General features: G+C 43.0%; 3 protein-coding genes across 4 annotated transcripts; 1 reads left to right on the top strand and 2 right to left on the bottom strand.

Annotated features, from left to right (window-relative positions):
- Positions 1-41,234: 41,234 nt before the first annotated feature.
- On the top strand, positions 41,235-62,014 carry TMPRSS2 (transmembrane serine protease 2). The gene is made up of 15 exons (XM_033053619.1): positions 41,235-41,271; positions 47,192-47,348; positions 48,471-48,541; positions 49,588-49,786; positions 50,045-50,128; positions 51,338-51,457; positions 52,690-52,819; positions 53,810-53,920; positions 54,713-54,756; positions 55,710-55,884; positions 57,385-57,560; positions 58,544-58,639; positions 59,240-59,382; positions 59,992-60,144; positions 60,359-62,014. Exons 3-15 carry the CDS (start codon positions 48,527-48,529, stop codon positions 60,368-60,370), a joined length of 1,458 nt encoding a protein of 485 aa, XP_032909510.1. The 5' UTR covers positions 41,235-41,271; positions 47,192-47,348; positions 48,471-48,526; the 3' UTR covers positions 60,371-62,014.
- A 2,370-nt stretch (positions 62,015-64,384) lies between these two features.
- LOC116992367 (interferon-induced GTP-binding protein Mx-like) lies at positions 64,385-83,697 on the bottom strand. Its single transcript, XM_033051919.1, has 14 exons — positions 83,675-83,697; positions 80,065-80,373; positions 78,380-78,572; positions 77,324-77,461; positions 75,814-75,968; positions 74,567-74,705; positions 73,887-74,085; positions 73,067-73,145; positions 72,012-72,134; positions 71,147-71,288; positions 69,600-69,758; positions 69,047-69,123; positions 67,507-67,716; positions 64,385-64,910 (listed from the first exon to the last, which is right to left on the bottom strand). The coding sequence occupies exons 2-14, from the start codon at positions 80,329-80,331 to the stop codon at positions 64,677-64,679; spliced, it is 2,115 nt and encodes a 704-aa protein (XP_032907810.1). The 5' UTR covers positions 80,332-80,373; positions 83,675-83,697; the 3' UTR covers positions 64,385-64,676.
- Positions 83,698-97,384: 13,687 nt separating this feature from the next.
- FAM3B (FAM3 metabolism regulating signaling molecule B) lies at positions 97,385-109,177 on the bottom strand. 2 transcript variants are annotated; one of them, XM_033052730.1, is made up of 8 exons: positions 109,070-109,177; positions 103,679-103,816; positions 102,804-102,927; positions 102,042-102,100; positions 100,526-100,576; positions 99,787-99,874; positions 99,001-99,133; positions 97,385-97,516 (listed from the first exon to the last, which is right to left on the bottom strand). In XM_033052730.1, the coding sequence occupies exons 1-8, from the start codon at positions 109,086-109,088 to the stop codon at positions 97,427-97,429; spliced, it is 702 nt and encodes a 233-aa protein (XP_032908621.1). In that variant the 5' UTR covers positions 109,089-109,177; the 3' UTR covers positions 97,385-97,426. The 2 variants fall into 2 exon arrangements, with proteins under 2 accessions (XP_032908621.1, XP_032908620.1); XM_033052729.1 differs by having other exon boundaries at positions 109,039-109,177.
- Positions 109,178-110,608: the final 1,431 nt, after the last annotated feature.

Consider the following 110,608-nt stretch of genomic DNA (forward strand, 5'->3'; position numbering starts at 1 on the left):
GTTATTTCACCCTGCAGTGCCATTGCATCAGGACTCTGTCAGACACCTGGAACCTCAGCTGGTTGCTTTTCCTTTCGGGCATGGCAAGAGTAGAGGGGGGAGAAAAGAACAAGATGAGTTCTGAATTTTCTCCTCCAGGAGAAATTACAAATTAAATCCTGGGTTAATAAATTTGCTTCACCCAATCTGGCTCCCTAGAATGAGGCTAAAGGCAACAAGTTCTGCCTCACTACATCCACGTGGCTTGGCCAGCTGCTGACACAACTGTAATTTTGCAACACCTTGCCTGTACACACACCAGTGTGCCTCCCTCCTCTCCTCTCCTGCCATTACCCTCCCCAAAATCATGAGCTTCTCCCTCTACTGCAACCACAAGTGCAGTTTTCCACCAAGGAATATCCAGCACACAGCTCTCACTGCACAGGGCTGAGCTGTTTCCTTGCTTGGTTGAATTTGAGAGCTGACTCTTGAGCACAGAGGTGTGAAACCTCCACCCTGGTGGCAAATTCCTCAGAGTGGTGCCCTGGAAAGTCCCACCCTTATTCCTCATCCTCTTTACTGATCTTTGTCCAGTCTCTATTTCCACTCTTTTGTCCCAAAGGATGCTCCTGGACTCCTGTTTCCCCACTCACAGAATGCCTTGAGTTGGAAGGGACCTAAAAGCTCATCCTCTTCCATTCATCCCACCATCCCAGGCTGCTCCCATCCAACCTGGCCTTGGACACCTCCAGGGATGGGGAGTCCACAACCTCTATGGGCAACCTATTCCAGTGCCTCACCATCCTCACAGGGAAGAATTTCTTCTTAATATCCCATCTCAATCCATCTTACTTCACCTTAAGGCCAGTCCCCTTTGTCCTACCACTGCATGCCCTTGTGAAAAGTTCTTTTATAACCCCTTTAGGTACTGGGAGGTGCTCTAAAGTGTCTCTGGAGCCTTCTCTTCTGCAGGCTAAACAACCCCAACTCTCTCAGCATGCCTTCACAGGAAGGGTGCTCCAGCCCTGTGATATCTTTGCTCCCTCAGTTCAGTATCTGGTGCTGGGGGTGCAGAACTCCACAGAGGTGCCAGGTGGGGGCTGTGCCATCCCATCTCCTGCCTGGGGGCTCCAGGCTCAGCAGGCTGAAGGGTCCTGGTGCTGTGGGGCAGGAAGGGGTACAAACCCCACTGGCTGCAGCTGTGTTCTCATCCCAGCTCTGGGTGATAAGGAAATGCAGACTGGTGTGTGCCACTGGAGCCTGGGAACCCCGTGTGGCCCCAGGTGAGGAAAAGCTTTCTCACCCCACTTGAGTTGAACAAAAAGCTTTTCCCCTCCACTTTACTTTCTGCACTTTCCATACTCAGACCAGCTTAATCTTCACTGCTCCCACAGAGAACATTTAGCTTTGTTATTAAACCTTTGTAGGCTGCAGCAGACACACACACCACGTTATGTGAAAAACACAGGAATTAATGTAATTGTTTTTGAACAGGGCACAGTCTCCAGCATCAATTAAATACTTAAAGGAAAAGGCATGCATGGGAGATAATGGTAGGAGTACAAAAATGGCACCAGGCAAAAGAACATGTATTTCTGGTTAAGGGGAAAAAAGGCATCAAGAGAAGAAGCCTGAAAGAGTCCTCGTCATATTAATATAAAATTAACATAATATAGAGAGATTTGAGGACTTCAGAAACCTTAGCATTCCTTATTTTTATCCATTTAGCATGTTTTGGTGCACATGGCAAATAATATATTTGAGAAACTTTAGGCAGACAAATTGGCTGATCAGATGTTGGAAATGAATAGAGTGAAAGGAAAAGAATCAAAAAGTGGGAAGAAGCATGAAGAGAACTTGTTTCTTCTTGCTAGCACACAGCAGGATGTATTAAAAGTGCCAATTAAAAATGGAACATGAAGAAGAACTTAGTTTTTATTAAATAAATTTAAATTCTGAGCAAATTACAGGTTTTGCCCTTAAAATAACCATCCCAAACCCAGTGTAGAAATGCAACCCCAGCTCCTCACATCATCCCAAATATTTCTGCTCTTTCTCCCTAGAGATGATTTGAAGGTGAATGGGGAATTCTCTAGCCACAAGAGATGTGGGAAGTGTTTTAAAGGGATGAGGAAGCTCCACAGGAATTGCAATAATGAGGGGAAGAGAAAAGAGAGAGGTGAGAAGACGGGAAAATACATCCCTCAAGAGAGAAACCTGACAAAGTAACAACAAAAGGGTGCTGGGAATGGGAAGCCAGCTTCAGCTGTGAGCAATGATGACATTTCCATTTACAGCCATGAATCCAGGCTCAGCTTTCACTCCAGTGTCTGTCTCCAGCTGAAAACTGAGTGAGTAACAACCAGCACATTTCCTGTACAATTCACTCAGGAGCAGCATTGGTTCCTTATCAGCACAGCTTTTATTTAGACACCGAGTAACAAGCTCGTCATGTGAGTGGGTCAAAGGCACTACTTAAAACACAAGTATTGATCCCAGGATATCCCTTCCCTAAAATTGCACAGTTAAATACTGACATGTAGAAAAAAAAATGAAGGAATGAAAAATGTCCCATATTCTTAAGTTGCGCACAATTCTTTTGAAATATATAAATTCATTGAAATATACTTTTTTTTTTCAGTTCATCTTTTGCCTTAAAGGCCAGTTGGACTTTGCTGCCCGTTCACATGATGATAAAAACCTTCTTCTCACTGACAGGGCAGACCAACCAGGCTCCTCTGCACATCCACAGCCTGAGTTTAGAGGAGGAAAAAGGAAAGAATGTAAGAAATATTATGAGGACACTCAGCATAATGGCACTTGGAGAAAGGTTATTTATTTCCAAGTTGTGCAGAATGAAGCCAGTTTGGGCTCTCTGAAGAAGGGTCAGTTTGAGCAAATTATGGAGGAGACAGAAGGGTAAAAGGGGAAAGAGCATCCTGAGCTATGACTGAAACACATCAGAGTCCCCACTACCAACAGCAGGACAAGAAAAGCTTCAATTCTGACAAATCAGGAGTTTCCCCTCCCTTTGGAGCTGGAATATTGCAGTGGGGAGCCCTGGTGTCTCTGTGTGCACTCACAGCCACACAAACGTGCAGCCCTCACCAAGGGCAGCTTATCAGCAAGGCAGCCATGAGAAAATGATAAAGACAAATATAATTACACCTGCCTGTCTCATGCCTGGGTAAATATTGTGGGACTCATGCTCAGCTGTGCTGAGTCCCATGAAATCCATCTGAAGCCACCCTGCAGCTCCCAGGTGAAACACTGCCCATTCCTGTGCTGAATAAAGGCGATCAAAACAACAGAGGGAAGAGTTTTTCTACTAAAGCAACAAAAAAAGGCAATTTTAAACATAATTAAATGGTTTTTCAGAATTGGTTTGATCAAAGTGTTGTCAAGAAAGCAAGAAACCAATCAGTTTTTCATATTAACAAAATTAATGACAAAATTATTTTGATAGGCTGTTTTTAAACTATTATCTCTATTAAAATCTGTATGAAAGTAGAGTATAAGACACCGGTACTATAAAAATTAAAAGTTTCTGGAAAATTTCCATTGGGAATAATTGGGTTTTGTTTTGCAAGAAATGCAGGCTTTTTTTATTCCCACACAGCATTTAAATGTCAACACTGGGCTTCAGAACAGAAGTGCTAATTTCTTAGCAGCCCTACCACTAAAAACATGCTTCCCCTAATTAGAGTTTTGTGGTAACTCTGTAATAAAGGCAGGAACAAGATAAAGATACTTTTCCTCAAAGAGAGGGGGAAAATTCTGTAATCCATACATGCTTGGAAAAGAATTAAAGTGACTACATCTTTCCTCAGACTGGAAAAAAATTCAAAAAAATTCACAGAAGAGTCATGCAGCACATACCAAACCCAAGCAACTTCTCACTTTCCCACAGAGAAAATTGGCCATTGGGCATTTTCATCTCTGCATCACCAAGTTATTACATCCCAACCACTCACAGGATAAACTTCAGCTAATTAGATCACAGTCTCCCAGGTTTTAATCCTTGGATATAATTTAACTTTACACCAAAAGATCCTTGACACTGACAGCTTAATTTGGTGTCACTGATCACTCCACTGCCACTTTAATCAGATAGGCTGCAGTGCCAGAGACCCACTGAATTACACCTGTGGGGTAATCAGGGGTGTGTAATAGTGAGTTTTGTATTAATAAAGGCTGATATCACCATGATGCACTCCTGGGGCAGATAGGAGATGCTGAAATGAGTGCAGCAATAAGGAACCCCACCCTTTCCATATATACCTGTTAATAGCTGGTTTCCCTTCATAAGACTCTCCCAAAGGACAGCCCTTTTCCTTCCCAGCAGCCACACTTAATACCCACACAGCAGAAAGGGAGACATTTCCTCCCAGAGCATTGCTCTTACACAATCTCAAAGGCTGCATCTCCCTCTTCTCCAGTGGGAGGTTCCCTGCCCATGCCAAGGGGCTGGAAGGAGTTGATCTTTAAAATTCCTTCCCAAACAAACCATTCTGTGATTTCATATAAAGAGAAATACAAAGAGGAAACCACTACTGAGCACAAGAAAATGAATCAAAGTGGGAACTGTCCTGTCTGTGGATAAATCCTGCTAACTGGTCCAGAAATCCACCTTGCAGCCTCCTTTTTTCTGTAAATCAAATCCTTTTTCTTCTTCCTTTGCTGTTGCCACAGAGCAGGACATTTTCTCTCCAGCCCTCCCTGTAACTTCCTTTCCTTCTTGCTGTGCTAGCTTGCATTTGGGCTAATTGGGGACAGATCATCAGCCAGGTGAACACAGCTCTGTGTCATATCTCTGTCTGTCTCCCAGATAAGGCTGGGTGGGGCCCAGGGAGGAAAGGGAAGCAGAGGGGAGCTGGCCTGGGGCAGGTGTGAGAGATCCAGGAGGGAAACCCACAGCTCAGGAGAGGGGCAGGTGCAGCTCCATGCCCAGGACAGTGGGAGTGTGATGAGAGCCCCTGGTATCTGAGTTAGGAATGCAATCCATTCCTGCAGAGATGGCAGAAGAGGGGGGGAAGGATGCAGGGAACTGAAAATTCCTGAAATGGAAGGATGGGCACACGGTGTGACACAGTTTAATGTCTAGCAGTGCTTGTTACACTGATGTTAAGGACTACCCAGCTACTAAAAGGACCAGAGTACCACCCCTCAAAAAAAGCACACCCACCATCTCCTGCCCTGTGGAGATCAAAAAATTTGGTCCAGATGCTGAAAGCTGATGCAGAATAAGGCAACCAGACCACCAGGGGTGCCTGGAGGTGGGCTGTGAGGAGTGATTCATTCAGGGAGAGGTGGGAATGGTCTGACACATCCAGGATTTTGACCAAAAAACACCACAGTTCTACTGTTACAGAACTCTGGAGAGCACAGGAAGAATCCCCAGTGCATACAAACCCCAAAAATGCACAAATGGAACAAACACACACCTGCCTCAGGGGGCACAGGGATACAGAGGCACCAGCAATCCTCCCTCACACCCTGCAGTGGGGAAAAGACCAGCACAGCTTTTGGGGGAGAGTGGGTGAAGGGCATGGCACAGAGAGTAGGGGAAGGTGATCAATTGACTACAGGCAGCACTGCCTGATCCCTGTGGCAGTTCTGGAGGGGCTGGCAGGGGGACACAATGCTGTGTTTCCTCTCCCAGAGCATGGGTGATGTCCAGGTGTGGTGCCAAGCCTTGCCTTGAGTCAGCAGAGCCCTGAGCAGAAAGCGCCTGCAGCTCCTCACACGGGAAGCATGGTGGCAACTGGGGGCAAGCACAGGAGGGACAGATCCTGAGGTGATTACTCTGACCTTACTCAGTGGGAATTTTTGCCTGAACAACAACTGAGTAATCACTTTGCCTGTTGGCACACACCTGACACACCATTGCGTTTTATATGGGAGTTGTCTCGATTTCTAATTAGTTTGCACTTGTCCTGGCTGTATTTTGACAAAACAGCACTAGACAAGTCTATTTTCTTCTTCCTCCTCCTGTGTTTAATAGCACCTATGATGCACCTGGGAAACATCTGGGGGTCCAGCTCCCTGCTGCAGCCAGAGCACAGCTTTGGGGTGCTCAAGTGCAAATCCCTGCAGGCTTTGGGTGTGCTCCAGGGATGGAGGCAGGGAAAATCCAGCTCTGCTGCTGGACTAGAGCATGGACAGGGACTTTTCCACCAGGCACAGGCTGGGTTTCATCCACCATCTCCTGTCCCTCAGGGTGCTGTGACTGACAGCAGAGTTCAAAGATGTGACCTTGTGCTGTCTTTGCTGAAGGCTGTGGGGCAGCTGGGGTTCGTGGGGCAGGGAAAGCCCTTGAACACCCTCTGAGCCCTGATTTCAGCTCTGCCCACAGGCAGACATTCACCACCTAGGGCACAGGTCACAAAGAACCTCTCTGTCCAGCTCTCCAGCACTGCCCATGGACTGACAGACACCCTGTCCCTTTTGTGGTTTAATGCTTCTCCACAATCAGAGTCTTTGGGAAGAAATCCCAAAGCTGCAGTGTCTCTAATCTGGCTCTGTTCCTGACCTCCTCCCCACCACACACCCTGGCACAGGCCTGACCCACGATGACTCTTCTCCCCAGCCCAATTTCCTGGCCAAAGCGCTCCAGCACACACTTAACTGCTTATATAACACCTCTAAGTGCTGTAGAGTGTTTCAGCATCATCACAACATCATTTCTGAAGATGGGAAAATAAAACCCTGGCACCTTCACAGACCCTCTGCCACCAAAGGTCACTGCAGAATTCATTCCTGCTGAGGCTGAAAGGAGAAGCAAGGCAAGCTTTACAAGAGGGTTCTTATTTGTTTGAATTGATAGAGATGCCCCTTGCAGATGCCTGCAATTTTATTTCTAAACCCAAAGCAAGACATGTGTGTGTAATTACACAGCAACGTGCTCTTAGTTGGGATTTAATAGCAAGGCACAGGAAAGAAAAACACCGTGCGTGTCAAAGCAAATGTTGTCCTTATGAAACACGGTGATAACAACCCAAACCAGAGCCCAGACTGCCTTGCACACTGCAAAGAGCCCCAAAAGTCACATCTCTGTGCATGGAGGGGTTCACATCCCTCCCACAGCCTCCCTGAAGCTGAAGGGAGCACAAAGAGCAGCCAAGCCCAACGTTCTGTTCAGTCTTAAACCTTCACCTGTTGCAACAAATGTGCTGTTACAGGAGATATCCTGCCAGCTTTGGCACCTTTAAAATCTATTTTGATCTGCAGATAAGATCAGTTTACTAAAACAAGCACAGAGATTGCAAAGGTCTCGGTGTTGCTGGCTTGAAGGGGAGCAGTTCCAGCAAAGCTTTGCAGGGCATGGGTCGAGCAGGCAATGCCAAGTTTAATAGCTGCAATTTAGGATGCTGCCACCTGCTAAGGTGTTTGCACTGCCATTGCACTGCAGGGCTGTAAAAATTCAGGGCTGAGCTCAGGTTCAGACCCTGTTATGGGCAATCTCTTGGCACCAAAGCACAGGTGAACAATCTCTGCCACCCAAGGCAAACTGCTGCTGCCAAAAGTCACGCTCACCTTAAACCACCGTGGATATTTCTGGTCCAAATGAGTTTTTAAACCTCGTTTTACTGTTTAAATGGCACAATTAGAAGTGTGCTCAAATAAGGAAATTGGGTAAGAACCCCAAAGCAGACAGGCATACAGCACCTGACAGGTTCCTTTCCAAAACATGAAGAAATTCAGATTTCAAAACTGACCAAATGAGTTGACATAAGGCTCCTGCTCATTTTGAGCAGTGGCCACATTTGCTATCCAGTGCATGATGACTACAGACTCACCAGATATTTTTATTTTCTTTTTTGTCCATTACCATTGGTCTTCTAAAACTCACTCTGTGATCTGGCATTTTACTGAATAACTATGCTGACATCTATAACTTTCCTTAACTGGCAAGGAAGTTCACGCTAAATCTATTTCTGAAGTTACCACACAGGATAACTCATTGCAACAGGATATATAAATCCCTGCACACACAAACCCTTAAGAAAAAACCCCATTACTCACTTGAACTTTGTCATTGTGTGACTGCTTTGCAGCCTGCATGCAAGGAGGCAACAAGTGTACGTGCAGAGTTACACAAAAAACGTCTCTGCCATTCCATTTTCATACATTTTCATATACAAGCTGGAGTTTCCTGACAAAAAATATTTTTGAATGAAAAATTATTCCCACCTCAGAATTTAAATATTTTGTTTTGGTGCAGTTTCAGGTTTTTGTGGGCAGCTTCACACCACCTTTCTAAAATCACTCACACAGAAGTTTCCTTATTGTTCCCTAATGAGCTGGATTTCTTAGGACTTTTAGATTTTTATGGTATCTTTTCTATTTATCCAAGCCATATAACATTTATTTCCTCAGTGGAGATGGTTTTCAACAGAGAAACTTGATCCTAAAGAAGAGAGGACATGACATGCCCTAATTCCAGTCCTAGCTGGACACCTGAAAATCCAGTGGCAGCAACTGACAGGCTCTAATCTGTACAATTTATGGACCAATTTTTTCTTCTTAAAGACAGTTTCATAGCTGGCATAAAAACATATGAACTTTTCAACTGGCAGGGATTCCAGGTTTCATTTGCCTGTAAATATCTCCTTATCTACTCATATCTGTACAGATACAGAATATCACCTGTCCTAAGCACTGACCTCTGCACATTTTTCAAGATATTTCTGTGCTGATAGTAAATTTGTGCTTATATGAAAGGGTCCCTTTGTTCCACACCTTTATACAACCCAGTACTGTTGATAATCAAACACTATGATTAAAAAAAACCCCAAACAAACACAAAAAATCCCCAAGAGTCTCTCCTCCCCTCAAAAAATCCCAAATATTTTAAGTGTGTATGATACCTCGGGAAGGAAGACAATGTGTCAACAGTCAAATTACCATCCCAAAACATTCACATTTAGGGCAGAAAAGGTAATAATAGTTCTTTTAAGGGCAATTAATTATTGAAATTCAGATTATACACCTCTCAGTCAATGGATCTGCTTAGTGCAAGTCATCTCCCTCTCCTGAAAAAAATGCAGCACGAAGAAGAAATAGAATGTAATGAAAAAAATTGCCCATGAAACCACTCCCCAAAAAGCATTTCCTTCTCTTACTAGTTGAAAAGCGTTCTCCTAGAGATTTTTGGGCTTTCTTTGTATATATATCTATTTTCTCATTGTGGCTCAGCACTGAAATAAATAATTTCTATGGCGAGAGGTTTAGGAAACAATGGGGAGGAGGAGTGGCTTGTTTGGAAACATAATGACACAGCCGGACACGCTCAGTGTCAACAGAGATTTCAGTGCACTTGCACAAGACGATATTGTGGGAGAGGTCTGCGGGGTAACTGGGTGAAATACTTCTTGTATCAATAATGTCTCATCATTGCAAGGTCAATCTGTCTGTGCCAGGCTCTGCCTGGTGGCATTGGGACAGACACTCATGGCCAAGTCACCCCTGGTCACAAGAAACAAGAGATCATTCCTTTCAGCATCCCATGAGTGACCTGTCTGCAAATACCTGAATTCTCATAGCTGGCACAACAGCCTTAGAGAGGATTGCTTCATTTATGATGAAAATTTTGTTCCTATTAATTAGATTCCTGTGATGAAAGACGCATGGATTTTAGAATCATATTTTGTAAAAGTTACCAATGGTTCTCCCTGACAGATTTTGAGTGTGTGTACCTTCCCCCCCAAAAAATTTTTGAAATAATTGTGCTGCTCTCCCAAGAAATCTGGTATTTGGAAAATAATTTCTTTAGTGAAGGTATTTCAAATAATGCCATGAAAATAAAGACACCCAAGGAAGAAACCACAGATCCCTTTTTGGAGCATCCCCTCCCAGGTGTCCCTGTGCAGCTCAGGGTCACAGCCAGCTCCATCCTCACAGCCCTGGCAGGGTGACTGCTGCCCCTGCTCTGCCCCTGTGCCCCATGCCCTGCTCCCAGGCAGGAGCTCCTGGCAAGGCTCAGCCCCACAGCTGGAAGCTCCTGCTCTCCTTCCTTCCTTCCTCCTCCTCCCACGCCAGGGCAGGGAGCCAGGCTGAGGATCTTGGGGTGTGCAGGGAGAGGGCAACCAGGGTTTGGCCTCTGAGCAGCCATCTCTTCTCTGCTTGCTGAATGCACAGCTGCCCTTCCTTTGCATGGGAAGCCTGATGGTCACATCTAACTTCTCCTATTTAAGCATCATTTTCATTTCTGTGGACCTGACTCAGGTGGGAGTCAACTCAAGTGTGCCACTCACTTAAGCTAGTTTAATTCTATATTAAAATATCCTCAAATATCCTTCTTCAGCTTCTTGTTCATGCTGTCCACTTGGTATAACTGTAACTGGACTTTTTTTTTTTTTCCTGGAATCCACCTGGCATGCAAGCAATCCCAAATTTATGAAAACATGGCTGGATATTTTTCTATATCAATTTCCATGGATATTAAGGCTTAGGGAGACAACTAAATATCAGTCTCAGAGGTACTCCTAGAGCAAAAGTTAAGCTCTCAGCACATGTTTCTCCCAGGACATGCCTGTGCAGACAGATAGAGCACGTGGTGTGTAAGCCTGGCTTGCTCCGGGTGGAAACCCGGACATTAAACGCGAGTTGAGGGTTGTTTTGTTTTTCAAGGTTTTTAGTGGACAAGACTCCAGCCCTTATTTGTCATGGGGGAGCCCTGCCAAAAGAAAAGGACCAAGCAGAGACAGTCCCACACGCCCAAGCTTGCAGAGGTCTCCAAACAATGACTGGGCAGGCAGAGCTTGGGGCACCTGGCAGAGCAGGGTGACAGCAGTGACAGCTCAGTGCCAACACTGATCCTTTCTGGATCAAACTCTGCAGGGAGGGAAATGCAACAAAAGGGGAAGGAAAGACCCCAAAGTGGAATTGAGAGGGAGAGAAAGGAGGAGGTAGCACAGTCAGACAAGTCAGAAATAGCAGCAACCTTAAGGGCTAGCCTGTGAAGGAACCATTAAAAAAATCCCACTAATTAAAGACCAGAGGAAAATTATATCCTTGCTCCCTTATGCTTCTTGATAACAAGGTTTCTTCTACCTGACCTTAGAGATAGCTATTCCTATAAAGGAGCTACAAATAAAAATTAAAACAACAAAATCTGCTGCCCATGTGGCCAGAGAGGAATCCCTGGGCTGAGATCCCTCCCACCCTGAAGTGCCAGCACTGTAAGTGATGGGGAACACCACAGCACACCTAAAAGCTGCCTTGGATCTGCTGGAGACAGGTGATGTGCCAACCTCCCGTGCCAGGGGAATCATCCCCGAGCCAATTCTCCCCAGCAGGAATGGTGGCTGAGCTTCCTGCTCCAACCTGATGGTTGCTGGGGCTTTCAAAACACCCAGATATGCGATAGATGATTTATCTTTCCCCAGCACAGGTCGGCTCCCCTCCCACCTCACAATACCCCAAGGGCACAATTAAAGCCCTTCTGGATAACAGGAACACTCCCTGGAGTGCTAATCATGTCACAGAGATTGCTGGAGCATTTGGAAACCTAAAGCTTATCTTCTGCCCCATACAAAAGAGGATCTGCTTCTGCAGACACCCTAATCTGCAGGATTCTATTTAAATTTCAGGTGATTCCCAGTCCCACAGCGGAGAATAAGAAAAGGCTGATTAGAAGTTGGGTGAATCAATATGTGCTGAGTAGCCTGGAGAAGTAGGAGCATTCATCTTGGCAGTAATAAAACTGGGAAAGCTGTGGGTGGATGACTAAAAGGAACAAAGGGCTGCTTAGCAGCGTTGAGCTAGGGTAAAAAGGCCAGGAAGAAAAGCACTCATAAAACTTTATGACTAAGATCAGAATGAGATGAGAAATATGCTGGGAGAAGTGTTGGATCAGGAAACATGTCACTCAAACCCAGGGTGAGTCACGCCAGCTCCGGCCCTGACTCTGCCTTTTAGGACACAAAAGCAAAGCCTGCCTTGCTGAAAAGTTCAAGTTCCCCTCTTGGATGTGCCCATGGAGGGGTTTCCTGCAGGGAATTCATCTCACTGCTCAAGGCAGGTCCAACCTCCCACTGCACAGCAAGATAAGCACCAAGGCGCCAGAGCTATTCCAGAGTTCTATCAGCAACATCAGCATGAGGACAAGGGGGAAAAAATTACCCAGAGGAGCTCACAGGGCCAAGAAGTGCCCTGAAGGACTCGAAATGAGGAGAAAGAGCAGCAGCCCTCGGGAAGGGAGGCTGAGCATTCAGTCAAGCTGGAAATGGGGAGACCTGGGGCCAGTGTTGCAGCACTTTGTCAGGGCTGTGTTTGTTCTGCCCTTGCTTTATTTGCCCCGGGGCTACATGGGGAGCTTTCTTCTCTCCAGTTATCAATTTGCAAGTCTCATGAGGGCTTAATAATCTGGTTTTCACTAATGTGTATTTTGAGCTTGCAGTCTCTGTTCATTAACAACAATTTTCTTGTGGAAATAGAGGATAGTTTCAATATTTTGAAACAGCAATGTTTGAGGTCCCATGGAGAGCTGCTGTTCAGACTTATTAAAAAGATTACTGAAACACTCAAATTGAAAAGATTACTGAAACATTCAAATAAGATTGTTTTCTATTATGTTTCAGGAGCAGAATTCAATATTAAAAACAAATACAGCATTGGGATAGATACCTCAGGGTACCTGGGTTTGTACCTTCCAATGGTTTTGCCTTCCCTCTCAGCCCCCTTTTAAAATCCAAAATCCAACCACCTTTGGCACTGATGTGTAGTAGACCATAAACACCACTGAGCATGGATTTGTAATTACAAGTTTAGTCATGAGGTCACTGTGCCCCTCACAGAGCTTCAGTCCAGATTTTGATTACTTTTAAAGATTATTTGCAAAGCTCATTAGAAATACCAGCACAAAAACGCCAGAACTACACAGGAAATAACCAGTGGGATTTTTAGTTTGGTTTTTATTTAGTAAGGCTAAATTTGGGTTGCAGACACTCTGAACCACAGTCCTTGTCTGCATGCTAATTTTCTGACTGAAAGGCTTCAAACACCTCCGCTTCCTACAGAGATTTTGAGCTTCTGCTGCTCAAAAAGGCAACCCAAAAGGCAGTCAGTGAAATTAAAAGGGTTCACTGAGCTTGCTCCCCAGTGACTCCAGTAATTCCAACTCTCCTCGAGTAACTCTAACAGACGGGGGACACCTAGTGGGGTTTTGCTTAAGTGCCAACATCACAAAACCTCTTCATTAAAAAAAAAATATCACACATATTTTTTAAAATTCAATTGCTGAAGCTACAGAAAAATATAAAAAATCCCAGTCTATTTTTATTTTCTTGTTGGAACCCAAAAGCTTGGAAGTTTTGAAATTTTTGAATTTTTGTGCTTTTTAACACTAACTTTTTAGGGAACACTGCTTTTGATTTGAGGCTTTAAAAAAGGCTTTGACATTTGAGTGATGGAGTTAAAATCATAGTGTGTAGTTAAATAGAAGGGTTTTGAATTTGGGGTTTTAAAGTATAGTAATAGATGTGGAACAAAATGGAAGTTTTTGGACATGGTTTATTTTTGGGATTTTTTCCCCTTTTTTTTCATGATTTAAATAGCAATTTTTGGTTAAATAGAAAATCCTGCAGTGTGGGTCACAAAAGTTTAGTTATTGGGTCAAAAGTATAAATAATATAAGTGTTAATTAGGTTGTTTAGCTTTAAAAGATGTTGTAACTAGCTAAATTCATCTTCATTTTTATGCTTTTAGCTTGATAGCCAGAAGTGCTGAAGAACTCTTTGTACTTTAAATAAAATTCAATAAGCTAAGTCCAAACAAAAAATTTTTCTTTCTCGAGTTTTAATCCTAACTCTAAGTAAAAGCAGAAGGAAATGAAAACAAGTTACTAATTAGGTAGTGTAGGTAACTTTTCCACAAAAGTTTTCTAAGCTTGGTCACACCACCACACTGCTTCAGTTTCTTTCCCTTTCCACATTCTTGGCCTGGTGTTTCTCAGGGTTTGAAGTCAGGAGATCACTGCCACATTTTGAAAGTGTTTAATGCCCCAAACCCATGGGCATCAACAAGCTCATCAGCATTGCTGGCTAGAACAGCACACCCCCAAACTACAGGACTGCAAACAATAATTTAAACTGGAGACAGGCAGAACTTTTCATTTTTATCCCTTGGAATGACTAGAATATTATCTGTCTACATAAAAAACAAATACTTGCCTAAAATCTTATTGTTATCAATGCAGTTAGCAGAGTTTTTACAGTGGGCACTGTAAAATTCAGTACCCAATTTCTATTTTAATAAACAGGAGTAACAACATGAAGACACTGTAGGAGGTAGTTGTATCCTTGAAAGATTTTTTTTTTTTTTTAGTGGGTTAAAACAGTTCTATTCTCTGGATTTCCCTAAGCTGAGCACTTATGTTTTGGATTACTGCATCTGCATAAGAAGGTTTTTTTTAAGAAGAGGCAAAGCTAAGTGCTTTGTGTCACTTTGGGATTCTCAATCCATCTTCTGCTTTAGTCTTAAACTTTTGTTAGACCAGAACACTGGAAAAGTTATTTCCTGATTTTATCTCTTCCAGAGTATTGATTTGGAGCACTCTCTGAAACCACAAGACATTGAGCAGGCAAAGTAACAACTTTATCCATGTCACTGCAGATCCAGCTAAAAGAGAAATACAAAGAAATCCTCAAAGAGCCCCTCTTCTGTACCTGCAGTACTGAATGTGCTGAGAACCTACCCAGTTCTTTCATGTCTCCAGGCAGATCTTGCAATGATTGATAACTCAGCCTGTGCTCCAGCCTGCTCCTTAATTGCCTTAAATACCTGTTCCATCATATTCCCTCTGCTGGCTCCCAAATTTGAGAGGCAGACAAAGCCAGGGAATGATGTTTGATGGTTTCAAAGTAAAACAGAGTCAAACAGAGATAGGGGAACCTCTTCCCACCCCTCCCAATCAAAGCTAAACACACTTTAAGAGGGGGTTGACTTGGAAGAGTCGTTTCTCCTGCTCCCTCTGATGGCAACACAAAGCCAAGCTTCCCAAAAAAAGCAGCACAAGCCTGAAGCAGGTCAAAGAATGTGGGGAGGGGAAGATCAATGGAGAAGCAGCACCAACACAGCCTAAATTCAGAGAAAATTTCAGTTTTTCATACTAGGAAGATACCAATGTGAAACCAAACCACTGTTTAGTCTCTCTGTGGGTGGATTCACCAAAATGGGCAGGACAATTCAGTGCTACAGCAGCACTGTTGATTTTTTTAGGGTGTGAAATCAATCTGCCTCCATTTAAAATTTAATCCCTGAGTGAAGAGAGGGTACAAGAGCACACAGACCCCAGCAGCAGCAGGGACAGCCCAAGGTGCCAGGCTGAGCCAAGCCTGGGTCGTGTCCCTGGCTAGCAGGCCAGCTGGAGATAAGGATGCTGCTCCTTCTGGGAGCTCAGGATGACGCACTTCCCATCCCCTGGCTGCCAGCTCAGCCTTTCTGCAGGAGATTTCCCTCCTGCCCACTCTGCTCGGTGCTGAATGAGCTCCCATTATCAGACAGGAGCTGCACAGAGGCCCCATTGTTCCCCCAATTTTTCAGTTCTTACCAAGGGGTTTGTGTTACACCGAGTGTGCAGTTCATGCCAGGACACTCTGGCCATCCCTCCAGAATGCCAGGCTAGGAAATTCAGTGCTTTGAGAGAAAAGCAGAGCTAGGATGATCTGTCAGAGCATGACTTAATACCTCTCCACACTGCTGAATGCAGGGAAACCTGGTGTTAAGTTTTATTTTTTTAATATGTATTACTATATTCTAAAACTTCAAACTTTTTTTCCACTATGTGATATTACACACTTTCATTTGAATTACACATTCATAATCTTAGTCTTATCATTCAGTTTTGGAAGCCTTTTTTACAGCCTCAGATCAAATGCAGTGTTTTCCTGGGGGTTAGTGCCTGTCACACAGAAAGTCTGAAATTCCCAGTGACCAGGGCTCCAACACCCTGGTGCTGTTTCTGTGACCAGACATGCCTGCTCATGCACCAGAGTTTTTCCCATCACCCAGGGACATCCTCAGCTGTGTGACAGGAAAGCTCTCCTGTAATTACACCACAATAGAAACCAGAGATCTGATGGGTTATCTCCTCCTCAGTGCTCTCTGAGCCTTGTCCAGTGCTAAAACACCACTGACAAACTGTGCCATCCTCCTCTTTGAAGGCCAGGTTTTCCTGACTCTTGGTGTTGGGGATAAGGGTTATTTGGGGAAAGTGAGCAAGCCTTGCCCAGTTCCTTGTTCTGAATCATCATTTCAACCCTACTGACAGATAAACAGACAGTCACAATCTCTGCTTTTGCTCTGAGCCTTGGGGATCCTCCCCAAGCATCCCCCTGGCACAGGGCACAGACTGTGCCCAAAAATTCCTGCATTTCAAACATTTATCAGGATAAAGAAAGATTAGCAGCAGATAAGGAGCTGGGGAGGGGAGGATTACCCTAGCAAAGGCCATGAACACAAGGCAGACTCAATGGTGGGAGTTTTCCTGTGCTTGCAGTGGGTAAAGTGACCTAAAATCTCCCTTCTGCATCCTCTAGCCACTCATTATTCCATATAATTCCATATGGGGTTTCATTATCAGGAAAATCCTGCCAGGCTGTTTTCTTCTCTTTTACAATGCTTCCCTACCTGGCTTCAAAACTTAAAATCAGTTCTTATGATTTCATCACAGTAGTCCCATGTTGTTGTTTTAAGTTAAATATAAACTCTCAGAGGTAAGCTGTTATGCAGGAATCTCAGGTTTCATTTAACAGCAATAATAATATTTCCAGATGTCAGAAATGCTAAAAAATATTCAGAAGACTAACAATGTATCATAAGACTTTTAAAAAAGATAATAAGATCGTTCATATCTCAAACTTCTTTCCCCCCCCAAATAAAGTTATTTTCCCCCACCTGGAGGGAATAAAAGGGGATGAAGCTTGATTCAGTGTTGTCTGTCTGGGATTACCAATACTGAATTTTACAGTTAATTTTACAAATAAAATCTGATTAGTTTAACAAGGTCAAACCTCCTCATATAGAAGGAGGAAGGATGATTCTAAAACTTGTTTATTTTTCCAATCCCTGTTACAAATGCCTCAGATTAATTGCAAATTAATTCTGCCTTGTTCTGTTGTTTGCACAACACTAGGAGAACATCAGCCACTTTACAAATGCTTGGAGGCTGACTTAAACAACTGAAATATGAACACATGACCTTTATATGAGGGGTGGAAGCTGAGAATTCTTTAATTATGGTCTCTGACTGGTCCCAGGCTGAGCTGAATAGCATTAGAGGTACAAAAACTTGCTTTGTGCAGCACTGGCACCAGAGGAAGGCAGGCAGGTCCAGGCCCACAATGGCTTTCCTGTTCCTGCAGGACAGCTGGTGTCTTCAGCAAAATGTGAAATGCCATCAATTCCTCGCGTGTGTCTCTCTCACAAATGCATCACTCAGAGCACCTCACCCCAGGGACTCTTTCAAAGAGTTTATTTACTGCACAAAGGCACTGAGAGCCTTCAGGTGAGGGCACACCATTGTACCAGGCACCACCCAAAGCAGCAGCACAAAAACATGATGGTCCAGAGAGCAACCAACACTCACAGCCTCAAATTCAGGCTGTGAGATCCCACCTAGTTCTGTTTGTCACTCCTCACTTTGGGGAGAGCAAGTTCCCACTCTGGTGGTCACTAAGGAGTTTGGAATTTTATTTATTTATGGATTTAGCTAATGAGGTCCACTGAAGAAGTGCAATTGCAAAATACCTCAAGTCCTGAACACCATTCACTATTTCAGTGCATTACATCCAGAGGAGAAAGCACCAAAATCAGCCTCTCAAAGTGAGACTCAGTCAAAGGAATTCTCATCCAAGAGATGCCTGAATAAAGCACAATTACAACCTCAGTGTGGTATTTGCTGAGGATGAAGCGTTCACAATATTCCATTGGCGTATTAAGCATTTTAATACATGAATGACAGATTTTAATGACAAAGAAACATTGGAAGCATGTGAAACCCACCAGGATATCTGTTGCAATTTTGTCTTTAATCTCCTCCAATCTATGTAGAGTGAAAAAATGAAAGACAAATACTCGAATTCATGTCTGGGGTGAGCTGAGGGCACCTGTGGCTCTCAAATCCTGTTAACCAATGCTCCACATCAGGGTCTGGAGGCAGAATCCCCCATACCCACCTGCTTTTTTTCTGGCTGTATCCTCCCTTCCTGCAGCTCCCAGCAGCCAGGCAAAACCCCCAGCCACGCTTTGATCCCTCAAATCCAGCAATTTCCTTTTACCAAAGCAAAAGTCAACCTTTTCATCCCCCCACCTTGTTTTGAAAGGTGCCCACAGGCAGGTTCATGGTGAAAAGACAGAGAGCAAAACCAAGCAAACAAAAAGGAGAAGAACACTGAGCTGCTTTCATTCTCACCTGCTGTCTCATGGAATAATCTTCCCAGGTGAGGCCTCTCCTGGCACAGGGAAATTTCAATAATTGCATCTCTTAACCCAAAATATGCATCACCTTTTAAGAAAACAGCAAAAGAGAAACTCCCACCAACCTCCTCACTTTATATAGATTCTGAGAGAACAGAAAGGCAAACACAAAGCACCTGGGAAGTCTTTAAAACTCACAGCTGCAGGAAACCTCCCCGCATGATTGAGCTATAAAGGTCTGACTCTGCAGAAAAACAAAATTATTTCAGCTGTATCTTAGGGCAAATCACAGGCTTGAACAGGGGTGTTGCTGCACGGAAATTTTGTTTTTGTTTTTTTTCTGTGGTGAACAGAATGGGTTTTTGCAGTAGAGGAACAAGTCCAAACATCTTTCAGGATTTGTCCAAGTTAGCACCTGGCAATACAATGTGTGTCCCCTCCACACCCACTGCTCCAGAGCTCTATCTCTTGATACAATTAATGAGACAATTAATTAGGTTGCAATTAATAAAGACAAAGGAGCAGCTGGGAATTTTCTGTGGCGAATGACTGATATGAGGTGGCACTGCAGCCTCCCTGCTGCTTCCAGGAAAATTGAGGAGGGGATGCCCCATCCCTGGAAGTGTCCAAGGGCAGGCTGGACAGGGCTCTGAGCAATTAGGGGACAGTGGGAGGTGTCCCTGCTCATGGCAGGGGTGGCACTGGATGATCTTTAAGGTCCCTTCCATCCCAAACCATTCCACATTTCCCTGTTTCTAACACAATGGTCCCTCAAACGTCCCTTACAGAAGTTTGGGGTATTTTGCCTTGCTGAAGACCAGAGCTGGTTGTGCTTGATCAAGCCTTTGGTTCTGTAACCTTTCAGTACTGGTAGGGCAAATCTGCAGTTCCTGTTCCAGGTCTGCTCCAGAGGGAGCTGTTTCACTCTTTGTTCTGTTCTTCCTTCTCTGCTTTGCTTCACAGCCACTCTTTATGCTCCCTTTCCCAAATTCTGTCTCCTTCAGAGCATCTTCCTTTCAATTCCCCTGCTGCTCCTCCACACCTTACACACAACGTTGCTCCCTTGCAAAAGCAAAATTTTGTTACTTGCTCCTCCATTTGCCTCTGTCATCCCTGTTGCTTCAAGCCCCTCAGTGTCCAACTCTCATCCTCTCCCACTCGCTCTGCAGTGCCTCTGGAACTCAAATATTTGATTCTGAGGGGAAGGGAACTCCACAGCATCAAATGAAGGCAGTGTTACAAAACAGCTCAGCTCCCAGAGTGGCACTTCCCTGGGCAACTACTGGCTGGTGTTCTGAAATTATCCAGGCTGGAAGTAAATAAGCTAAAAAAAAAAAAAAAAATAAAAAGGAAGAGGAGGTTTATGCCAACTCCTCACAGAGTTTACATCAAGGCCACCCTGACGCATCAGCAGATACTGTGGCCAGGGAGTGACCAGCCAAGGACAAGGAGGATTTCTGAGGCAGAACTTCTCTGCCAAAAGCAACATGTTCCTGCAGCCCAAGATTTGTTTTTAGGCCTGAAGTTTGAAATTGGGTTGATCTGGCACTTCCCAGAATTTTTTTTGTGTGTACTTTTATTTGAGTCTCTAGCCAATTCTCTAAGTCCTTCCAAATTGGTTGGCACAAGTCCTTGGGGCAGTGATTTCTTTCTTTGAATGGTCAAGTGGCAAAGATGACAATTCCTGCCTCAGTGTAGTGGTGGAAACCAATCTCTAGATGTGATAAATGTAACATATTTAGGGAACTTCCTTGGAGAAGAGAGGGAGTTGGTCAAACCTAACAGAGCAATCTTTGCCAACAGAGAAGTGAAGCCGTCATAGTCAGGATATTTAACTTTTGGAAAACTCATTTATGGCTAAGAGTTCATTTTCAGTGCAGTACTCTGAGAAGCAGCCATGGAATTGCCATTGGTGATAATACAAAAATTGCAGCAAATTTCACAGTGAACATTCTTATTCACCAGGTTAATTCAGGCTGAGGATATATAATTCTGCCAATCTAGTTCTCAAGTGGCTTATTCTACAGGGAAGGAACTGAAAAATACTTATTAAGTGCCCTCAGAAGCACTGGGTAACTGGAATACAAACTAAGGAGGGTGGTAAAACTCATCTAGCAATTCTGCAATGGACTACAAATTGGATTAGCAGGGTCCATCCATGAGGATGAGATGGGTGATCTGGTGTTTAGGCTGAGGTTATAAGCTGGGCTTTACCAGAAACCCCTGACCACAGTGTCCACAGACATGAATTTAATTCAGTAATTAAGCAAAATCACTTTATTCCTCTTCCTCCCTCTTTATACCCAGACCCATGCTTCCAAATTTGATTTTAAACCAGGGAAGCAAACAGTGCTTGAGTTTTTAGCAGCTGCTTGATCAGTTTATTTTGATTCAAACTTCATCTCAGCATGACTTTTTTCCCACAACAGCAGCTACCAAATGCTGGAATTCAAATACTCAACTGATAAAACGAATAGGATTTATACTAACACAAATAAGAAATGAAATAACAACGTGGTTGTTAATCAGAGGAATTTTTACCTAACAGTTTACTCACAGGTAGAAAGTTGTATGTGTAAATTACACACAGGCAATCTAATAGCAATATCTCCTCTGTGAAATACTGATTTGAGATTATTTCTCCATCATTTGCCAGGTGGTGGCCTGTCTCCAAAGGGGAGACTCCACAGCTCAGGGAGGGCAGCCCTGACCACTGTTCACATGCACAGGGACATGATTTGGGGTTTTTAAACATGTGTGCAGTTTGTGTGCTTCCAAAAGCAGAATTATTGATTGAGTTCTGTTTGGTCTGCAGATTGTGTCCAGGGTAGGCACATGAAAGGAGTAAAAATGAACTTGGTTTGGACACAAAATCATAAAATGGTGCAGAAAATACTACACCTTCCAGTTTCTGAGCATGTGAAGAATTACCAGAATTTACACTCCTCTGGTTCAACTGCTTTAAGCTAAACAAGGCTGCAGTATTTCCCTGGAAGTCCTGGGAGGGAGGTTTTGCTCCTGATCTTCCCCTCCACTCTCCCTGGGACTTTCTTGAGTTGTGCTCAGCAGTTCCTGAACACAAAACTCCAGTGATGGAGCAGAGAGGAAAGATTCCTTCCCCAATTCAGGCACTGCTTTCATTCACACTTCCAGCCTCCGTTTATTTGATTTTCATAAATCCATAGCATTGCTGACTGATGCTCCACTTTTGACCTCCTGTAGACTGGAAGTATTTTCTACAGAATTGCAAACATTGCAAACTGCTCTTGGGGCACAGTTGTCCAAGCAAGTTTTTACTCCCACTCTGCAGCAGTAGATTTAGCAAGATTAAAATATTTTACTGGACTCCCTATGGAAATCAAATAATCAAATAAATGGTTAGCAATAATGCAAATATGAAATTGTCACAACAAAGCAGTGCTGTATCTCTGTACCCTAATGTAGGATATTAATCTTAAAAAGGAAAGAAAATAAAAAAAGTGTGGCATCCAGAAATTATTTCAGGTTAGGATAGAATACTAAAAGGGGGAATTAGTCCCAAATGCTGGTGTCCTGAACTAATTTAATTGGCTAAGACTCCACTATAAAATGTGCAGTATTGGGAGGGCAATTCACCTTACCCTGGTGTAGAAGCTTAGCTCACATGAGGTCACCTACATGTCAGGAAACTAAATTTAGGCATCTGCATCTGGAATCATGTCCAACCCCTGTCTGTCTGTCGATGTTCTCTCCAAAAAAACTGTTCTCCAGTTGCCATGCAGACCTCACTGTTGTTGGGTTGGAAGGTGGAATTCTCTTCCCTGAAACCCAATCCCATTCCCTGAAAATGCCAAGCTAAACCAGTGCTGAGCCAGAATGAAAACACAAAACCAGCAACAGAAACCCCAGGAGCTGATGTGTTTTTATTTAGACACATGCCACCCCATTCTTCTGGCTGAAGACCCTTCCCTTTGTTCAGATCTGGAGCAATCCCCAATGGGGATGCAAAGGGCAACAGTGTGGAGGGGAGGAGGTGGAGAAATGTAAATCCCCCTTTAACCCTCTTTTGGGAGGGGGAGGGAAGGGGCTGTGTAGGTTGAAGCAGGAAGCAGGATTTATCACCTCAGCTAAAGTTCCATTAACCATTAACTCAGGGGAGAATCCAGGCTTTAGGGGCTCTTCAGAGTCACAAAAAGAGGGAAAACATGGGCCCCAACACAGTTATCCTCCAAAGGGCATGGATATGGCTCCACACAGAGCTGGGCAGAACTGAGAAAATTAATGGCATTTTGAAAAGTTTTTAGTTTTTTTTCCTTCCCCTAATATTTCTACGTTACTCTATATTTATAGTTAGTATTTGCAGCAATTTTTATAGCTAGCCTGCAGTTTAACATAACATGTTTTACTCATGCTTGGGAGATTATAAACTATGCTATTTGTTCTCCCAGTTGTGACCAGAAGATTGAGCAACACAGGATGAAAGGAAGAAAAATGGAGCAGCTCCAAAAAGCCAACAGTCCAAACACACGTGACAAAACACAGCGAGATATCTCCAAGCTTTTTTCTTACCCATTCTCCCACGCATCAATTTAGATTAAAATATGGGGAAAGGCAACACTTGATGGATTTCCCATCTTCTGCAGAGAGACTGCAGCATTTCTGGATGAGAGGTGCTGACATGACTGATCAATACCTGCTGGGTGGTGCACTGGCCACATTGGAGAGGTGCAAACAGCTCAGCACAACACATGTGGTGTCAGGCCAATTGTAGACAATTTTCTTCACCCCTTATCTTTCCCTTTTTTAATTTTTTTTTTTTTTTGCTAGAAGGCCTAGCAGTTCCTTGTTTGTATAAAAGATAATCTACCTTTCACACCGTCTGGATCCTGTTTATTCCACTTATCCTTACAAAGCCAGGCAGGTAACTACTGTCTGCTCCCCATTTAACAGCTGAGAGAAGGAAACCAAAGAAGGATGAGGTCAAGCCTTGTGGAACTAAACTCAAACCTAAATTTTTAGCATCACTGAAGGCCCCATCAGCTGCCATCTGTGCCTCTGTGACCTGGAGCCCTCGCTCATGAGGAAGTGCAGAGGTCCCCTGCCAGTTCCATGCATCCCAGCACCCTCTTACTGAGTTTTTTTTTTCCAGATAATCTGATCCAGAAGGTCAGTGAGGTGGGAAATGCTAGCTGGGACTGGACAGGGATAAAGATTTCCTGCTGTGTAATTTGTGGCTGTAACTTGGATTTTCCAGGATGATGGTTACTCTGCAGCTATAAAGAGTGCTCATCCTCTTATTAGTGACCTTCCTTAGGACATCTTTATCCTCATATCCCATGCTTCTTTCCTGCAGAATCGAGAAGATTCCAGCTGTAGCCACCTTCCATCCTGCTTTCCTGTGAAAATGAACACAAGCAGTGAGGAGAAGAAGGAGCTTAGTACATGGGAGCACCTTGGCACTCACACCCACTCCTAGAGGTGTCTCCAAACACCCAATCCCGTGTTTTCCACTGATTTTTGAGCACACATGACCTGCTAGTAACGACTTCACTTTGTTTGATTAAATTTAAATTTAATAATAAACTTAGATATGCTGCCTGTAACTTGAGGTGCTGAGAGCCCCCAAACCCAGCACGGTTGACTGGCAGCATGCCTGAGAGGAACAGAGTTGTTGTGCAAGTTCTAATTATGAGATTATAAAAATGAAAGCCCTTTAGCAGCCAAACAGCCCAACGGAAATGTCACTGTTCAAACTTTTCATTTATTCATATGACGAGGCACAAAAGGGCACCTTCAGCTCAGTTTTATGTTTAACTGTTAATATTCTTTATCATGTTATGGTAATTCCTCAGGCAACCAAACAGATATGAAAAACATGTTTCCTTCCTTGTGGCTGATGGTGAAATTTTCTTCTCTAACAACAGCCCACAAACAAAACTACTGTACTGAGTGTGTAAGATAATATGCAAATTTATTTTATTATAATGAGGTTTTTGCTTAACTTTGTGCCTAAACTGGGCTGCTAGGTGCTTTGCCTTCTTAATTAAATTATTTTGGACAGAAAATTGACCAAAAAGAAAAGCTCTGGAGAGACTATATGCTAAAACAAGAAAGATCTGCTTAGGTCCTAAAAATATAATAGATAAAGAAAACATGGGGAAAGGGATTTGCTATTCTCCCTGAATCTCAGATTATGTTTCCCTCCTATTGCCTTCCACAGATACATCCTTGTACCAAGCTCTGCAAAGAGCTCCTGTCCATGCCTTTGGTACTCTCTTTTGTCTTCAAATTCATGCTCACTTGAATCCATCAGTTCTTGGGCTGTTCTGTGCAGGGCCAGGAGTTGGATGAACCCTGCAGGTCCCTTCCCACTCAGAATCTTCAGTGATTCTGTGGAAGGCAGGTCACTGAGAATTGCCCATGGGAGGGTCAGCCAGCCCTGGCTGCTCAGGGCTTGTGCCACTGAGCCTTCAGAATCTCCACCCCAAAATCTCCCTGGGTCCCAGTCTGAACAGAGTCATGCTGGTATTTCCTTTTTCTCAGAGATTCCCACATTTCAACCTCTTGCCCTGTCACCCTGCCCTTCTGAGAAGAGCCTGGCTCTGTCCTCTGCAAGTTCCCATGACTCAGGCAGCAATAAATTCCCTTGTGCTGGGAATTTAAATCCTCTTCTGCAGTCCCAGCTCATCCTGACTCTTCTTGTACATCCTGTGCTCCAGCCCACTGACCTTTTGGTGGCCCTGTGCTGGACTTTCTCCTGCAAGTCCATATCTTGTTCTGGGAGCCCCAGACTGGACACATGGCCTCACTAGTGCTGAGCCATTTCCATGGTCCTTCTGAACAGCAGCCCAGTGCATTGGCTGCTTCCACAGTGGGGATTTTACTGCTCTCTGTCCTGCTGTCTTGGTCATTAATGAAGGTTTAAACCACTCCTGGTCTGGGTATTGATCCCCCAGGCACGCTGCTGTAACTGGTCATTGCTGGACTTTGGATCACTGACGGATTACAAACAATGCTCTGAGCCCAGCAGTGCAGCCAGTTTTCCACCCACCTTATCATCTCTTTATCCAGTCCATATCTCACTAGTTTGGCAATAAAGATATCAAAGGAAACACCATGAAAGGCCTGGCTGGAGTTGAGGAATAGGATGTCCACTTCTCTTCCTTTGTACACAGAGCTTGTCACGCTCACTGGGAGTGTTTGGGCTGGAAGGGCACAATTATCCCTGCTTAACAAACATCCATCTTAGCTCTTCCAAATCAACCTCTTGTCCTTCCTGTGTCTGGAAATGGCTTCTGCAGAGGATTTGTTGTGTGACATCCCCAGGGACTGGGGCTGGCCATCCTCTAGCTCCCCAGGTGCCCCTTGTCCTTCCTGAGGCTGGGTGTTTTATTTGGCTTTTTGCAGCCATTGGGAACCTCACTGTGATGAGTGCAGAGACAGAGACAACTTCCCACCTCCACAGATCCTCCCATGGGTTGTCTGTGGCTAATTAACCCAAGCAGTCACTGGCTCCATTCTCTGGGTGTGATTTTGCTCCCACAGGCTCTGCTAAGAGGCTCAGACCCCTGAAGGGCCAGAGAACCAACCTGAGCAGTGATAAATGGCAAAAATAGAACCTCAGCCTATTTCTGTCTAGGCACAGGTTCCCCAGCCCCAGGCCAACATCCTCCTTAGCCTTCACTGCACTGCAAAATGAACTGGAAGGAAGAGATCTTGTCCCTCACATCCTTTGCTAGATTCAGTTTCAGCTGAGCTTTGGTTTTGCCAACCCTGTATGCTCTGCAGTGCCTTGGGGCACCAACCAGGCAGAGCCTGTCCCTGCTTTCTCCTGCTGTGTACTCCCTTGTTTTTCTGGTATCTCTTTGAATTAACAACACCATTCTAAGAATTAGAGCTTTAAACTATTTTACACAAGCACCCTACTGCAAAATCACCCAGTCAATGGACCCTTTTCATCCCAAGTTCCAGTAGGAGTAAGTTTCTTGATTTTTTTCCCCTATTCCATGTCTGATTACCTCCCATCTTAATTTAATTCTATTATTTTTAGTTCATGTCTTCATTTTCTCTAAGCCTCCTAATATCACCTGTCCCCTCAATATTTTGCTCCAAATAAATCCTTGTAGAATTGCATTGCCTTTAATTGGTTACCCCTGGGGTTCATTTCATCTGGCTTCCAACAATATGAGTTTTCTACATTTAACTGCATACATCAGTATTAATAAACATGACTTTTTAAAAGCTTGTAGTGCTATCCAGTCTGCTATCCAGCTATTTTACTTACTATATAATTATTATTCTTGCATTTTGGCCTTATAATTTTAGAGTTTCTGAACATGTCACTGAATGCAGGTTTTGGGGGAAGCAGGAAGATAAAATCTGATCTCATCTTCCCAAAATCTCACTTCAGTGTTCTCTCACACACACACCCATAACTGTCCTACAGTTATTATTCTGATGCTTGTGATTCATGCCATTTACTCATGCAACAGCATGCACATGCATTTGAGATGTAAATGTATTAATCTTATAAAAAGTAATGCTTGATAATTTAAGGATTTATGGCCAAACAAAGGATTTAAAATAATAGAAGTGGTAATAGGCACTGTATGTTATGCATACAGCTTCATTTTCAAAGAACCATGAACAGTGTATGTAACAACAAAAGAAAACTGAATAATGAATGAGAAAGTTCACACCTCTTGCTGTCATTTTGATCATTAATTTTTATCTGCTATCAGGAGTTAGGTGGAGGCAAACCTACATACTTTCATTCTTTATATTTTCTTCCTGGTATTAAATATATTACATATATTTATGCAGAAAGGCTCTTTTTACTAAATAGTATTGAGCAATTAGAATAGCAAAACCTTTTATACTAAAACCATACACTTTTTTCCCTTCTGAAATCTGTATCTCTGTGTCTACTTCAGTATCTGTCTAGGATTCAAATATACAATTATTTTGTCCTCTCCACAGCCCTTTTTGATGTTCAGTAAAATAACTGACTTAACTTTTTTCTAAATAGCTTCCCAGTTTCAGTTTTTAAAACCTTTTGCACCTTAGGTAAATCTTAGTGCTGGTAAGTCAAACAAACAAGAAATAAATTTTGGTAAGAAAAAATGGAGAAAATCCCATGGAATTTATTTCAATATTTAGGAATGAACTAAATTATATTCAAAAGTGTACATTTCCCAATTATCTTACTGGGTTTTGAATTAAATTTGGCTTTCTGATGTCCCTTTTCTGAGAGCTGAATCAATCTTAGGGATTTTGACCAGGAAACAAAGGGGAGAAGGGAGAAGGTACATGAAGCTGAGGTTATTAACTTTGTAAGTGATGTTCCACCTTCTACCACTTCAGACACTTTTTTGAGAATATTTAATCTTATATGTAGCCTGAATTTTTTCATTAGGGCTTTAATTAAGCTGTGTCTGCCCCAGCTCATTAGTCACAGAGTCACAGAATCATCAAGGCTGGGAGATACCAGTGAGATTTCCCAGTCCCACTGCCAGCCCAGAGAGGTCTGGAAAAGTTTGGGAAGTGGGACCACAAGAACCTCATGAGTAATGAGCAGATGTGACTCAGTTTCTCCATGCAGAAAATGCCAATCTTTAATGTTAAACCCCATTTTTATACAGTTTTCAACACCTTGTGTATAACACCAGTTGGTTCATAACTTTCTTGCTGTTCAATTCATTGGTTAGTAAATGGCATTTTACTTGTTCATCAAATCTTTCTGTTCCTGGATAATTTACATATTTTATTCACTGATTCCCATGGGACAGATTTCTTGTTTTTGGCAGGTGCAAAGGATTCTCGATCAGAACAGTTTGTTGTGCAAACACCTTTCATTCTTACAATGAGAAGTTACAAGCTAATTGTTAGCTTAGCTAGAGTAGCAGGGCCTAAACCATATTTTATAAGGTTTTTTTATAAGGTTTGTTTTATGTATCTTTACCTGTATGGAACAAGGTTGAACAAGGCCAAATGCTGCAGCTGGGATGGAGCATTTGGGAATCCTGGAATCACAGGATCATCGAGGTTGGAAGGCACTTTCAGGACCACCCACCCCCTAATCACCCCTAAAACACATCCCAAAGTGCCACATCCTCATGCACATTCCAGCAGTGATTCGCTGTGTCTTTAACAGGGATTTTGTTCTGAGCACCTTGGATTTCTGCAAATGTTCAGCATCTGAAAGGCAAAGCCCACCAGTCCCCAGCACAGCTCCTACCCCAAGCTCCACATCAGCTGTGCCAGTAAATCCCACCTCCCACTTCCAGTCAGAGGAATGTTTGGGACCTTATCTATGCAGTGAAAAACATTCCCCAGGTGGAAAGGAAAGGTCCCTGCAGGTCCCCAGGCAGCACAGAAGGGTTGTCCCAGTGGAGCCATCCCCAGTGTTTGCCCTCAGAAATTTCAGTTCTCAAAGCCAACAGCCCGGGCCACATTGCAGGTATTAACTGTACTCCACCTGTGTTGCAATCCAGGGCAAAAATGCACCTTTGCAATCCTAAACTTGTGCTTTTAGGCAAGATGTTCCACCAGATTAACTGCAGGAGGAAAGGGTCAGTTATAAACTATGCATGCTTGTCCTCACTGAGCTATGCAAGGTCAGCCTTTGCTGATAAGGATGAAGATACTCTGTATTCCTTTAAAAATGGGGTGCCTTGTGAAGAAATAAACTGGATTTCCAAGGAACTGGCTGCTGCCATTTATTTTTCAATGCATTCATTGCTGTCATTTCAGCACAGACTGTGAGAAGCTGAGTGCTCACTGTGGTTTTACAGCTGAATAATCCCTAAGATTTAATATTAATTTAATATTAATTTAATATTAATTTAATATTAAATATTTAGATTTAATATTTAAATATTGTTATATAATGAGAAAAATGGACTTGGCAGAAGTTCACAACAAAATGCAAGTGCACAGGGTTCTGAAATCCCCTCTCCTAAGGACATCACACTCAGAGAGGTTTTCCCCTTTCTCTTGTGTTGATGTGAATGGAGCAATAGCCAGAATGGAGCAATGGTCTCATAAATTTAAAATCAGAAAAACATGTCAAGAAGAGAAGGTGGTGGGTCAAAAGAGGAGGAAACTGGGCAGTTCTGTGCTGGTTTTGTTGGAAAAGCAAAAGGTGGATGTGGGTCACACAGACAGAGCACAGAAATGAGGGAAGAGTTCAGGGCAGCAAGTAGCTCACATCCACATCCAGGCACCTCTCAACCTCTGTTAACACAACCAAAAAGCTCCTTTCTAAAGGATGAATGACACTAAAAACCCCAAAAAACCAAAGTGATGCAGGCACCAGTGGTACCATGCTGTCCTGGCATCCCACACCCTGGACAAAATTGTTTGAGGAAAACCTGTACAAGAGGGTGTCCTGCAACCTTGTGTTTAACAGAATGCACAAAAGATCTCACACTAGCTTTACACTCACTAACCCAAATAAAAATAAAAAAAAAACAAGCAAAAAGCCCCAGCCAAAACCCAGAAAAAAAATCTATCACGGGACACAAAATAACTGCTTTTCTGTCTGCTTCTCACGTAGCTTTACTGAAACAAGTTTTTCAAGTAGTCTTGAGGCAGCCTGTTTTATGCAATACCCCATTAAATGTTTTTCATCTTGTTTTTTTCTTAGTTGCTGCACTGCCAGTGTGAGAAGCCTGTTGCAACTGCCTGTCCCTTTGATGCTGATAGAGCCAGGCTGCCTCCCCAGGAGCATGCCTGTCCATCAGTCAGTCTCTGGAAAATGTGGAAGACTTTTTTGTACTCAGCTCTTTACATCTTCCATCTCTCAAACCATCCCTGTTCCCTAATTTCACTCCTGTGTATTGTTTTGAGGGCCTAATTTCACTGTTGTATGTTGCTCTGAGGTCAGATGCTCTGGGACAAAACTAAACTAAAAAGGGCACATTTGATGCAGGAAGTGTCAGAGTCAGCAGGGCTCTTCCCTGGAAAACAATATTTAATTTTTCTCTCCAAGATCCTGAAAGCTGTATTTTTTTAAATTTTTTTTTTTTGCAGTGCTATCCTCCATGGGGTGTGTTACTGCAGCTGTGAAAGGCAGCACGACATGAGATGGACCATCCATGAATGTCCATGGGGAAAAAGAGGAATTTACCTGCCTCTTTATCCTGAGGAACTGGGCTTTAAACCAGATAACTCCTTAAAAAAAGAAAAAAACCAGGTTGTGTTTGAGTGTTCCCTTCAGGAGATCTCAGATTTAAATGTGGGTCTCTACACACTGAACAGCACCTGTGAGGAGAAGAACATCACACAACCTCTTGATTAAAACAAGGACCATGATATACCTGACCTTTCTCAGGAATTCCAGTAACTTCCTAAGTTAAATATCAAGGTATTGACATTTCTGAACATGGAAAAGCAAGCCCAAGGATGGAGGAGGATTCCAGCTCCACACTTGTCCCCAGACTGAGCACAGCTCTTAATTTCTGGACATAGCTCTTAAAAAGCTTCAGGAGCTTTACAGTCTGTGTCTCAGAGCTCTCCTGGAGCCATAAAAACATTGGGGAAGGTTTCACACGAGTACAGTGAGTGCTCTGTGTGCACCAGGAAGGACAACCAGCTCCTTCTTGATTTGCCATGGATTTACAGTCCTGAATAGCTCATCTGTTTGTTTTTCTCCAGGCAAGCTTTCAATAGGACACATCACATACTCGGCAGAGTCCTTTAGTGCTCAGTCTTGGGAGGAATGGGTTAAAAAGCAGAAGACTGGAGGAGGGTTGTAAATCAGGCCAAGTGACCTTGCAGCTGGAATAACCCTTGATAAGGCTGTGCAAACAGCAGGGCCAGAGATCCCCCTGGCATGGGCAGGAGTCTGGCAATGTCTGTGCTCTGTCTGCTCCTGTGCCTCTGCTTCAGGGATCCCCTGGTTAGAGGGAATGGAAATCAATCTGTTACTTGTGTTTTAGTCATGAATTCGTGGTTATTTGTGGTGGTTCTGGCTGCCTGCCTGTGCTGAGTCTCACACACACCCTTGAGCTGACATCAGCCTGCCTGGACCATGCCAGGGTAGGGGACAGCTCTTCATTTCAGTTCAACATCCACCTGACTCTGAGCTCTCCCACAGCACTTCCAGTGGCTAAACCTGGCTTTTTACAGATCTGCCAGGCCTACCCACCAGCCTTTAGACATACCTGAACCCCCTTTGGTGCAAACTTCTATTACAGGTCTGTTTTTTTAAATGACACACACTCCTGGGGGGGCGGAATCCCACGGAAGCCTGTGCCATTTCCTAGCATGATTTGCAGCTGCAGTGCCCCTCAAACTCCTTTCAGCACACATTTTATACTTCTATCCAAACACTCTGCTGAACAGAACTTGTGGGTGGCAGCCAATCACCCTGGGTGGCTCAGCCAGGAGGCTTTTGTGTGTTCTAAGCGGAACCCAGGAGGGAAAATCAACTTTCTGATCCATAACCCCACTAGACAATAGCCTCAATGGAAGGTAATTTGCAATTGCTCAGCTCCCAGGGGACAGAAATAGTGGCCTGGGAACAGTATGTGCTGTGAGGACTGGAGTGTTATGCATAACTAAAAGTGCATTTCGAGCCCTGGCTGGAACATTGCTCCTTCCAGGGACTTCAAGGGATGCTCACATTTAGGAGGCAGCTCCAGCCAGCCTGCAGAGTGTAACCTAAAAACACTTGACCAGAGAGAAAAACAAGAAGAGAGAGCCTCAAAAGCATCAGAGTGAAATCAGGGGGCCTCAATGTATTTTTTTCATCCCTAAAACCCCACACCTTGCACAGCTGCTCCTCTGCTCTGCAGTTTCATGCTAACCACTCACTGAAATCCTTTTTCTGAAAGCCACACCAAAAATTTGCCTTTTTGCAGGTTCTAAACCAATCTGTGCCCAAGCAATGTCTAAGCTCCTGCTGCTATGGAAGACTCAATATTTCAGGCACCTCTGAGAGGAATGCAGGTTTTTATTATGTTCACTTTCCTTTTATTCAGGCGATGGGAGAGCAATCTCTCTGAAGACAGCAGTGTTATGGGTGTAACCCCACTGCTTTCACTTTTCAGTTTTAGCTTTGGGTGTATTTTGTGCCCAGCAGCATCCACATATCATTTCAGGGCTGTTTCACAGCACTCACCTTCTGCACTGGGTCACTGCATGTCCCCAGGGCGAAGGATTGTTCCTGTCTCACAAGATAAGCAGGCTAAACTCAGCGGGCTGAAATAATTTCTGCTTTCCTCCTGCAGAAGGGAGCACCTGAAGAAGCTGTTAAGGGATTATTGCAGCTCCTCCTGGGAGCCCTTTGAGGCTGAGGTGATGAACCCATGCAGAAACACCAGCATTAGGCTTCCCTGTTCACATGCAAATAGCTGAAATCCCACCACAGACAAAACCAGCTGCTCCTGTCCCATCAGAGCCCGATCTCCCCACCTAGGTTAAGAGTCAAGGCTGCAGCTTTTGCAGCCCTGTCACATGGTGCCACAATTTTTGGATTAGTGCAGACTGGTTGCATTCGAATTACATAAAATTTACCTGCTCTGGGTGCACAGGGTGCAGGAGATCCAGTGGCCTCCTTTAGGTCCTTTCAATAAATGACTTGCTCTGAGTGTTTGAAGGTCAAGCAGTTTGTGCTGATGAAATGACTCATGGCCATCTGGGCTAATTTGTCACCTTTAGCATGTCTAAAACAGAAATTCCAATCTTCTCAGGCAGGGATCAAGGAAACACAGCACAAACACTGAAGTACAGACACTCTCCTGAATTGTTGGCTCCAAGTCTGCCTCTCTAGGATGCAAAAATCTGGCTATATTTCGAATTCTTTGCCTTAAAGGGTAACTTCCTCTCTGAGTTGCAGCAAGGATACCCTGAAAATCATATTTTTCACGTGGAATCCCACAGCCCTTATTTTAAGTGTTAAAATTATTCATTAACTAGGCTTTTCCAACTAATGTGACTGGTATCAAGACACAAGAACTTTATAGGATGACTTTAAATAAGAGGATTATTTTGTATTTAAAAGCTGTAGGAAAAAAAATACATTTAAACCCACCCAAGTGCTGCCAGCATCTATGGCATGCACTGAGGTGAGGTGCCCACCTTGGCTGTCCTGCTGCTCTTTGAGGGATTATCCAACCCACACCCTGGGAATTATTATTTTCCAGGGTCTGGACTTGATGTGTTTACTGGCACTCCTGATAATCCAGTCTCCCTTGGGAACGAGCCTGGAGAGCTCAGGGAGGGGCAGGGGGACACAACACCGAGCTCCTGCATCACTCCTGAGCAGGAATCTGGAGTTATAAAGTTATAAACTCTGAATAATAATAATCTGAGGCAGAAGTTATAAACTCTCTCTGCCACTCCAGCCAGCTCAAGAAGAGGTGAACGCCTTGCTTTTGTTCAATAGGCACCCTGCAGCTGTGTTTAAAGGTGTGGAAATCCTTTTTATCCAGCTGGAGTTGTTCAGTGGAACTAAATCCACAGGCAACAGGGGCAGAGGATTGTTTTGTCTTGAAGATACAACAGGGACAGAGAAAAAAAAACACGGTAAAAATTTAATTACTGTATAGTTGATATTAACAATTGCCACGTGTACATAGGCATGAGCAGGAATTACAAAACCAGAGCCCTAAATAAAGGGAGAAAAAGAAAGAAAAATTTAAAAAAGAAATCATAATGTGCCTTCCTCAAAACCAGATGGGGGAGGATGATCTTGAAGAAGACTTTAAAAAATAATGCAGGGAATGGAAATACAACTGCCCCACAACAAATAGAACTCGTTATGTATTGGGCAGCATGTAGCAGAAAAAAAATAGAGTGAAAATAAAATCTCAGAGTACAGAACATGTTCATAAAGTTAACTATCAGTTAGTCAGCTTCCATTTATGTCATCCATTCCTCATTTTTTCCTTCAAAAACCTGCCCACACAGACAGCAAGATAATCAATATTTTGCAGTGACCAACCTGACCAATTAGTGATAGTGGCAAAACGTTCAGATCCAAAGCACAGGCTTTGCCAGCTTTGTCTATTTATGGAAAAACTCATTTCCTAGGGCCATTTACAGTGCCCATGCCATGTTGTCAAGTGGTTTTTATTGCACCTGCACTTTGAGCAGTTTCATGCACAGCAGCAGTGCAGATGCCAAGCCTAGCTGGTATTTATGAGATGGTTGCTGCTGTTCACACAGAAATATTTAAGAAAACAGGTCCATCACCAGCAGAAACTCGTATCAGCCAGCTTGTACTCCTTTCCCAGGATGGGTTCAAATTACCTTCTGAAAATTACTCACCTGGTGCTCGTACAGGAGCCTGATGACCAATGTCCAACCAATCCCAGAGAAAACAAACACTTCCAGCTAACTGCCTTTAGCTTCATAGGGAGCCTTGCTATTTTTCAATGTGGTTGGCTTTTGATAACAAAAGAGATCTATGAACTAAAAATCTGGCAATCAATTTGGTTAACCTAGAACAGGAATTTCCTCTTGGAAAATTTACTTGCCTAATTACAAAGCATTGGCAATTAGGTAAAGGTTGATTTAAAGCATCAATCTTTCACCTCTTAGAGGAAAACTGCAATGCCACAGCTCTTGTTGTTGACCAAGATCTGTTTCCTTGTGCCACCTTCTCTAAAGATAAGAAATATTTTGGCTTTATTTGTGCCTTCAAACACAAGGCTTCTTCCCATAGGCAGCAGGCAAGCAAACAAATTCTTTCTTAATGAATTCAAGCAGCCACTGAACCAGAATAAAGAGTCAGAGCTAAATTAAGACTGATGAAGTAAGACATATTTTAGTCATTAATGTGAAAAATGCTGGAAGAGTGACGAGTGTGTGACATCCTACTACAAGTTAATTATTTTTATACCAAGACATGGAAGAGTGGTAACTGTGATTCAGAAATAATTCCAGAAATCATCATTCTTGCTCCATCTGAAATTATATTCATAGTGCAAATAGGGTTTCATTGAGCCACTTCAGTTAAAATTAAAAAGAAATGTAAAGTAAATTAATTGAACATGTTGGAATCAAAGTGTAAAATCCTTCCTTAGTCACAAAGTTGTCAAAAGTTATGAGCAACACATTTGGCTGCTTCCATGGAAAGCTGCATGTGCAAACAGTACTTTCTCATCATCACAATTAAATATATTTGGTCCTAAGTGAATTGCTGGCTGGCTGAAGAATACAAACAGATGAAACTGAGCTGCATTTTTGCTCCCTTATAACCTGCCTGATCCAATTAACTGCATCAGTGCTTTGTTGGTGACCAATCAGTGATTTACAGTTTTCTGACTTCATCTGCTCCGTTTATCACGGAATTAAAACAATGTCCAATAGTTGATAAAAATCAAGTACTTTTATACCTGATGCAGGAACAGATCATTAAAGCTTGTCTAGCTGCAGGTAAACATAAGGAGGACACTTCATTGTTCCCTTTTTATAGCAGGTTAATCAACAAGTCTCGAAGCACTTCCACAAATATTTGTTTAAATGTGAATATCGCTGTTCTCCTCCTGACATTGAATACCATTAATTCCCTTTTGCAGAGCAGGAAATGCAGGCAGATGGAAACAAATTTGCTGAAGTTATACAGCAAATCTAAAGCTGAACTAGTATGGAAAGTGAAAAAAAAAACCCCTTCTCTTTATTATTCAGACAAACAAAAGGCAATTCTTTTCAGATGGGATTTATCTCTGGTTATCTCATGCAGGTATTCAGAAAATTCAGCTGTTTAAAAGGTCTTGTTCATTTTTTTTTAACCTCTCTAGGATAGAATTATTACCAGTTAAATGAAAAACACTGATCTTCATGGAGCTATAGAAAATAAGTTGGGATTTTTTAATATGAGTTGGCATGGTTAACAGTCAGCATTTTAAAAACTTGTTATGATTAAATGATCATTGAGAAAATCTGGCTCCATTAAATCAATGTTAATTTTGTCCAAGATTACATCCAAAACATAATTTTTGATTTCTAATTCAGAAAAAAAAAATCTTAAGATTTATTGTGCTTTGCTTCTTTTTATTTTACTAATCCATATTTTCCTGTATGCATCAGGAAGAGTAAATGTATTTGATTCTAATTTGTACTTTCACTGATTGTTTGAAGCCAAACACATAAGAATTGAGTAGTTTTTCTTTTGCAGATAAAAAAAAATTAAAATGGTAAGTTAAAATGCATTTTTGTCATTTCTTTTTATGAGAACAGTGAGATCACTCTGCATTGAAACTCAGATTTACTGATGCAGTGCAGTTGCTTCAGGCTGGCATATGAGTAACTAAACCCTTAATTGGCTGAGCAGTTTGAATTTATTGCTGCTTTGTGCTACAAGTGCAAGACAAAGCTAAACTATCAGATCACTGAAAAAAAAGTCCCAAGTGTCAGGAAAAAAATTAATACAATAAATGAAAGTTGTCATTCAACTTCTGTGCCACGAGAGTAGGATTATTTTAGTGTGGGTAGGAGGTTCTAATTTGTAGGTTAAATTCTCTTATGATGTGGGAGAATGCTGCTGTATTTACATGATACACCCAGAAAAATCCAAGAAAGAGCAAGTATTTGAATTTTTATTTTCTCTTGTTCTACAATAATAGAGGAGAAACCCTTTGAAACAACATGCACCTGAGCTAAAGTGAAGGTCACTTATTATTCCTGTCTTCCCTCTGAGAGACAGCAAAGAATTAAATTTTGTAACTCTGTAACTTTGCCTCTATACCAGAAAACTGAATTGGGAGGAAAAAGGAAAAAAAAATTGGGAACTAAGAAAAGACTTTGCAATTTTATGGGTTTCCATCTATGTGGGGCTTCAAACTCTTAAAATATTTTCTGAAAGGCTGGAAGAGAAGTGAGAATGTTCACAAGGACACACCTTTCTAATCTGCAGACCCATGAGACCCTCTCCTGCTTCCCAGATAACAGGGTAATTGGTTTAAGGAGTTGTGTTTTTTCAACATATTTAGTTAATACCCTAACAAAGGACCACCTGTGCTTCATACAACAGCTGGAATAATAAAAATTAAAATAATAATGATGATGATGATGATGATGATGATGATGATAATAATAATAATAATAATAATAATAATAATAATAATAATAATAATAATAATAATGATAGTATTTGAAGATGTCTGCCCATTTATCTTGACTTTCCAGTATACCTGCAGCAGGTAAATTTATGTGTGTGTATTCATGGTAACACCAGCCAGATGCAAATGTACTTCCAAAGTCAACATACATTCAGTCTAAGCTTAGTTATTAAATGACTAATTATGCTCCCAGGTTTGGTGTAGTTTTATGGGTGAGTGGGTACCTGCAGTTTCTGTCAACCACAGAGATCTTTCATGGTACCAAGGGAAGAAAAAATTCAGACAGGACAACACCACTTAAATATGGGTGTTTTGGTTTTTTTTTTTTTTCCTGTTGTGAGCTTTAGCACTGAAATTCCCTGGAGATGGCTCTAACTGTAGTTCTGTGGGATGGTGAGAGGAAGTTTTGTGCTGTAATCCCAAAGTCAAGGGCAAGCTCACCCTGAGTGGTTGGAGTAAGTGCTCAGATGTTTGGATTTAAGGAGACTTTATCTCCCATTGCCCTGGGGTTTTGATTAGACACCTGAAACACGGGCAGAAATCAGAATACAAGGCAGCATATGGCAAGTTGGGCATTAACTGAGTGGGAAATGAACCGTGTTGACAAAGTGCCCGCAGAAACAAAGCCAGTTGTGACAAATGACCTCATTGTGGTCTTGGGAAACAGAGGGACAGGTACCAATCTCTCCACTCTGGTGACCAGTGAAACATCATGGAGCTGAGTCTGGAGGTTTAGGGTGGGTTTCAGGGAAATAATCTTCCCTCCGAGGGTGCTGGGCACTGCCCAGGCTCCCCAGGGAATGGGCACAGCCCCGAGGCTGCCAGAGCTCCAGGAGAGTTTGGACAGGGCTGCCAGGGACAGGAGTGGATTTTTGGGTGTCTGGGCAGGGCCAGGAGCTGGACTTGATGATTCTGATGAGTGTCTTCCAACTCAGAATATTCTATGATTCTATAAACGGATGGGCAGAATATAGAACATATATATATATATATATTCCTTACAGAACAGGGCTGAGGAGGTGCCATAGGAAGCCAAAGGTATCCCAGGGTAGGATGCACAATATAAGTGGTGCCAGACACCTGAAAAGAGCAGTTTATTCATCACTTTATTTGTTTTTTAATATGCTTGGCCCAGTCTGTGGAAAGCTTGCTTTCCTGTGAAGAACCACAATAACACATCCAAACATCATTTTGCTGCAGAAATAGGGAGGAGGAAGCGGCTCGATAACATTTAACTTACTAATAACTTCTATTATCAATACCTTTGAAACTATTTAAGTGTGATAAAGGTGTTAGGAGCAATTGCTGGGTCATGCTGAAGGTCTCCACACCCTGAATTCTGGGCAATAACCTCTGGGCTGCCCAGCAAACCCACATCCCTCTCCAGCAGACACTGCCTGCTCCTCCCAAAACGTGCAGCCACTCAGAAAAACCAAACCCTGCCCTGATCTCTCCTTCAGAGGTTGTTTATAATCCATTAATAAAACGAGCGCTCCCAAAGCCAGCTCTGCACGACTTAAAACACAATTACACGCTCACGGAGCTATTTTGGATGAGATAGCAGAGCCACAGCTCAGAGAGGACAAGCTGAACAGACCGGGCAGCTTCTGCTGCCAAGAGAGGCAGTGACCCCCTCCCCAGCACTGCCAGCTCTCCTGTTCCTCTGACCTTTGTCAGCAAGCTGAGTTAACCTCGGGGAATATTAACCCAGGCTGAAAAAAAAAAAAAAAAGAAAAAAAGAAAAAAAGCTTTTACTACAGAGCCCTACAAGGCCCTTTAGTGAGCCAGGTACCAGCCAGGAGGGAGGGAATAACCGGGGGAAAGGGGGTGGGAATGCTCTGTTCTGTTCGCTGCCCAGCTCAGCCCTCTCCGAGAAGAAAAGGTGTTAACAGGGGTAATCAAGGAGCTGCTGGCGAGCGCCCAGATCTTCGAGGCTGTAACTAAGCAGAGCTCCATTCATTTGAACCGAGCTGCCCTGGATCTCCCCCCAGCAGCTCCGGTGTTCTTTCCTAGCGCACAAAGCAGCGCCGGGTTCTCCTAAAGGCTTTAAACTCCCCTGGCACAGCAGCACTGAATATTTTTTACCTCTTGCCCAGTTCTTGTGACACCTGAATTGATGTCATAGCTTAAGAGTGGCTTCGTACAGACTGTCAGGAACCAGCCAGTATATTTTTTAAATCTCTCTCCTTATCCGTAGCCATCGTGCAAGGCATTTGGACAAATCCAAAGTGAGCTCCAGGATGTTTTAAACTCCAAAGAAATACAGTTTTGAATTATAAGTTATTTGGTTATGTCTTGAGAGAGGAACGACACACCATCAGTACTGGAGTATATAACCTCCAAACGACTTTCAAAGAAAAAAATACTGACTTTCCAAAGAAAATAAGTGTGCAGCTTCTCTTGTAGAACTGAACACGTCCTGAGGGATTTTTTTTTTGTGGCCATGATGCCAAGTAACAGTTTGCAGGGCTATTTCTCTCCACTTTGGTAACTTTACAGGGAAATCTGATGACCAGGCACCCTGGTTCAAACCTAAAACATCTCTAAGGTCTGAAGACCATCGATAAATCGCTGTAAATTAAAGACAAGGACATGCCACACAGGTGGGCATGTTAGAGAACCACAGAAGGTGACACTGCAGTGATCTGGTCGTGTCCTGGATGATTTTACCTTTTGCTTCAGATGAAATTTGAGATCAAATTCCCTCAACTGAATCCATACTGGAAAATGACTGAATCTCACTGATTCCTTTTGGGAGCTCAGGAGCAGAAGCACACCCCAAAATAAAATTTTATAACATAAGTTTAAAGATGTTTTAGACAATACCCCTTATATTTTTGTACCACGGGGTCTGCAGATTCATAGCCCTCTCTGAACAAACACATGGACCTGGAAAAATACTGAAGGTATGATCTTGGTGTGCTTGATGTAATTCCTTGATATTCATTAGGAAATATAAACAAACCCAGACACTTGCATGCCAAACTTGTGTACTTTGCCTTATCTGCAGTCCCCACACAGAGATGTTAAACGCAGCATGCAGCAATACTGCAACTAAATCAGAGCTGTTATTAACAGTGAGTGGAATTTCTTCATTTGAGAACTTACTTTTCCAGTAAGTGCTACTCTGAAGTTTTGGGATGTAGTGGGATTTTTTTTTTTTCTTTCTTTTCTTTGGCAAAGAAAAGCCCTCCCTTGCTGTAGGTCTGCCTTACAGGTGGCACAGGTCACCAGAGCGTTGTAAGTAACGTAACCATTGAAGTGGCAGTAATTTTCCGGAGTGCCCCGTTATTAAATGACCCTAAAAAAGCCCAAAGAAAACAGAAATCATTTTCCCCAGCCGGTATTTTTCAAGCAACCTTTATCAGCTGCTGACCTACCCTATTCAGGGAAGTGTTGTGACTCCTCATTTGCCTGCAACACCCTGACACAGAGGCCAACAGGCACCCACGGGCGACTTCAAAAAGCGGGGCACAGCCTCAACACGCCGGGCTGGAGCAGCGAAAACCAAACCCGGGGATCTGACCCGGGGAGGGGGCACAGCCACTGCCTCCCCTTTTTGGGGCTCCGTCCGAATCCTTGGCGAAGGGAAGGGAAGGGAAGGGAAGGGAAGGGAAGGGAAGGGAAGGGAAGGGAAGGGAAGGGGAGCCCAGCCCGTGTCCCCCCGGCCCGCTGCGGTGCTCGGGGCGGGTCCATCACCTGCGGGCACCTGCCCCAGCCCCTGCCCCGCACCTGGCTCCTCCCCGGCCGCTCCGCCCGCTCTCCCGGCTCCCTCGGCCGCCCTCCATCCCCTTCCCGAGCCCTGCCGCTCCCGCAGCCCCAGGTAAGCGCTGCTTTCCGTCCCTTCTCCTCGGGATCCGCCTGGGGCCGGGCGGGGAGGGAATCGCCGTCCGAGCTGCGCCCGCTGTTTGGCTTTAAACTGAGAAATTTCGGCTCTGGGAACCCCCGTCCTGCGGGGGAGGAGGCGCTGGGTGATGGGAAACGGAGAGAGAACGCGGCTTGTTCTGCCCTGCTTCCCCTCCGCTCCCGGAGATGGAACGCGATAAAGCTGAGCTTTCCCCAGGGCCGGGTGTGGGGGAAACCGGGAGCCAAAGGGAGGAGGTGGATGGGGAAGCCGGGATAGCCGGGAAAATCGGGAGCCAAAGGCGCGCGGAGGAGGTGGATGGGGAAGCCGGGATAACCGGGAGTTAAAGGCGCATGGAGGAGGTGGATGGGGAAGACAGGATAGCCGGGATAACCGGGAGCCAAATGCACACGGAGGAAGGAAGGAGGTGGATCGGGAGGCCAGGATAGCCGGGATAATCGGGAGCCAAAGGCACATGGAAGAGGTGGATGGGGAAGCCAGGATAGCCGGGAGCCAGACACACACGGAGGAGGTGGATGGGGAAGCCGAAATAACCGGGATACCGGGATAACCGGGAGCCAAACACACACGGAGGAGGGAAGCAGGTGGATGGAGAAGTCGGGATACCGGGATAACCGGGAGCCAAACACACACGGAGGAGGGAAGGAAGGAAGGATGGGCGATGTGTGTTTGGTGATAACGCGGTCCGACAAGGTGCGCAGGGCTCAGCCGCCCCGCACCGCTCCAGGTGGAGCTTGTCCATCTCTAGCCCTGGTGATGAAGGGTGAAAGATTGGGCAACTTCCTCAAGGTCACCGAGCGAGCAGAGAGCAAACCAGCACAGTGTTTAGTTCTGAGGTCTCTTCAGCGTGTGTTAATGCACTGGGTTCAGCAAAAGCGCTAATTTCGGGTGAAAGTTGGCACAGCTCGTCAAGTGATTTTGGAAAAGTAGCTTCCAGAAGAGCTGTACCGTTGAAACTTCTGTGCCAAAGTTTTGCATGAGAAAGTCAATCCAGTCCACACCTCCTCGCAGGTGGTTTTGTGTTCTTTGCTTACCTGGACCTCGAATCTTAACCTCAACTTCCTGGCTGAGTGGATGGGTGTCTGTGAATTTAAGGGAGCAATGTCACGCTGAGTCTTTGTCCTAAGTGGCCTTGTTTGTCCTGAGTTAAGTGACACTAATGGCTCCAGTGTTTAGAGAAAGTCAAAGGAAGCAGCTTGGATTGTTTGCATCATCCAGGGCAATATTCGGTGGGGAAAGAGGTGGATGTTGTGTTCGGCATAGATCACTGCACTGGGAAAATGGCAAGTTGTGGCTTTTACCTACAGGTGTAGATGTAAACCAAAAGACAGGTGAGCTAAGATAATGCTGATGTCAAAGCAGGACTTCGTGTGCCTTTTTGTCTTTCTTCCTTTCATTCTTAAACTGTTAAAATTTATTCTGGTTCACAGGGCAGTCAACCTAGAGCAAAATTGTCAGAGTAGCCTAGCCTGAAATTGGAAATAAGCTGGAACTACGTTCCTGGATGTTGATGGAAAAACAAAGCAACGCATTATTCTAGGATGCTGGTCTAAATATTTTTCTTGGAGTTGCCAGTCCTGAAGATATGGGCTTTTCCTCCTGTGCCAGTCCAGGGCTGGTCCATGCTGAGCAGCTGCAGTGCCACAGTTTCTGGCAACACAAACCTCCCCGTGGAGTGAATTCAAACCTCCTGCCAGCAAGATTTGCTTTTCACTCTTATCTGCCATAGACCTCTTAGAAGTGGTTTGCAGCTCCTCAGGATCTCTAGGTCACAGGTTAAAAAAATTGCTGACCTGACAGGTGTCTAAATAAGTCTGGCCTGTTAACATAGCTGGGTTTTATTTTCCTGTAGTGTGGGCAGTACTGCCACCTTATTCATGTCATATTAATTTGCAGCTCAAATATGGTGAGCAAGTGTTCTTGAGAAGTTGTCAGTGACTTTCAGTGACGTAGACAGACACTTGATTTTAGCCAGAAGGCAACAATCAAATATGAAGAAGATTAGCAAACATGCTTCTGCCAGAAAGTTATTTGCTTGTGGCTTGGAAGAAGGGCAAGGGCAGGACTTGGGATGCTGTGTAGGGGAGGTAAGAATCCAAAGCCAAGCTGGCTGGTGCTGCATCCTCCAGCTCCTCCTGTGATCTGCTCATGGGTGCTGTGATTTCCAGTTGTTGCCTGAACAATGGGTCCATCTCCTACCACACAGCCTCTGGCTCTTCTGGGCTCTTGCTCCTTTCTGTTTCAGAAATGGTTGGTTTTGTAGGGTCTTGTGCCACTCACCATCCACTCAGTGAAATGAGAAGAAAGAAAAGAGCATTTCAGCCTCATTCCTCACCCCCCTGTTCCCAACAAAGCACATGATTTACTTGTGACAAGACTGAGTTTGAAGACAATGTCTGTTTTCAGACAGATGATAATGATAATCATCATCAACATCATAGACGATTCTATGAGTATTATATGGTATTATGAGTATGGCATCCTATAACTTTAAAAAATGTGATTGCTACACTCAGATTTTTAATGCCTCCTTTTTTTTTTTTGCATGTGGACATAGAATTAATCTTGGTTTCCTGGCCTGGGGAATACAGCTGTGGATTTCATTGAGCCACTGCTGATAGTGCTTATCAAGAGGGACTGCTTTTTAACACCTCTTGATAAGTAGTTGTACAGAATAATGGCATTTTAGGAGCTAATCTAGAATAGCTTCAAAACTATTTCTTAGGAGCTGTGAGACGGACAAGGCTTTATTTTTGGCAACCTTTCATGTAAATATTTGCATAGTCTCACCAAGTTCTCTGAAATACTTGAGATGTTATTGCACAAGCACGCTGAGTAGAGCTCACCTCTGCTGAGAAGATTTGTTGAAAGGCCAGGACACTGTAGGACCCTGATTTTCATGACTTTGAGACATTCAGTCAATTTGTCTTTGATCTCTACCAGGTGATACATGGAGTAAATTAAAATCACTTTTTAAAAATCATCGCAATAAAAATACTCAGTGCCACTTCCTGAAGAAGGGTCAAGGAAATCTTGTTAATGAAATGGGATGAAAAATCTTGTTTAGCTCCTTTCCTTTTTCGTTCATAACTGGATTTTTTCTAACCTTTCTATACTCCATTTGCACGTCATGATAATTTTTAATACTGATTGTTAAAGAGGAATCTTGACCATGTTTATTTACTCTTTAGTGGCAAGGCTGGAACAGTCCTGTGAAATTGCTCTGTGAAAAGATCATGAAAATGAATCTGGAATCACCTCTTTGCTTGTGTTCCCTCTTTTTTTTTTTATTTTATTGCCTCACTAACCTTTCCTCCACACAGTCATCATGGTTATATTGTGTTCATGGTTGTGTGGCTGAAACGTCTAGGAGGCCATAAAATGGTTGGAAATGAAAAGAAAATGAAATTATATTCCCTTTCTAGCGTCATCAGTGCCATAATGTGTTGTCTTGCCCTTTAAAGTTGAGCTTTGTACTGAAATTACTCCTCTGAGTAATTGTCAATGAGTTCTGTTGGTTTGCTTGATACAGGGAATTTTTGGATGTGATGCAGTGTGCTAGGTTAATGTAGAATATTTGGATGCTTTTAGAAGATGGACTTGGCTTCATTCATTTGGTTTTTGACTGCTCCGTCCTCTTACATCTTTCTTGTTTACATGTGGTTGCTTTTAGGTCTACCTGTGAAGAACTAGTTTGTGGTTTTATTTATTTATTTATATATATATATTTTTGTTCTGGCTTTCAGTTGTTGATAACTATCACAGAGCTTAGCAAACAGCTGATGTTTCTGGTTCAGGAAGCACAAAACAGTGATTGGAGCAATATGTAAATGCATATTGCCCATATAACTCTGGCTGCCCTGCCAGCTGAATTCCCAGTGTTGAATTAGGATATCTGGAGGTAATTATTCCATCCTATTGACTTGGGCATGGAAACAGCCTATAGGGATCTCTGTGTAAAAGCTTGTGGAAACCAATTAACCATTATGACATGGTGTGTGCTGAGGAAGTCCTGTTATTTCTTGCATGGAGGGCTGGGGTAAAAGGCAGCAGGTCTGATTACAAAATCCTGCTTAGACCTTTAGGGTTTCTCTGCCTTTCATTCTGTCCCTTGCCTTTTTGGGATGTTGGTTCCTGGCCAGCAAAGGACACAGGAGGTGTGAGGGCCATGAGCTGATGCTGCTGTAATGAGGCAAAACCAAGGTCTCATTTTTGCCCAGAATTCACCAAAATTCAGTGAGGGGTTTAGGAGCACATGGTGGTGAGGACCATGTACAGCTGAGCAGCACAACTCTGTGCTTGATGTTTCCTGTGGTAGGGAGGAGAACAAGCCTTTGGAGGGCTGAGAGTCTGGAAAGTCCATTTTTGATTAAATAGGATGTTGTCAAATGAAGTACAGACCAACTGTGCTGTAACTTTTACTTAAAGACCTGATTTGCAGAAATCTGTAGAAAAACTAATGAAACCCCCCCCCAAAAGCTATTGGATTTAATTGGTTTTGAATTAATCTAATTTTTTTGGTTTTTGTATTGTTGTTTGGCTATGTTCCTTTTTTTTTTTTTTCATTTTTGACAAATTTACTGGAAATAGTGATGCCTTTCTTTAATCTTAATGACCCATGACATAACATTAACACTCCTAAGGCATATGTAAGAAGCTCAGATACTTCAAGAAGCAGCTGCCAGCTGTGAGGCAACTCATTTTGCTTTACTCATCAGTGAACTCTGTCAGTAGTGGCTTTTTACTTTGTCCCCTCTGTCACTAGAAGCAGTGGCTTTATTCTTGTACTTTGAGTTATGAAATAAAAACACACTCAGTTTTTAACCTTCTGTGCTGCTGGAGGTCTAAATGCTGGTTCTGCTCCATCCATACTGGCACTTTTGAAATTTAGGGGCTGGACTGCATAGGACTGATGGGTCTGGAAGGTGTTAGCAAGCCAACCCTCAAACCTCTGGTACCCTGTGACACCTTGAAGCCTGCTCTGGTGGGAAGATCCACCCCAGTTCCCTTGCCTGGGATCTCCAGCTTCCTTTAAGGGACTGCTGAAGTTTGTTTGCACCCAGTAAAGTGCTGTAATATCTCAGCAGATATCAAGAGGAATGAGGGCAGTAAGAGGGAAGGACAGTTGTGTATTCCTTCTGAACTCTTCTGCATCATCAGAGTGCGTTTATGACACTTAAAAATGGGCTATTTAAATTTGTCTGATGTGTGAGGTGAGTTAGAGGCCAAAGAGGACTGAGATAAGGCAGACCAGTCCCTTCCAGCTCTCTAGTTTTTGGGATGGGGAGTGTTTGACAGGTCAGTTTGGTTCTCCATGACCCAGCTTCCTTATCTGAGAAGTTGTTGCAGTTCCCTTGATGTGTTTGTAAAACAACTTGAAGTGTGGGAGTGATGTGTGCTTAGGAAAACCAGATTATATCATTATTGGATGCTACAGATTGATTTTTGCCTTAAACATTTGCATAGTGGTTGTGGTTTCATGCAGTTTTAAAACACTGGAAAATGTGTGTAAGTAATACCATGGAAGTCTGTATTTACCTATGAGTTCCTGTATTTTATAGCAGGGAAACTGTTATTAATCAGAAGCTGGATAGGAAATAGATTAGCAAGAACTAAATTGGGAGTGATGGTGGAAAACCAGCTAAACAAGAGAGAGAGTTTTTCCTCAGTTCATTAGAAAAAGAAACCAAAACCCAACAAATCAAAAACACTCCCAGAAACTCTTAGAAAAGAGGGACTAACACTCTTCCCTGTTAATTTGCAAAGCCTTTCAAATGGTAATGTAAAATAAGTATTTGGGATGTTTTTTGGTCATAGTCCTTCAATTCTCTCTGGTATCACTAAACCTCCTAACCCTTTTATTCCTTCCCTTTTCCAGAGAACAAGGAGCAGAAATATCCTCCTGTGATTTATTTGTTTCTGAGTCTGGGCAGAGCTGCACTTCCCACCTGCTGTGAGGAGCTGGGCAAGGATGGATGGGACATAAAGCAAAGCAGAAGTCCTGGAGCCTTAGTCACCAGTCTGATGGACTTTCAGTAAGTAGGAGTAAGACTTGTTTCTCACCTGGCTGCCACACTGATAAGTTCAGTGGGGCATTATTTACCCTGATAAGCAAATACCAGCCTTGCTGAAGTGTCACAAAGAATTGGTGTGCTTGAGGGGCTGAGCAGCTGTTGAAATCTGCTTCAGTGGCATTTGCAGTTCTGTTTTGGGCAAGATGATGCCTTGATAGAGGCTCTAAAAAATAACCTATTACTTTGGGCTGAATGATGTTGTGTCTTTGCACAGCTGCAATGTGCAGGGTTTTGCTGTACAAGATAAAGGTATTGCTCAGTATTTCTGAGCATTTTTTTCTTGTAGACCAACATGAGAGGACTCAGAAGATAGCAGCATTTATTAGAATGGTTGCTTGTGGAGGTGTATAACTGCTCATTTTAGACCTGCACCAGCAAACATTTCTGTATTTCTTGTGTGTGTGGCAATCAGTGGTTTTGCTCAATGTTAACGTTTAACTTTAAAATAAACTGCTGGATGCTCAGAACATTCGATGCAGAACCTCTCTTTTACCCTGTTTGCCAAACTTCCATACTGTTGTGGCACAGTCCCCCTGCTGTGCTTCTCTCCCTGGTTTTGGTGCAGTGACTACAACACAGAACTAAGAAAACAACCGCATAGAACACGTAAGAGTGAAAAAAACGTGGCTGCAAGTTGTGCTCATCATGAATTGGTTGAATTTGTATTTCCTGATGCTTTGCTGGTTTCTGTGCCATAAACCTCAGGGTGACACATGAGCAAGTGCTGAGAGAGGCAGGAGGACGTGGTACTGACACCGTGTGGGTCGCTGCCAGGAGATTCTGACTCTTGCTCTGCCAGCGAGAGCGAGCACTGACTTGACCTTCTCAGTTTGTGCTGCCCTCGTGCTAATGAATAGGTGCCACTGTATAATCCTCAGCCTTGTGTTGAGAGGCTGCTGAGATCTCATTTCATGCTGCACCTTAATTTGTACCCTCTTTTCAAACACTTCCGCTTGTTGGTTTGGCTTTTTTTAAAATTTATTTCCCCCTCTGCAAATCTGGCCTTTTTCCAAAGGGAAAACTGACAAAAAGCTGGACAAAGCCTCCAGTTGTGATTGTTTTCCTTTTTGTTTGTTTGTATAGGTTCACACTTTGCTCCCCAACACTTGAATTGTTTCTGTACTGTTGACAAAGGAAAAATGACCTCCGCTCTAGTAAGTAAACAAAATATTCACAATATTCCTCTCTGTTTTTTTTTATTTTAATATGGTTTAATTTCTTTACACGTAGCAGCCCATCCTGATTAACAAGTCTTTTAAAACATGGACTATTTGTTGTGTTTCCTTTTTGGCAAAAAGATGCTGTGAGGCAGGTGTAAGGGGCTCAAATTAACCAATATTTCAATGCTCAGGTACTTTTAGGGGAGATTTATTCTTTTGAGCACATCCTTTTGATTTATTTAAGCTTGTTTTGGTGGGATAGGTTAGAATGGCTTCTAACTAGTTCTCAAAGCTCTCCCAGGATAAATATTCCATGACCTGTTGCAGGCCAGTGTGTGTCAGAAATAGCTTGGATGTACCTGGTGTTGTCACAGCACGAAATGGGGCAGTAAGCATTTATCCTGGACCTGGACAAAAGCTGTTCCTTGTCAGCATTTCTTTCTGTGATGGTGCTGCCCACAGCTGCCCTTGCTGTTTATTTCTACCCTGTCAGACCTCCCAGGGCAAGCGTTTGTGCAAAACAGCTTGGGAGGGCCGGGCTCAAGGATCCTCCTTAGGCTGGGCTCAAGGATCCTTCCTGGGGCCGGGCTCCAGGATCCTTCTTAGGCGGGGCTCAAGGATCCTCCTTAGGCCGGGCTCAAGGATCCCTCTGGGGCCGGGCTCAAGGATCCTCTTGGGGCTGGGCTCAAGGATCCTTCTTAGGCGGGGCTCAAGGATCCTTCTTAGGCGGGGCTCAAGGATCCTTCTTAGGCGGGGCTCAAGGATCCTTCTTAGACCAGGCTCAAGGATCCTCCTGGGGCAGGGCTCAAGGATCCTTCTTAGGCTGGGCTATGGATCAGGAAACTGATCTTGCCAGAGCTTTTATGACTCAAACCGTGAGGTTTTAGGCATGTTCTGTGACTCTCTCTGTCTGTGTGACCTGGAGTCACTAGTAAGTGTTCTCTGTGTGTATTTTACGGAGCAGGGCTCTGGAATTCTGTCCTGGTGGCAACTTTGCTTCTCACCTTGTCCTGTTTCCCTCCTCCCCACCCACCCCTCAGGGTCCACCACCGCCATACTACGAGAACAGGGGCTTCCAGCCCGAGCCCCACTACGCTGCCAGGCAGGCAGCAGGTGCTACTCCCTACCCACAGCTCTATTCCACAAACCCTCCCTCCGTGCCAAGCTACGTGCCCAGGGTTGCCACCCACCAGTCCACCAGGCCAGCAGCGCGCCCGCCCAGGAGAACGTGTGCAGCCAGTAAGTTCTGGGGGATTCCTCCCAATTTCAAACCTGAGATCTGGCAAAATAACAAAGGAAAGGGACTTCCCCTTGTGCATTGAAGGAGCCTCTTCTTTGTGGATGAAGAATTGGGGTGCTGGTCCAGCTGGGTGCTTTGGGATGGAGAAAAGGCTGGCTAAAAATGACTGATTTTAATGTCAAATAAATAGTGCTGGTGAGTGGAAATTACTCTGCTTCTGAACCTGACTTCTCTTTTCCTCCTTACTTTTGTTTCAGGTCTAAGGAAAACCATAATAATAATAATATCTATATTAATAGTCATTTGTTGTGCAATTGCTGCTTTCTTCATATGGCATTTTGGTAAGTATTTTTAATTTTTTTTAAAGAAAAGATGTATTAAGCTTTTCAAGCTAGAAATATGCATTCTCACTTTATGCTGAATTAGAAAGCAGAAAATTTTTTGTTTGTGGGTTGAGGTGTTCTGGTTTTTTTGGGGGGGGTTTGTTTTGTTTTCTTTTTTGGGTTTTTTTGGGTTTTTTGTTGTTGTTTTTTGTGGGTTTTGTTTTGTTTTTCGTCTTTTTTTTTTGTTTGTTTTGATTTAGTTTTTTCTTCATTTTGGTTTTATTTTTGTTCTTTCTTTTTAATGCTGCTGTTACTTTCCAAATCTGACCTTCACTTAATTTCAGGTGAAGGGAGGGGAGTGCAGTTAAGTGTGTAAACCTCAACTGCAAGAGTGTAAACAGTCAAGACGTGTTTTGTTCTGCTAAAATGGAATCTCTCTTGGAGCAGAAGTCATTTACATCCATTTCCTTGTTTCTGTGGGGTTTTTGTGTAAACGTTGCATGAGCCCAGCCTGTCTCAGCACTCTGAGTTGTACCACGGATGTTTGCCTTGGAAATCATCTCCAGCTGGGGTGGCTGAGCTCTGAAGCAGGGTTGGAACAATTCTGCTCAGCTCAGGTGAAGTTTGCCCTGTGCTGTCTTAGTTTCCCTTTCCTGCTAAAAAAGCAGGAAAATAAAAATTTGCTGTGTTTAGGAGCCTCTCCTTTCTGTTCTGCTCAGGAAAAGAGGAAGAGAGATCTAGTGGAAGATGTCCCTGCTCATTGCTTTGGAGTTGGACTAAAATGATGTTCAAAGACCCCTTCCAAACTATTCTATGATTTTAAGGGAATGCATTTTTTAGGATGACATTTTGTGTTCTTAGGAGCATTTTTTTGACTCATTTTGATTTAAGCAGGGTGAGTGTAATCTTGTTTTAAATGAGAACAAGAATACATAATTGAGGCACTCACTCTGTTCCTCCTTCTCTACGTGCTAATGCTTTGCCAGTGCAAAGCTGACTCCTTCCTCCTTTGATGGTTCCTGATTATTCAGGAGAGGCCAGTGGCCAAAATGCCATCAGCTGCATCACAGACTTGATCTGAACAATCCATCCCCTGCAGTGCAGGCTGGGCTCCCTCCCAGCTCCAGGTTCAAGAACCTCATCCAGTTTTTGCTGCATTAAAGTGGGAAACTCCTTGAGAGCTGGGCTGACGTGCAGCCTCGTGGCTGTGTTTCTGTCTCCCTGCAGTAGAGAATCACTGTCTCAGCTCCCTGATACAGTGTGGATCCTCAGGGGTGTGCATGTCCCCCTCCCAGTGGTGTGACGGAGTGAGCGACTGCCCCAACGGGGAGGACGAGACTCGCTGTGGTGAGTGGGCTGGGGGAGAAAGCTGCACCAGCTGCAGGAGCCTGGCAGCTCACTGCCTTGTCCACAGCTTGCCTAAGCTGCAATAAGGCTGTTTTAACCTAAGCTCTGTCTTTAAGATGGTTTAGGATATGTGTTATATATAGATATATTGAAAAACTGAAATAAAAAGCTTGGCTCAGGGGTTTGAGCTGCCTTGACTTTGAGGCAGTTTTTTAAAGATCACCTTTTAATCTGACTGGGGTCTGTGCAGAACTGAATCTAGAATTGCCTCTGGATGGAACAGTCAGTGGTGACTTCTCAGTAAGCTTCAGGTAATAACATAAACCTGGTGGTCTTCAGTCAGGATTGTCTTCTTCCATGTATTTTGCATTCCTCATTCTCCCCTTAGTTCTTCAACTACTTCATAACTCATTTGTGTAACAAAGCCTGGCCTAATCATTGCTTTGAACTGAAAAAATGCCAAGGGAAGCTGTAGTGAAGAGCTGAAGGTGGAGACATTGATTTATCCATTCCAGAGGTTTGGCATCTTGTGTCCACACTGGAAAACGCCAAACTTCAAATTCCCTCTGTAAACTTTTATTCAGCACATTCTCATGCAGGGTTAGCATTTGCTGGCACCTGTTCCACTCCATTTGGTTGAATAATGTGTTCTTGGAGAAGCCAGTTTCAATCTGTTCTTTTGCTTGAACTATTTTTTATTAAATTCTTGTGCAAGCAAATGCATAATGGGATGTGGAATGTCAGAGCTAATTGCTCCTGGTTACATTCTTGCTCTACAAAATGCTTCTCCGAAGAAATCTGGTGTATTAAGAGATAGTATAAAGTATTTTTCAATATATTTTGTTAATACAAAGTATGTGATATATTAAGAAATATATGGTTGCATAGAGAAAAAATCAGAAAATTTTTATTATTGCAATCTTTTTTGGCAGAATATAAAAGAATTTAGATCATAAAAGCTGAAATGAAAGGATGAATCCTATCTTGTACATTTGCATTTTAAATCTGGTAGTTCTTCTCAATTACTTTACATGAAAAGAAGTAAGGCATTGCCACATTTCTGTTTACTGGATGTTTACTCAGAATTTGAGTAGAAGGGAGGAGCATTAAATTAACATCAGTTATACATGAAGTGGATACATGAAGAGAAAGCAGTAATAATAGCATGTGGTGTTCTTAGTTTCTTTTTTTTTTTTTCTTTTTTCTTTTCCCCTATCTTCCTTTTCTGGCAGTTAGACTTTTTGGACCAAATTTTATCCTGGAAGTTTATTCACCTGTCAGCAAATCCTGGTATCCTGTTTGCCAAGACGACTGGAATGATGATTATGGGAAGATCGCATGCAAAGACATGGGCTACAGTGTGTAAGTCCAACCTCTGTCAGCCTCTGCTCAGACACAGAAAGGTCCAAATCTTCCCCCTTGCTATTTTTAATGAGTCTGAGACTTTGCTGTGAAAATGTACAGTAATTTCACGAGTATAAGCCGCACGTTACAATACAGAGTGTGATAAAAGGTGTCTATTCTATCACCATCTGTTGAGGGTGGGGGCAGTGATCCTGATCTCCCTGGGAGATATTCTGCTAATGGGCCATCCATTGAAACCAGGCAGGGCATTGTTCTTTATCTTTTCACAACCCATCCTTCCTCCAGCCAGTCATTTTCTGCTCATGGCCATTGAGTCCCACTGTGGCACTGATAAAATTACTGCATCCCATTGGGAGTTGCTCCAGCCAAGGGGAAGAGCCCAACATTTCTTACCAAGATAAAACAGTACTGTATTTCTATTTTAATTTCCCTAGTAAAGAACTGTTATTCCTAATTCCCATATCTTTGTCTGAAAGCCCCTTGATTTCAAAATTATAATAATTTGGAGGGAGGGGGTTTACATTCTCCATTTCAAAGAGAGGTTCCTGCCTTTCTCAGCAGACACCTGCCCTCCAAACTAAAACAGCAACTTTTTGTTCTTTGTCCATATATAAGCCGCACTTGATTATAAGCCGCACTTTGGGTTCGGACCAAAATTTTAGTCAAAATGGTGTGGCTTATAATCGTGAAATTACTGTACTGGCAAAGGCATCTCTTCATCTTGCCCTGTTACATGAGGTGCATGCACATCAGATAAAAATATTATTTTAACCTAGTGACTGGTGGGAAGTGGAACCTGACAGATGTTTAAAGAATCTGAGACTCTGGCTGGGCTGCACCACCAGGGTTCTGCCTTCACATGAAAACAAAAATAAGTATTTCTAGTGTTGTCATCTCAGAAGCTCCAGCTTGGCACAGCTCATTGTTATCACTTTTTTGAAAACTGAAACCAGTACTGGGTTTCATAGTGGCTGTTCTGTTTTGCAGAGACACATATTTCTACAGTCGTGGGGTAGCCCCTGAAGCCAGCTTTAAGAGCTACATGAAGCTGAACACAAGTGCTGGGAACATAGACTTGTACAAAAAGCTCTACAACAGGTATCTTTGTTTAATAAAAGCTTCTCTCCTTTCATCCAGAGTCTCTCCAGATGCTGTGAGAGGTGTAGCTTCTGCCTGCAGCATAATGCAAGCACATCTTTCAGTGGGGATTGTTGGAGAGAAGGAGACTGTTTTATTGCAGCAACTATTCTTCCCTCCTTTTAAAAACACAACTGTCATTTTTCCATCCTCCCTGTCCTCTTCTAAAACAAAAAATGTCCCATCCTCTGTGCTGTCTAGAAGGCTGCCATGTCAAAGGTATCTTTAAGGCTCTCTGACCATCAGCAGGAGTTTGTGTATGGTGACAAATACAGCTATAGCATACTCACAGAAGCTGGCACAGCCTTTTTTTCAATCACATGAGTACCCAGCACACAGAAATGGATCTTCACTGTGGAAAGCATCATTTTTATTATCTTTAAACAACTCTGAATGGTCCAGTTTCAAAACCTGTAGACTGCTGTGCCTGCAAACTTCCTGCAGCTCCCTGGTTTAGTTCTGCCATGACTCCCTAAATCAGATCGACTTTCTCTCAAGCTGTTCTTCATCTTGCTTCTCAATAGGCTTCCAAACTTTTTGTGCTCGTGTCTGCAGCCTCCCACAGGACATTTTTGGTGAATGCAAGGCATGGGGGAGGCCAGGTGGTTGCTGGATAAAGTGATGAAAGGAGGGAACCCTCTGCAAAGGGCAGAAAGCAGCTGGAGGGTGGACTTTGCTCACACTTTCTTTCACTGAGTGCCTAAGACCTTTTTTAATTTTTTTTTTTTTTTTTTTATTTTATTTCTCCTACAGTGGTTCCTGTACCTCAGGAAATGTGGTTTCTCTGCGCTGCATAGGTAACTCACTGTTTTTTTTCTAACTTCTGCTGCTTCATGTTTTGAAATGCTCTGGCTGGCAAGTCCTTTTGGACCTGTGGCATTAATTACTGTTTTTGCAGGGGCAAATGATTTAACTCTGGTTCCCAAATAATGCAGTTTTAGGAGCAGGGTGGGAGAGGAGGCAAGGAAGGCAGTGGATCCCCAATCTTTGCTGCCACTGGTTCCTTTAAATGATTTGTGGTGCAGCTCCACATCCATCCCCCTGCAGCTGTGTTGGGATGTCTGTGGCACATTTGCTCTCAAGATTCAGCAGTTGGGTGGGCAGTGCTTTTTTGATGGTGATTCCTGTCCTGGGGAGTCTCCTGGCTGTTGGCTGCTTTGTTGCACAGCACAGAGGTGTCTGAGATTCCTGAAAGGTATAAAGAGTTTATGGTGAGCCAAGGGCAGCAGCTGCCAGGTGGGGTTTGCAGTTTAATGGGGGCCTGGGCAGTGGCAGATTTGGGATTTGGTGTGTGCACCCCTCTGCCAGGGAAGCCCAAGGGAAGCAGAATCCATCTCCCAGCTCCCTCTTGGATTAACCTGTGTGTGTGCCTGACCTTTTAGCAAGTTTGGGTCCATGTTCCTGCACTTCTTATCATCTGAGGCCATTTCATTGTGGTCACCCCATTTCCAAATTTCTGGGTTTTGTTTCATCACATTTCATGTCATCATATCTCCTCTGCAGAGGGTTTCATTCCTTTTCCTGAAAGGATGCATTTCCTTTCAGTAAAGGGAATGAAATCCTGTGATTTCAATGAGCATCACTTGGGCAAGCTTTGGTCCATATCCCTGCACTTCTTGTCATCCCATTCACTTTTAATGTTTTCACTCGTTTACGGAATTTTGCCATTACGTTTTTAACCATTTCATTTTTTCACCAACCTCTCAACAGTCTCTATTTTTTCCTTCCTTCCATGATATTTTTTTTTCAGAGTGTGGCCTGTCCAGCAAGAGCGTGAGCATCATGAACAGGATCGTGGGGGGCAGCGGGGCCGTGCTGGGGCAGTGGCCGTGGCAGGTCAGCCTGCACGTGCAGGGCACCCACGTCTGCGGGGGCTCCATCATCACCCACAGCTGGATTGTCACAGCAGCACACTGTGTGGAAGGGTGAGTCCTCCCTCCATGGCTGCTTGCCTTTCTTCAAGCTGAAATTTATTCAGTTCTCCCCACTTTAAAAATGAATTCCTCCCCCCCCACCTGGCACGCAGGTGCTCGGTACAACATTTTGTATTTTGTATGGTAAATTTGAAGTATTAAGGGAGGATTGGTTCTGGAGGAGGGTGGCTGCAGCTCATCTGTCTGCTTTCTGCAGGAGGCCTTATTTTATGTTTGGTCTTATTTACAAAATGAAAAGGGTGATGCTGAGCACAGATACCCACCCAATTTAAGATGTAAACTCAAGGCACCAAATTTAATGCCAGCCAGTACAATGTTTTCATGGAGATGTTGAATTGCACTGTGAGAAAACCCGAAGGAAACTCCCCTCCCCCAAATTCTCAAATATCACACTGCTGTAGATATCATCAATTTAAAGATGCCTGTGCCATTTATTTCTTCATATCTTCTTGGCACAGGGTAGTAAAGTCCAAGTCAGTATTAAATACAGATTTATATCTATCCAAGGAGCACTTCATGTAACCATCCACAAGAAAAATAGCTGCTGCTTTGTACATTCTTAACCTATAAAAGAGAGTTGAGGGTTTTGTGGTACCCTCAGAAAGGGCAGAATCTGTTTAAAAGGTGGGAAAAGCCACAAAGCAAAACCATTTTTAATGGTTGGTTGGTTGGCTGGATCACAGTTTGAGGCTAAGGCAAGGAAGAAAATTTGTCCTTAACCTTGAGAAAGGAATGCAAGTGTTGATTTCCACCTGGAGATCTTATCCCTCCTTTGTTGTCTGGAACTGAGCTCTGTAGTGCACAAAGCTTTGGGAATGGCAATCAAGCCTCAGCTGGAACAAACCTGGTTTTCAGCCTGGTTTTCAGCCTGATCTTGGTTTTTTGGAGGTGGGGTGACTTGCAGGCACTACTGCCTTGGCACTTTCACGGAGCGAGTTTTAACACTTGTGGCAAGTTTTCTATTAAGCTTTTGTAGATTGTGCTGGAGCACAAGAGGGTACTTAAATAACATCTAGCAAGCATTCTTAACATTAAAAAAAAAACCCATCAAAACCCAAAACCAACCTTAAAATCCCTGGCATTTTCCAGATAGTGAAATTCTTTCACTAGATCATGTTTTTACTAATTCTGGCTTCTGCTGATACCACTGACATGTGAGACTTCAGAAATACCTGCCTGATCACTCAGTCATGGAAATCAAAAGGCTTCACTGTTGCAGTCTCAGACTTAATTTGTTGTGCTGAGTGATTAAGGGGATGGACAGTGATACCTAACCCACTGCACAGATTTTTTTGATATATTTTTGAAACTAGAGCCAAGCTTTCCTCAGGTTACACGTCTGGCAATTTGTTTGTCTTATTCTTCAGAACTGGTAGGCAAATGCATGTGCATTTTTGGTCCCACAAACATTTGACTATTGCTCCTGAAGACAGTTTTTTGAAGGTCCTAATCCCTGAAAGAAAACTTTCAGACCTTTTCTTTGCTCTGTAGGCGACTTTCTGACCCACACAGCTGGAGGGTTTATGCTGGGATTCTGAACCAGGATGAGATGTTTGTTAGAAGTGGATACAAAGTGAAGCTGATAATTTCCCATCCAGATTATGACTCAGACTCTAAAGACAATGATGTTGCCCTTATGAAGCTGGAGACACCACTGAGTTTTACTGGTAGGTATTCTGCTCTTCTTAAGGGAAAAAATCCAGTGGCAGTGAGCACACCTTTAAAAGTTCTGAATTTCATCAAGCAATCCTTGTAGATACTCATTGGAAGAACACAAAATGACCCATAGAGACAGAGGGTGCAACCTCTGATTTCCTAAGCAGGATTTATTTAAATCTATTACCTGGATCATCTCAATAATTTATTTTTACCTCAGAAGGCTCTATGGTGTTTCAGTTTAGCCACTGCTGCAGGAGCAGACAGCTATAGGTGCAGTGGTGGAGCAACTGATTAAATCCCAGCTCAAGTCAGGTCAAATGATGGTAAAAAATCCCTTCAGAACTCATCATTACAACAAGTTCCTTTCATGAAAGCAGATGTAGGTTGTTTGTAAGCAATACAAAACAGAGAACAAGCCATTATTTAAACTTGAAATGCTTTTTGTCTACAGGCCCTTTGTGTTTCAGTGCATCAGTTTAAAGCTACCAGGAGTAGTCTGAAAGGGATTTTCTGCTGCTGAGAGCAGGGAGATTGTCTGTTTTCCAGGTTTTTGTGCTGCACACTTCTTGGATTTATCAGTACTGAACCCTGCTTGTCTTGTGATTATTTTCAGCAGAGTTTTGCAACGAGCTGTAATTTTCAAAATTTTTTCTTAAGTCTTCTACTGCTCAGAGGAGCTGGTGTTAATTGTTCTATTTAACCTGATGAATTAAGGTAGAACCATTAACTGCTTGTTCCTCGCTTTGAGGTGAGGATTAGGTAGGTCTGAGGTGAAGATTAGGTAGGTCTGAGGTGAAGATTAGGTAGGTCTGAGGTGGAGATCAGGTACCCCTCAGGGAAAGGGCAGCTGGTAAACTTTCTGCAGCTTTGTGCACAGTCTGCCTGCAAGGAATGCAAAGTACAGAGGAAATGCATTGTGTGCAATGGATGGTGGCAGTTTAAATTCATTTTGAGTTCTGTCTGAACATCTGTTATTCTGTTTGTTTTGCAGAATATGTGAAGCCAGTTTGTCTGCCCAATCCAGGAATGATGTTCCAGCCTAACCAGCAGTGCTGGATATCAGGGTGGGGAGCAGAGTACCAAGGAGGTAAAAAGTGCTTCTGGAATATTTTGATCATTTACATAAACTGGTCCTCTTCATCCTATGAATATTGTTGCTTGGGCTGATGGGGCAGTTTGAATTAGATCTGTCCATGCACTGTTTTTTCACCCATTTTACAGCCCCAAATATTTGCCTAGCAAGTTGTGACGTGTGGCATTCAGCAGACTGCAAAGGACCCTCAGATCAGGTCTTGGGGTCAGAAATACCCATCCAGGAGATAATTCTGTGCCTCTGCTGGCAGGGCCACCTCTCCTGCAGCAAGGGTTGCTCTGTGCCAAGCATGTCCTGTGGATGTGGGAAAGGGCAGGAGCTGCTCCTTTCCACCACCTCAGGCTGAAATAGAATGGTGCAAGTAAATTTGCAAGACTGGAAAAGGAAAGGGATGAAAGGGGATTTATTGGTATAAGAAAGGTGCTGGGGGAGGTTCTCTTGACCTCTTGCAGACTTCTCACATCTTAAATTTCCATCCTGCTCCTTCTAGGAACTTTATTTCATTTTTGGCTGCTGGGATTTTTTGTAACAGCAAAGTAATGTGATGCTTATTCTGATTTTGTCTTTGCACGTTTGTGTGTGCTTAAATTCTAGGTAAAACATCAAATAACTTGAATTACGTTGCGGTGCCCTTAATAGAACATTCCAGGTGTAATTCTATTTTTATCTACAATGGCATGATTCTGCCTACAATGATCTGTGCTGGAGACCTGGCAGGGGGAGTTGATTCCTGTCAGGTAATTATTACTAATTAATAGTTAATAATGATCTGATTACTTTTGTGGCCTTGCTAGTAGGATTTCTCTCTCTCTATTTCTCTCTCTCTATTTCTCTAATTCTTTCTCTCTGCTACAAATAAATCCTATGCCCCCAAAAATTAAAAATTTTTATTACGTCTGGTTGAGCTTCTGGTTCCCTTTGGTGGTGCATCCCTTTAAAGAGGAGAGCTTTATTTCATTGTCTGAATGGCTGCCAGTGCTGGGCTCTCACTAAATTCCCAAGGAGGGTGAGGTCCTTTTTAATGCTTCAAGGGTGGTTTGTTACCTGGTACTTGAAAGTGATCAAATGCTCCTCATAACCACAGCATTATTATCATTATTGTAGAATTAATCACAGCATTGTGCTTGTGAACAAGAAAGTCAATAATGCCAATATTACTAAGAGGGATCTGAGCAAATTATTTTCATTCCTATTAGAAACAGATGTCATTTAGCACCAAAATTGCCATCATATCTTGTTTTAGTGGCTCCTGGCAGGTTTATATTGAAACTAAAGCTGTGAGTGGAATGGGTGGTGTTTTTTTCCTGGTGGCTGTGTCACTAACAGGGTGTTTGTGTCCCGTGCAGGGTGACAGTGGAGGTCCTCTGGTGACTCTGCACCACTCTGTGTGGTGGCTGGTTGGAGACACCAGCTGGGGCACTGGCTGTGCCACTCCCAACAAACCTGGAGTGTATGGGAATATGACTGTGTTTACAGACTGGATTTATAGAAATATGCAGGTAAAACATTCAGAGTTTTTTTCATAAATTTTAATTAATTTTTAATTTAATTTATTTTAATTTAATTTTAATTTCACATCCTGAAATATGGTTTTACTTAAAAAATGTCAATAAATAAATGTGACTTGCAAGCTGTTTTGTTGGGAAGCATCCAAGTGATTGTTAAGACAGAACCTGAACTTTTGTTTTCTGTTTTGTTTTATCTTTTAAACAGGCAAACAGATGACAGTGCTCTCCTTGCTAATCAATGTTCCTGAGGACAAGATAAATGAAGCCATGGGGGCCTGGGATATTTATTCACTTTGTGGTTGATTTTATTTTTCCTCTTTGATTTTTCTTTTTACAAGTAACATGAAGGATTGCACACTTGGTTCTGTGCTGGCTACAGTGATGGATCTTAATCAGTGAAGGTTTATCACCTTTCTTCTCCTTGTGGTGCCTGGCAGAGTCATTCTGTCACCTGCTTGCTGAAATGTCTCTTTTGTTGAGTAACTTTTGCTTGATAATCAGGCTTATAATGACAATTTAAATCACAATTTCAGATTTTCGTAGCAGGACGCTGAGACAGTTGGTTTAGTAGTTTTTAAATTAAATGTTAAGTAATGTGAATGTTGAATCTCTGAGCTGCTGGTTGGCAATTTAAAAAGAAATGAATGTGTTTTTTAGTATAGAATTACAAAATGGTTTGGGTTGGAAGGGACCTTAAGGATCATCCAGTTCCAACCCTGCTGCCATGGGCAGGGACACCTTCCCCTATCCCAGGTTGCTCAGAGCCTCATCCAGCCTGGCTGGACCATCCTCATCTTCCCTGGGCAACCTGTTCCAGTGCCTCACCACCCTTACAGGGAAGAATTTTCTGCCTAAAATCTAATGTAAATGTGCCCTCTTTCAGTCTGATGTCACTACCCCTTGTCCTGTCACTCCATGTCCTTGTCCAGTCCCTCTCCAGCTCTCCTGTAGGCTCATTAGGGGCTGGAAAAGGTGCTGAGGTCTCCCCAGAGCCTTCTCCAGGCTGGACACCCCCAACTCTCAGCCTGTGTCCACAGCAGAGGTGCTCCAGCCCTTGGAGCATCTTTGTGGCCTCCTCTGGATGTGCTCCAACAGGATCTCCGTGCTGGAGATCCCAGAGCTGGATGCAATATTCCAGGTGGGGTCTCAGGAGAGTAGAGAGTGAGGGATCTATATGAAGGGAATATTTCATGCACTACAGTACAGGCACAGAAAAAAATAAAAAAAAATAATATATATATACTGTATATTCAGGTAGTTAAAAATCCTCAGGATCTCAATCCAAGTCAGATTGTTGCAGTCTGGCTGACTCAGACCTTACCAAAAGCGCTGTTCTGCCTTAAGCTGCTCTGAACCCAAAGTGGGCACTTTGTCAGTGTGGGATTTGGAGAGGGATGCCCTGGCCAGGGATGCCCCAGAGCTGCAGCAGGCAGAGTCCCAGTGCTGAGGAACCTGGCTGAGCACACTGAAGGTGACTCTTGGCCTCTCCCAGCTGTGAAAGGCAAAGGGCAAAGGTTTCCAGCCAGGCTGGGCTGCACCTCCACTGCAGATACACACACACAGAGACTGGATGTTTTTTACAAGGAAACTCAAAGCTGATGAACTACCTCATTTGTTAAATTTGGCTTCTGATTCCTTAGAGCTCTCCTTTATGTATCTGCCTGTATATTTTTAGCAAAATGTAATTCATATCTGAGTGCCACCTGAATAATGAGGGTTTTGAAAATAATTTATAATCGTGGTAGAGGATCAAAAAAGCCATATCAAGTCACTTTGTTAAGAAGGATAAATCTTTATTGAATGAAATAACTCCACTAGTCTTGTTTTTTCTTTTGGTACCGAAATGCAATTATCTCACATGTAAACACTGCACCAAATAAATTGGTTTTTTGTTTGTGGTTTTTTTTTTTTTTAACAAATAGTTTTCTGCAGTTGTGTTTTGTATCTCTTCACTTGAATTTTTTTTTAAGCAGTTGTTGGATTCAGTGTATGAAGTGCCTTGAGAGACTGATTAAAAAAAACAACAACAAACAAACAAACAAAAAAAGGAAAACAACTCAAGAGGGTGAACCAAGAGATTATTTTAATTCCAATTTCAGGTCCTTGAACAAAGCCAGGGGAAAGACAACAGGATGTCCAGGAATGCTGAGTGTCTTTGGTGGCTGGGTCTGATGAGATGAAACCACTCTGACATAACTGAATTAAATAAGGAGGTTTGGCCTGCAGGCAGTGGCTGGAGGGAGTCACACCCTGTTTTGTCATTCCACCTCCTGCTGCCTGGAGCAATGTGTCCTTGCTGTCCTGGCTAGGTGTGAGATGGGTGTTTCCAACAGCACTTGTGCATTTAGTGCACCTTGGGGTATGGGGGAAATACCGTGAAATGTACAGTAATTTCACGATTATAAGCTGCACCATTTTGACTAAAATTTTGGTCCAAACCCAAAGTGCGGCTTATAATCAGGTGTGGGTTATATATGGACAGAGAACGAAAAGTTGCTGTTTTAGTTTGGAGGACAGGTGTCTGCTGAGAAAGGCAGGAGCTTCTCTTTGCAATGGAGAATGTAAACCCCCTCCCTCCAAATTATTAGAATTTTGAAATCAAGGGGCTCTCAGGCAAAGATATGGGAATTAGGAATAACAGTTCTTTACTAGGGAAATTAAAATAGAAATACAGCACTACAAAGAACAAACCCCAAACCCTGACACAGTCAGAGTACAACCTGACACCCGTCAGGCAGGGTGTTGGCAGCAGTCCCATCCCATGGTGGCTGCATCCTCCTGCAGTGACAGATGTGGCTCAGTTGGAGCAGTGCTCCTGTACAAGGTGCAGTTTCCCTCCGGAGCTCCAGTGGTTATGTGGAGAAATCCGGTTTTCCTCTGGAGTCCAGTGGAGAAAGGGCTCCCTTAGTGTCCCAAAACCTCTGTTTTTATCTTGGTAAGAAATGTTGGGCTCTTCCCCCTGGCTGGAGCAACTCCCAATGGGATGCAGTAATTTTATCAGTGCCACAGTGGGACTCAATGGCCATGAGCAGAAAATGACTGGCTGGAGGAAGGATGGGTTGTGAAAAGATAAAGAACAATGCCCTGCCTGGTTTCAATGGATGCCCATTAGCAGAATATCTCCCAGGGAGATCAGGATCACTGCCCCACCCTCAACAGATGGTGATAGAACAGATACCTTTTATCACACTCTGTATTGTAACCCAAGACAGTTGCCGACACCCAGACGTGCGGGTTATAAGCTTGTAATTGTGAAATTACTGTACTTTCAAAACAGAATTTAAAAAATTGTTTTGTTACTGGTATGAGGAAGTTTTTCTGTGACTTCTGACCTACAGCACTGCAAGTCAATAATAGCAAAATAATGTACTGGAAGAAAGGGGAAAATGGCTGCAGTGTTCAAGGTTAGGGAATATGGATGTTGGGGTGAAAGCTGTACCAAAAGTCAGGCACCAATTGCACTTCCATGCCACGTGGACAAGCACTTTTTGTCTCAAAAGGCTTCTCTTGTAAGGAACTTGGAAATGACGGCATTACACACTGGTATAAGGACATTTTTTCTAGCTGGATGCAGACATTACTTTTGGTGCTTTTGGTTTTAAAACCAAATTTTCCACGTGAAAGATGTCATGGACACTGTGTGAGATATATTTTGCATTGGCTTCCATGAAATGAAAGAGCTTTTGGAAAGGTTCCCCTTGCCCTGGGGAGGGAAAGGAGAAAGACAGCAAAACACGTGCTGCGACACCCTTGTAATGTTTAACATCCTGCAAGGTTTCATTCCTTTTGGACAACCACATCCTGCCCTCTAGTGAGTCACCCATCAATCCCAAAATTTCAGGTGATGCTGCAGACACCTGAGAGGGAGAGCCTCTTGGTCTTCTGCAAATCAGACAGCTGGGAAATGAGACTGAACGAGCCCATGGCATCCTCTGGATGTACCAGTCACATGAAAGAACCAAACTTTTCCTTCTAGGGTGGAACGGTTTCATGCCTGCTCCCTCTCTCCCTCCTGGGTTGAGACCTTGTGGTGGCACTTTTCAGAGGTGTCTTTTGGGTGACAGCAGGAAAGAGAACAACCCCAGCAAGCAAAATCACAAAGGGAAGTGGGAGATTATGGGTGTCATGCACTAAGCTTCATCAAGGAAAGCTAGATAATTTGATTTCTACAGTATGTGAATTACACAGCTTCCATCATTACAGAGAGAAAAAAAACCAAAACAACAAAACATAAAATCCTCAGAGCTTTAGCTTTTTAATGATTATTCCAGTGGTTGCACAGAGTTTATAAAGAAAATGTTTAAAAATGAGATAATGTTTATTTAAGCACAACTCCCCCAGTGGAGCTCTTTATGCAAAAGCAGCTGTTAGCATACAACTCATTATGGAAAATAAAGAAAAACTGAACACTAGAAATGAGAATTAAAGGTCTGGGCTGTCATTACATCTCTATGGGATTATACAAGATTCTTCAGTAATGCTAGAAGACGAGGAGAAAAAAAAACTTATGAAAAACAGAGAAATTACAACAAGCTGAAGTCTCTGATGTACTGGCAGGCTTTGGTGAGACGATCAACTCTTTGGCTGAGGTAATGCCTGGTTTTAGCAGCGTCAGTGTCCTCCTCAAGGAGGAAGTTTAACTTCTCTTTATCTTGTAAAAGTTGCAGCATCGAGGTCTGCACGTTTTCTCCAAAGTCATGAAGGACAGAAGACAGGATGATCAGAGGTATCTGATTGGAGAGGCGTTTACTTGCTCCCTGCACAACGGGGGGAAAAAAGACAAAATACTAAATTGGTAAACAGAACTGAAAATTGAAGAGTGTACAGGTAATCTGGTAAAAAAGTGTTCCAAGGTTTTAAAATGTTTGACTGAGTTACAGTTCAAGAAGGGAGTGCTGCTATGAACTAAAATATGTTTGCAACCAATGTTTTTGTGCCTGAAATCTAAAAATTAAGAGTCATGGGGATGTCAGCTGTTGTTTTTCTTCCCTCAGCAAACTAAAGCCAAGGCAGGCTGTTCTCTGCTCAGCTCTGTCAGCTGTCACTGGGACAAAGTTATAGGGGGACATTCCTGACAAACAGAACCTGTTCACAGTTTCTGGTGTCCAACCTGCCTTCACTGAATGCTAACAATGTTTTGATGCAGGAAATCAGAGTGGTTTTTCCTAAAGCTGGTAAAATTCTCTATTAGAGGGTGGTATTTAGATGGTGTTTCTGATGTGGCTGTCCTTTTAAGTTTAAACCAGCTTTGGAGGAAGCTTTAGCCTTAAGGGGAAATGTCTTCAGCAGGTGATTTTGGGCAAAAAAACCTGGTGATTTTGGGCAACATGAGATTCTAAACCTCTGCCAGCTCTGGGAAGTGGCTGCCTCCAGCCCTTCTGGTGCTGGGTGAGGTCTTAGACCTAAGTGCCTGGCTGCACTTGAGAGGTTCTGTCTTTTTGTGCTACAACTTGAAAATGGCATTCCTGGGTCCTGTAGGGTGTAGGCAGCCATGGACACTTAAGAGCTTCCATCTCATTCAAACTGGAGTTGGCCTCCCACAAGTCAGGCCCATGGAGTTACCCTGGGACTTGGGGGTTTGTTGAAAATGGCTCTCAGGGAATTATAAAAATATTTAACTGCAGACAAAACATATAGCAGAGTCTGTAGAAAGGTGGGATGGAAGTGCTTATGCACTTCTGGCTTTGTTTCTTGTTCTGTGAAAGCCAGTGGTTTTCTCTTCGTCACCCTGACCATTTAATTGCAGGAATTTGTCACAAAGCCTGCTCTTGGAATTCAAAGTGAGCTGCTACCTACCTTCCTGAATTATTAATAATGAACTTGTTGCTTTCTGAGGGAGTTTTATGACAAAGCAAATCTTGATATCGTGTGTTCTCTTTTCTGTTTTTCTTTAACATGATCCTTTGTTAAAACACCCCATTTGTCTTCAGAGACTTCATTTAAAGGGTGTTATCTGCAACACAGCAGATGCACTCTGATCTTTACAGACAGCTGACAGATTTTAATGTAACATTTTATTATTGCTCCTGCTGTAGTACTTTAGGATCTGACTGCAAGCCACTGACACCACTTTTTGCTGGCTGCAGGAATGTGCAGAGTGGCTTGAGGCTGACCTGAGCCAGACTGGGAGGTAGCTCACAAGTGGTTTAGGATCCAGCTGTCACTTTGGCACCTTCAGGCTTTTCTAATCACCACATCTTGCATCCTGCAACCTGCTGATACAGCTCAGCTTTGCCCTGACACTCTCATCACTGGTCAGAAGCTCCAAGTAATTTCACGATTATAAGCCGCATCTCCGGGTGTCGGCAACTTTCCTTTCTTTGTCCATACATAAGCCGCACCTGATTATAAACTGCACATTACAATACAGAGTGTGATAAAAGGTATCTGTTCTATCACCACCTGTTGAGGGTGGGGGCAGTGATCCTGATCTCCCTGGGAGATATTCTGCTAATGGGCCATCCATTGAAACCAGGCAGGGCATTGTTCTTTATCTTTTCACAGCCCATCCTTCCTCCAGCCAGTCATTTTCTGCTCATGGCCATTGAGTCCCACTGTGGCACTGATAAAATTACTGCATCCCATTGGGAGTTGCTCCAGCCAGGGGGAAGAGCCCAACATTTCTTACCAAGATAAAAACAGAGGTTTTGGGACACTAAGGGAGCCCTTTCTCCACTGGACTCCAGAGGAAAACCGGATTTCTCCACATCACCACTGGAGCTCCGGAGGGAAACTGCACCTTGTACAGGAGCACTGCTCCAACTGAGCCACATCTGTCACTGCAGGAGGATGCAGCCACCATGGAATGGGACTGCTGCCAACACCCTGCCTGACGGGTGTCAGGTTGTACTCTGACTGTGTCAGGGTTTGGGGTTTGTTTCTTTGTAGTACTGTATTTCTATTTTAATTTCCCTAGAAAAGAACTGTTATTCCCAATTCCCATATCTTTGTCTGAAAGCCCCTTGATTTCAAAATTACAATAATTTGGAGGGAGGGGGTTTACATTCTCCATTTCAAAGAGAAGCTCCTGCCTTTCTCAGCAGACACCTGTCCTCCAAACTAAAACAGCAACTTTTTGTTCTTTGTCCATATATAAGCCACACCTGATTATAAGCCTCACTTTGGGTTTGGACCAAAATTTTAGTCAAAATGGTGCGGCTTATAATTGTGAAATTACTGTAGTTTGTACAGAAGCTGAGCATGCACCTGAATGAGGCACTTAGACACCCCCTGGCTACTCCCTGCACAGTGCTGGTGTGGCAAACAAGGCTGTACTGACTGCAGCAAGATCTGGGTATCTTCTCTAGCACTCAGGGGGCAGCAAATCTGCTGCATCACAGCCAATGAACTCACAGAGAAATAGGCACTGGTGTGAGAAACCATCTCGGCGACAACAGGTGACTGCAGATCTTTCCCCAGGGCAGTGTTTTCCGCCTTAAAAGTATTTAAATCACCAAGGTAAAGGTCATCCTGGCAGTACACAATTCTCTCCATTTTAAACTGTGCCCGGATATGTCTTTGAGCCTCTGCTGCTTGTCTCTCTCTAATGTCTTCAATTTTCACCTAGAAAAGAAAGGAACAACAAGTTCTGAGGCATTTGTGTCCTTTGGTAAGGTGCCAGTGCTTAGCAGTGTCCCCAGGCGAGGTGGGCACAGTGTTCAACTCCCTTGTGCAGCACTGTCTGATCCCAGAACATGGGAACACAGAGTAATGCTTTGGATTGTGGTCTCTCTGTTGTGAAAGAGCAGGAAAATGTGGCAGCTTTGTCCCCTCTTTACACAAGAGTGGGATCAGTCCAAACCTTTGAAACCCAAAGGAAAATACCTGTTGTCAGCAAACCAACCCTGTCTAGCCCCTCTCTGTCAGGTGCTTTTATTGCAGCCATCTGACATTTTCTGACCTTTTTGATACTTCCACCTAAAAGTCTGTAGGGGCAGCAGATTTCCCTCAACCATGCTCAAATTCTCTTAAAATGCTTTCCTAGCATCCCTAAAGAAAACAACCCAACTCTTTTCTTATGTCCAGTTTGCCAGAACTTCTTCCCTCTTCATTTCTCTCTGTGTTACACCTAAAGACCTTGCATGAACACCTCTGTGTTTGGATGAAATAATTTATATGTTCATTGTCTGGTTGGCCTGGGAGCTCAGTAGGGCTTTGATACAATTAAGATTTCGATGGTTTTATACCTTGTATGAAATTTTGAATTGTAGCATAATCCATTATTTGTTTTACTCAAACTCTGGGTTTGACCATGCAAGTGAAATAGCAAACCACTTATTTCACTCACATTTCCTTCTGAGTTTCCTTTTTCAGCAGTACCCTGTGAGTGGACTCAGTTTCCTGGCTGACAGTGTTGCTTCTCATCTTTTCCTCAAAGCTCTTTCTGAGAAAAAGCCTTCAAGGACATCCATATCACTGAACTCCACCCCAAAAGATGCTAATATCAAAATGTGAACTGCCAACTTCTTTTTTCATGGCTGGATAATTTTTGGTTTGTCTGCTCCTGCTCCTTTTCATCAAAGATGAGATTCCTGCACTGGATAAAACCCTGGCTTGCTTTCAGAGAGGGAAAAACAGTTCAGCACTCTGACAAATCTGAAATTAATTATAAACTCTTCAAGGTAGCAACACCAGGTTTTCTTTGTATTGTGTTACAAACGTCAAGAATGTGAGCAAAATGAATAAAGAATGTATATATTAGATCTTGTCAAAATTGTACAAAATGCATTTTCATTAGTGCCATTATTATCATTTTCAGGCTCTTTCTTATTTTCCTGCAAGAAATTCCACACTTGCATAAGGGTAATGCAGTGAGACAGGTACCACAGGCATGGATGTATTTACAAATGCCATTCTGGCTTTTGAGAATCTCAGATTATAGGTAGTGCCTCACCTTGGCAACTCTGCTGAGATTGTGAAAATTAGCAAAATTCCTTTTAGCGAGTTCTGTAAATTTCTCTTCAACCAGTTCTAAGGGAAGAACACAGAGACAAAATAAAGTCAGGTAAGTAAGTGAGGGTTTTAAGCTATTGTTAATATGAGACTTGGGAGACTCTGTATTCATCCAGAAGTAACTGAACTGCTGTAGTGGTGCACTCTGTCTTTATGTCACATACAAACAAGTAGAAATTTAGATTTCCAGGTCCAAAAGTGTGACCACTTAACACCAGGTACTTCTACTGTACTGTTTCCTTGCTATATGATTTGCTGTATAGTTATTTTCTAACTCCCTTCCAAGAACCACTGAGAAAAGTATTTACAAATGCTGGAGACCATGTGTAGAGATTGAAGGCTCTGGAGAAGGAGCAATCCCCAGGCTGAATCAGATTTACTTGCACACTCTGAAGGATCCTGACAGCATCAGTGAGAGCATCAGCTTCTCCTGGAAAATAAATTTGTCCCAACAGTGTCCCTCCCACAAGAGCCTCCCACGGCCTGGGCCATACCCATCACTTTGTTCAGGATCTGAATTGCTGGCTCCTCCAGTTGTCTGATCTGCTCTTTTATAATGTCCTCAAAAGTCTTGTAGTTGCTGAAGCCTGGGAACTCCCGCCCACGGTATTGGTCTTCGTATTTCCACACTCTACCTGGGACAGTTTTTTTAGCTGTAATGGTGAAATAAATTGCTTTATTATTAAATCACTCAATGTATGCATTTCAGGTTTAAGAAGGAAGTCTATTTCTCCTCTTTGAGTTGTTCTTGAGAGGAAAAACTACTGAGATTATTTTTGTTACCACAGAACAGAGCTAACATGTTGTTGCTACCTCACACATTGCATCAAGCATCTGACTGACAGGAATTATGATGGGCCACAAAAATTCTGGTTCTTCTTGGTATTTTTACCCTCAGAGAAGTAGCTGGCCATTACCAGTCACTACCAGCTTTAAAAAAACCCTCTGAACAAAACAAACCCCAAAGCTCACTAAACACTTTTTCCAGGGAATCTACTGTTGACTAGTTATTTTTATTTAAGATATCACAGTCAGTATTTCTTTGTTGATATTATACAAATGTGCTAATTTTTTGGTATGAGGTATCACCTTAGCCTAGAGCTAAAGTGGAACAAACCCCACCCAGATTCTAAAATATTCATAGCAATAATAAAATAAAAACATTAAGAGTAATAATAAAAATTATTACATCGATTGTTATTTATTATTATTCATTGGTGTTGCTGTGTCCTAGGTTACAATGTAAAGATATGCCCAGGGGTCTGTATTCTATCACCATCTGCTGAAACCAGGTGGGGCAGTGATCCTTATCTCCATGGGAGATATCCTCTGCTAATGGGCCATCTGTTAAAAACCAGGTGAGGCAGTGTTCTTTATCTTTCCCCGACCCATCATTTTTCCAGGGAGATATCTCCTGTTAATGGGCCATTGGGTCCCACTGCATGACTGATAAAATTCCATCATCCCATTGGGAGATGCTCCACCCAGGGGGAGGAGCCAAGCCTTTCCTACCTAGATAAAAACTGAGATTTGGAACACCAAGGCAGCCCTTATCCACTGCTTTCCAGAGGACAAGAGCAACCAGACCCTTCTACAGGATCACTACTTCAACAAGAGCACTTCATCTGGACTGCTAACCACCACCCTAACTAGTGAGTGTCAGGTTATATTCTGACTCTGGCAGTGGTTTTTCTTTTATACTATTACATGTATTTTATTTTTCTCTTTCTTTTCTTATTAAATTGTGTTTCTGACTTGGAGTTCTCGCTGGTTTTGCTTTCAAAACCATTACACGCTGTTGTTTAGAAGGATGGTTCAGAAAATCACCAACAAATTCTGTCTTGATTTTATTGCTGTTCTGGCAGAAGAGAGACAAGCACTGACCTCTGTGTCTGTGTCCCCAAGACACCACAACAGATGGATGCTCCTGGCTTCTTGCTCTTAATTTTCTTGAGAAGTATTGACTGAAGATGCTATGTCTAGGTGCAAAAGCAAGGGGATGGGCTCTCAGGTCAGCTGCCAGGATGGGTTCTGTGCTTACCCTTCGCAGCACACTCCAGGAGAATCACACCCCACGTGCAGAATTCCTTGCGGATCTTGGTGAACAGCCTGACGTCATCTCCAATCAGCGGCTCCTCTCCACGTGTGCACTGAGAGATGTCTTGGTTAAAGAGTTTGATCAACTGCAGTGAATCAAACAACAGACAGGGAATTTAGTGAAGATTCACTTCTTCAGACTAATTTGTGGATGTTAAGTAAATCTGCAGTTGTTTGATGTTAAAGCAGGGACATAAAAAACATCCCTTTCTTACGTCTTTTATGCTCTTAGCTCCTGCTTTGTTTGGTTTTATGATTTTTTTCCACCCAAACTGTCACAGCTAGAGGAGAACAAACTTGACACTCTTTTGTTTTTTCCCCTGTAGACTTTTAGAACCATTTACTAAATTCTAATAGCCAGACTTGTATGAAGTCTGATGAGCTTCCATAAACACCTCTAATGCCTACTGAAATCTTACTCAGGGAGTAACTCCCTGAGATGAGGCTCTTAGATGGATTTGCAAACCACATTTTGATACCAGGAATACATTTGATCTTATGAGTAAACAATGAGAACCCTTCAAAGTGTTGAGCAGTTGTTGTTTAAGTTTTCCCTTGCTGAGATGCTTAATTGTGATCCAGTCAACCAAGTTTTAGTTTTCTTGTCCCATAATCACAGCAAAAAAATTGTTAGAAGAGGCCATGAACTCCTGTGGTCCATTATTTTTGTAGGTGTGGTTTGTCTATGTTTCCCTCACTGAAATGATGGATACCACAAACTTCACAGTGGTCCACGCTGATGTTTTGATAATTTCTTTTTCTCCCACAGTTACTCCTTGCTCTGCTCTGTGACAAATAGTGATACTTACATCTGTGAGGAAAAACAGCTTCTCAGCCTCTGTTTGGGGTGTGCCTCTGTTGTACCTTTGCAGATCCTGTAATGTTTCATGGAGGGTGTCACGAATTTGGCTCTCCAGTGCAGGCAGAGTTTTCTGGGGAGGAGATAGTGAAGAAGGACATTGAGGTGATTGAACCTGTCTGGTTTTGGAAGGAAAATAAAATTCCTGTAAAAGTGACCTACACCTGCATATGGGATCTTTGCTGTTTTCACAAATCCAAGAGCTTGCTGTCAGTGTCCCATGTGTGATAGTGGGATAAATGGAAGAGCAAATATTGCCTTTATTGTGGGAATGCAGGAGCCAGGATCTCCCTGAGGGACTGGGCTGGACCTCACTGAGAGCTGGGCAGAATAACTGCAGTCTAGGGCAAGATTTCACCCACAGTGAGCCAAAACCAGTGTCCTCACAGACTGGGCAGGAAAGTGGTGACTGCTCAATTCCTGATTAATACCTGATGGAACATGGCTGGTTAGTTGCTTATTTTTTGTAAATTTACATAAATAATTTTTTTCTCCTTTGAGACTGAGTTTAGATGTTCCCTATATTTTAGCATCTTCTCTTAATGGAATAAGAGATATTATGTGCAGATATATTTATACCAAATAAAAACCTCCAGTATCCTTACATTAGTATATTAATATAATAGAACATGTTGATATTTGGAAGACATTTTCAGTTGAATAGAAATCACTGTTTCTAAGCTGTCAGCAGTAACTTGTCACCCAGGTAATCAACACTCATAACCTAAAAGAAATACCATGGTTGCCATTGAAAAGGCATGAATTATGAGTCACAAATAGATGCAATAATTTGCTTATTGTTGATCTGCAGTTAAAAGGCAAATCTGAGGATGAGCATGGGAGTTTTTACCTCTGCCTCTCACTTCAGTTTGTTCTCAGATCACTGAGCTGAAGGATCATTAAGCACATAAAGAAGAAATCCAACTGCAGTTCAAGGATGAAGGGTAGAATTTGTTCTTAGGTGGTAACTGATACAAACAGCTCAGTATGAGACCTGATACTTACAATAATGTGTTTCACAAGTTCATTTGTGAGCTTCTCTGCCAGATGGGGGATAGTAGCCTTTCCTTCTTTCAGAATAGCCCTGTGAATAAAAAAAGGAAAATGTGGGTTTGGATAGCCAGGCTGTGCAGGGCAAGAAGGCAGCACTGATGCTCTGCTCTGTTTTCACTAATTCTATTACACAATTTGAATAAAGAAGAGGTCTCTGGGCCATGCTGGTGCAGATGTGGCAACAGCCCAGGACTCTCTGGGCAAGTTTATTCAAGAGTTGTTTGAGAGCTACTGACTGAGCAAAAGGGAAACAGAGAAAAAATCTGAAAAGAAGCAAATTCTAACAGCAGATGGATTCTGCTGTCTATTATTTCTTCATGTGTGAAGTTCAATGATTCAAAACCCTTTCCAGCTGCCATTCTCTGGATTATGATGGATTTGCTGCTGAATTATCTGTGCAGCCTGTACCCTCAGCACAGCCTTTCTTTCTCATGCTGCTCCCCCAATGTTTTCCAGTGAACAGAAATACTTCAGTATACTTGAAGTGCTCAAATGTTTTAATTCGAATTCTTTGGGACTATTCAGAATTTCTGAAGTTCATAGCACTTCCCCCACGTATTTTGCATTAAAAAAACCCAACAAAAAACATTGTAAAGAGGTTATTTGGTGTGTAAAAATTTTCTGGGTTACTGAAACACAATCCTAAATGGGCAATGAGAAATACTGAGTATAACTAATACCTGTTTATAACCTCTGAGTTAAATCTCAGCAAATCAACAGGAAGCTTTGAGGTGACTTGAATGTGTTTTTGGTAATTTTCTGTGAGAAGTACCTGAAATGCTTGTGATTCTCAAAGAAGGCTCTCTCCTGTTGGATGGCAGCAGCCAGGGTCAGTTTGTTGTGGATGTCCTGCTGCCCACGGCACTTCACGATCATGTAGCCTTTTTTGAGGGGGATTACCCTGTTTCTCAGAATTTTAACTATGCCCTCTTCGGTCCCCCTGTCCACCAGGTCGGGTTTTGTGAGGATTCCTGTGAAATTAAAACACAAAGTTAACCACCAAGCAGGAACCCCCTGTAGCATGTTTTATAAAGCAATTTTTTTTTGTATTCCCTCTCCTAGAAAGGTCTCAGCTCCTGGGCTGTAAAACTCACTCTACAGTTGGCCTCCCACCACGTCTTTTGCTTTGCAAACCTTTTTTTAACAGGCAAAAAGCAAAGCTTTTTCACCATTAACTTCAGACCAACTACCATTAAATGAGATTTTCAGCTTCCAGTTATTCATAACAGGAGTGCCCAGCAAGACATCAAACTAAGGGATTCTTGGAGCTACTCAAGAATTGTGACTAGAAATACTTGCAAGTATTTTCTTTAGGCTGTTTTGGTTTTTTCCCCTCTTCTTCTAGTAGCTAATTTCACAGATTTGGTGCAGAACACAGAACATCAGACTTCATGGAGGGAAGAAAAAAAGATTTGACCTCCTTTTCAGCTCATACCTTAAAAATCATCTTACCTATTGTCCTTTCCCCAGTGGGGTCCACCTCCTGAGCCATTTTCAAAGCTTCTGTTGTTGCAATATCCACATTACACGGCACCACTACCAAATTCACTGTCTCTTTGCAGCCAATAATTCTTTTAAGCAGCATTTTGATCTGCAATTCAATACAGCAGTGAGGAGGTTCAGTGAAATCAGACACTTGCTTGTAGGATGTGACAATTTCTAGCAATAGGAGCCACTGCCTGATGACATTAAATGCCACATATGCTGAGTGAGGATAGTGTTACATGCTAGAGGATGGCAGGGAAAGGGGTCAGCAGCTTCTTTTCATATGTCAGAATTAATCCAAACATCTAATGACAGACTAATGTTGTCAAGTCTTTCTTGACAGCTATGTGGAGTTTAACCTCTTGTGCATATATAATCTTTCATTATGGAAATACTAAAGGTATTTGATATCTAATCACATGTAAGAAAATCAGGTTTTGATGTGTGGGTACACACTTATGGAAAGAAAGCAAGCTCGATTATGCTGATAAATCTCAAATTTGTATCCCTGAAAGGAGCACAAATATCTTTGGCTTATTTTTCAGTGGAGTATTTGTAGGAAAATACTAAAAAATGCCAAAACTGAAGCTGCACATGACATCTAGTTGGCATTTTTGTGTTTCAATGCCAAATGAAACGAGCTCCTCGTAATTTGTGTTGCTTTGTAGAAGCTTCACAGAGCACTACTGCACTTATTCCACTGTAAATAAATTCCTCCCCCCCCCAGATTTTGGTAAAGATGCCTCTCTTCTACTTGCCACCCATCTCAGTTTCTGACAGGCTGCAATGCTACAAATTCCATCTCTGGAGGATGCAGCCAGCTGGGGACAATGGAAATGTCTGGATTTTATCACATCTGCTGCTTTCTTCTCAATACAATAGAAAGATTGCTATCTAACTGTGAAATGAAATTACTCTCCTCCCAGAAAGTAAAGCCCTGACAATCCAATCTTGTCACATTTCTATTTGGTATATCTAGTTTAGTTTGGGCTCCTCTTATTCCAAGTTGCCATTTAAAGATATTTTAGGAGAAACAACATCACCCTCACAGCAGGGGTGAATTTTATTTGCATTGCCCAGCATTTCTTCTAAAAGCAGCCAGAGGAAGAGCAGAGATCCCCTCCACTTATTTTGTTTACTTCACAAAAAGTCTGCTGGGAGCCCTGAAGGGATGAGACCCTGGGCACAGATTGGCACATGAGGCTGAGTTTTACCTGGTCCCCGATGTCCTTTGGCTGGTCCCCCACGGCCACCCTGGCAATTCCAGGAAGATCAATTAGTGTCAGATCTGGGACATCAGGGGACCGAACTTCCAGGGAAATTAACTGCCCGCTAATGGCACCTTTAGTACCGGCCACAACATCCTGGGCTGTGAAAAGAGCAAGGCAATGAGTACAAGCTTCAAATTAGGCATCAAATCAAAGCTGAACACAATTACTTTGAAAAGAACCAACTACCACCCAAGGTTCTTTCAGGCTTGTCTTTTTCTTTCAGATCCAGCCACACACTTAAATCCATTTACTCAAAAAACTAAGGAAATCAGCATGCAGAACAAGTTGATGTGAAGTCCTGTTGGAATATGAGCTGTAATATTTCACAGATTATATATTAATGGACTCTGGTGTATGCAGACAAAATACATGTAGATAAACCACAATGAAAGGGATCAGCTGAAATACTGGTCAGTTGTAGAAATGCTTCCTCAACAACAAGAGACTTTGTAAGCATTAATTAATCCTTGGATTTTGTGAAAGAAAAATAGGTGTTGTTCTATATTCTTCACATTCTGATAGAGATATTGAGAATACAGTAATTTCACAATTATAAGCCGCACCATTTTGACTAAAATTTTGGTCCGAACCTGGAAGTGCGGCTTATAATCAGGTGCGGCTTATAATTGCAAAATTACTGTAAATTGTCCCCAATACTACAAGACAATAATGCTTGAGTTGTGAACACAGAGAAGCAAGGAAACTTCGCATTAATTCTCAAGAGAGATTTTCAGCTCTTTAATTGCCTTAATTCATACCAATTGCCTGGCCAGATTTGATAATATCCAAATAATGTCTTGAAAAGCTAATTTAAAAAAATAGAAAGAATAACAATGTGCAGAGCTGTGCTGTTCAAGGAAGGAAGAACAATCCAACTTTCACACTTAGGGCAAGTGGTTACTGCCCTTTGGGTAAGGACACTGATTTCTTACCCAGAATGAAATGCTGTAACAGTAAAGCTGAGACAAGTGAAGGGCACTGACTGAGCCTGTAGTCACCTGGCAGAAGCTCTCTGTCCTCTCCTCTGCCTTCCTGCAATTTCCTCCAAAACAATAAGATTTCCAGCCACAGAAACCTCAAGCACTCTCTGATGACAGGAACCATTTAGGTTCCATGTTTACAATTTGACAGACAACCTCCCCAAACCAGGAAGACACCACCCAGGTAAGGACACAGCCTGAGCCATTATCATAGATCAGGATGAAAAGATCATGGATCTAGTGAGTGGCATCCCTGCTTGAGGTCTTGGAACTAGAAGATCTTTAAGGTCCTTTCCAATCCAGGCCATTCTGGGACCACTATCATAAATCATGTTCACCACTGAGGCACTGGTACCACTCACTTCAGAGAACTGAGTTTTGCTGCTCTGAATCCAGCTCTTGGTGTTACTCCCCAGTGCTGCTCAGTGTAAGAGGAGGATTCAGAGGAGAAGGAGCCAGCCAAATCCACTCACCTTGCCTGATTGCTCCGTCCACCTCAGAGGGGTCCAGGAGCTCCTGGCTTTTGTTTCGGTAGGAGATCTTCCCTTGCCATGCCTGGCCTTCGGGCAACCTCTTGAGTTTAAGTTCCAAGGGACACCGAGTGACAATACCTGCAGCAGTTCCAAAGGCAGAGGTTGGGCATGAGACACAGCCTTGAAGTGTGTGCTGCACACAGGGGTGCCTAATGTTTCACACAAAAATGTGGAAATGTTCCAAGAGACTCTTCCAGAGGGGGCTTGCCCACCTCCCAGCTCAGAGCAGGATTGTCACCAGTGCTAGATGAGGTCAATCATGGCTCTTCCCAGACATGTCTGGCCCTGCAAACCTCCTCAGATGGAATTTTGCTCCTCTCTGGATGATCTCTTTCAGTGCTGCAACTAAATCCTACGAAGAACCTTTCCACAACTCCAGCCTGAAAGACTAGATTATATTATAATACAATATATTATATTGTACACATGGGACTTGCAGAATTTATGTGTACAAAAATGCACACACAGAGCTGGAAAGTGGATCTTCTTGAGCTATAAAGTCTTCCAACAATCATCTCTGACTTAAATAATGATTTAAGTAAAGATCTCTGTACATTTTTTAAAATTAATAATAATAATAATAATAAAAAGGTATCTGTAACAAAATGTTGTTTAAAAAATGCAAAACAACCCCAAAAGCAAATTTTAAAATTGTTTTCCATGCGAAATTAATACTTTGCTGCACTGCTGCTTTCTGGGAAATGCACAGAGTCAACTTGGGCAATTACACTACACTACACCACACTACACTTCTTACTCCTGGTCTCTTGCCCACCTGGAACACGTGCCTTGGATGTACCCTGTGGTGCCTCACTCACACCTCCACTCCTCAGTCATGGAGTTGTCTAATTCTAAACAAAAAACCGAAAAAAAACCGAAAAAAACAAACAAAAAAACCCAAACAAAAACCAAAAATAAAAACCAAAAAACAACAACAACAAAAAAGAAGTCCCCTCCACCTCATCAAAGTGAAAATGTGTGAAAGCAAATTCTTACCATTGCCCCTGGGGAGAGCAACACCAGACAGGGCTTCGAGGACAGAACTTTTGCCAGAGCTCTGGTCTCCAATCACTGCAATTGCAGGCAAGGACAGGTCCTTTTCTATTCCAAGAGCTCTCAGGCTGTCAACAAGATCAATGCAGGGCCGGATCTTTTCCTCATATTGGTTGTACAAGGTGTGTTCTGCAGCCTGGTAGAGTTAAACTTACAATCAGTTTTCCATAATTAAAAAAAAAAACCCAAAAAAATAAAAAAGACACATTTTTTATTCATCATTCTTTAGTAAAAGTTATTTACTGGCATCAAGCTCTACTTCATATCACTGTGCATCCTTGCATCTCCATGTGATAAACAGGTGTCTGTAAATATGAAAGAAACAGTTGAGGTTGGTTCACAGGCCATCCTTAGTAAAAATACCAAATTTTGGAAGCCATCCTGAGAAGGTAAAGAACACATTACTAAATGTGTTTTGTTAATTTTTTTTAATAAAGTTTTTTTAATAACTGCCATTTTCTTCCACTCATCCACAGATGTACTGAAGCATGTGTATGCAGATGAAGACTGATCCCAGAAATCACTGCATTCGGTAAAAAATTGCTTATTAGATTTTTGTTTTGGAGTTTGGAGATTTAGTTTGTGCACAGACACCAAAGGAGTTCTGCTGTAATGCTCTTAACAGGTGGCTGAAATCTTTCAGATCATCATGGCTGTTCTTTCTTTGCCTCATTTCAGGCTCACATAAGGCATGAATATGAGTGGGTTGTTTTAAATAACAGATAATTGTCATTTTCTGGGTTTGATACAGGTCCAGATATTAACACAGGCTCTTCATTTACATGAAAACAAAACAAATAATTTCCAGTCTTTGGCAAAACTGGTCCATCTGCTGTTAAATATGCTCAGCTAAAGTATAAAAAGATCAGCTTGGTCTCTTCTCCCTGTTCCTCTCTCCATGTTCCAGTCTGACTGCTGCATTTAGAGATGCAATTTTGGGAACACCAATATGTTTCAGACATATTGGGCCAGCCACATTCAAACCTGATTTTTTGGAAAGAAAAGTTGAAGTTTTTTTCCTTCACTTTTACCCAAGAAAAATACCTCCAAAAAGTAACTCTATGCATCAGATGCACTCAAACAAAGCAGATTTTTTTGGTTCAAGATGAGGAAGGCAGCACACATTACTGGAGGCAGACATTTTGGTAACCCCTGCCCACTCTCTTCACTACAATTTTTAATAGCTGGTAAATTCTCAAAAAACTTCAGTAACTGTGCCACAGACTTAAAACCAATCTGTGTTCAGTTAAAATACCCAAGCAGGTTATTATTAACCTTTCTGTGCATTTCTTTGAGGGGTGAAGAGCCTCAAGAAAAAAAGAAAACCTCAGTTTTTATGATTTCTGTTCATCATTTGTTGCTAGGATCAAAACAGACACATCACACATTAAATTGGCTTCCAGGCTGCAGTCATCTCTTTTTTTCAGACCTGCATTATTAATGTCTGCAGGTTAATTGCAGGTACCTCCCTTCCTACTTACATGAATAACTGCTAAGCCTCATCCCAAAAGTTCTCCTTAGACCTAACAAGTGCAGATTGCCCAAAGAGACAAAGGAATTCATTTTGGGGCACAAAGTGAAACAAGAGAGCAAGGGTGGGGAGGATCTGTGCCTTCTCCTTGCCTTACCTTGTCCTCTTCTCTGAAAAACTCTTTCTCCAAGTCCTTCTGCTCACAGTTAGGCCTTTTCTCAAACATCTTCTCTGGTGTCACAGCAGCATCTTCTGGGTCTGGTGGGAGAGGCACTGTAGAGGCTTCTGGAAATGGTTTTCTGAAAGAAAATAAAAACCCCTCTTTCTTTGGGGGGCTTTTGTTGTTTTCAGGAGATTTTTTGAATGCTGCTTTCTTGTTATCCATGGACTGCTGGTACATTGGGCTTCCACGTAGGCTGTCCATAATTGTTTCACTAAACACTGGTCACTGCCTGGTCCAATCACTCTGAAATAAAACATGGGGCAGTGAGTGGCTCCACCTTGCAACAATGATCAGAGCAGAGAAAATCAAACAGCACTTTTATTTCCTGATCCAAACCTGTCCTGGTTTAGGGCAAATTTGGGAGGAAACCTCCAAATGAGGGCGCTCAATTAGTTCAGGGAAAAAAAAATTCCCCAGAGAGAGGTGGAAAAAAACCTGCTTATTTAACTGGCAAAGCACTTCCCAGCACAAAATTGAACAATACCAAAAAGCAGAACCTCTCACTGCTCCAAAGAGATGACAAATTCAGAAGAGTCTCCTTTGAGGGTGCCGCCCAGCTCACACAGGTGTGAGCTCCTGGTGCTCCTCCTGGGTTATCAGTCCAGAGCAGGTTCAAACAATTCCAAGAAAAAAGGGAAAAAACCACAGCCCAGGGAACCCCTTTTGGCCTCAGCTAGCCAGAAAAACTAACTAAAAAGCAAAGAGCAGTTCTGTCCTGCTGCAGACAACACAGCCTTGTGTGAAGAATGTGGGGGAGCCAGTGCAGTCTCTGATAACAACTCTGCACCTCTTCTCTCCCCCTTCCCTCCTGGAAACAGTCTTAAAGCTGCAGAATTCAATATCCAACACCAACAGACAATTTGGGGATACAAGCATCACAAAGTCACCCCAAGACAATACCCTTGGTAGGTACCAAGTGCCACAGCTCTTTTCGAATCACTAAAATTGGTCTCCAGAGGATAGAGTTGAAATACTTCTCTCCACCTCTCTTAGGCTTTCTTTTGTGATATTTAAAAAAGAAAAAAAAAACAGTATTTGTTTTCAGTATTTTTTTGGGGGGGGGGAAAAAAAAGTTACACCAGTTTTTTGCAAAAAAGCTGATTCTCCTCGATGAAATGTTTGCTGGAAGGTGTTTGGAGAAGCTCAGTCAGTATCAGGGCAGGACTGGAGGGAGTGTGAATCCCTAATTTCCTGGGGTCAGAAGGGTAGGGCTGTGGGCTGGCTCCAAGCCATAGTCTGCTAAGTGGCCATCTCACCTCTTTTGTGGAATAAAATACTTGTCAGAGGCAAGTCTGACACCTGTTTTAGAAGCTCTGTATCTTGGTCCCCTCCCCTATAGCTTAAAACCCTCTGCCAGCAGCAGAGTTTGCTTCACATGATGTTAGAGAAGGGAGGACAAGAAGGCTTTTTATTTCCTTGTTCAGCATTTCCTTGTGGAGAAGTTCTGTTTTTTATGGGCGACTGAGGACATTAGTGGCTTTTGGCATGACATTATCCAGGGAAGGTGGTTTTCAGAGAGAGAGATTTAAGGAAAAAAAACCAAAACAAACCAAGAGTCTTTTTTCAAAGCTAGATTTTTTAGCCTCCCTCTGCCAAAACCAAGATCTGTTAAACACTTTGGAAAACAAATTAGGAGAACCACATCTTTGCTTGAAGTAACTTTTTGTTCTGTTAATTTTTTAAAATTGAATTAAGCTCACAGGTTTTCTAATTTAAACAGTTGACAAAATAGGATGATCAGACACAATGTAGGTTATACTTTCAATTTGTAAAACAAGTTTAGAAAAAACACCACACACTGTAGCAGAGCAGCTGAGAGAAGGTTGTGGGCCAGGATTGAGGAGCTGGACAAAGTGACTGTGTGGGCATCTATAATTAGATTTATTGCTAGTACAGTATGTAGATATTGCCAGTGCAATATCAAAATAACAACTTTATCATGTATTACAATAGATTAGAATCAGGTCATGGTCGTTCTGCTGACTCACAAGTGAGACCCCCTTAGTTCCAGAACTTCTCAGAGCAGTCTAGGTGCAACCTGCTCCGCTCAGTTCCATGTCTAAGGGCTACAATATGAGCAGGTTCAGGTGGAGATGTACAGATTTACAGATTTACAAGTCAGAATTCACCACTGCAAAGTAACAAAGCACATCTAGAACTACTTTAGGACTTTATGTCTGTGTTTGGGTAGACCTTGGGTATTTGAACACCTGCCCAAAAGTGCTGGAACTCGAGGTACCTTGTGGGCATCCCTGGTGGGGATGGAGAAAAACAACCCAGAAATCTTCATGACACCAGTTTGCCCTGTTGGCCCAGTCTCCAGCAGCATTTTATGTCCTTTTTGTGGCCAATGTGCACCAAAGTCAATCACAAACATCTCAGTTCCCGATCTCTAGAATGAATAATTATGCAAACGTCCAGACATCCTGCAATACCCACCTGGTGTGTTTGTTTAGGACAAACCCCATGGCCATCACAGGTGGAAGGGATGCTGAGGATGCCTGAGGAGACCTGGCTGTGTTCAGTCTCCCTTTCCAAACACGGAGATGGGGTGCAGACCACACACACAACACCCCTGCACAGAGATACCTGCAGCCAGCACCAGAATAAATCGTGGGCAATTCTGAGGCTCACCCAAAAAGGGTGAGAGGGTTCTGTGACCCTTCCCTGTGCCACACAGAGAGATTTCTTTGTGTGCTGAGCTGTGACAACATCGGATGGAGGAAAGGAGGAGTGGAAAACAGAAGAGCTGCAATTGTAAAGAGCCCTTCTACAATGGGGCAGAATCCAGGTGTGTAACTCGACTCCTGGGTGACGTGTGATACTGAAAGTCTGCCAACAATTTCCTGTCCCCAGAGCTGCCCCTGCCTCCATTGCTGGGACAATGCTGATTTCCTTGAGCTTTACCTTTAGAATTTGCCTGCCTGTGTGGGAAACATCTCCCAGCACAACACGAAGCGCTCTGCTGCACACCCAGATCTGCACAATCACCAACCTGCCCATGGTTCTGGAGAGGGTGCTTTGTTTTTCTGTGACTTCCCTTTGGCTTTGCATCTGTAGAAGATGAAAATCCCCTCTCAAACCCAAGGTGCAGTGCTGAACCCACACAGCTCTCAGATTTATTCAATCTCTGTCCAGCCACAGGAGCACATGGACACATCCTGTGACTTCAGGATATTTGGGTAAACCTCACAGTTTTCATGTTGTGTGTTTATTAACTCTAGCTGTCTTCTAGTGAAAATGAAGCAATGCAAAGCTTATGATTCTATTCATAAATAGTGCTGGCTAGATCATCTTAATGAATAATGGCTTTTAAAAAAAAGTTAAATGCTATCTATCAGTTGTTTCCCTTTAAAGGAAATAATACTAGCACATTTTCTTTCTTTTTTTTTTTTCCCACTCATAAAGCAAAAAACTGCTCCTGGCAACCCTGTTTAATCACACTTGCTTTAGATACTTTATTTAGCCTTGTCATATTATAAGGAATTAAGATAACAGTAAAAATTGCATTACTCTTTTTAGAAGAAGGAAAGCAGAAACTTACCCTTGTAAGCACCCTGTAGGCAGCTGAAGGAGTGACTTTCTGAAACTTCTTCAGATGCTTTTTAATTACAGGCTCCACCTTCCCATTATGACAAGAGACAGCAGAAATGAAACTAATTCTCACAGGAGAAGTATTTGGCTTCTGTGGAAATGACCAGTCTGTTCCAAAAGACAGACTTGCCACGAGTGGGCACCACTTGCTTACCTCACAAATCCACAGGGATGGGGAGACCTCACAGCCAGAAGTTCAGAGAGCTGGAGAATCCTAGGATGGTTTGGGTTGGAGGGATATAAAGGTGATCTTGTTCCACCCCTCTGCCATGGGCAGGGACTTTCCACTGTCCCAGCTGCTCCAAGCCCCACCCAACCTGGCCTTGGACACTGCCAGGGATGGGGCAGCCACAGCTGCTCTGGGCACCTTGTGCCAGGGCTTTGCCACCCTCAGAGAGAACAATTTCTTCCTAATATCTAATCTAAAGCTACTTTCTTTCAATTACAAGCCATTTCTCCTTGTCCTGTTACTACCTGTCCTTGTAAAAATCTTTGAGTCTTCTTCTCACTGAAGCCTCTCAGAAGAGAGCCACACTTCTGTACTGCTCTTCAGCAGATGATACCCAGGTGAAACTGAACTTTTAGTGAATTGGGAACTATTAATTAATCACTGTGTAGCCTTAGAATATTTAGCACTAATGCAGAAAATGCATGTATCAAAGGCAATTCTGAATCTGTTACAGCCGTCACCTCAAAACACAATTCTTGACTTGACCAAACTGTCTCCATGAGAGTCCTTGGAGGGGCTCTGTGAAAATGTGAAAATAGGCAAATGTGAAATTCATACTGTTGAGGTGACAGCTTTGTGATAGCTCTGGAAATAATGCAATGTGTTGGGTTGTTTAGTTTCATTTCCCTGAAAACTCCTCACAACCCAGCTGAGCTCCTCCTTCCTTGGCTGTGCTGTATAATAGGATGCCAATAATTGAGCAACATCTTGCCTTTCCTCTCCCACAAAACAGCATCTCAGTGAGTCAGTTCACTCACAGCTGGGGCAGAACCTGCTGGTTCAAGCTGCTGTGCCCCACTCCTGCTGGTTTTACCTGCTGGGAATGCTGGTCCTGTGCCTTCCAGGGGACCTTTTCAGCCTCCTCATCCTTCCATGCAATGACCAAGTGGGTCAGGGCCCCCTCCACAGGAGAAGGAGTATTTTTTCCACCTCCTAGTGAGGTGGCAAACCATGCCACCACTCACCTGGGGCTGTGCCTTGGCTGCCAGAGGCTGCAGGGTATGGCTGAAGTTGTTGGATGTGGGTGACAAGACAGCAAAGCGACACACAGTGTGATTTGTCTCTGTTATGCACTGCTTCAGGACAGTTCCCAGTTATTTCTCATGACCTTGTGGTGTTTTCTCAACGTGCTTCCTCTTCTGCTGTCTGCTCTCCTGCCCTCATTTTTTTGTGTTTCGAGTTTTTTTCCTTTGGTGTTAATAGGCTCTAAGCCACTAAGCAACATCAGTGCACTTTGTTCAGTCAGGGGCTTTGCCTGCTGGATGCAGGATCCCCCCTTGCTTCTCACTCCCTCTGGTTTTCCCATTTTTCCCATTGCCTCTGATTACCTTTTCTCAATTCCTGGCTGTTGTGGTGGGTTTCAAACTGCCTCACTCAGGTGCATGGGTCTGACTGCACAGCAGTCACACTGCTCTGGACTTTTCCCTCATTCCTCACCTGGCAGTGTCTCAGAGGACTTGTTCCCAAGCTCTGGCTGTGGGTGGCAGGTTGTGACACAGTGGAGCTGGGCATGGGCTGCAGCAGGACACCACACCTCTAAGCTCTCCTGGCTCTTTAACCACCCCTGTCCTTGCACAGGAGATCAGTCTGAAGGAGATTCTAAGTCACACTCTTGTCCCAAAGTGGCTTTTTGTCACCCTGTGTGCAACAGGCTGATCCTCACACAGAGCTGAGGTATTTGCTTTATTCACAGTTGTGCACAGAAAGAGATGCTGGGTGCAAATCCACAAAGCCAGCCCAGCAGCTATCAAAACTTGTCACTGTATACAAACAAAGGCATTCATGTTCACTGGCTACAAGTCACAGAGTTTTATTAACCCATATTTAATCTTCTACTTATTAAATTATTCATTTCTTTTGCTAATTAGTCCTCATGCTTGGTTTTTCTCTTCTTTTGAGTCTGTGAGTTTTTTGGGTTGGTGGGTGGTGGGTCAGTGGTTGTGATCTCCCCTTGTCATTTCGTTTATTCACCCAGTGTCCTTGGTTTGTTGGTTCAGCAGTAAGATATGCCTGGCTGCAGTTGATACATTATCTCAAGTTTCTTCTGTTCTTTTTTTTCTACAACTGCTGCAATTACTGAGACACATTAAACATAATTTATTTTCTAGGGAGTTGTTCATCATTTCCTCTGGTTGAGTCTGTGAAGCCACAACAGCACTCAAAAGCCTCACTTTTTATGAACATCACACATTTTCCTGAAATTAATCACAGGGATGACTGGCAAGTCAATTCCTTCACGATTTTTCAAATGCAAATATTCAGTGCTGCAATTAAGACAAAGCATAATAGGGTTAGCATTAAGAGAATGACAACAGGGTGAAGTAGCTTACTGAAAATCCCTGTAAGCTGTTGTGACCAAAAAGTGTCCCACCACTGATGTTCTGCAGGAATAGCTGCACCTTTCTCCCTGTTGTCAGATTTTCCCACCTGAATGTTAAGACAGTCTGGCTCTGCTCATCCTCCAGAAAGCAAAAGAATGCTCTTTTAAATCCAAAACAGTCAAATAATTATTTGTCCATGATTATTTGTTTTATTGCTCTTAAATCCTATGGTGCTGAGAGCAAGGCTTCTTTGCTGGTGTCTGATTCACACTGATCCTCTCCAAGCAACATTCAGGATGTCATTCTCAGGTTTCTCTGAGCTCTGGTTCATTATTAAACAGCCTTCCAAGCCTTTTCTTGTGAGATGCATAGAGGTTTCTGAGAAAGGTTTTCAAGCATTTAACTTGCAGAGTACATCTTGTCCGAACAGTTGAAGGGGACATCCTGTCACACAGAAACTCGGGACTTAATTTAGTGTCTCCAGCTGTGCACTCTGTGGGTTGTAAGAATGGCTGTGAAGCTCATTTTCCATTAGCCCAACAATCAGAATTGTAACTTTACTTAGCAGACCTTTGCAGTGAGTTATTACTGAATGGCTGTCTATGCTATCTACTAGAAATTCCTGATTTCATTTGATGTATTATCTTAAGTTTCTGTCTTCTATTCTTTGTTTTCTGTAGCTGCTGCAATTACTGAGACATGTTAAACATAATTGATCTGTTTGGGAGCCATGCACCAATACTAGTGATTAGCTTATGAATTTTCAGCAGTGCCTTTGTTATGTGGTCAGTTCAGTTTTGTTTCATCACAGAACTATGTTGAAAAGAAAGAGGAACTCGGAGCAGCATCACTTGTTGTGAACAGTGAAATCAGGGTTCTCCTTTCTCCATGTCACGAGTTTGATTCTCCTGTTCACTCCTGAAACAGCAAAATAAAAACTTGACCCTCTTAGTGGGAAATATTATATCAATGTAAGGCATTGAAAACAGTTTTCATGCTTATGTTGTGATTTATAACAGCTTGTTTCACTGGCAATACAGTTCTACAGATTAACACAACAGAGATGTTTAAAATAGACTAAGCAGAATTTAATTTAAATCTGAGAGTATGTTTTGAAATAATTTTAATGAACATAAAAATGGGACATGATGCAAAAGATGGATGACCAAGCATTTGTCAAAGCCATTTGACACTATAATTTAAAAAGAAATCAAAATACAGTGTAAATGCACTAGTTGGCAGGATCATTTTGTGACATAAACCCCTAGGAATAATCCTCAATCATAAAATTATTCAGATATTATACTGGATGTTGTCTAGTCAAACCTTATAAATCAAAGTGATTCAGACTGCGTTGTCTCAGGCTTTATCCCAGTGAGTCTTGAAAACCCTCAGGTATGGAGATTGTACAGAATGAAATTCATTCAAATGATTGACTAATGACTTGGTTTTTTTCCCTTCTTCATATCTGGTTGGATGTACCCTCCATGTTTCAGTTCCTACCCAATGTCTCTTCTTCCCCCACTGTGCATCTCTGCACCCTCAACCAGAGGTGCTGGGGGGCTGCTGCAACCCCACCCTCAGAACCACCCCCTCCCCAGTGTCCTGGCTGTGGCTGAGTTAATTTTCTTCCTGGTAGCTGGTGCAGAGCTGTTGATACTACACAGATGATTTGCTGTTGCCAACTACTGCTTGCCCTCAGTCAAGGACACTTCAGTTTCTGTGCTCTGCCAGTGAGGAGGAGCACAAAAATCCAGGAGGCAGCAGAGCTGGAATGGCCAAAGGGATATTCCATGGCATGGATTGCCATGCTCGGGGTTTAAATGGGTAGAATTAGCCAGAGGGGTCCTGTTGCTGATCAGGGACAAGATGGACATCAATCAACAGGTGCTGAGCAGCTGTATTGTGCATCACTAGGGCTTTATTTTTAAAAATTTCAACTGGTATTTATTAGGATAATATTTTCCTTGTTCCAATTATCCAAATGTTCTGATCCCAGCCCTGAAGTTTTTTTTTGTGATTCTCCTCCCCATGCCACTGTGGGGGTGATGGATGGGTGAGTTACTGCCTGGAGGAGCTTTGCAGATGCAGTTCAAATCTGCTTCAGCACAAGCTAGGGGAGACAAAAAGCAACGTGTCCCATGTGGTGGGAAGGAGCAGGTGGGGATTTGAAAGGCTGTAAAATAAATAGAGGAATGGAAAGGTCAGAAAGAAAAAATAACTGGGGGAGAGTGCTTTCTTGTGGGGGAGCAGTGTGCATGAAAGGATCTGAAAAATACAACATCAGCAGGTAGAATGGTCTCCATGGTTCAGAGCAGAGACACTTAAACCAGAGACATTCTCTTTAGTTCCTGAGCCTTGTTCATTAGTAAGGGATGAGCTATAGGGAATTGTGTGATTTGCTGTGTATGAAAACTTCACCTCTTCCTGCCAATGTCTCAGGTGTTTGTCTGCTGTTTGACTTGGCTGAAGTTTGGGTCACAGTGTTTGACATGCAGGTTTCATCCTTACAGTGAGAGGGGCAATCCTGAGGAGTGGGATGAAACCAGACCTTGTTCATGTGAGTTGCCATCACTGTGTGGCTTCCTGTCAGCCACAGGGAGGGAGCCAAGAGTGCAATTTGTCTGTGTGTGGTTTGGTGGGGCCTGACTGCCTTGTGTGAACTGGGTATTGTAATCAAGGGGATCATTTTCCAGCACAAAAACACCTGAAATTTGAGAGATCCAAATTACTTGAAGCAGTGGGAGCTGCTGACATCCCTAATAGCAGGGTAATCCCACATGCATTGGACTATCCAGATAATGGATTTTCTGCAGTTTCAGGTCCTTCCTACCCTTGCCTAGTGGGTTGTGTCCTCTTCAGCTGTGTGGAGACTTGCAGTTCCTGTTACCTACACACTGTCTGGGGGCCGTCCCTTCTTCCAGCTTTCCTGTACATTTGTTAGGCACCAAGATTTCGGGGCAGAAGGGTGGTTGAGACTGCAGGCCAGACAGAGGAGGTTCAGGTTGAGCACCACAAAGGATTTTTTCATGGAAAGAGTTGTTCAGCATCAGAAGGGGCTGCCCTGGGAGGAGATGGTGGTGTTGAAGTAACTGCATGTGGCACTCAGTGCCGTGGTTCAGTTGATATTGGGGTGTGTGGTCAAAAGTTGGGCTGGATCTTGGAGGTCTTTCCCATCCTGATAGAGTCTGTGATTCTGTGATTTGTAAGACTTCAAGCTTTCTGGGCAGAGAAGGTAGTTCAGACTGTTCAGGGCAGACAGTACCTCTCCTGTTTTTGCCACAGTGATCCTTCCTTCCATCTGTCTGCCTTCCTTTCTGCCCCCTCCTCTCTCTTCCCCTGGGTGATCCTTGCACAGTTCCCCCCACTTGGAAGTGTCCACCCCACCTTGGAGCCAGGCACATGGAGCTCACCCTCCTGGAGACCCTGACCCCTGATCACCAGAGGGAACTGCAGGAAGCAAAGGACCAGACCCAGCTGTCACCCCCAAGGTTGGGGGACTCCAGTGACTTCTCTGGTGCACAGAGGTGTTTCCTGCCTTTGGTGTTGAGCAGTGGTTTATTCCACAGGAACAGAATAGTTTGGGGAACACGTGGATCTTGTTGGGCTCCTTCACTGCAAATTTTGTGGTCATCAAAAGTGATTGTAAAGCAAAGTGAAATTCAGATGTTCTGCTTGAGAGGCATGGAAGAGACTGTGGTTTCAGTAGGGGTTTTTCAGAATTTTTAGTAAACATACAAATCTAATGAGGTAGAAACTTGGCTTCAACTTTTAAACATAGACATTTATATTTCCTTTCTGCTTGAAACAAAATATTTCCTTATTTCTCATAAATATTTATGGCAATTTCTGTAGCTAGTCCCATCCTCATGTGAATTCCCAGGCTGGTTACTTTTGGCCAGAGCTGGATTCATGAATCAGAGCAGTGATGTTCACCTGAAAATGCTGTAAGTCTTGGCTCTGTTCACAAATTGTCTGTGCTGGTGTGTTTGCCAAAGCCATTTTGCCTGTCTGGAAACTGAATATTGACCTAGGGTTTTTCTTTTTCACACTATTAAAACCTCCACTCCTGGCCTAGGAGTAGCTTAAAAAGGGTGTCTAAAGCAAGGCAGTCTGAAGTCAGTCCAGGAAATGACATCTGAACTCCCTTTTTGCTGTTTTCCATGCTCCTGAGTTTGTTTTCAATTACACATTGCATTTTTTTATCTCTTTAGAAAATGATGAAATTTCCTATTGCAGAGGGACTAGATGGTACAAACTTCACTGAATGAAGGAGCAAAGATTTGCTTTAAAGAGAAGCAACAAAGAGCCTAGCCCACCAACAGCTGAAAATGTGAAGAAATTTTCTGTCTCCAAATCTCAATTAAATTAAATAACCCCAATGTGTAGAAACTATCAAAAAAGGGGGAAAGGGAAAAATGAAGAAAAATATCCCCCTTCAAAGACAGGGACTATTTCTTCAATTTATGTAGAACAGTGTGACTAAGAGTTGAAACCTTGTTATCTAGAGTATTAAACCTATTTGTTCAAGAGGTACTGAAATCTGTTAATGGTCATTACCATGATGGTATTTAAACAGTTGCCATCAGGACATTTACAAGTAGTGATATTTTCCTCTAACCATTTTTCTACTTCCTTAGTTTTTGATAATGAAGTGGAAGAGTGTTATCTGTTACAGATAAGGCAAAAAAAGGCAGTTCCTCACAGCCATTTAGCACTAAAATATTAGAGTTTGGGTGGGGCAGGAAGAGTCTGTAACCTAAAACACAGCTGGAGTGTGTTTGATTGTCCATGAACTGCTCAGGTGCAGCTGGCTTTGCATGACCTTCCTCCTGTCCATCTCTTCAATCTTGTCACATTAAAAATTACAGAGATGAGTTCCTCAATTAATGTAAATTATTGCCGTCAACAGGAAATGAAATGGTAGCAAAGGATCTGGCAGAACAGTGGTAGGGGGTTTTTGTATCCCTCGAGGTGTTATAAGCTTATGTTTGTGCCTAAATGTAAAAAGATTTAATGAACAATATCCAGAGCAGAGTCCTAGTGCCGTAAGTGGTTCTACAAGGACAGTGCAAAGATGTGGCCTGGGCTGATTCCTTATGTTTGCCCTGGTATCCACTGTGTGAGCGTTGGCATCGGGCACCTCATCCCCGTGATCCAGCCCCCAGCACCAGCCCTGAGTGCTCCCATTGCACTACTTCTGCCAAAATGCTGCAGCATTTCTTATCTCATCAGCCAGTGGAGCCTCACTCCCTCACAGGGAGCAGCCCTGGCTCTGGCATCCCTTCCTCCAGCCAGGGAAACCCTTTCTTGTCCTCATTCCCTCCATGCCAGATCATTCCTTGGTCTGGAATGACCATTGCTAAGCAGTTACAATTTGAATTATCCCTCCTTTGCCATACTAGTAAACGGGTTATGGACTTAATTCACACTTGCTCTTTGCTATGAAATACATCAGCATCTCACTGACACATTCACTTCACTGCAGCAAAACACAAATAGAGGAGCAGACACCAAGCAGTGGACTGTGAGAGAAGGAAAATGCTTTCCCCACAGCATGGAGTTGAGGAATACAATCAGTGCAGGTGGCTCAGGGTGCAGGATGAGCTCTGGGGAGTGGGAGCTCCTGGCAAGAACTGGCACTGACCCTTTGCCCCTCAAAACTCACAGGCATCTGTGGCACCAGCCAGGGAAATAAATTGCCTTAAGGATCCAGATGCCTGAGATTCTGCTATGGGAAACCTGGGGTTGAGCTTGCCAAGCAAGCCATGTCATCTTGGGAATAAACATGGGATAACAGCATCGTGAAATTCGAATGGCCACATCTGAATTGTGCCAATTTTGTCCTATAAATATTCAAGAACTCCAGCAACAGTCTTTTCTGAGGAACAACAGTGATCCCTGGCTGACACACGTATGTTTTACTGATATTTTCTGGCTGAATTGCATCTATGTAAAACAAACCTCGTAAAAGTCTAAATACAAATTCCTCTGTGGGAAATTCCTGGGGTATTAGACATCAGTATCAGCAGCATTAGAAAATAATGGTTGTAGTGATATATCCATAAACAAGGAGTATTTATGCTCTGCTGAGCAGGGTAAGGAAGCCTTCCTTTCCTTAGTTTTTCTTCATCCCTAATAGAGCCAACCCAGACAGACAGGAGATGTCTCATTCCTGCTGAGGTGCCCTGCAATAAAAACCATGGACAACTATTTCTTAGGTAACTCTTAAGACCTCATTTTTAGTATAGTGCTATGAAAATTTTAAGGTAAAAACAACAAAATAAAACCTTTTTTTGTCCATGGGATTGTTAGGCAAGGGATCAGAGGAATGAACCACTGGGCTGGGATCGTATCAAATGGGAATGTTACATAATCCAGAAGGGGAGAGCTGGGGAATTTTCATTGCTGAAGTTCCCTGGGTGTTTAGGGAAGTCCTGTCTCCCAGAACAAGGTAATTCTGCACTGAAGTCTGACCATCCCTCAGCCCCTCCTCTGCAAGGGTTTCTCTGCTGCCATCGGGTGGAGCTGTGCACAGACATGGGGTTTGTGACAGGGAAGCCATGAACTTTCTGTGATCCTGGCCCATTCCCTGAAATGACACAAAAAAGGGCCTCAGAGTTCATCCAAATGAGCTGTGAGAAGCAGGACTCAGAAAAGGAGAGATTGCTCTCAATCAGTTGCTGGTTGTGTGCAGAGCTGCTCTCAGGCAGTGCTGAAGTCAGAGTGAACAGGGATTCAGGGAGTTGTGGTGAACCCTGAGCTCCAGATATTTTACATATTACTAATAATCACCAGTTGTTTATTTGTCTGTCAGACTGAGCAACCAGTTCCTAAACCAGGTCCAACTATAACATACTTGCACATGCACATATATGATGAGTTGTCAGTGAAGGAAATGAAGAGCTTAGTCAGGAAATCCTCCATGTCAGGAGAAAGCAAGTACCACAATAAATGTCAGATTCCCTGATCTTTAGTATTGGACAACTGCAGAACATAGAGTGTGTCTTAGAAAGATAAAAGACAGACTCATGATGAGTCACACACCAGTGACCCGTGAAGGGCATAAGAACATTTGCTTTTCATTCATCTGTGGCAGGGGATTGCTTTAGTTTTGCTTTTAACACATCAGCTCCTGCAGCACAGTAAAGGAGAACTGATTTTCTGTTTTATTTCTGTAGCTCATCTGAATAAATACTCCTGTAGACACAGAGAATATTTGGCCTCCTGTGTCTAGACCAGGATTTAATGGTTGTTAGTAGAAGGGCCTTAAAGATCATCTAGTTCCAACTGATGCTCTGTATATGAGACATCTTTCCTATTTCTTTCGATCTCTCTACCTCCCCTTTCTTGTTAAACAAAATCCATGTTAAATAAAATCTGTGTGTTGTCCTCACATGGTCTCCTTTGCACCTTCATTGGGGCATAGGCATCTCTCCCTCATGGGCTCTTACACCTGTGCAGGTCCTTCCAGCCACAAGCATTCTGTGATTCTGTCTGCTCCTCTCTTCCCTTTTCTTCTTGCCTCTACTTCGAGCTGACAATGTGCTCGATAATGTCCAGCAAACAAACATTTGCTGTCTGTTCTGGGATCCCACATGGCTTCAGGACCTTGTCACCTGAATGTGTCTCTATCACCCCAAAATACCTTCCCTGTCCCACTCTCCCTAAGGAAAGTCCCCCTCTTTGCCTGTCCTTGGCAGCATTCTTCTCGTACCATTTTCCCAGCTGGCTGAACACCAAGCCCTCAGCTCCCTTTTTAACCTGCAATGGAGACCAGGAAAGGCCAAAGGGTCTATTCTTTGGATAGACTTTGGAAGGAGCTGCTAGTGTAAAGTCTGTGTTTTGGAGGAGAAGCTGCATTTCCTATGCTGCTGAAAACCTCTCCCAGAAAGAAAACCAAAATCAAATCAAAACAAAAAAAACAACCAATCAACCAAGCCCCCCCAACCCAAACTAAAAATACAGCATAAAAAACCCCCCAAAACAGAGCAGAGAACTGAAATAAAAAGTTCTGAGTCCCCAGAAATGAGGATCTGCCATCACTCAAATATTATTAAACCACCCTCAATCCCCTGAATTCTAGTCATGGTTCAGCATCTCACTGCAGCTAAGAAGAGATCACATAAATCACACTCACATATTACTTCCCTCCAGGCACTATGTTTAAGTAAAAGTATCAGTTTCTCTTTGCTTGTCTGGGTGGATTGCACTTGGTCAGTATTTTCCTTTAAGCACAGCCTGCCTCAAAAAAGCATCTTTTGCCTTTCTTTTCCTGTCTTGTCTTTTTCTTTTAAATATAGTGGAAACTTCCCAGTTTGAGTTAGGTAAAGCTATACAAAGAACATGAAGAAATAGTTGCCACTGAGAAACTGAAAATGTTACCTATTATTTGATCAATATTTCCAGTGGCTGCCAAAAAATTCAACTGCCAGGCATCCAGGGATTTTTAAGAGACATGTCAGAACCCTGAAGTACTTCTCATGATCTTAAATGGAGAAATAAAAAAAGGAACTCTGTCCAGGTACTTTGTTCTTTATGGGACTGGTTGTCATGTTAACGTAGGAGGGAAAAATGGGAGCATCTAAAATGTGTTTCTACATGGGGGTACAAGGGGCCTCTTTGTGTGGAATGCACTGGACAGGTAAGCACTGGAAGGTTGGGTATTTCTAGAGATGCAGAGGACCTGGAAAGCCACTGCTGCCACCTGCTGTGCCATCCCACTTTTAAATCCACAAACCCACACCCTGAATAATGCCACAGCCTTAGCTCGTCCTTCCCATGGGATTTGCCTACTGGGATTAGAAAATCATGGATTTCTGTGCAGGCTTTAACCTTACTGTATGGTGATGACCCCACGTGTGTAATAAGCACCTTGAGGTGCTTCCCAGCACTTTCCCAGCTCGGGAGAATGTGGGAAATCACTTCCTATCTGCTCCTTGTGGTTGGCAAAGTTACTTGGCATGGAAAACATCGGCCTCCACCACTGCAGCTGTTGTTTTCCCCCAAGATTAATTTTTCAGAATTAGGATTCCATGAAAAAGCTTTTCAGTTCTTCCTAGGAAGCAGTTCCTTTAAAAGTGTTCAAATCGGGGGTGCAAAGTCAAAATCTCACTTTGAAACCAACTCTGCAAGATTGCTGCTAATCTGAAAAGTGATCGGAAAAGTGGCAAGTGATCACTTTTCCACAGATCAGATCAGAGGGTTGTCGAAGTACTTGAGAGTCCTTTGCTTGCCATATTTAATTACTGTGTCATGAACAAATGAAAACAAAGCTGATGATGGCTATTCAACGCTGCAGATTACCAACACACTTCAGTGCAGTCTCCAGGTGACTCAGCTTCATCTCTGTAAAAGTGAAAAGACCATGGAATTAAAGACCATTTTGCAGGAATTTGTGCTGTGAAAAGCTCCGGGGTGGTTTGATCTTTGATTCAGATGACAGAGGTGCAGCTTTCACTGTTGCAAGGAGTGGAACACTCGCACAGAATGTGAAGAACAGAGCAAATGTAAAACATGAGAATGTTGTACTTCACGGTAACTACTAAACAGAAGTGGAAGTTAAATGTAATTGTAATTGATGTGAGATTAATTGTGGCCTGGAGCAGAAGGCAGTGACTGTCAGACTGCACAGAGCTCGAGGGCTGTCTCAGAGCTTGGCACTCTAGAGGACTGCCAGCCATTAGCACTGTAATTATGTTATTTTTATAATTCAGGCATGTAGCAAAGGAATAAATGTCCTGCCAGCAACACAAGCACCACCCGAAAAAATTACTGTTATTAAGAAGAATGACTTAATGTGGAAAAACATTGAAGCAGCTATTGAAGAGCTCAGTTTGTATCCACCCCATCAGCAGCAAGGTGCTAAGGAGCAACCACTGAGTCTGCCAAAGTCAATTTGAGTTGGGCTAATTTGGGTTTTTTGGCAGTGTCCTTGGGCTGTGGAGCAGTTTGCAAACCAGTAGCAGGAAATTTTAGGGACTGGTGAGAACACAACACCAGAAAGCTGCTGGGAACACAGCAGTGAATACGAGTTGCAGCCACAGTTGGAGATTTGAAGCTTTCAAGCTTCATTTGAAGCTTCAAAGAGGGCTTCAAGCAGGAGTCACAGAACTAATGTTTTAATGTTGAGAAAAAATGTAAGGAGAAATTAAAAGAGGTGGGTTCAGTCTAGGGAGGACAGAGTAGATGAGGACAATCATCAGGCACATAATAGAATGGTATAAAAAGAATAGTGATGAGTTATTCTCCATGTCCTTGGTCCTTTTGGGTCAATTCCACATATTTGGGGAATAATTAGAATAATAGTGGAATGCTGCAAGAAGCAACTTAAGTTATGGAATCAGCCATATGAGAGACTTCTGAACCACAGGGGGACAAACACCACTAAAGACCAGTCCAGACACTTGCTGTGCTTCAAAAAAAGGGAAATTGAATAAATGTTTCTACAGCTTTCTTTCAATCCTCTGCTTGATTCTATCAACATGATCAACATTTACACTTGCATGAAGTCACTACCTTTTTTAAAGTAAGTGGAACTTACAAGAAGAAAAAATAATTAAGTCAAACTATGTAGATTTGCAGCTTAAATTTGGCAAAATAATTCAAGTAAGTGGATCTTTACATGTTAACATATCTATTCTGTGTTGTCAACATCACTAAAATCAGCTCAGCAAATGTGCATGCTCTTGCCATACTTTCTCTGAACAGCAGAAATATTGTTAAACTGACATCAAAGTAATTTACTGTATTGCAAGTGATTTTGTATTACAATTTAGACTAGGTTCTGTTTGTGTGTTAGTATTTAAAGGGAACCAAAAGAAAATACATACTAAAAAGAAACAAGTAAAACCAAACTCCTAAAAGTATTAATGGCAATGCATACTCACTTTCAAAAATCCTTAATTTTTTTTGACTGACTTCCTGAACATTGCAATTCCAAACCAGACTATGTTATTTCCATTTCTTATCAAAACACCTATTTGTTTTCAGATTAGAATAAAACAACAGAGAGGAAAGATAGGTTAAAAAACTGTGCCTATGACCTGTTTTACAATTGGTGTTCAGATGCTTATTGAGTTCTGGAGGCAGTTTTATAGACTCATACATATAAAAATATAAAATTGTCTTTATTAATGAGGTATGCATTTGTTTAAATCAAGTTTCTTGGGATACAGCCTTCTATTTGGGTTTCAGCTGGCCAGCCTTTGTATCTGTTCTTCGTCTGGTCAGAGTGGTTTATCTGTCATAATAAATCAAAAAATAAATCAGTATTTAGGTTATCTATTTACATACCAGTTTGTCAAACCTCATACAAGAGGAAGGGGTAATGAAGGAGGACTGAGAAGCTGAGGAGAATGTTGCACATCTTGCTTAACATAATGGGTGAAGATTCTGCCAGTTTCTCTCTTACACAGAGTGCTTTATTTATTTCACAGATGGCTGTCATGATATGCACTACATTGAGTATCTTTGTCCAGCAGAAACTCTGAAATATGAAGAATATTGCAAAAATATTCTGCGCCAGCACAAGCTGGGGGTGACCTGCTGGGGAAAAGCTCTGTGGAGAAGGACCTGGGGGTCCTGGGGGATAATGAGCTGTCCCTGAGCCAGCAGAGTGTCCAAGGGGGTCCTGGGGCATTGGGATGAGCATTCCCACAGGTCAGGGGTGACCCTGCCCCTGTGCCCAGCCCTGGAGGCACCTCTGGGTGCTGTGCCCAGCTCTGGCTCCTCAGCACAGCAGGGCCAGGAGCTCCTGGAGCTGAGCCAGGGCCTGGAGCATCTCCGTGCCCAGGAAAGGCTGAGGGAGCTGGGGCTGCTCAGCCTGGAGAGGAGCCCCAGGGAGAGGGGCTGGGCCTGGGGGTCCCTGTCTGTGTGTCTGTCCCTGTCTGTCTGTCCCTGTCTGTCTGTCCATGTCTGTCTGTCCCTGTCTGTCCCTGTCTGTCTGTCTGTCCCTGTCTGTCTGTCCCTGTCTGTCTGTCCATGTCTGTCTGTCCCTGTCTGTCCCTGTCTGTCTGTCTGTCCCTGTCTGTCTGTCCCTGTCTGTCTGTCTGTCCCAGTCTGTCTGTCCCTGTCTGTCTGTCTGTCTGTCCCTGTCTGTCTGTCCCTGTCTGTCTGTCTGTCCCTGTCTGTCTGTCCCTGTCTGTCTGTCCCTGTCTGTCTGTCCCTGTGCCCAGGCAGGCTCAGAGCAGCCCCAGGCTCTGCTCCAGGCCCAGCAATGGCCCCAGAGCCACGGGCAGGGGCTGAGCCCAGCAATTCCCCCTGCACAGGAGGCACAACTTCTGCCCTGGGCAGTGCCCAGCCCTGAGCAGAGCCCAGACAGGGGCTGGAGTCTCCTCCCTGGGGATATTCCAGAATATTCCAGCTGCACACAGCCCTGTGCCCTGTGCTCTGGGATGGCCCTGCTGGAGCAGGGAGGTGACACCAGGGACCCTCTGTGGTCCCTTCCAGCCTGACCATTCTGTAATCCAGTGATATTTTGGGAAAAGAGCCCCACTGTGGAAGATTGACATGGCTGTGGGGGGAATCAGCATCATCAAGGGACCTGAACTCTGTGCTGGGTTTTCATTTCTGTTTGCCTCAGTCACAACAGGGGCACAGATGCAAACAGAAATCTCTCTGAAAACCAGTATCTTTAGTCCTCCTGCAACTTGTGGGCAAGTTATTCCCAAAGTTGTTGGTTTTGATATACAGACAAATATAAGGTGAAAATGAAACAAATCTGACCTTTTCTTTTTCGATATTGTCTGGCAGCTTGAAGCCTTTGGCAGCTATAAAAACCCAGCTTGATCTGAACTTAATATTCATGATTTCTTTACTTCCCAGTTCTTCTACTAATTTTTTGGCGTCGTCTTTCAACCTAGGAAAACATAGTGAAAAAATGAGTGTTAAAAATTCAGGATGTGAAAAATGATGAAAGAGATCATGGCTGATTCACGCTTTATATTCAGCATTAAGCCTAAAAAGCAAAAGTGAGATTTAAATAGTCCTGAGAGCTGTGGTAGTAGCATGACATTGGATTCACAGAGAGAATTGAATTTATAAATTTTTTTCTTTCTCAGTAAGTTCATGATGTTAATACAATCTGTTTGTAACAGCATAGCAGAAAGAAAAATGTATCTCAAATACTGTCTGGTGCTTGACAAGGGTGTCAAACGTGGATTAAGTCTTTTCCTGGATAATTACTGTATCATGAACTCAGATAAAAACCCCCAAAGATTCAAAAGCACCTGAAAAAACCAGATTATGATGTCAGAAAGAATTCAAACTAGAGACATCATAATTGCAGGTGTGGATAAATAACATTTCAGAGTAAAGAAGGTTGTGACCCAGGGAGCATCAGCACACAGATATGTGCAATCATGGAATAAACATAGAATTAAAACTTTTAGACAAGCATTGAGAGAACAGCTCTGAGTGTAGAATGGGATTTGCCATTCCTTTACACCAATTCATAACAGGTCATTTCCCACCTTTTCACTGCTCTGCCCCTCAGGCTCCATGACCTCCTACCTGGTGCTGCCATCGTCGTGGGTGGCCATCAGGATGAGGGACCCTTCTGGTGCACTCCTGATGAAATTCATCATCGCGCTTGAGTGGTCTGTGGAGCCAAGCACACAGCTGGTTATTCGTGGCACACACATCACATTCCTGCTCATGCACCCACAGCCACCAGCATTTTTAAGGAGTCAGGGAATCAGCTGCCACTGCCTGGGAGCTTTCTCATCTCCTCACTAACAGGTAAGGAAACTTGGCCATTCAATGGTTAGAAAATGTGTAAAAAGCTTTTCCTAAACTAGATCATCTTTCCAGCTGTGTGGAAGGATGTAAACAGACAGATTAGGAAATTTCCTATGATGATTTTATAACTAAAACAGAACAAGATATGTTGGGAAAAGGAATTTTGCTGACTGAAGTAGCTGGATGTCATATCTGGTTAAATGCCATTCCTACCAGACTGAAATAACGGACACCAAAGAAAAAGGCAAAACACAAAAAGGCAAAACAGCAAGATACTTAAAAAAAAAAAAGATAATTAACTATCTCAACCAACAGGAGAAATTCCGTTTTTCAGGCAAAATTTGTCATCATATCTGGTCAGAACATATTTAATGAAGACAGCAGCTGTTTGTTTCTAGCTGATCCCTGTTGAGAATATAAAGTCAAACAGGAAAGAGGAGGATAATTACATTAATCTGTCTTTTCTTAATGCTGAAACACTAACAAAAGCTCTATTGAACTATTTCCTTACCTCTTTGCCACATTTCAAAAAAATTTGTCGACCTGAGTTTTCCTGTTTTATCTGTAATTTAAAAAAAAAGTATGAGCAAATATTATTTCATTCAATCAGCAAACACAGCATTTTCAGCCAAAGCTAGGCATCCCTAATTTTGTGTATTATTTGGCTTCTTTTGTTTCAGTTCTTAAATTGGAAGAAATATGAAATAACAAGTTTAAGATTTGGGGAGAGTATTTTGTTTTATGTAGCCTCTGAAACATCAAATGTGACTAAAAATTTTTTGTTACTTCTTATTTTAAAGAAAAATCCATTTTTTTGTGTGTGCTTCCATGTTTTTATATCTAAACATACTACACTAGGTCACAGCCATAGAGAGGAAAATTGGTTAAGCCTGTTTGAATGAGCTTAATCCTATTCTGTGCAGTGTTTGAGATGTTCAATCTTTCATCCATAAGACACTGAGAACAATCATTATCTTGCCTGATCTAATTAGTGGACATATAAAAAGTATGTTTTGCTACAGGATAATGGTGCAGGATAATGGACAGATTTACCTGCTCCTATTTGCCACTATCTTGCTTGTGCATTCAAGATGAGTATTTCTCCTCTTACTCTCATTTTTTTACTAATTTTTGTATTTTATACCCAGTAAAAATTGTATGATTGTTGGAAAAAAAGGCAGTAGTTAACTGGGGACAAATTTGGAACAGATTCTTGTCAGTGGTTAATTTAACCTTCAGCAAAATCATATGAATTTAGACAAAGTCAAGATCTTGCTTAACAAAAAAAAAATTGAATAGAAGTGTTTTGTGATCAAAGCCAGCTTGACTGTGCCTGTGAACTCCTTTTTTTTCCCCTCCCCCACAAGATTTAGGCATTCATTTTTCTCTGGACCCATTATTGAATACATTGCACTTCATCAACATTCCCATTTATCTATATCAAAATTTAGGATTTAGGTGCCTCCCAACCCAGAATAAAACACACCTGCTGTCTCCAGTGGCTCTTGCTATAAGCAAATGACAGTTTAACATTAACTAAAATTTGAGTTTGTCTTCCTGTACCTGAACAAGTCTGGAAAAGGAATTTTTACCATAGCTACACCTTAAAGCAGAATTGCAACTTTCAGTTCCTGCTTCCCCCTCATCAGTGGAGCAGCAGATGTATTTTATCAAGGACTGGAGCTGAAAGTTGAGTCCTACTGCTGGAGATCACAGATATTCTTACTGTGCTACAAACCTTCTGTCTAAAAAAAATGCACTTACACTACATCTATGTGCACATTTTCTATTCTATTTTCCTATATTGATTATGTACATGTTTCTTCTGTTTACCCAGAAGGCTGTTTTTATCACACAGATTTGTTTTTCTTACATTAACGTGACTCAAGTTTGCAATATTTTCCTTTCACTTCCATCCTAGCCGTTAAAAAACCCCACAAAACCAAACAAACGAGACTCCCACAACCACTGGTAATTTATTGCAGTACAAAAGTATATCTCTCTCTAACATTTTTTCTCTTACTTACAATTCACAATGGCAACGTTTATCCCACTTCCAGGGTCGTCATTCCATTCACTTACAAGCCTGGAATTGAAATAAACACAATATCAGTAAAATACATCTGTCCAGCAGCTCTGTTGCAAAGTTATGTTCACCAGTGCTAAGTAATTTTCTAATATTTATGTTTTCTTCAGTTATTTAATTCAAAACTGTATTGTAAACAAGAACTTAAAAATTTTGCACAGTGTATCAGTCCGTTTCCTTCAACAATGGCTCTTTCAAAATGAGCCAGATCAAGAAAATATTTCATACAAGTGCAGCCAGAAAGATAAAGGAGAAAAAAACCCAAAAAACTAAACAAGAATAAGTGGTTTTATGGCTGTACTCTCTGTGGATTTTGTCTCCAGGAAAGGTCACTGCAAGGTTTTGAAGTTTTTTCACCTGTCCAGTTTGAAAAGCCATGAAAGGAACTGACTTTCAGAAGGTGCTGAGAAGTCAACATTCAGGAAATCTGCTATCCTGCACTATGAAAATAAAAAAATCATACTGAGAACTAACAGTTGTCTGCAGCTTATATAGAACAAAGAAAATCACTGGACATTAGGTTAAAAAAAAATAAAAAGGCAGAAGAAGAAGAGTTAAATACTGTCAGACAAATGCTGAAGTTTTCCAGCAGAATAGGAGCCCCTGGTAGGAGCTCAGCTGCTGCTACTGAACCAAACCCCAGCACCTTTGCTCACACAAAGTACAAAGCACTGCTGGGGTGTGAAGTCAGGCTGGTACTCACTGCTCATCCTCAAAACAGATCTTAGCCCTCCTCTCTTTGCCGCCGCCACTGAGGATGCGATAGGCGAAGTTCCCTGGTGGGCAGGGAGACCAGTGGTCACACTTCTGCCTTTTGGGGGCTGGGGCTGCAACAGCAAAGATGAAAAAATTGTTTTATTGGATGCTGCATGGACAATTTCTACGTGGGATGAATCTCCTAAAGTCAGAGTGTTGAACTCAAACATCTGAGCACAGAATCCTGGAAGTTCTTTGGGATTGTGGCAAATTCGTCAAGGTTTGTTTGGGGAGTTATCACCGATTTCCAAATGGGTGTAATTGGAAAGAAGGTGATTATTATCTGGTGTTCCACATAACAGGAAACAGGGCTACAAGGATGAAGGTTTCCTATCAACAGCTTGAAGTGAATAGCTGTCATTCTTATTTAAGCCCTTTATTTACATAATAACTTAGTCATACAATGACAAAAATATACCCATTAAACCACCTGGTCAGAGTAGAGCCAAAAAAATAATGAGAATTTACTCACAAAGTTTAGTTAGAGGTTCAGCTGTTTATCATAAATATAAAATGCAGGTAATAGAACCAAAGCTGCAGCTTTGCACTTTTGTGCCAGCAAACAAAGAAGGTGCTCTTACATCAGTGTTCAATTAATTACCTTTGTACACTTGCAAAAATAGGCTGACATTGTGTTTCTTCAAACAGTGTCTAAGAACAAGTTCAGCTTTGCTTTAATTAACTTTACAGTCACCTTCATTCTTGTAATAGCACAAACCAAATAATTTCTTATCTGACAAGCCATTTGTCATCTAGCACATAAATACACAACATCAGATACAGTAAGAAAGAAAAAAAAAGGAAATAAATACAATTACACACCCTTCAACACCGGTTTCTTTCCGATCTCTTGCAGTGCTTCAATAGATATTGCATTTTGGGGTGCATAAAGAGCAACAAAGTATCCCAAATACCAAGCAGCCACGGATAACAACAGGAGTCCAAACAATCTCAGACGAGCTGTGAAGGGGAAAATAAAAATAAAAATAAAATAAAATAAAATAAAATAAAATAAAATAAAATAAAATAAAATAAAATAAACAAAAACAGAAAACCAAAAACAAAACCCAAAAAAAACTCCAAAAAATCCCCAAAGAAACACCCCACAAAAATGTAAAAATGTTTTCACAGCAACACAAAAAATCTTGTCATTTTTTTCTGGCATTGCTACCCAAACTGGTTGGCTTTTGTCTGATTCACTGTGCTAACCTCAGCTATCAGAGATGTGGCAATAGAGCATTTGTTGCATTCCTATCCTTTTGTTTCTAAAACTTGATCTTGAAGCAGAAAATTCCCCCAACATTCCCTTCAATCCACATCCATAATACCTCAAAGAAACACGAAGTTTAACTCAATCCTAGTAGGATTTTGACTCTGAAAAGTAAGTACCAGGTACTACAGAGGTGTTTTGCAGTCACTATTGCTTTTTTGAGACATGAAGACACTCCAGGAATGGTTTTAAATGCTGACCAAAGAGGGAATTCCCTGCACCCATGTTTTCAACATGCTGGGTTAAAAGAGCACAAATCCTTTTCACATAATGAGCTCTGACTGCATTCAAAGAGTCACAGAATAATCTGGATTGGAAGGGACCCTCTAAATTAATCTAATTTGACCTCCCTTCAGTGAGCAGGGAAATCTTCAACTGCATCAGGTTGCTCAGAGCCCTGTCCAGCCAGACCCTGGGTATTTCCAGCCACCACCTCCCTGGATAACCTGTGCCAGTGTTTATCACCCTTGTTGTGAAAAGCTTCCTCCTCACATTGAATATCTGCTTTTCCTCAACAGCAGAAGTGCTTACAGGCTTTCCTGATGAAATACAGCACCTAATTTATGATGCTAAATGAGGAAGTATCACACTGCAGCAGTGGAACAGGCTGGTTTAGAGGCATGAGTCACTTCCTGATCTGCAGTGAACCATCCTTTAAAACAAGGGTCTGTTGTGGAAAAAAAAGAAAATTATTCGTTTTATAGTCCTGAAGACTGAGTTCAATGGGAGCAATGTCCAAAAGAATGCAGTATGTTCACTTTGCCAGCCCTCTAGAAAATATATTGTGTTATCTAATCTGAATCTTCCTTGTAACAGTTTACCCTCATGAGTTACTTAATTCCTTTCCTTCTTGGAATTGCCTTTTACAAACATTAAGATTTCTGCCCTATCCTTTCTCTAGAATAAGGCTAAGTTTTTTACTTGCCCTCCTCAAGTCCTGTTTTGCAAGTTCTGCCAGTCCTGTGAATTCTGCCCGATTGGTCTGCATCCAAATTCTGAAAAATTCTGTAGAATGAACACACTGGTCCAACACAGACATTCCTGAGCCTTTACTTCTGGTTATTCATGCCAGAAGGAACTTTTTTTCCATAAGAGAAGACTTTATTCACTCAGGTTCTGTTGATAATCCATCATAAAGACAGAATTTTTCCTCTCTAGCTACTTCCTATTTGTGTTTGTCCACATGGTTATCCCTGCATTCTCCCAGCTTTAAAAATAAAAAGACCAATGCAACATTGCAGAAACATTTGTGTGACTCCAGAGAAAATATTGTGAGAAACTTGCTGTGTTTTCCTCAAAGGATTAAGATTGAGAAAGTAATGTAATGGATCTTCAGATATTATAAATTTCCCTAAGTACCCATGGGAAATCTCTCACTCCACCATGAGTAGTAGTGCAAATCCACATTAAAATAATTCTGAAATTACTCTGACACTTCATTTGTGCAGTGATGTGAATACACTGATGAAGTCCACATGCACAAATCAGGAAGCTGCTGGAAACAAGCAGAATGACAGCAATCTTTGCTATTTTTCAATATTTAAAAAATTACCAGATTTATACACAAAATATATTTAATACATAAAGGAGTCCAAGGCATAAGTTTCAAAGACAAAACCCGTGAAGAATGAAGTGAAAATGACGATTTTATTGAGAGATTTCAGTGACTGTTTTTGGGTGTATCTGGGGTTACAATACAGGATGTGATAAAAGGTATCTGTTCTATCACCATCTGTTGAGGGTGGGGCAGTGATCCTGATCTCCCTGGGAGATATTCTGCTAATGGGCCATCCATTGAAACCAGGCAGGGCATTGTTCTTTATCTTTTCACAACCCATCCTTCCTCCAGCCAGTCATTTTCTGCTCGTGGCCATTGAGTCCCACTGTGGCACTGATAAAATTACTGCATCCCATTGGGAGTTGCTCCAGCCAGGGGGAAGAGCCCAACATTTCTTACCAAGATAAAAACAGAGGTTTTGGGACACTAAGGGAGCCCCTTTCTCCACTGGACTCCAGAGGAAAACCGGATTTCTCCACATCCCCACTGGAGCTCCGGAGGGAAACTGCACCTTGTACAGGAGCACTGCTCCAACTGAGCCACATCTGTCACTGCAGGAGGATGCAGCCACCATGGGATGGGACTGCTGCCAACACCCTGCCTGACGGGTGTCAGGTTGTACTCTGACTGTGTCAGGGTTTGGGGTTTGTTCTTTGTAGTGCTGTATTTCTATTTTAATTTCCCTAGTAAAGAACTGTTATTCCTAATTCCCATATCTTTGCCTGAGAGCCCCTTGATTTCAAAATTATAATAATTTGGAGGGAGGGGGTTTACATTCTCCATTTCAAAGAGAAGCTCCTGCCTTTCTTAGCAGACACCTGTCCTCCAAACCAGGACACCAAGAGGGGGGGATGGGGCATGGTGCATTGCAAAGATTTATGAGAGCACCAGTTAGGTTTTGCTTTGCTCATTCCACAGTTAGCTTGGCAGGTTTACCTTTACAACGTATTTGCACTATTTTTCATCATTATTATGGAGGAACTCTCTTGCAAAACAGGCTCAACAACGCAGTATTTACTTAAATAGAGGACAAAGTACCAATGTCTAACTGCTGTTATGCCTGATGTTATTCCCTGATGGCTGGGAAATTGTGGAACAGATCATCCTGAGTGTGATCACACGGCACAAACAGGATAAGCAAGGGATCAGCAGGGGTTTAGGAAAGGCCTGACCAACCTGGTCTCCTTTATGAGCAGGTGACCCCCTGGGGATGCAGGAATGGTTGTGGATGTTGTGTCCCTGTGCTCAGCAAAGCCTTTGGCACCATCTCCCACAGCATCTCCTGGAAAAGCTGCAGCCCTGGGCTTGGACAGGTGCATCTTGCCTGGGTTAAGAGCTGTCTGTGTGTCCAAGCCCAGAGGATGGTGGGGAATGGTGTCACACCCAGCTGGTGCTCAGTCACGAGTGGTGTCCCTCAGGATCAATTTTGGGGCCGGACAGGTTCAAGATCTTTGTTGATGATCTGGGTGAAGGGATCAAGGGCACACTCAGTTTGCACACAACACAAAGTTGGGTGGGAGTGTTGATCTGCTGGAGGGCAGGAAGGCTCTGCAGAGGGATCTGGACAGGCTGGGCGGATGGACTGAGGTTTGAAGCAGGAATAGAGTGGCCAGAGGAGCAGAACCCACTGTACTGGGCAGTGGTGAGGCCACACCTTGAATCCTGTGTTCAGTTCTGGGCTCTTCACTACAAGAAAGGCATTGATGGGCTGGAGTGTGCCTGAAAGGAGCTGGGGAAGGAGCTGGAGCCCCAGGAGGGGCTGAGGGAGCTGGGAAGGGGCTCAGCCTGGAGAAAAGGAGGCTCAGGGGGGACCTTGTGGCTCTGCACAAGCCCCTGCCAGGAGGGGCAGGGAGGGGGGGTCGGGCTCTGCTCCAGGAACAGGGACAGGAGGAGAGGAACGGCCTCAGGCTGGGCCAGGGCAGGCTCAGGGGGGACAGCAGCAGCAATTTCCCCATGGAAAGGGAGCTCAGGGATTGGAAGTGCCCAGGGAGGTTTGCAGTGCCCATCCCTACAGGAGTTCATTAAACAGCTGGATGTGACACTCAGTGCTACTCTAGTTCACAGGGTGGTGATCAACCTAAGGTTGGACTCAATGATCTTGGAGGGTTTACCCTGTGATTCTATAACATGTTCTGTATTCTACTTAGAAAACAAGCTTCTTAAATTATTTTTGAAATCTGCTTTTTAATGCTCAAGGAATACATTTACCAACTCTCCTGTGCAGTTTGTACTTGCTTCTCAAAACTCACAGAATGTTTCCATTGTCAACCAACTTTCGGTTTTGCTCTCTGGGACTCAGAAGGCATCAAGAGACCTCACTGCTGCTCTTAGGTTTACTAAGGTTATTTATCCTGCACACATGCATTCATTTTTGGGTCTCTCCACAGCCACGTGCAAACCCCTACACAGTTAACAGCGAAGCCATACGCTCAAAGTTAAGATAGTCAAGATAAATTAATATTTGTGATCAAGCAGTTAACAGTTATAAAGCACAAAGTCCAGCCTGCATGCAGAAAGGCAGACTCTGCTTCTGCTGTTATTGGAAGCTGTGGCTGCTCAGCACCAAGGAGCAATTTGGGGACAGTGAGTGCAGAGGTGGTGCTGTGCCTCCCTCGCTCCATTTCTGCCACAGAGTTACAGCTGTGCCACTGTCCTGAGCAGAAATACAGTGCCAGGCAGAGAAGGTAGCATAAAAAAAGCCAGGAGGAAGCACAGTCAGGATGGAGGTGTGGCAGGACACGTAAAACAATAGAGCGTAAGGAAAAGATGACGGAATCACGGAATATCTGTTTTATTCCGAGTTTAAAGGGACCCACACTTAAATTACATTTTAAGTTTAAATTAAAATTTCCGAGTTTAAAGGGACCCACAAGGATCATCCATGCCAGCAATCCCACCCTGTGCCTGAGAGCGTTGTCTGAACTCTCCCTGAGCTCTGGCAGGTTCGGTGCTCTCCGGTTCCCTTGGGAGCTGTTCCAGTGCCCGACCACCCTCCAGGTGAAAAACCTTCCCCTAATAACCTAAACCACCCCTGAGAGAGGTCCCTGCCATTCCCTCGGCTCCTGTCTCAGCAGCTCCCAATTTCCTTGTCCCTCAGTTACCCCTTGGCACCAACTAAACCCCTCAATGTAAGCCCAGCATTATTGTGATTTAGCTGATTCCAAACCCCCACGCAGCCACACCTCGCTAATACACACACCCACCCGCACGCAGCTGGGCTTGAACAGAGGAAAAAGAGCAGAAAAAGAGAATATCTCTAAGACTAGAGCATGAAATATTCCGGACTAAGAGCTGTGTGTTGAGCTGACATCAGCCCTCTCACCCCTTCCCCTTGGCCAGGGGGGCTCATCCCACCTGGAGCGGCTCCGGGGCGCATCCTACTCACAGAGCTGGGTCAGCTTCATTATTCCTCCTCTTCCTCCTCCTCCCTGGCCCTCTCCAGGCCTCCCCCTGCCAGCACCGGGAAGGGGAGCGGCCGACTGTCAGTGCTGCACCGCCCCGGTTAAAGTTAAATAACTTCAAATTACTGTCTGCAGAGAGCACACAGCTGGCCTGCGGGACAGAAGGAGGGCTCATATGCCACTTATCAGCCTGTTCAGAGAGCTGGACTTTTCCTTTCCCTTTCCCTTCCCTTTCCCTTCCCTTTCCCTTCCCTTTCCCTTCCCTTTCCCTTCCCTTTCCCTTCCCTTTCCCTTCCCTTTCCCTTCCCTTTCCCTTCCCTTTCCCTTCCCTTTCCCTTCCCTTTCCCTTCCCTTTCCCTTCCCTTTCCCTTCCCTTTCCCTTCCCTTTCCCTTCCCTTTCCCTTCCCTTTCCCTTCCCTTTCCCTTCCCTTTCCCTTCCCTTTCCCTTCCCTTTCCCTTCCCTTTCCCTTCCCTTCCCTTCCCTTCCCTTCCCTTCCCTTCCCTTCCCTTCCCTTCCCTTCCCTTCCCTTCCCTTCCCTTTCCTTTCCCCCTTTCCTTTTCCCCTTTCCTTCTTTTTTTCTCCTTTCCTTTCGGTTTGGATTGGAAAGGACTTTGCAGACCATCTGGTCCCAACCCCACCACCATGGCCAGGGAATGTCCCACCACATTTGGTTCCTGAGGCTTTGGACACTTCCAGGGATGGGGCAGCCCCACCACCCTCACAGTGAAGAATTTCTTCCTACTGTCCAATCTAAACCTACTCTCTTTGAGATTGGCTCCATTCTGCAGATGAACCTGTTATTTTTGTGTCTGCAGAACCCAACCCAGGGTTTTTTCCATTGGAGACCCCTCCTCCTTTTTCCAGCACTGGGGTGACACAATTTCCAGCCCACCCTTGGTTCATCTTTTCTGGTGTACCAGGTGTTGTGCACCATCACCTGCAGCTTTCCTTCCTGCTGGGTTGGTAATTTTTTTTTAGAAAATCACTCAAACTACTCTGTGATTCTGCAGCTGCCCTTAAAACCTCTCAGATTTAGTTCCCACTAAGCTCTTTCGTTCCCTCTGCCTCTAATGATGCACAGGAATTATGTTTAGCTCAGCAAACAGATGAATAAAATCCTGCAGGGGCTCATACAGGAACACAGTGGGGCTTTTGCATTCCTCCCAGGACACTCCTGAGAGCTGTAAATGTTTCCAGTCCCTGGAGGAGAGGTGTTTCTTGTCCTTGTCTCTGAGTGGTACATTATAATAGCCTGTGAATTGCAGGTAAAAACCTGAGGGAGTAATTGCTGCTGGTTATTTTCAAATGTACTGGAGCTTGCAAATGAAAAAGCAACGTCCCATAAAACCTGGGCATGTGCATAATTAAACAACTAACATGGGACAAATAAAACTTAAGGAATGAGAAGCATAGGACAGAAAGCAAAAAGAGTTATGAGGTGGCAAGAGGAAGTTAAGGACAACATTATTCTGGCATACTTTTAAAAATATGCAATAATTTCTGCAGAAGTGTTATCCTGCAA

This window comes from Catharus ustulatus, chromosome 2 (genome assembly GCF_009819885.2).
Source record: "Catharus ustulatus isolate bCatUst1 chromosome 2, bCatUst1.pri.v2, whole genome shotgun sequence".
NCBI classification, from domain to species: domain Eukaryota; kingdom Metazoa; phylum Chordata; class Aves; order Passeriformes; family Turdidae; genus Catharus; species Catharus ustulatus.

Coding starts and splice junctions, on each gene's coding strand:
- LOC116992367 (XM_033051919.1), bottom strand. CDS start 80,331: ATGGACAGCCTACGTGGAAGCCCAATGTACCAGCAGTCCATGGATAAC. Junction 74,706..75,813: donor CAAAGGACATCGGGGACCAG/GTAAAACTCAGC, acceptor ATTGAATTGCAG/ATCAAAATGCTGCTTAAAAG. Junction 64,911..67,506: donor ACACCAGTGCCTATTTCTCT/GTGAGTTCATTG, acceptor CCCGTTGTGCAG/GGAGCAAGTAAACGCCTCTC.
- FAM3B (XM_033052729.1), bottom strand. CDS start 109,060: ATGCGCCCCGGAGCCGCTCCAG. Junction 102,928..103,678: donor AAAGAAACCGGTGTTGAAGG/GTGTGTAATTGT, acceptor TTGCTGTTGCAG/CCCCAGCCCCCAAAAGGCAG. Junction 99,134..99,786: donor CACGACGATGGCAGCACCAG/GTAGGAGGTCAT, acceptor ATGTTTTCCTAG/GTTGAAAGACGACGCCAAAA.
- TMPRSS2 (XM_033053619.1), top strand. Junction 51,458..52,689: donor GGAGGACGAGACTCGCTGTG/GTGAGTGGGCTG, acceptor CTTTTCTGGCAG/TTAGACTTTTTGGACCAAAT. Junction 53,921..54,712: donor TACAAAAAGCTCTACAACAG/GTATCTTTGTTT, acceptor TTTCTCCTACAG/TGGTTCCTGTACCTCAGGAA.